The sequence below is a fragment of the Patagioenas fasciata genome, chromosome 2 (assembly GCF_037038585.1).
Source record: "Patagioenas fasciata isolate bPatFas1 chromosome 2, bPatFas1.hap1, whole genome shotgun sequence".
In the NCBI taxonomy this organism is placed as follows: domain Eukaryota; kingdom Metazoa; phylum Chordata; class Aves; order Columbiformes; family Columbidae; genus Patagioenas; species Patagioenas fasciata.
This window is the reverse complement of record NC_092521.1, coordinates 50730101-50865574: the sequence shown is the minus strand read 5'-3', so window position 1 is coordinate 50865574 and position 135474 is coordinate 50730101. Positions and strand designations below refer to the sequence as shown.

Genomic DNA, 135474 nt, shown 5'->3' with positions numbered 1-135474 from the left:
GAAAAATTATATGTACACTGAAGTAAGTGGATAAAGATGCTCATGAGGTTCCAAAGCTTTTCCTACAGGAATATAAATGATTGTAAAAGATGAAAATCAGGAAAAATTGTGTAATGGGTGACTACTGACAGCAGCAGCTATACACAAGTGTTAGTAGTTTTAGTGCTTCCTATGTTATTTGTGAAAGGTTGGAAGGTGCTGGCAGTGCAGCTCTGTGGGCCTAACGCTGGCCTCTCATCTCCTCCCTGCACACCATCCCTGCAGCTAGCCCAGAAGCTTGCCCTTGGCTGAAACACACCTACCAGCAAGGCTGCCACCCTTTGCTGGCGTGCTCTTCATCCTCACTGGTAAAAATATAGTACTTACATAGCCTCTATTTTTTTTTTTTTAATCTGTTTTCAACTTCCAGCTATTTCTGTTGTGTCTTTCCTCACCCAGAAGAAGAGGCTTTTGCTATGTGACAGCATTTCCTTCTGAATGAATTTCGTACCGTCAGCAAGTCAACTCTGCCTCCTTTTAGAAAGCTGGACACTGAGAGGTGGTGCCTTTGATCTGTATTTTCCTGCACATCCTCCACTTTTTGGGGCATTTTTGGAAGCGTGAACACCTGACCAAGAGCCAGTAACCCATTAGTGCTCTCTCCACTTCCCTGCCCCTACTTGGTGGGACCTCGTTAGTTCCTTAGCAACCTACCAGAAGCAGTAGGGAAAAGGCAGAGCTTTTTCCTGTAACAAGAATGCACAATTCTCCAAGTGCATTGTGGTTTTATTTTTTCAACCTTTTTTTCTTCAAACACTGAGTTTTGATTGCTGCTGGAAGTAGATTGCCAAAAGTTCAAGTTGATCATGTTTTCCTTGGAAATAAGCTATCTAGCAAATTTTCTCTTTGTGACAGGTTCTTAGATCAACGTGCTGCTTATCTGATAAAATATTTATCAGAAACAACTTGTGGCACATTGCCCCAGTCCCATGAGCAAAAGTTGGCAGGATATAATGGTCCTCTGCAATTATGATGTACTGGTGTGAGTACTGTGAAGCATCTCCCCAGTCAGAGCTGGACCACTGTGACAAAACTTGTGGCTTCTCCTAGACGGAGATAGTTTATTCACAGATTGCTAAGTCTTTTAAATGTTCTCCCTCTGGACTCTGATTCTTGAATATGAATACGTGCAGACTAATGTCCACAGGCAAAGAAAAAAAGAGGAAAATAAAAAATACACAATGTAGCAACAGTGATGCTTGGTAAAACTGCAGGATACAATAAAGCCTTCTGGAACAATTTTTCCTTTTGAAAATTCTAAACATTTCACAGAAAAAAAAATCAGTTCTGATGGCATTGATCATATTGAAACAAATCATTAAGTCTTCTGTATTTCATGTGGAAGACGAAGTTAAAATAAATTATTTTAGTATTTTGCTCTAAGTAGCTGCAGGATGTATTCAACTATTGAATCCCCTTTGGCAAAGTGAAGTTTCCTGGAATTATCCCAACAAAACCCTCCAGAACATCCATTCTGTAATTTAAAAATAAGATAGCAATTCAAGTTTTCACTTTGGTGTCAGAACGGTGCAAAATTTTGTAATGCTAAAATAATCTACAGAATGTAAATTATAATGTCCAACCACTACCAATGAGAAAGAACAACAGTTCAAGTCTGTCAGAACTGTTGCACACAGAATATCCTTTAAATAAACCTACAACTAAGGCATATCTGCTGATATGGGTACAGGCACATCTCTTTTACATATGTATGGCTTCAAACCTGTGAAGGCAAAGCCACCCTGATGTGCAGGACTCTTAGTCTCCCTCTTTTCTCTCCTCCTCACATTCCAGAAAAATACAGCTGGAGCAAGCATGAGAGTGCCTGGGTTAAGTAACTCCAGGAGTACAAACTCCCTGGTAGGTCTTTCCTGATGAGCAAGGTGGGTCTCCCATGCAGATTTGAAAGGTATCCCCTGTGCTCAGACCATCCAGGTTCACCAGCATTTCCTCAGAGTCTGGCTCCAAGCACTCATCCTGAACACATTGCCCTCCCTCCACAAACGCTGCTCCCCCACTAACAAAGAAGGATCAGGATTTGTTTCAATGTAATCTGTAATGGATTACAGCTGCCTGGGACTCAGGGGAGCAGGCCTCCACAGCCTCTTGCTCCCCCTCTTGTAAGGGTCATTCATGTTGCTGCAGCACGTTGAGATCTGGGGATCTGTTGCTCTCACTGTCACACACACACATGAAGGCAATGTCACAACCTCTGGGATGGTTGTTACCTACGTAGATACCATAGGACAGAGGCAAAAGAGCCCATGTGATGTCCTTGTGGGAGGTCAGATGTAGAGGTAAGCAACCACACCTGAGTTTCCAGACTTCAATGCCAGTACCTGAGCTAGTGGGCCCACCTTTCCCATCTTTAGTGTTTTCCCAATGCTCATCTTCAACCTGCACCTATATGGTCTGGAATAACAGGAGTCACTCTTGGAAGACCCTGTCTCTTGGTTGCTTCCTGTTCTCACAGTGATGTTCATATCTTTACTTCTTAGCATCACCCGAGACATTCCTAACTGACGCGTCCTCTCGGGCAGCATCAAACACTGCCATGCCTGCAGATTTCATGTTAATCCTCTGCCTCAGTGTCCCCTCACCTCCTTTCTCCCCCAGCTTCCAATTTCAGTTCTTCTTCAGGTACTTCCCATAAAGCAAAGAAGCAAGAAGGTTGTCCTGCTGAAGATAACATTCATCACATAACCCTCTACTGACCACCTCAGCTGTTGACTCTTAACAAGAATTTGCAATTCATAGCTTGCTTCTGGAGAAGCTCTTCCGCTTGTTCAGAAGCTGTAGTGCTGTGGAGGTGGCTGTCACCTGGGGGTTACAGGAACTTGCAGCCTGAGCAGGACCAACCTAATGCAATGGTCCACTTGAAACACTTCCCTGCACAGCATCAATACCTAAACTGGGCAGAGTGGAGAAGGGCTGTTTCACCATAAGGGAGCTCAGGACCGTGTTGTGGAGTGGCTTTGATGGGTTATAAGAGATGTCAGTGAGATCACTGCAAACTCTGCCAAAAAAAAAATGAAGCATGTGTTCCAGAAATTGGTGATTTATTTATTTTCTTCAAGCATTACTGAGGGCAGAGATACCATCATGGTTATAGGCATTTCCATGGTCTGATGACCCTGTGTCCTGTGTTTGTATCTGAGAGCACCTGTAGAGCTCCTTGTGTTCATCCTTTTTCACCATCTATGCCAGCATCTTTCAGACAGGGAAGCCCAGAGCACTTATTAGTGCAGGACAGACTTTTCAGCTGAACTGAGTATCCCAAAGATGTTTTTAGACAAAGAACCTAACTTAGGGGTGGGGAAATGAGAGCTCAGGGTTAAGGTAATGAGCAGAATTAGGCAGAGCAGACTTCTGGGCTCTCAAGTCCTAAACTGGTGCCTCAGGTTGTGACAACATGGTTTTTCCTTGCTTACATTGCCTACTCCTGCAATCAGAGCACTAGAGACTGGAACTGCAGCTATGAGGTATGGTTTTCATTTTCATAAGGAAGATGGAAGAAGTGAGAAGAGAGACATCCCGATTGGAAACAGGGAACACCGGGAGTCCTGATGGAGCAGGTTTGGTAGTGGGTGTCCATCTGAACTCCTGCAGGAAGTTCAGGTGGACACTGGCCACAAACTGAATCCCTGTGCAGGCTTTAACGTTGAGTGAGACCAGAGCGGAGCAAAATGGAGAAGGATGGAAGAAGAGGTGATGAGTGGTGTTCTAACAGGTCATGTGGGACCTGCTCACCTGTGTGTACTGGGACTGACTACCTGACACTGGGCAGCTGGAGAACTGGTGGGAGACTCTGGGGACCTGGCAGGATCCTGTGGAGACCTGTTAGCACAGCCGCGAGGAGAAAGGTCTTGCAAAAGAGAAGCAGCTGTGGGAGTCAGGGAGAAAAGTCTCTGCATGTGGATGAGGAGGAGGGAAAGAAAAATGGTTCTGGCTGAGTAGTAGGCCAGGAAAATGATTTCAAATCAGGAGGATAAAGCCTCTGTGTGAAATTACATGTCTCTGAAGACATGCAAGAGGGAAACCTTGAGGTGATGTGTAGAGACATATAGGCAAGAGCACTGCTTTCTTAACAAAACCTAGAGACTGAAAGCCCTCAAAGACTACCTTACTCTTCTTCTTCCTCTGGAACACACTTTGTTTTGTTATCAAAAGTCATCTGTCACTAAGGCCAGGCGACCTGGGTAGCTACTGGGTTCAGGAGAACAGTGGTGAGTGTGGTTTACTGCTGAGGTATAAGCCACTTTTGAAGAGCAAAAGTACAGAAGTTAAGCAAGGATCTAGAGAGCAAGCGTTAGTTAGGCTAAACAGTATAAATGTTCCTTCTGGAGGTGAGTTAGGCATCAGCTGCATAGCTCAGTGGTGGGTCAGAGGAAACTGGTTGTAAACTTCTGACTCAGTGTTTAAGCAGTGCTGTGTTAAATAGGTTGTGAATTGACTCTGAGAGTCTGAATTTCAGCATGAGTACCTGTACATTTTACCAAAACAGTGAGTTCCATACCTCTCCTCCACGGAAAATCAGTTCAAGTATTCTTTCCATACGTAACTTCAGATGCCCATCTTTTGCGCTGTCATCGAAGCATTAATATATGTACCCTTTTTCTGGAGCAGGAGCTCTGTGGCTTGTTTTGGCAGATGCAGTACAAAATATGTGATGTGACTGCTGGTTACAGTATCAACTGTAGGGCCAGATCCTGTAAGAGGTTTCTGGAACAGAAAATGCAGAAAACCTACTCCTTGCAGAAACTCTGGAAGGGAATGAGAAAACAGGAACGAAGAACTGGGGTAAGATCCCTCTCTGAAAAATAGGATGCAAAGCAAGACCGAAAGATGACTTATGGCCTAAAAATTAACAAGAAGAAAATTTCACAACCGAAGTGAGATTCGAGAACTCTTCTTTGAAACTGTGTTTTCTTGCCACTGTGATTCCGATACACTGCTTCACCCTGTAGGTTTTCTGTTTTCTAATCCTTTCTTCTTGTGGTTCCTTGTTCTGTGTAGGTTCTTGTTCTGCAAATATTTAGGGGTGTGAGTTCAGTCACATTTCCAGAGTGTTTCTTCAGAAAAATGCATTTTTCAGGCAGAGCCAGTGTCATGGTTCCTGTAAACAAATGATGGTTGAGGCTAATAATGGTTTTACAGAAACAAACCCACTTTGATTCCAGTTAAAAGAGAAGGTGTGGCTCAGTTTCTATTTTTCAAAGTCCATGCAGCACTCTTTTGAGCCATAAACGTTGATTCTCTGCGGATCACCTGTGAACAAGTGCAAAAGCACACATGTGGTTCTGATCCCAGGGTTCATCTATGGGCTGTGTGAACATCAGCTGATGCAGTATATATGTTCTTCCAAGGAGAACCGGACCGTAATATGTGACTATAAATAGCTGTGATTAGGTTCTTTCTTCACTGGTGCAATTTCAATTAGCCATATGCTGCATTTTATACAGGTTTAAACTGAGAAAGGACCTCAGGGGACATTTGGACCATGCATATCAACCCAGTCCTGGGCTAGGCATGTTTGGAAGGGATTGTCACCTTGGATTCAAAGTGGTTTGGACTCCTCCTGGAGCCAAAAAAGGTTCATGTCAGTCAGCTGTGGGATCTCTGCTCTGCTGTCTCCTGTGCTGCTGGCCCTAAGTCACTGCACCTGGGATGTGAAATCATATGTGTTAAATAAGTCAAATTATGGGCTATATGGAGGCCTTACCAAGCAAGCAAGTTTTTCTAGAGAAATGTATTTCTGATGAGCTCCTCAGCTTCCAGAACAACAGATCTTTTGCCAAATTCATGTGATCTGCTTTAGAGCTGACCCAGGAGTTTTCTGAGTACGATGCCTCTTTTGCAAGTAGAATAGCTGCAGGGGAGCCTTAATTAAGTGGCTTTTTATTTATTTATTTATTCAGAGCAGACATTCGTTCACATTGTATTCACTGAGCTTTGGTCAAATCCCAAGTCATTGTCTGCCTGCACACGAGTATTTATCTAAAAGTATGGGTTTATACTGATTAACTCACACTGGAGCAAGCGCCCATGTAGGCACTGATATTAGCTTAATACCTTATTCAGAAGTACTCTGAAGTTGGCTAAGGTCTTGTACGGATCCTCTTCTTGGAAAGTAAAGTGTTTGCACAGTGGCAGGACTCAGCTTTACTGGGCTGTACAATGGTTGAGTTAAACTGATACAGCACTAAGGTGCATGGAACCGATGTGTCTGGGGAAACGAGCTGCTGGAGATCTGGAGGAGGTCTCCACCTCAACTGTGTTCTTGGTAATGGAGACTGACTTTGTTCTTTCAGAGATTCCAGCAAGATAGTGCTGTTTTAGATGAAGGTGAGCAAAAGCTTCCAGTCCCTTCCCCTGGTGTCATGTGTCTTTGCCCTGTTTTGGAGCAAACTCATTTGCTTTGCAAAGTGGTTACAGATGCCTGGAAGTGGAAAGGGGTACAAATCCACCCCTTCTGACCCAACTCCATTGCTAATGAAGCACACACACATATGTTTTCTGCCGCCGGGGTTGCCTTCCCACTTGGCTACCTCCCGACTAGTTTAATCCTCCTCACCCACAAGAGAGACTGGAGCAGCAGAAGTGCTCGCTCTATCAGCCACGTTTCTTCCTTCAGCTTATCAACAAATGAACTCCCAGTTGGCTTTGTTTGACTTCTGGGGTTTATTGGATTTGTTGCTTCCCTTCTTCATTTTCATATTAAAGGCTAATGCTGGGCTGTGATCCTGCTACTGTAGCCTCCAGCTCCTGAGCTGATGTTACTGGCTCTAATTGCTCATCTGCCTGATGTAATCACCAGGAGGTATATTGTATGTGTGGCTACAGGCACTTCATATTTTCTTCCCAGTCAGATTAAAAAAAAAAAAAAAAAAAAGTCAATTGGCTCTAGGTCTGTCAATAGTGACTAATCAGGTGCTGTACAATTAATTATGAAGGGGTGTCATTTTAAAACAATTCTGAGGTGGGAAAGAACAGGCCTGGGCCCTTTACCTGCTGGCACTGTTTGTGTTGCTAAGCCAATCCAGGCTGCGTCCTCTATTTCATTTACCTTTTAAACTATTGCCCCCGCATAAGTAAACACTTTCTATAAAGTGTGTGCATGCATGTGTGTAAGTGGGTGGAGGGTGATCTGGAAAGCTCTCCACCCTAGAAAAGAAATTAATGATGGAGGGGAAGAAAAAAAAAAACCAGCATAATTTGGCAGTAATATCTGAAGAACAGCAGAAGATAATAGCAGGTGGATGAAACAGGAATAGCATGAAACAGTGTGGGACTGAGTCTCAGGGACCAGAATTGCTGTTAGATATAGGGATGGACGCGAGAGATGTCCCTTCAGTGCAAACGTGTGACTACCCTGACCGAGGAGCTCAGTCTGCCCATGCTGGACTCCCAAGCAGCCACCAGACTGCACGTGTCAAGGAGGCAAATCCCCATCCCACCTAGGCTGGCTCTTCCAGGCTGTGCTACTAGCGGTGGCCAACATCTCCCACCTGCTCTCCAGGAAATGTGGCTGCCAAGGGTGGGATGGTGCTCCTCCTCTCCATCCAGCCAGCAAACATGAATTGTTCCTGGCCAAGACAAACTCATTCTTCAACGAGGATGGCAGGGGAGCTGCTACCACCCAGTGCCATGCTGAAGGCACTGACTGGTTAAATTAGTGTGACAAGGGAAATAAAGGCCTTCACAATAATGACAAAACCTTTTTTCCTTTAGGGTAGTAGAAACAAAGTGAGGATGGTAAATGACTAGTGTCAGGCTAGTTCAAGAACTGTCACATGTTGAGACCAAGATCATACCTCTGATGGCCATGGTTGGCACTCAAGGCAGCAGGACAAGGGCTGGGAAAGCAGAATAGATGATGCCAAGGGAAAGCCTCTGCTGGGACCACCTCATTGAAGATGCTGACTGCAAAGAGATCTTCTGGAGCGGGATAAGGGGCAAGTGTCACGGAGTCTAGTAGGAAAAAAATAGAAATACACTGTCAAATTGTTCAGCTTTCTAATACAAAAGCTCCAAAGCACCCTTTGGTCAAAATTTCTGCTTGCAGTGCTTGCAGTTCCATTTCACAGGAAAAAAAGGACAAAAACCAACAAAACGTAAATTCCTGTGTGAGTGCATGGGTTTGTGTAATTACTAACATTGATTTTCACTGTAATAAACGTAGAATTAGAGGGATTATTTTGGATAAATGATTTACTTACTAGAAAACATATTTCAGGAGCAAAATGCCAAGGCACAACAAGTTCTGTTTTGAACTTTTCAAAATCAAGCATGCTGACTTTTTTCCCGAAATTAATCTTCGTCACTTTATTGGCAAACATATTTTGAACAAACAAAATCATTAAACATAGAGCAAAACATATGATTGAAATATCCATATATTTTATTCAGTTAGAAGACTTCTAAAATGTTATTCAAAGTTATCTGCACAACTTTACATGGATCTCAGGATTGTTGATGGCAGTGTCCTCCTTTCCCCAAACTTCAAAAAAACACATTATATTGGCTTTGCTAACAGTGAAACATTTAGTCCACTTAACCTCTGTTTTTGTTAGCATTTTGATGGCAGCAGCTACTGGATCCCTGCCGCAGCATTTCCTTGCTGTAATGAAATGTGGTGGCTGGAGCTCTGTCTCAGAGAACTTTGAATTATGACGTGAGGGGATTTAGTTCGTCAGGGCTGTACAAGTTAGCGGTTGCCAGCCTGGTTTAGGTCAGCAATCTGTTCAATCTAGTGTCCTGGTTTTGAAGCCTCCGCAAGTCTTGCACTGAGTGCACGGGAAATATATTGCCCAGGGAAAGGGTTTTACCTGAATTGTCCCGGACCCAGGCAATCTCTGCAGGAAAGCACTCATGGCACCACACAATAGGTAACGCAGGGTTATAGAGCAGAACAAAATTAACAGATGTAGAAGTGGAGGTTACAACATAAACATATGCTCAGATACTGGTGTAATGAACGTAGTATAAATATTTAGATGTATTCCTACATCTAATTCTTAGCCTCATCATTCTTTTGTCAAATGGTTTACAAAAGGCAAAACTGTATTTCAGTTACAGGCACAGCTTCATAATTCTTCAAGTTAATTAAGGCATCCAAATGTACTTCAAGTCTGTCAGCCTCCACTTTGCAAGTGGTACAAACCTGTAGATAATTAAAGGCTTTTCATATCAGTGACAGTAATGGCAGTTTAGGCTGGGGATGGTTGTCCAGAGCCCATCTGTAGCTGAGTGTCCAGCCTAGGAGGAGAGCGACAGCTATAGGTGTTGTTCATGCATCTCCTATAAACAGATCATTGCTTGTGTCATGTGTACAGACATCACACATGGGAAGACTTAATCATGGTTTGGAATCTCTTTATATTAAATGCAGGCAGGCACGCTGTTCTCAGAGTGTTGCTATCCAAGCACAGGTATTACTGATGTGCTGCATGTCCCTGATGTCCAGCCCATGACCGCTTCCCCGGCTTGGAGCTGCCCAGTGCAGCTGGGATAAGGACAGTGAATTTCCCCAGGCTCGGTGCTGGCACAGCACAGAAACACACTGTCCCTGGGTGGCTCCTGGTTCTGGCGCAGGTGCGGAGCAGTGCCCCATGGGTGGGCCGGCATTGTGCCCACAGGTGGTGAGGGGCATGGGGACACCTCCAGCGGCCATGGTGTAGGACTGAGGGGCTGATGGGCCCCACTTTCCCAATATAGCTGCTGTGTTGCATGGCTGACGTCAGCGCAGGGCAGCATTTATTGTTCTGCTTCTTTTTCTAGCTGGTGCTTTTATGCAAAAACTGCATAACTGACTGTGCAGGCAAAGGAGGAGGGGGGGTGGCTCGTTGCTTCTGGGGTGTCCCTTGGAAAGGGGACAGGGTGAGCAGGAGTCTGGGTGCCCCTCTGTCACCCACAGCAGAGAGAGGACACAGGGAATCTCTCTGGAGGCTGGCGTTTGGGCTGCCTGTAATGGTCCCAGAGCATTGCCGGCAAATGGGATCAGCTCAGTGCCAGGTGGGGAATCCCCCTTTGCCAGGGGAATCCCTATTGGGCCACTTCATAGTGTTTTTAAGGACAGCAAGGAGCCTTATCACATCTCTGCATCTGCCCCAGATGCTTCACATTCCAGTGATGCTCTGCAAATGTGCTGAACCCTACAGCATCTCCCCAAAGAGGGCTCTCTGCTCACCACCCCAGTGGCTGGGAGCCGTCTGCCCTGGCTGGCCAGCCAGGCTCCATCTGGGCAGGAGCCCCAGCCAAAGGGAAAGGAACTGCCCCACTCCCAAGTATGTCCCCACCCAGGTGACAGCAGGTGACACAGCCCTGCCCCTCACCCGTGTCAGCGGGACCTCATGCAGCAGGGGGTGTCGTGTGTGCAGGGAGGCTGGACCACGTGCAGCCAAAGTTCAGACAAACAGAGGGGAGAGGAGGAATGGTTTCCAACCCGTGTGGCACCGAGGCCGCTTTGGCCACCTTTGGGTTTCACCTTGAACTGTAGCCAGAATGTGGGCTGCTGCTGGCACCGGTGTCTCTGTAGCACAGGGCTTGCAGTGGGGAATGCCTCTTGGGGAGCGCTCTGCTCCCAGAAGAATAAATAATTAATAAACCCCTCTCACAGCATCTTCCAAAGGGCTGAAGTCTGTCAGTCCGGAGCTAGACCCCACTGCTCCGCCATCTCATTGCCATGTAGAATATAAGTGTACCATGTCCTCCATCTCTCTCCCTCTATATCTTCTGTGTCTGTACAGTTTCGGGGCTTCTTTCTCTTTAAGAGGAAACTCGGCGGAAGCCTAGCTATTCAATATTGTTTCATATTATTTGGTTGTGAAACAATTTAATTTGTTTATGGCTCTAAAGGTCAGATTTGACTGTTGCCCAAATTTCTAAAGAATAAAGAATGAATCAGGCTGAAGGGGACTTTGTGGCATGATAAACTGGAGAAAGAGAAGGGGGCTAATGAGAATATTTAACTGGAACAGCAAGGCAAACTTACCTTCAGCTCAGGTTTAAAAGCCTAGTCAATCATTACACATTTTTTATTATTTACCTGGTACTAAATCCCCCCAGGAGAAGAAGGAGAAAAACTCAGAGGCCACATTCTTTCAAATTTTTAGTAGCTTGCTCAGCATTTTTTTTTTTTTCTGTATCTCAGGACAGTTATAGTGATAATGGACTGTGTTGGTGCCTGGATAGACGAGAAATAAAGTGGAAGCACATTGTAATTGTAGCTCCAAGCAGGGGATGTTTGTAACAGTGAAGAGAGCAGGGCCAGCTGGGGACTTTGAGAAGGAAGGTAATTCTCACACAGTCATCAGAAGACAAAGGTTGCATTTACACCTAGCCAGAAGGTTTAATCATCTACTATTTCCAAACATTGCAGGCTCACAATCTGTTGTGTCTGAGATCATAAAACATATCACAAACTGGAGACAAGAGACCTGGGGCTTGATTGACCAGAGCTTATCTTTTCTTTTTCTTCCTTCTTATTTTTTCAGGCCATTTTCTGCCTAAAAAAAAAAAAAAAAAAAAAAAAAAGGCTTTGGAAAGGATTTGCTTTGATCAGAAAATTCTTGCCCAACATAGCAGGAAACATGATGCAAAACAATTCTGAAAACCAGGGATTAATGGGCAATTTTCATTCCTCTTTGCCTCACCGTCTCAAGAGCACTTGGGAGACAATCACCTGGTTGCTAAAATCTCCCTCCTAGGCTTGCAAGGAAAAGAATTGTGAAAAGGGGACCAAAAAGAGAGGAATATTCAAAGAGGAGCAGGTTGAAACCTCTCGTGTTAGTTCTCCAGGTCCTGCCACAAAAATAACTAACATTCAACCACACAACACACTGAGTGTAGGTGGCTTTCATCTTCTTTTTTTTTGGAAGGAGGGATGGATAATGGAAACATTGAAAGGGAATCTGGCTGTGATGGGAAGCTTTGCAGTTGGGGTCTGTAATTGGCTTCCTCTGTGCCTATAGCATTGTCAAGGAGGTTTATCAAGCAAACTCAGGGACTCTCATGGCACAGAGATGTTCAGGGAATGCTGTTTCTGCTTCCTTCTCCCCATTGCCTGTACAGGGTCTTCAGCCTTCACTGTCTGCCCACAGGCAGGTTGCAGGGAGGAGCGAGGACTTAACATAGGTGATGTTTTCCACTGATATTCCTGAGTGGCTATAGGAAAAAGGGTGGAAGGGCCATGCCCTGGCTCTGGCTCCAGCCTTGCTGGGAAGGGCTGTGCCTGCCTCAGGGAGGGACCCTGGAAGAAATGATGTTGCTTTGCACCTCGTTTGGGTGTTCCAGTGATGATTCATCAAAGCACTTAGCACTGAGAGGAGGAACTGGCCCTATTGAGATGAAGGTTTGCCCTTGCCGACTTCAAAGGGGGCTGAATTTAACCCTTTCAGTGGGGTTTGAGCCACTGGTTGGAGTTAAGCATGTACTGTTGCTGGGTTGGGAGCATCCTCTTTCTCTCTGGAAATGCAGTTTATTTGCAGTATATCATACTGCAATATTCAAGAATATTCAATATTCAGGAAGCGTTTGGACAATGCCCTCAAGACACATGGTGTCAGTTTTGGGGTTGTCCTGTGCAGTGGTAGGAGTTGACCTTGGTGATCCTTCTGGTTCACTTCCAACTCAGAACATTCTATGACTCTAAGATTCTAGGATCAACATCTACCTGATGATGCCTCCGCGTGTTTTATGACTGGCAGCCTTGCAACCTCCTCCCCTCCCTCAAAAAGATTGAACTGGAGCAATAAGTTCAGAATAAGCTCATTAATCAAGGCAGGCTGGAGGACGGTCTGCCCCTTGCACTGCCAGGTGCCCTCAGGTGTCCCTCACCTGGCTGGGCTGCCCACCACCTGATAACAAGAGTGGCATCTTTGATGTTGTTTAGGGCAGCAGTCATACACCATTGCATAATCAAGGTCACTGGAAAATTACACTAAACTTTGCCCACGTCTATTGGAAAAAAGGTCAAAGCACTTGCAAAAACGAAAAAAAATCTACCCAAACTTCTGCTCGTGCCACCAACACGCCACTTGGTGTGAATGGCATGTACGATGCTGAGCTGACCCCATACTGTATCCTGGAAGCACTGGTGAAACAATAATATTATCTACATAAAGGCAATTAGAAATTTTCTCTGGTAGCCACATGAAGTCAGCTCTGCGGTTTTCCTTCTCTCTTCTTAACCCACAGCTCTGACTAGATGATGATGGTATGCAAATACAAGAAGTAATAGTCTCATGCTTTGCATTGCTGAGTGCTGTCTTTTTGAGGATTTTAAGTCTCAGGGCAGTGAATTTGGTTTCACATGCCCTTAGGATCTACTAAGTCTTTCCAAGGCTACTTTACAAATATCGGAACAGCCAAGTCGACAATTTGTGAATGAAACTAAAGAGAAGAAGAAATTTCAGGGTTTATTTTATTTATGTCTTCTCTGGGGACATTCAAAACCCACCTGGATACCCTCCTGTGTAACCTCATCTAGGTGTTCCTGCTCCAGCGGGGGGTTTGGACTGGATGATCTTTCGAGGTCCCTTCCAATCCCTAATATTGTGATTTTGTGAAAAATAAATTTATTGGAGAAATTTATGTTATCCCCTCAACATTTTTCTAAGTTAATATATCTGCCATTGAAAAACAGAGGGGGTTTGCTTTTTTTTCTGTCCTCTTGGTTTATCGCCTTTCCTTCCTTCTATTTTTTTTTTTTTATTTATTTTTTCTTCTGTTTGTGAGAAAAAGGAAGTCATGGAGATGGTATAAAGAGGAAGAACTTGTAGCATGAAAGAAGCCAGGGCTAGGATGTACAGCAAGGAAAGAAAAAAAAAAAAAGTGAAATATTTCCTTTTTCTTCTAAGAAAAACCTAAAAAACCCCCGTTCCTAACCCCTGGACACCTTGCTGGGCAGGCATAGGGTGGCTAGGACAGTGTGGATCCGTCCCTATTTGCCCAGCTGGACTAGCACGGGCCATGTTTCCCAGCTGCGCCTGAGCATTACTGCCCCTGTCCATTCAGTGGGGATGTCCTGGCATCAGGACAGGGCTCCCTGCAGCACCCACATCTTTGTATTGCTTCATTAGAGAGGATGCCCCATACACTGCTGGTTTCACATCACTAAAAACTACATGCCAAAGAGGTCTAGGCAGTGTTGTGCAAGACATCATGATACCACTTTGAAAATCTTATGTCTTGAAATCTGAATTTACATTTCTGAGTAGCCTCTCTTGCAGCAAGGTTGTTTCTGGGTAATTTGAGTGTGTGTCCTTCCATTTTCTGTCTGTCAAAGCTCTTCTTAAAGCCTCTCCCAGCTTCCTGAGGACGGACGGATAACTGTTGGTATTCATGGTCATGAGAACATTGTGGCAGAACTTTTTAGCTTCTCTTTCCGTAGACCCAGGTAAATTAATAGTTTGAAATATCACCTGCCATGCTGTTGCTTCATAAATTCTAGAGTTCAGGTGTGCTAGAAACAAAGCCATCTTTCCCCTGGTGGTGGAAGGGCTCTCTCTTTTCATTCCTCGCATCATACAAGGAATAATGGTTTGCACCTGTCTTCTTAACTTTAAAAGCTTTAAAGTTTAATGAACCCTCTTTCCCATTTCTGTTTGTGAGAAAGCTGTAGGTAAGCATCCACATTATGTTCCTAGCCAATATGTCACATCATCTAAAAGGCGGATAGTGCCCCTTAATCACATCCATAAGCCAGATGAATTGATTATGGTACAGGAGTTGAAGTGAGGGCACAACCCATCCTCTTGAGTTTGCATTGTGCTGTGGTTTTGCCTTTTAAATTTGCATGATGGGTATAAATCCTTATGTTCAGGACACTGAAATTGATAGGGTTGTACTCTTCATATAATCTCTGATGGGCACTTTGTTGTATCTTAAGACGGTTTAAATTTCTATCATCTAATTGTGTGCTACAGTAAAACAAAAACTGCTCCATCCTGAAAAGCTCCTAAAATGCCTGTGGGCACCTGACAGGCGTGCAGCCAGGTATGCCACTGGGTGTCAGCTACAAGTGCCTCTGTCATCAAAATAAAGTCACTTTCCAGTTTATTAAGACGTAAAACTTCTGTTTTGACTGACAAGGCACATAAGTCAATCTCTCTGAGCACTGCTGGTTCCTCACTCAAGAACTGGATGGATGTTAAACTTTTGGGATGGAAAGCAGATAGGAGCGAGGACATGGAGACCTTGTTCTCCCTTTATTATCAGTGCTGCAGGCCCAAGGAAACAACTTGCTTAGCATTGGTTTCCTCCAAAGGTTGTTACGTGTGGGTTAGCTCTTGAAGGCTTGGCAGAGGTGAGGGACCTGTTTCAGGTCTGCATCACACTCAGACGGGACCCTGGGTCACTGCAGCCACCCCACTAGCGAGTAATAGTGATGACAAGCAAAGCTGCTGGGTAAAAAAAGGCCACTTTAAAATTGGATGTTCTGATCCTCAGCATCTATGGGCCAGGCTGGGCAGTGAGTGCAGCCCCAGCACCCAAATTATTTGGGCAATCACCTTGCCCTCATGGGAAGGAGTGGTTTTGGTGGTGGGTAGCTGGGAGCTATGCAGAGGCAACCTCTGTGTGCCCATTCCATCCAGAGAGTGCCTTTTTGGTGGGAATCCGCAGGAATCTGGCTAAACCTGCTCCTGGCCTGTTGGGACAGTGGGGCATCCGTGGGGCTGTGGGCAGGGCAGGGGTGTGGAAAACCAATAAATTCAGGAACGCTGTTTGCTTGGCTACTTTGTGCAGAGTTGTAACAGTACGGGCTGGGATATACCCGTCCTGTACATACCTTGAGCATTTACTGTCACCCTCAGAACATTTCCTGTATCAGCAGAACTGCTCTTCAGCTATAATTTTTGTTGAAATATCTTGCTTTAAACCTAGAGAGCACCAATGGAGGCCTTAAATCTGTAAATCAGCTGCACTTCGGAAAACAAATCATCATGGTGGAGTTTTGCCAAGCTAATTTTCTGTGCTCGTTCATTATTTGGTTTTCACTTTCTGAGCTGATCTAAACAGACCGTGCTTTAACTGTACCAGTTGCATCCAAGATATGAGCCTGATTTACACTTTGAAAATGTGAACTGCTCCATGGCTGTATTTCCAGGATGAAGTGCTACAAAGAGGAGTTGTTCGACAGCAATCATGGAGCCTGTAGACAAGAGCTTGCAGGTTGCCCCTGCTTACTTACTTGAGCTGATGAAATGTTATTACTGAAAAGAAAGCCATGATCTTTCCATGTGCTGCAGAAAGAGTGGTATCTTCCAGGGATGAAACAACAAGACAGCTCCAACTGTGATTTCCCGGTGGGAAATTAGAAGGTTAGAAGATACAGTGGAATAAGCATCTACGACGTTAAAGCGACACCTGGATAAAGGGATAACAGAGGGGAGACAATGGACATGTGGCGTTAACATCTACAGTATGGGAAGTGGCAAGGGTGGAGAGGCAGCATCCATGGCCTGGGAGAGGAATGGGAAGAAACCAGTGGAAAATTTGGTACTTATTTAAGTGGCCACATAAAACACAGCTCAACAAAACTGAGCCTTCACCCAGGACATCTGTGGTGTGAGACAGTGTAGTTTCACCAGCACTGAAACAGCATCAGGCAGAACAGCAACAGTTATTAGATTTTGTTCTTGGGCTCAGGAGTTTCTTCGGTGCTGAGGTTTCCTATGGCAAAGTGAGACAGATCTGGTAAAAAAATTACTTGACTCAAACACTTTTCCTGCACCTTTAATAAATGTTATTAATTCTGTATTTATTGGAAATCAATCTGTTAGAGAAGCTTTCTCTCCCTTTTTTCCCCCTCTGTGACTAAGTAATATCAGAATTATTAAATTGCCATAGCAGGCCAGAGCTTCACCTAAGGTGACTTTGTTCCAGTCACAAGCAAGACAATATGAAAGTGGAATTGCTGTCACGCAGTGCAGTTTCCACCCTATTTTTGCAATTCCCTTAAGTCCGAGTAATTAGACAAGCTTTGAGATGAACCTATAGCCTGTTCTTTGCTCATGTGAAAGCCATTCAGGCTTGCCGAAGGTTATTAAAATAACAGTATGTTTGCATGTTAAAAAATACCTATCATTTCTAAGAACACACAGTTGTTTACATCTCTCATATGGTTTTAAAACAAAACAAGACAAAACAAAACAAACAAACAGAAAAACACAAAAAAATCCCCCAAATCAAAGATCTTTTATTCAAAGGGAAAATGGGCTTCCTTCTTATTATTACTGCAGAATCCTTGTCTTGGTGTACAAACGATATCACCATACAGGGAATAGTCTTGTCTACAGAAATCTGAAATCCAGGACTGATATATGTGCACGGCTGACAAAAGAAGCTGGGCATGTAAAATTCTCCGATTTCACATTTGTCCTGGCACAGGATTAAGGAGATTTAAAGTAGATGAACAGGTTCACATAAGAACAATTGTTATAACTTCCATCAGAATGGTATCATTGGCATCCTCTTTAAAATGGTTTATGTTGCCAGAAGCAGAATGAAGAAGCTTTTGTGTAAAATCACATTGAGTCACCTGTGCTAAGACTGCACAGACCTTCACAAAGTGTTTGGAAGAACAGCTGCTGGGACTCCGTTTATTTCAACTTCTGAGAAATTTCAGGTAAATTTTTCCAACAGTATATACCAAGAATGGATTCCCTTGACAAGCTCTTATGTAGATAGTAGTTAGTAATGGCAATCACCTCATTTGGGAATCTGAGTAATAATCATGTTGGCCCAGATCTTGATGTTGCTACCGGTACCACAATTCACTTTGATGTAGTCAGAACATGCATCCAATCATCCTTTTTTTATGGAGATGATCACAATCTCTCATTTTGGGTATGTCCTTCCTTCAGGTGGAGCCCTTGAGAGATTGTTATCTGCATTTTGATTCCTCCTTTCACCTGGCAGCTGTAAGCATGTTGAGCTGCCTCTTCCTAGCATCTTCCCTGCTTTTACTGTTTCCAAGAAGTCATCCTGGTGAGATATCCAGGAACCAAATGTGATGCTAGGGGTGTTGCAAGTTCCCCAATAAGACAACAGGCTGCATTTTACAAGAATATGGTTGTGCAAGGATGGGCTGGACATATGGTTGAACCTGCAGAACTAGTTTCAGAGCCGTAAATGCTCTGAGCACCATAAACGTTCAGTGGTGGTTTTTTTTTTGAAAGTTGAAATATATTTGGGAAGTACTTGTTCAAACTACAGACTCAGTCAAACATTAACAAGTAGAAACTGAGGAAAAAAAAAAAAAAGATACTTTGAAGGGCTCAAGCATGTGTGGGTTCTTGCTGTATTTGCCTAACTATAATCACTGGGGCCACACTTACGACAGGCTAAAACGTTGCTGTGAATAGAAAGTATACCACAAGGGTTCTCAAATATGAAAGTGGGGCTGGAACAAAGAGCAGGCACCAGACAGACTTCCCCTGTTAACGATTACTGGGCTGTCGCCCTGGTGCCAGCAGTCTCCGCAGTCCCGCCGGGAGCAGGCGGCCGTATCTCGCCCAACGCCACCGGGCTGCTTTGAAACCCTGCCCACAGCCTTGCCGCCGTACTCCTCGCTACCGCCTCGTCGCGGGGGAACCAACTTTATCTCTCCACTTTTAAGAGTGTTTGCTTTAAAGATGATTTACCACACTTGACAATTACCGAATTTCCTAAATTCAGCCTGAGGTATTGTTGTTGTTATGTATTTTGTGCTGTGCAAAGCAGTACCTTGGCCGCAGGGCTGTAAATCTCCCAGCTTGCAGGAGGTCGCTCTCGACTCACATTGAAGGATCTCAAATGCCGCTTCCCTCTGCAGTTCCGCGACTCTGGGTGTCAGTGGAGACACAAAAACCTTCTGGCTGAAGGGAGGAAGAAAACAAAACTGCCTCTCAGTCTTGCAGGAATATGAGCCCACCGTTGAGCTAGGACTCATCTCACCGTCTTTGTCTGAAGGACGTGAGCTGCAGAGCTGGTGTAGCACAGGCAAAAGCATGGCTGAAAATGTTCCAGAAAAAAAGCTTTCAAGCTTTTCCTTATTTATCTTTTAAAATTCATATTTTAATTCTGTTAATCACTGAGGTAGCATCTCTGAAACAATACATACCCATCAGTAATTCATATGATCCATTCGGTACTAATGTAATTTTCTTTATTTATGTTGTTGCTGACTCAAACACTACAGGAATGCTCTTCCTTCACTTAAATGTGAGGCAATACAAAGAGTTATTGTTCCATTTATATTTTGTTGGGAAAACTATCAAAACCTTTATATTAGAACATTTGACAACAACGTTTCCCAGGACTGCTGCTTAATATGTTTTTATTGTTTGTTTTCCATATGTTGGTTCTTTTAATCTATTCTTATTAAAGTTTTCTATGTTTCAGTGATACTGTAATTGTGTTTCTTTTGAAGGAGGCAAGTGTGTGTACTGAAAGATTAGATTATCCTGTTTAAAAAAAAAAAAAATAAAAGAGAAAAGGGAGAAATGTCTTCAAAATGAAGTACATCAAAAGTAAAAGTAGGTGACAAATGTTAATATTTGCAAAGTGCTTCTGCTTTGATCCTGCATTTCAATTTTTTTAAGAGTTTGACAAATGTGTCCTGTGGTTTGGCTTCAAACCTCTTTGCCTAGAGCTTTACTTGACCCACAATCCATTTGATCTTCTGCTTGTTTTTCCTTCTGTCCAGGAGGCCTCTGGACTTGATAAAAGACTAGTCCTTATCTTCCACTTGCTGCTGTTCAGAGGCATCATTTTTTATTTTCAACTGGATTAGGTTATTGTCTGTGTTTGCTTAGGCAATTTCTAAAGAGATATTCATTTTGCTGTTATTGTTTGTGATGGTTCCCTTCCCATTTCCATGCCAGCAACAGCAATATCAGATGAGGATCTGGATCAATTGATTGATTCTGGCACTGAGTTGAATGACACCCTACCACTTCATTTCTATGATAAAATTTCCATGTGTGTTGCATTCAGTACCTGAACTGACTGTTATTTAATATACTAGATACTAGGTCCAGGAAGGACTCCCACAGGTATAAGGATCCTACTGATTGTCTTTGTTTTTTCCAAAGCTCTTGAGCACCACTCCAGGTTCCTTCACCTTCAACCAATAGTTACAACTGGGGACTGACTGCTGGCCACAGCTGCCTAAAATGCACATGCTTCTATAGCCCCCAAACATCCACCTTAGTCTGCCACCTCTGACCCCAACCCCAGTGTTGTCCGCCATGTGTCAGACCTTCTGCCTTCACTACACTGCTTGCCCAATCTTAATATTGCCCAGCTCAATAAGAACCTCTCACTGCCCGATAGCCTGGGCAACCTGTAGGATGCTTCTGTGAATAGCTGCGTCAGCCAGAAAAGCTGACATTTGACTTATGGCCTACTTTATAGCACCAGCTCCCCTGTTTCCCCATAAGAGCTCCTCCACCTGAAAAACCAGAAACCACAGCTAAGGGAATTATGGGGGTCTGAGCTGCCATTTCAGCCAAACAGGCTGGGAGGTGCAGCATGCTGCAGCCATCCCACTATGAACCACTCCTGCAGCTGCAAGCTCTGGGGCACCTCTCCATGTCCCATCCTCAGCAGCCTCCTGCTGTCTTTGAGGAAACAGAGAATAAACCATAAACTGAAGTTGATGATGACCACTTATGTGTGGCTCACTTACAAGGACAGACTTTCTAGCAGGGCCTGTTGCAATAGGACGAGGGGTAATGGTTTTAAAACTAAAGGAGAGATTCAGGTCAGACATGAGGAAGAAATTTTTTACAATCAAGTTGGTGAAACACTGGCCCAGGTTGCCCAGAGAGGTGGTAGATGACCCATCCCTGGAGACATTCCAGGCCAGGCTGGACAGGGCTCTGAGCAACCTGATCTGGCTGAAGATGTCCCTGCTCATTGTACGGAGGTTGGACTAGATGAGCTTTGAAGGTCCTTTCCAACTTAAGCTGTTCTATGACTCTATAATTCTATAATTCTATGATACTATGATAATTCTATGATTCTATGATACTATGTGTGCCCCAAAATAATTGTGTCCCTACAACACTGTTGTTCCAGGACTTTGGGTGATGACAGTGAGGTTAGTGGTATTTATGACGCTACACAGGTTTCAGGACGGTGCATCTGCCAGGGCTCCTGTGTGCTGGGCATCACTTTTTCTGGTGACATACTTAGAATATCATTTGCATTGCAGATGTGGGGCTTCTCTGCCTTACACTCAGCTTCTGTCCCCAGGAAAAGGTATTGATGCAAGTGAGATTAATTCCAATGTCATTGCAAGAGTTACGTGTGTTTTGAATAACCATGTATGTGAGGAAAGAAAGTGATCTCACTTTTAGGAACAGCAGTTACGGTGCCTTTCTTAACTGGGGTCATTAGGCAGGATGTTTTAACAGTAAAAAGACCTTTACAGCTATATTTCTTGTCTTTAATGGGAGTATGACGCCTGCCAGCTCTCTATCTCTTTCTCAAGTAGATTACGTGTCATCGTGTGAGTGAAGAAGAGAAGGTATGCAGCAAAGCAGAGCAGGGTTCAGATTTTCATGGGTACAATTACCTGTAAAACAAAACAAAACACAAAACCAAAATAAAAAATAGAAGTAATAATAAAAAATACACAAACAAAAAACCACAAACAAGAACAAAACCAAAGCAAAACTAAAACCACCACAAAACACAAACCCCACGCATTAAAAATTCCAAGAATGAGGAAAACCATGATGATGGCACTCAGAGATTCAGGGAAAGCCTAGCTAGGTAAACACTTCATTGCTGTAGCTGCCTCCTCTGTGTTTGTCTATCCCTTTCCATTCAGTCATTTTTAATGCAGAGCTATTTCCTTTTCTCTTACAAGTATTTGAATCTTTCTTCTGGCAGCTTTGTATCTTCTAATACTTTACCCGTAATAAGGCACTCTGCCTTTCGCAGGGTGGCAGAGTGCTTTTCTTCTGGTGAGAACTATTTTGTTTTCTTTAAAAAAACATGGCATCAGGATTTTGCACCTTTCTTATTTCAAGTAATATCTGCAGCCTGATCAGCTATCACTTTCCAAAACTGTTTTCACAGGCATTTCCTGAGGACAGACTATCAGATAAAATGCTGACTTAGGCCTTTTCTTTATCCCTTGCGTAGGGTATTATTTTATTGCTCTTGTTTGTTTTTGCAGTTTCTTTTTCTGGGTTTTACAGAAAGCACTTTTGCCAGTGAATCAGGAGATTCAGTGCCAGTGGTGTGTCAAAGGAGCTGTGCATGTCTCTGCTGGATAAATTCCTGAGCTTGCTTTATGATGTATAGCCAAACTAAGTTAAACGATTAATCATAATTAAGGAATGAATTAGATTTTAAAAAACCCCAGTCTTTGAAAGGATTCCTCTTGTTGGGGGATACCTCTGATGGACAAAGGCTGCTGTAATGTCTCTTCTTCCACCTCTCAGTCTGCAGAAGTCCAAGTGGAGAATAGAAATAACTGATGTTTGGTGCTGTGCTGCGGTCGTCTCCACTGGCTTGCCAGCCTCAGGATGCCAGAAATATTGTCAGTCTATCTCTGGGCAAGGTCTGGTCAATCGTTAACTATTGAGGTGCTTCTGAGGCTGGAAATCTGCAGCTTTTCCACAACTGTTATCAGCAACTGAATGCAAGAAGATATAGTTGCTTCTTAAGTACAGTACTTTGCGAGGGGGGGAAACAAACCACGACAACCAAACCCCTGCAAAATGCATGATACAGACTAATATATAGTAATAATAACAACACCTTTAATAAAAATACAATTTCTGCCCTCCCCGTAGCCTTCTCTTATGTCCTTTCCCTGCACTGTTATCTGGATATACAAATTTCCTTGCATGTTCTGGAGTGACTCAGAGAAGGCCAGGCATAATGTTCGTACCCAGACACCGGTATGCTCATCAGTAACTCTGTGATTTGCATGAAGAGGGAACATGTCATTGATAAAAGGAAGGGTGCACATGGGGTGGATCTGGGGGTCCCTAAAAGCAGCCCCTCCAAGGAGCTCACAATTTTCTTGGGTGAATGCCCTGCGATATTGTTCTGAACTTCAAGCACTCGGGAATTTTCTCTTGCAGGAGATGGGAAATTTTGAACCACATCTAAGCATCTGGGACTCAAAGGAGGGGATTCATCCCACTTAACTGAGAGTTAGCTGTTTCGTTTAATCTAACTGCCCAGCATAATCGGTGGTCAGAGAGATTTAATGTCAGGGTGTGATTTAATCTCGTTTAGTCTAGACACTCATGCAGGATGAAACAGGTCACCTTGTAAGGATGCCTATTTGTCCATTAAAAAGAAAGCAACCTTCCTAGATGTGTAACTTTTGCGTGGTCAAGAACCCAGTCTGCAAACATTTCACATTTTTCACTCACTGCACGGCTTTAATAGATCATTTGTTCCTTAAACTCTTCTCACTTACTGGATGTTACAGGAAGGGGAGTGCAGAAGGCCTCTGGACGTACAGCAGGTACAACTGTGCATGTGTGTACTCCTTCAGAGGGAGCAGAAATGGAGAGTGAGGAATACAGAGAGAAGAAGAGGATATCTCTGAAGAGCACTCCACAGAGCTTTTGCTCTGTGTGGTTGCATGGCTGCTTCTGCTCAGCACTGGTGTTTTGTCATCTCCTCTAGCTTTTTGACCTGCTGTGATCAGATTGGCACCCTAAGAGTTCAAATTCTGTGTTATCTGCCCGATGCCTATCACAGTCGGGTCTCATCCTGTTGTGGTTTCCTAGGTCTAGTTATAATGTTGCTTGTAAGTCATGTAAGTGCACCCCAATGTAAGCTGACCCCCTCTATGGACAAACACTCACTGTTTGGAGTCTGAGATGCATTTCTGTGCCTCTGTGTGATTATTTTGCCCCTCCGTGTCTCCTGTTTCAGCCCAAGCATGACGCTGCCTGGCAGGAGGTTTTCCAGCACCTTGCCTCAGACAGAGCCTGGCCCAGAAGGGGCAATTCCAGCCATGGCGATTGCAGAAAACCCCTGAGGCTGCGCTCGTGTGTGCTGGTTCTTCTCAACATTATGCAATATGAGGAAAGTCTGTATTTGGCTTTTGCATTCGTGGAAGTGTGAGTGGCTTTTTTGCCTTGGCGTGAGCAGCTCTGAGAAGCCTCCAGGGAGGATGGAATAGCAGGAAGAAAAGTACACACAGCAGTCTGCAGAATGGAAACTTTTATAAGTTGAGGTGGTTCAGCGTTGTTATAACACCTGTCAAGGGTAGGAAATAATACCTTGACCCTTCCCTAGTGCTTCTCAGACAGGTGCTGATACAGTGATGGATGTTACTTACACAGGGATAAAGCAGTGGCAGGAGGAGAAGCTCAGTCTTGCCAGAGAAATAAGTAAGGTAAAAGGTGCAGATTTAGCAGCTCTGGAAATGATGGGCAAGAGCAGTGAAGGATAAGCGTGACAGAAAGCATGTAATGAGAGTCAAATGAATACAGTTTAAAAATAAGTAAGTGGACTTAATCTATTAAGCCCAAACTTGAACTTACTTTGTACTGAAACCTGAAGTTTGAATGTACAAACATATCTTCCTTGAATTATTTTCCATTTCAAGGAAGGGCTGTCATTGTTGGGTCTGACCAGAATTGGCTTGCAAGGTGTAGCACCATGAAGTGTTCAGGCAAGATTTGTGGCCTGCCTTGAAATGGGAAATACTGGAAATCACATGAGAACTTGTGGTGGATTTTTAGTTCCAGTTTGGAGACACAAGAGATTTGGTCTTGATCCAGCTAGACAAGTAGCTGTGTCTGACTTTTAAGTGAGTGGCTCCTTTTTTTTTGTGAGACCATACATGGACCAAGTGTTTCAGTAGGTATTATACAAGTAGAGAGGTGCCCTGCAAAATCCTTCCTTCACATGATCATATTAGGCATCTAGGCATTTGTGAAACATCCAAAATAAGGTGAATGCCACCATGTTGTGAAATCTGTTATCACCGCAAGCTGCCTGGCTTCACTCTTTTGCCCAAAAAGACATCACTAAGGTGAATTATGCAAGTAAAACTACTAATTTAAGTTTAATATCAATCTCTCAACAGTAGTTTGTTGTTGCCTTCTAACAATTAATTGGTAATGAGCAGGGCTATCTGAGCCTTCTGCATTATTTGAGGTACCTGCATATTAGCGTTAGTCATCGACTGACCAAGGCAAATCTTAAAAGGGATGGAAAAAGAGACAATCTTCTGCCATTAAGTTTACCTTTCTGCTTGATACCAAAGAGAGCAGACTCTTTTTCTGTTGTTCTCCCACACAGATGACTGACATAGGTAGTGCCCACCATTGGCATGGCCACCTTTTATGCTCTTGCCCTTCCCGAAATGTGACAAAGTGGTGGTACACAGGCCGGAAAACCTGCTTTTTTGCCCATAGAGTGGGGCCATGGGATGCTGGGCTCCTCTGCACCCTGGCCTTCCTCCTTGCTCCCTCATCTTCCGTTTGCTGCCTCCTGTTGCATTTGGAGCTGAGTAGCCCAAATCACCTTTTTCCCCCCAGTCTAACTTACATCACTTTCCTCTTAGAGTTGACTTTTCCTTCTTAGAAACAGGCAACTCAGTTCTGCCAAAGAGCAAGTGGGGAGGGCTGTGGGGGTCCTGGGTAATCTGGGGCTTTTATTCAAGACTTCTATAATTCCCTGGGAGTTTAGTATTCTGCCTTGCTGGGCTCTCCCATGGTCTTAAATGACAAAACAGTATTTCAAGAAAAAACTGAGACTTTTTTTTTTTTCCCCCAGAATAAAAGTTCTTCCATGAAATGTATCTGAAAAATTTCAGGCCTTCTCTTTTTCAACCCTTCACACCCTATAGACCCAGTGTTTTTCTACTGAAAGCACCTGAGGAGATTCTCTTTCTGCTTTGCTTCTCCTTTGCCTTCTCCCACATCCCTCATTTTCCCTTTTGTATTATTACCTTAAACAATGCGTTTTTGGAAAGCATACTCTTTCCAGAAGTGCTTTGTTAAAAAGCAAAACAAAAACACAAACCCAACAGTAAATAACAAACTTCCCCCAAATGCCCACAGAAACAAATAAGACGACTTTGAAATTGGAAAGCACTGGCACACAGTGCCACTGAGCCCAGATGTTACAGCCTGGGTAAACCGCAGTTGCCCTCCAGTTGCTCTGCTGACTTATTTTTTACCTTCCATTTGATGCTCTTCCATCGAACCTCAAGGTTTTCAGGCTCAAGTACCGACATCCACAGAGACCAGCTAATTGGCAATAAGAGACAGGAGTGTGTATAAAAATCATGTTCCCTCTGCCTCCTCTCTCCGTGCCTTGTTATCCAAAATGAGCTAAATTGGGCCAGGGCTCTCAAGGAACGTGGTTCTAACGAGAAAGGCATATTAGAGACTACATACTCATAAGTATACAGACGAAGGGAAGCTGGGAAAGACCCCACTGTGCTGGAGAAAGTGCTGTGTACTAGAATGAGGGTTTTTTCCCAAAGACTGAGCTTTTTTGCTGGAGTTGCTGTTCCTCCTCCCTCAGCCCTCATGAGCTTTCTGAGAAGAAAAGTAGGTGCCCCATCTGCATAGTGTCACATGCCCTTAGCTAACCCTTGAAGCTTTTTGCAGGCAGAGGGCACCTGAGCTCTCCCACTCCCAACAAGACCTAGAAATCCCTCTTTACCTGCAGCTTGACTCCCACTTACTTATTTTATGGTGAGCACCATGGGAAGCCACCCTCTTTGCAACACCCACTGTTCATGAAGGACAGACAGGTGGAGATCAAGAGAAAAAACATGTGTAATCCTTTCTCACTAATTTTAAGAACCATACATGACTCTAAATGTTTCAGCTTCACCAAGTATTTAGTTTATAGTTTTACCTTTGGAAGGAGTTTAGGCCTAGTGGATTTATTGTATCATCGTTTCTGGAGGAATTTCGATATTTTAAACTGTCCTCTGGGCCCAGGGCTATATAAAATGCTCAGACACTTTCATTGTATTCTGGTGATTATGAATATGTATTAATTCTTTTAATGTCCTGCCATATCTGTGGTGTTGATATCACAACTCCAGTTTCTCCTGACAGATACTCCTGGGTAAAGTAGCTCATGCGAGGATCATGCAGCACATACAATTTGTGTGCAGGCAGTTGTATATGACCTTCTTTGCATTGTCCTACCAATGACCCCTTCTGTAATCAGGCAGAAATCATGTTCCTGAAGAGTGGGAGGTATTACCGCTTCCATGCTGGCCTGTTCCTGGGCCCCCGCTGCACAGACATTGCCAACAGTAACAAATTGCTCTGAGTTATGTGCAGTGGTTTAGTGATGCGGACCAGTTATTTATTAGAGAGGGAGCTGAGATACCAGCAAAGGGTGAAAGAGGGAATAAAAGAAAAATCCCAAATCAAATGAAATGAAATGAAGCTGTCTCCTCTGGCAGGCTTCTCACAAAACTGATCTCCCATTTCTCACTTCTGGATCACACCTTATTTATCTAATGGGGGACCACATGCAGAGTTTTGGAAGTAAACCTCTTGCAAATAAAGAAATGTCCCTGGGGCTGTGGGTAAAGATGACAGGGTTGGACTAAACTGCATTTCCAGAGGTGACAAATCAGTGTTTTCTTGTTACTTTAGTCACAGTTTCCTAGGCGTGAACCTGGCTGTGATATTGATTGCCTTGCTTAGAGGCACCCTTCAGTTTGAAGAAGTGTGATAAAAACAACGGACCTCCTCCCACGCACTTGAAACGAGAAGGCAGCTCCAGAAGAGTGAGGGACCTGTCTAGTAAAAGTCAGGTCAATGGAGGCCACTGGAGAAACGTTCATTGCCACGAGCAGGAAGCCAGGCCCCGTGTTTGTTTTGACTTGAAAAAGAAACTTCTAATTTTAACACCATGTGTTTATAATGTGGGGGTTTAAAAAAGGGGAGAAGAGCTGTTTATGGTGACCCTTTAATGCTTTTGTTGATGTGCAAACCCATGCCATTAGATTACTGGTCTGCAAAGATAACTAAGTTTCACCCTCATTGATTCAATTCAGTTTGCCCAGGATAGGTTGCTTGCTTGCTTGCTTGCTTTCTTCCCTTCCATTGCTTAGAAGTCACCAAAATTAATGCTCAGTACATTTGCCTAATGCAGAGGCCTGAAGGGCTGGAGATCTTCTGGAGACAAAACTGCCAGTTGCTGAGGAACAAAGGACTTTACAGGCAGCAGGAGTTGCAGCAGCAGATCCAGGCTCGTAAACATCTGGAGCAGAAGAGTGGGTGGGAAGAGGTATTGAAACAAACCCCAGGACAACAACAGGCTGTGTTGAATAAGTGCTTCACTCTTTCCTGGGCCCCTGCCTGGGCACTGGGGCAGCTTAATCTGCTTGTGTGATGCACCAGAGAAGTCAAACATGATTTTCAGTTGAATCAGCAACTGTGGCACCTGTCCCTGGGAATGGAGACCTAAGGAACTGGTGCTGAGCTATTTGCTTAAGTTATCCTTCTAAAATCCCACAGCACCTTGTGGAAGTGGCTTCCCCCAGGCTTTTTGCATGCAGAGAGGGCACCAAAGTAGACAGCCATTATTTCTAATGGATGTTTCTGCTGGGAAAAAAAAAAAACAAAAACAAAAACAAAAAAACCAACCAACCAAACAAACAAAAAAACACAACAAAAAAACAGGCTGACCGTAATAGTGGCTAAAACCTGCTATTTGGATTTACCTAACCGTGGTGGGAATCATGTCTCCAGGATCAAAGTTTGCAATAAAAAAGGAGATTGACTTGATTCAGGTTGAATCAGCTCTTCTCCAACAAAAACTCTGTGCCAAGACCCTGAGCATCTGTGAAGCTTTCAGATAACACCTTTGGAGAGTCTGAGGGCTATATCCACAGGGACTTGCTCCTGAGGAAATGCAAAGCTATACATTGTACATTGGTTGGCCACCTGTATGCAAGGCAGGGGCTGAGCATGCTTTCCACAGGGACAGCCACTAGCAAACCACGTACTGATGAAATTGTTAATTATCTTAAAAAAAAGTTCTGTTTTGTTTTGTTTTAAATTGCCTTTTTAATTATAAAACTTTGAAATACTGGATTTTTTTTTTCTTTTCCCCTTTCTCTTTCCTTTCTTCCCATTATCTCTTTTTCTGCGTAGTGTAATAAATGAACTCTTTCAATTTGCTTCTTTCTGCCTTTTCCTGTTGCTTCAACATTTTCTCTGCTTTGGAGGCACACTGACCAGTTAAGGCAAAAATAGGTGGATCCTAGGTAAGTTCCACTCACCAGAAAAATCTGGGGAAGAGGGAAGAAAAGTTTCCCAAGTACTCACAAGTACAGCTCCCAAAATCAGTTGAAAAGAAGATCTGGTGAGACCTAAAAACTGGAAGTAACATTGGAAGTCCAGCTCACCCCTGAAATAGCACTTCTGATAATTTGGCCACTGTGAGCAGCAATGAATAGGATACTTCTCACCATGTTGTTGAGTACACAGTGAAAATTTATGGGAAGCTACAGCATTTTCAATCCAACATAATGGACTTCAATGCTTTTTTTTATAGGCATCAGCAACAATGTGTCTAGATCCACCCAAAACCCCAAAGCCAAATCAGCTTTGGGATGGAATAGAGGAATTTCATTTTTCCTCACTTTCACTGCTGGGACAGACAGCCTTCCTCTCTTATGAGGTAATTTAATTTTCACATTATGCTTTATGGGATATCCTTTATTTACCTAATGTTTTCCTGTCGAGTCTTTTCAGACTATGAATCTTGTATATTTTATATACACAAAGGTGACTTTTCCTTCCTTTAATGACCATGGCTTATCAGTGCAGGCAACCGATATTGGACTCATAAATATGTCACTCTTAGGTTTGTGGCAGCCCCTTCTGCTTTGTAAGACAGGTCCTTGTTGCTCGCTCCTCCCTTTTGCTTGTTGCATCTCCGTGGTCCGCTCGTCCCTTTGGCACTGCTGAACTTGCCATTGGCTGGTATAAATAAATCACTGATTTAAGCTATAGGTGAAAATCATTGTGAAAGGAGCACGCAGAGGAATGAATACAAGGTCGGTGGAGCCAGCGCCTTCCGACTCCAATTAAATATTTCCTGTAAGCCGGTGCCAATTGTGCATCTTGTAAGAACATTTAAAAGCAGGAGCTTGAACTCTAAGGGACCCTCTCGCCTTGAAACCTGTTTCCTGTTTAACAAGATTTAACAAGTACAACCAAACATGCGCCATCAGCAACAAAAGTCATTGTAAACGGTTCCAATGTGCAAAGGTGCTGGGTTTCCTCTCGGCCCCCAACGCCTACCAACCGTGCCAGGCCATCACAGGGTGGCTGTGGCAGAGAGACATGCTGGCCTGATGCCACAGGACTCATGTGGGCTCAGCTGTTCTACGGGAAGGAAAAAGAGAAAAGGCAACCTTTTCCACAGGGGTCAAATCTTGTTGGGTGAAAAATTCAAGGCTTGGTCTCATTCTCCCAGGAGTTTTCTACATAGGATGTGGTAACATCCACTCTGTGCTTCCTGCCTCTTCAGCTTGAAGCACAGCCTCGGTGCTTCTGAGATGCCTTGAAGGCATCACTGTGGTCAAAGACATCAGTGTGGTGCCTGGGACAGGCAGTATCCCAGGCCAAGGTCTCTGCCCAGGCAGAAAAGAGGCACAAATAAGAAATCAGCCACTGCCAGCCTTTGGATGTACAATCAGATATGAGGAGACTGGTTGTGAGAACCCCAAAATTTAGGGAGTCCAGAGGATGTCTATTTCTGGCTGTAAGTGCAATGGGGACACTGAACACATGTTCACTGTGGCCAGACACTGAGAACACAGTGTTGCTTCTTATAGAGCTGTACAATGGTAGGAGACATCCATATATGTGTATGTATATATATATATATATATATATATATATATATATATATATATATACACACACACTCATATGTAAAATATGTACCCATAAAAAGGTATATGCATATATATTTATATATATATCTAACTGGCAAAAATTTCTGTGCACTATGTATATAACTCATACTAGAAACCCTTGTACCACACTCCTTGTACCTTTCTCCCTAATTCAAAAGGCCTGGGACTTGGGATGAGTCTTCCAAGTCCTCCTGAGATAAAAATAACTGGACCAACAATCCCATTTGTTTACAGCAAACTGTAGTGGCATTCATACACCAAAACTACACATCTGCCCAAAAGCATAGCTCATGTCCTACCACTCTTCTACAATCAGCTGCTCCTTCTGCCTGTGCCATCCCTACAGCAGCCAACAACCAGGGCAAAGCCTGTGAGCAAAGGGAGGACATGGGTGGAAAAGAGCAAAATGAATTATGTAAAGTGAAACTTAATGTTATAGAGACAGCGCTGTCCTTAATACTGGTCATATGTTGCTAAAGACATTTCAGCCACAGTTGCTAAAACATTGTCAAGGAGGAAGAGAAGCTTGGGAATTTGATACAGTCTCTTCAGCTACATGCTAAATGGGTTGTCCTTTATTTGAAATCCATCTTTACAGGATACAATCTACGTTTGGGGAGGATAGCACTTTTCTGAGAGAAGTCTCCTCTGTCTTGTCCTTGACTCCCTGAGCCATACTCAGCCAGGCACCAAATCCTTCCTCTCTGCCCACTGTGATTCATGGCATCAAAACAAAAAAAAGGTCTCTGCAATGTCCTTGTCACCCAAAGCAGACATATGCTGGTGTCCCTGCCCTGTGCTGAGGAGCAGACACCCCATCAGGGTCACTGGGCTGGTGTTTCTGTCTCTGCAAGCTGCCCATGACTCTTCCTCATCATGGCTTGGGGCAATTTGTCTCTTCCCATGCACTATGTCACAAGCTCAGCCTCTTTGCTGCTGTCTGGGACCAAGCAGCCTTCTTGAACGTGGCCACATGCACCAGGAGTGAGCAAGAGCAATGCTCAAACGAGAGAGTTCAAACAGCTGGCCTGGTCTTTGCAGGAGCAGGTGCCCAAGAACCTATTCATACATCTCACATGCTGCCAGTCGTGGTAAGATGGCAGCCAGCTGCTGGGCTGCAGCAGGTTATTTACATTGCCTCATGTCTGTCACCAGCCCAGGGCACACCCTGTGTGTACGGGTGGAGAGAGATCAGAGAAGCCGCTTCCTCGTGAAGGATGCGGGTGGAACCTACAGCCATGTTTGCTTGACAGGTTTTACCAACAGAGGTTTTGCCAACCATGTCTGCCTCAAACTGCAGCTTAGGCCACCACTGTGCAGCTGTGAGGAAAGCATCTGAGGATGTTCCTGGACCTGCCTGCTGGGGACCACCAGACTGTATCACCCTTCCCTGGCCTTGCAGGGGAGAAGCCCATCAGGCCATGTCTGCTCCACCAACCCTCTATCCTGGAAAGTGGAGAGCCAAGCAAGGCTGGCTGGTGGTGCAGCTGGTACAACCCACGGTTCAGTCTGTGGTAGAGATGGGCCTTACCTGACATGGGAAGTCCTCCCAGTTTCTTTCATCTAGATGTACGAAAAGAAAGTGGGAGTCTACTTTGATGCCTCTGTGCTGAAGTGTCTTGCTTCATCATCCTAAACTGACTCCAAAATCATATGTAAAACCAGGACACTGTATGATCCTCTCCTGACTTCAGCAAAGCCACTCATTCCTGCTGTCTCATCATGGCACAGGGGCAGAAGTGTGATGTTCTGGGATCTTGGGGTCTTGTGCAGCAAGGGAGAGTTTTGGGACACTTCTCCAGGGAAGAAAGGTGAGACAGCGAAACTCCTGCTTGTGAAACCAAGAGTACAGACATGCAGCTGGGAGGAGACCTGTGCAAAGTGCCTGTGCACAAAGCGGTGTCACAGGGGAAGACTAAACTTCATCTCCTTGTATAAAAAGAGTTTAGTTTATGGTAAACTTGCATCAACGAGCCATAAGAGAAATGCTTCAGACACCATCAAAGCACAACAATACCCATAACTCAGACTGAGGTGAATCCCTTCGCGTTAAATGCTGGACATAACCTCTGAATGAAGCAGCTCCCAGCATGAGAAACCTGAAGCCTCAGTACATAATATACACAAGAAGGAAGGAAAGCTGTAACATATTTCCCATGTACAGATGGGAAACTGAGGCATACCACAACATTCTGAGAGTGATTTGGATTTATACAGGGTCTCTGGAGCACAGCTGGGCATTAAAACCAGAAACTGTGTCTTATGTGTCTGCTCAGGAGGAGGAGGGGATGAAGTGACTGGCAAACATTTCCAGACAGACGGTGGAGTGGATTAGTACAGAAGAGGATGCAGATCTTGGCTGTTCAGCTGCCAGCAGAAAGGAGGGGGAGTATGGTTAGGCAGCTGGTGAAGAAACAGGTGCAGAGAAGGTTTCCCGATAGCTGTGCTGTCATCTTGCTTTGAACCCTCAGCTCCTCAGTAAATCTTCCCTCTTGGAACTTTCTCTTCAAAGTTTAATTTCCTCACGTTCCTAAAATAGTTCTTGATAACCAACTTGTCCTGCTCACAAAGCCCTTTTGGTTACTTTCCTAGAAATCTATTTTCATGTTTTCTTGCTGGGCTTCAGCTGCTTACATTCCCATTTGGAAAAAAAAATATTGATGAAAAAAATCCAGCCAAGGCTTAACACAACAAGAAGGTGAAATATTTTGGTTTAGTAGCACAGCAGGGCCTTGTCTGTCAAATCAATTTCCAAGCAACACTGTAAATTTATGGTGGTAGAACTTGTGCATAACAAGAGGGGCAGAAGGAAGAAAATATGAAAATATATTCTTTTGCATGTGAAGGATCTGCAGGAAATACATAGTTTTTATTTTCAGTGGCTTCTTGCAGGGCATTTTGTCTACATATATAAAGATGGAATAAATTAGACGCAGTCAGACTGCAGTTTTTAAGGCATGAGGAGCCCTTGTGCAAGGCAAATGCTGTTCTGATGCCCAGCTGTCTCACTGGAGAGACACCAGGGCTGCGCTGGCAGAGGGTTCCTGGGCAATCTCAGGTGGTGGGAAGCACATTGGCAGAGTATACAGGGACTAACACGGCTAAATCACCTTGTAACCAAGTCCACAAACAGTTCATCCCCACCCCATAGGAGACCAGTGGGGAATTGCTGCTACCCCCAAATAACGATCTTCTGCCAGAACTCCTCCCTCAGTTTTCTGATGTCACTGTTGTGTTGTCCCACAGTTCTCATCTGGAGAAGACTTTGACATTTACCAAGTTTGGCTTGGGGAAAATTTGCCATCTTGCTTTGTAGGGCAAGAGTTTTAAGAGACTCAACGTGGGAGCTCAGGACTATTACAGGAATCAGGGTGCTGGGGGGAATAAAAGGTTTGTGGGTGCAGGGCCCTTGCTTGTTTGTGGTCTCTTTAGGTGAACTTACTACCATTTCTTGAGGCAATTGCAGATGTCTCTGTATTAAAAACCACAGTAAGAATGAGAGGTGATCTTACTGGGATAGCACCAAAAAAAGAATGAAGAGTTTACCCTGGAGTGATTTGAATGCATTATGAGTGGGTCACCTGATGGGAGCATCCAGGGAAAGAGACTCTGCTCTTAATTTGAGTGCAAAGCTTAGGCAGCAGCTTTGTAACTTCTATGGACTGATAAATTCTCAGTTTCTCTCCTGAATGATTTTAAGCTGACTTTGGATGTCTAGCAACAGGTGAAATGACTAGTGCCAATTCTGAGGCTGTTATTAAAGATACTTACTTTCACAAGATGTGCCAGAACTGTTTCTTAGGGTGAGAAAGACAGAATGAAAATGTGCTAAGTGTCCTGCTCACAACAACCTTGCTTTTAATTCCTCAGAAGCACAAAGCGAAACTGGAACCCTGATGTGATCAAGAGTTGCCTGGAGCCCTCATGACATCATAACCAGCCTGTCTCCTGTCCCTGGTAGCTTTTTCTCCTGGGAAGCTCTTGGCACCCCAAATGAGCTCTTCTGGTGCTGCAACCTGCCCACAGTTACCATTTCTTTCAGGGGACCTCTTTCCTCATCATGTGAAGCCTCTCATCTACTTGGGGACAGAGGAAGGCCCCTTTCCCTCAGAGATGTAGTTTCTGGGGAGAAGTTACTGCTTCCCAAGAGGATCAACCTTTTAAATGCTGGTTCCCTAGTCATTCCAGATGGCTGCACCGTTTTTCTCAGGTGACAGGCAAAGGACACATGTGCACACATGTGGCAGGTCTGGAGCACCTGGGAGTCTCTGGAAACCTCTGGGCAGACTGTGCCTGGCTCTGCAGGTTTGGCAGTTTGATGAGGAAGAGGGTGCAACGTCCAGCCCTCTGCTCCCACTGGAAGAAGATACAAGGCTCTTCTGATTGGAGACATGGAAAGCAGTTGACAAGCTTTAGCAATATTTCATAACAGATAGGTCATCACAGTGTAGCTACCCCATTACCAAACAGCATATTTCTGTTTGATTTTCATGTATTTCTTCCCACCCAAGTCTGACACAAACAAAAAACACTGCCCCCAGCATAGCCCAAAGGTGACCTCTGGGCAATACAGTCTCAGAAGTACCCAAACAGCACACACCCTAAACATAGACACATATTTTTCTAGAGTCAAGAAGTCTTTTGTGTGGGTTTGCAGTGACTTACAGGCATTTGGGAGGGAATCAACCAGGAACCAGGAACCAAGACAGTAATTCCTCCATCAGATCTTAACAAAACAGCCCCATACCATGCTTTACCCTCTGCGTTCGTATAACCACTCTGCGAGCAAAAGCCTAGTTTCCTTGGGATCAGAGAGATGCACCATCCCATAGGTCATCCTAGAAAATCGTGGCCTGACTACAAACTCATTTGGTCAATGATAGTTTCTCACTGTTTCTCATCGAGTGTCATGGCACCCCAAAATGCACCTAGAAGTGGTATTTAAACATTCTTACAGTTTAAACATTTCAATATTGAATATTTAAACATCAGTGTTGGCATAATTTCCCAGCTTACTGAAGATGGGTTTACTAGTGCTGCAAGGGGCTCCTCACTGGTGCCTGAATACCATTAAGAATGTTTATTCCCATGTGTCTTAACCCTAATACTTGCAGCAAATTGCTTTTAAAATTGTGAATCAGGGAAGTCTGCAGAAATGAGTCACTTTTTTTTGTTGTATATTTCACATATTAAGCATGCAGAATGAAGAAGATTTAGAGTCATCAAAGCACAATTTCCAAACAGGCTTGCATCATTAAAAAGCCATTTAGCTGTGTGGTTCAAGGTTAAGTTTGTTCCCAGAAGACTGAGTAATTTAGTAAAATAATAATGCTCCCATTAAACAAAGCCTGTAATAGAATTGAGCCTTAGCGGCTGCAAAGGAAGGAAACTGTAACTTCTGTCAAAGCACAAGGATGAGATTAGCGTTAATAAAGCATTCCTCACAAAGTAGAATGATAGTATATGGGGGAAGGCACATCCAAATAGCTCTCATTTCCACAACGTTTCCTCTCAGATATGGCCTTTTTAATTAGCCATCGGAAAGAAAACTGAAAGTGTACTTTCTCCTTCTCATTTTCTCCCTGGCTATTAATCTCTGTGCTGAAAACGGTGCCACCAGTCCATCTTATTGTTATTAGCTAGTGGAGACGTAAAAGAACTACATTCATATTCCTTATCGCAGCCCAGAGGTATTTCCTTTGTGTTACGAGGAGTATTTTGATTAGTTTTGGCTGCGTCTGCAGGGAAGACACAGTTTATATTTTCCACAGCTAAAATAATTTATAGAAATAAGGGTTTGTTCCAGCCCCAGCCATTCCTTTTTTAACTCCTCTTGGTTTCATGACTAAGTTTGAGGCAAAACATTGATAGTGGATTGTTTCTGGAGCCAGTTGCTGATTTTCAATGAACAATTTATTTGAGGAATGCAGTTTCTCTCCCCTGTGACCACACTGTCCATCAGCAGATGTGGATAATCGCTCTCTTGCAGATCCAGAGGTATAGTCTGTTGGGACGGATCTCAGAGGGCTTCCTAGTCCTCTTTTTCCCCTGAGGTGTTTGACCTACTCTTAAAAGCAGAGGTGATGGGGATTTTCTACTCTTCTCTGGTGGACCTTTAATATTGCCCATACCTTTTCTAAACAGTGATATGCAATCACTTCTGTCTGCCAACAGAGAAAAAAATATTCATGTTCTCTTTGCAACTGTCTAATTTATTTATTTGAAGCCCATTACCTGAAGACCCACTTACTTTTTCCTTCATCATACCAGGCAGCCCTCAAATGTTCCATTTCATTCCAGATGATGCAGCAGGTGGGATCTGAGCCCACGTAGCAGTTTCATGGTGGCTGCCAATGCCAGATGCTCTCACTCCTCCCTGTGCTTCATGCTCCTCCAGAGCCAGGGTGGTATGGGGGGACCCTTCTGCCTGCCCCAGTTCCTACACACAGTCCAGGTACATGCATGGGCAGGTGAGCAATTGTAGCACTTTTTCTTTCCAGTATGAAAGGTTCCCTGGGAAACCTGGTCACAGCAATTCAGGATGGCACAGCTCTGATTCCCTGTGGCTTTTAACCACATGGAGGGGAAAGGAGAGAATAATGTTCTCCTTCCCTTCTGTGTAAAGAGGATGTGGTGGCTGGGCTGACAGCCCCAGGTAAGAGCCATGACAGCACCCAAAACCCAAGAAGTTTTGCACCAAACATTGCTGCTCACTTGTTCCTAAATTCTTTCACAGAGAGAGAAAAATAACAAATATGGTGCTTCACAGGTGTGCAGGTTTTGCTTGAGGGAACTGATGGGAAATATAACCCACTTTTGGGTATAACAAGAGTAACACACACTTTCCTTCTTGAGGCTGCCAGTTTTGCACAACTAAATTAGCTGAGGAAAACAGATTAAAAAAAAAAATCAAATGCTGGCAAGGTTCCCACTGGCTCAAGGAAAAGCACGGAGGCATTCTTCTTTGATTTATCTTTTGTTTTACTCACAAGCCTAAAGTGAGTAAAAGTTTTAGGAATGCTAACTGGGGATCAGCACAAGTCCCTAAGTAATTTTACGATGACCTGTATTGTTTTGCACGGAGAAAAAGGGGAAAAAACCCTCACAATAATGACAAATGGGTCCCTGATTCACGGATTCCTGTCACCTCAGATACTTCCTGCTTTGGCATCCTATGAATATGGCTCCAGGGGAGGATCAGGGTACACTTTACTGTAAATTTATTTTCTGGAGCTGTTATTGATCCCTCCAAGTGCTTTTACTCTCTGCAGTTGCTACTACCCTAAACCATACAGGTCAGGGTTTTGCCTACTGGGTCATGTAGGCTTACATATAGCAGCCCCCAGGAGAGCTTTTCTCTCCTGGCTGAGCCATTGCAACATCTCACAAGCAGTGGCAGCTGGGTCAGAGCGTCAGAGATGCAATGTGTCACACCTTGGGTCTGTGGAGTCAACTATTGGCACCCAGCACTGACACCAGCACCCAGAGAATTCAGACACTGGGTGCCAGAGCCACCCACTGCTTCTCTTTGTCACCCTGTATCCCCAGTCTCCATAGGGTGTGCAAGAGAAATGCTCCTGACGTGGAGGTACTTAGATAAAGTGAGGTGGCCCCATATTTATGGCAGATCTGGAGCAAATTCCTTCCACTTTTATAGCATATGCCTCAGAAGACTCTTTGTCTTCTGCAGGAATCTCTCTGTGCTCTACAGTCCAGGGAGCAATAAAAAAGCTATCATCTAAAAAATGTGGCAACAGTGCACAGTCAGCAGTGCTTGAAATCAAAACAAAGTCTTCAGTGAAAAAAAATGAATTTCCCACTCTGGAAAAATTCCGAATCCCCAGTTTCCCAAAATGCCACCACAAAACATTATTATCTTGGCTCTTCCTATCTCTAGCATGTGTCATTGAAACAGCCTGAATGAAGTTGCTATTTGTAGCATGTAGCACATGCAAAACTTGTATCAATGAAGTCACTTAATTGCTCTTCTTTGGGATATTACGCAATTGGCTCTTCTGTAATAGTTCTCCTTGTCAAAGCCGACATCTCATGACTCACTGTCATGAGGGAATTTTCTCCTTCCTGACAGCCCCGATGGTGATTGACTTACTACCCAACCTCTGCTGGCTCCTTCAGATGGGAGGACACCTTCAGGAATGCACCAGAAATTATTGTATTCAAATGAAGGCAGCAAGGTAGGCCCTTTTCTCCTTTAAGAACCTCTGCAGGATGCAGGTGACAATAAGTAAACTTCCTTATGCTGTTCGTTAATATTGAGTTGTTTCTCAAATAACTGTCCGGGAAGTGTTGCTACGGCTTGATTTGGAGACTCTAGAGCCAATGCAGAGTATCTGACAGATGCTAAAGTAGTGCCAGATTGTGCTGTCACCCAGAGAGGTGACTGAATGTTGACTGTTGCATCATCTAGAAATTTAACCCTTACTGGAGGCTGCCTCTGCCTTGAGCCATTCTGCCATGAAACCTGATTGAGAAGCCCCACTTACAAGCATATAGTTCCCTTCATCCCTTTCAATTAGTGTGAAGCAGGTGCTGTAAGCTCCATGAATATTAAAAGTATGTTCCTGAATGAGGGCTGGGGCAAGATCCCCTAAAGTAATGAAAATTAATTGTTAAACTGACTCCTTTATGAGATTCTCCTTCTAACAACATATGCAGGAACCCACTTCAATTCATGCTGAAGGCATTCAGATTTGAAGCTATTTAACATGCTGGGGATGTGAGAAAAAAAGCAGGAGAGGGACAGCCTCATGCAGGCTTTTTTTGGGAGGTTTCTGTAAGTGCCCGATGCTGACAGCTGTTGGAAAGGGACATGAGGTGAGGAAGGTCTTTGATGGCACAGCCCAGCATTTCTCTTCTTACTGCAGATTTTTCAGGTCTCTACCATTTTGTGTCTTCTACTGTCTTTCTCTTTTTACCTTCTTTCTAGATCCAGGGAAGGCTCTCCCCTCCCGTGTAGTTGCTGAGAGGCTGCATGATGCCTCCCACACTTCATCTGAAGCACCACATTTTGGGTTATAAGCCATCTAGTGAAGGGTGTTTGCCTCAGGTGGGCAGTCAAGCTGAAACACAGCTTCTGGAGGAGATCTGCTGCCTTGGTTTATACTGGATTGTATAATAGCTCATGACATATGTTCCATCACGGCTGCTTCTCCATGGCTGGGCAGCTTCAGCAAGCCAAAGGGAATGGTAGTTTTTCCTGTGACTCTACCAGAATAGCCTTCATCTCTCACTCTGTCAAGCTTTGCTGGCTTTGCCAGCAACCAGACCTTATTTTGCTGCATGCCTATTAAAAACAAAAAACAAAACAAAAAACCAAAAACACACACACACAAACCACCCCCCCAAAAAACCAAAACCAACCAAACAAATAAAAAAAAGTCCAGGATTTTTTTTTTTTTATGGGGCTGACCCAATCCGTCAGTCCATGAACCATGTTTACAAGACATGCATGATGCACACCCACCTCAGCAGCAGCGGAATAGAGCCCAGCAAAGCTCTGCAGGGCGCAGATGAAACATTCCTTGGCTCGCGGCGAGACAGAGGAGTGATAACAACAGCACCCAGGGAACATTCCCCTTCCCACCTACCACCACCACCTTCTCTCTCTCAAAAACACAAACAAACCAACCCAACTGGCATTTTCATAGCTAGGAGTAAGTGATTGCTAGGTTAATGAGTGCTGCTATTTATATCTAAATAATCACAGTTCTAAACAACTGCTTGGAGGCATCAGCATGGAAGGTAAGATTCAGAGCTATGACTTGAAGGGATTCAGGCAATGCCTGTTGTCAGAAAGAGGAAAACACATCACATACAAACAACAAAAATACCATATTTTGGACAAACTGAAGGAAGCTAGAAGAAGAGAGATCCATGAGCAGTGTATGCAGACTTGGCTTAGCATACTACACTGGCCTTAGCTCTATTTATTGCCACTACTTTTGCTAAACAGCTTTGTTTAACTGTCTTATGCACTGCAGCCCTGTTTGGGATTTTGTCAGCACGCTGTACTGCCAGGATCCATTGGGTACCCAGCATCGTTCCTCCCAGGCTGGAGCATCTGAGGAGTCCTTGCAAGCCAACTCTCCCCTCGCTGCCTTTGGCTGAGTTTCTGCAAAGTGAATCTCTTGGCTCTGTGCGAAGCTTGTGAGGCCACTTAAATCTCTCTGACCCCTTAATGAAGTTTTTAAAAGGGCTTCATAAATCATCATCACTGAAAATTGCTTAAAGCTCTGCAGGGTTTCTCTAGTGGCATTAACCACTAAAACAAGTAGACAGGCTTGCGTATATTTATTGCATTCTTCTTCATTATTCCATGGGCTTTTCTTCTTTCTACTCTCTTACATAAGCTATAGCCAAGAAAGGGAGGCAGGACTGGGAGCTTTGAGTCAGTACCGCCTGTCTGGCAGTTGTAAGCATTCGCTATGACCATGTCAGATCAGTTGTCTTCTTGGGAATATTCTCTGTGCAGGCAGCAACGGTGTGTTCATCATTTAGATTTCCATAGTTAAACCATCCTATTGTCTCTCATTTGGGAAAGAATCTGATTTTTGCCTATGCTCCAAAAGCATGCTTCAGGTCACAATCTGACAGCTCCAAACAGGATTAGTTGCCTGTCTACCTATTTTTTTTTTTCTTGGCATTTTGGCTGACTGGTAAGGGCTTTTTATGTGTAGCATGAATCTTCTCTGAAATGACTGCAATCTTGATGCATATATAAGAGTAACTAGGAAAATACATTATTAAAAAAGATGTTTACATACCATGTAATATAGTCTTCAGAGTGAGTGTATAGATTCTGTATATTCTTTACGGGCTGTTTAATGCTTCACCTCTGGGAAGCAAGGACAAAAAAAAGGCACAAATGAGGTTCACAGGCAAACAGAAAATATTCCAGTGCAAGTAAAGTCACTGAGATCAGTGAGAACCTACCCACTCTGTGTGATGGGAAGGAATTTAGAAATGGCAGATAAACATGAAGCAGCTGCACATGTAAGTTTATATCTCACCATAGTATGAAGAAAAGGTTCCAAGGCCAATTCTGCAGATAACAAAGGACTAAGCCTCCACAGAGCTCTTGAAGGGTTGTGGGTCCTCATGATCCAACCTGGTTCAGCCAAGCTTGGGCAAACCCTTTCCGTCACAAAACCACACTTCTGTGAGCCAGATGATTTTCAGGGGTGACTTTTAATAGGTATTTTGATTTTGCCATCGAAATAAAGTAGTGTAGCATGGAAGTTCTCTTTTAGAGCTATTGTGACGTTATTTTATCTTAAATTTATTTGCATTACAAGAAGTCCTACTAGCCTCCGTGGAGGAACTGGAACAGTGTGTTAGGAGAAGAGAACCAATGTACTTATGCAGGCAGTCTTCTTACTGAAAAGTTTGACACTGAAGTCTTAAATCTGCCAGAAATACTGGTCATCAGTAGCAAAATCTTCTAGGTCTCTAATCTACGTCAAGACTAGAAGTAAGAGTAGTGGCTGATGAACACGGTGGAGGCTGAAAGCTCAGATGGTGATGGGTAGGATGAGTTATCTGAGGCACTAAAGGAGAGTTTTCAACTCATCTGAATTGGTATTTCTTCCATTGAGTTCAGTAGGTTCTGGATGTTGTCATGCTGTGACGCTATCACACGTGAACAAGTCAGATGCTTTTAATATAAGGAATTGTAAGATGGATTATATGATGTAATGTGTTGTCTGCTCTGGAATACTTTGGTTAATAGTGTGCTAGGGACACGCTTTTACGCTAATGGGGAGAAGATTAGATATTATCTGACTTCCTGTATGCTAAAAGGCTATGCAAGTTTGCCCAAGTGCTTACACAGTTGTATCCAAAAATTCAAATTAGGTTGTAGCTTTTGAGTCCTCAAGAGACAAAAGTCACAGGCAGAGGACAGAAGAAATCAAAGGCCCACCATCCCCTGAAGTCCATGAAATGGCAGGAAGTTGAACAGATAAGAAAGGAGATTTCAGCAAGTGACTCATGGCCTGTGCTTTAAGAAAAGATGCAAGACTCCCAAATCCTGACCAAAATGACCCTTCAGAAGTTCTTACTCAGTCCTGAATCACATATACAGCTTGATCCTTAGTATGTAAGCAAAACACTTAAGGCTGTGATCAGAGATCCCCAACGGAACACAGCTGAGGCGTGTAGGTGGCTGTTGCCCTATGGCCAAGGCGTTGACCCTGACTATGTGCCTGCTCCTAACCCTGTCCTTTTAAGCCTTCCACTGACTGAGTTAGCCATCTAAATTCATCTTTAAGGATACAGACCTCGTGAATCAGCTGAGGCTTTGCCTACACTGTGTTTCTCTGCCATATAACTCAGATAACTGGAAATCTCTAAAGTAAATGAGCCAGGTTAGGGTAGGAAAGCAATACTGGTCCAGGACTCCTGTAGCTGATTTGCAGCAGGGATGCTACATGGCCATGAAAACAGTCAGGAAAGGCAAAGTTTAAGGTCATACAATGAACTATCACATCATAGTCCCATGATACTCTCCCTTTGGCAGCTAAGCTGTTGTGACCAGCTCCTATCCCAGATGCTTGTTCCCACCTCTGTCCTGCAGTTTGTCACCTCCTCAACTGTGCCAAAACAGCTGTGTGTAGAACAGTGCTTAAATCAGAGCACTGAAGTGATGGAAGTTAAAAATAAACCATTCGCAGGAGGAGGAGAAGGGGAGCTATTTTTAATTGTGATCCTTTCAATGGTCTTTCTTCCAGTGTGGTCCCGCAGGGAATTTCATTAACACAACTAGGAGAAGGCAGTGGAATGCTGCGCTGGCACCGAGGTGAATCCTCCAAGCAGAGGAGTCCCCCCTGGCAGAGGGAGAGGATTTCTTAAGCCAGGATTGCCAGTGTGCTGTAGAATTACACCTCGCAACATGCAGAATAGTGCCTTCCCTTCCTGGATAAAACTCAGACCCAGGTCTCCCAGGCCTTCTGTTTGCTATTCTGTCTCCTAGATCCTCATAACCTTCACTTTAAAAAGTATCGTATGCAAGCCAGTATTATTATTAATAAAAACAAATAAAGAGACACTGAGGTTTTTCCCTGTTTTATAAACAAATACTCCTTATAATCATCCTGAATATTAACCTCCTCCACAATTTGTTATAGCATGGCTAGATGTTACCCGTTAAAATCTATTCAGATACAAAGTGTGCAGTAAAGCTCAGGATAAAAAACATCTGAAGAGATGCAAAAGAACAGTTTTATTTAATGAGGTTCACTACATGATCGACAAGGAAAATATTTGTACATCCTTAAATAGCATTCAAAGTTCAAGGAAAAACATCTGAAGAGTTCAAAAGGCTGCAGTGCAGCTACAACTTGGCAATTTGGAGAATAATTCAGCAACTTGCTTTTGTTTTGATCGTGGTCGTTTCTGTGCAGACCCCTGGTTATGTCTTACAGTTCAGACACCTGAAAGATTTACTTCTGTTTGAATGTGAAACGCGTCCACTTGCATCCAAATACTTCTGCTGGATTACTCCAGAGAAGCACTGAGGTAGTGAAGCACATAAAATACAGAGAGTTTTTAAACTGCTGTCGTGCTTTGAAATAAGTAACTCATTACATTATTAAATGTTTTCTGTGATATTGATTGAATTTCAAAGCACTTTTCAGCAAAATGGGGCAGAAGTTTAATTTCCAGTGCACACAAAAATGAAGTAGTATCCTGAATACCAAATCAAGGCATCCTCCTTCGATATTCCTGAATGTGCTGGATTTCACCAGTTCCTGAACACTTCGGTGTGCAGGCAAGTTTTAAATTTAAATTATTAGACTCTCAGTATGTTTAGTATGTCCTCCAATTCTCTTCTAATAAATAGAGCCAAGGGCATAGTGAGTCAGTTTCATAATTAGATGATATAATTGTCTCATGAACTCTGTACAAATTACCTCTTCTCTATTGTTTTTGCTGTGTATTGTTTTTCTTGAATAATATGGCACCTATCCAGTTTATATTGCAGTCAATAAATTATCTTGGTTTATAGCTTGATGGCCCGCAAATGAATAACTGACATCAACAAAAATAATTAAGTCATTACCCTTTTTAATACTGTCAGTACTCCCCAAACACATTTCTTTAAAAGCATCCTTTTACTTCTATTTTTTTACCAAGAAGTAACACAGATGAATCATTTTGCTCAGCTTTTAACAAATTTGTGACTCTAAGGCTGATACGAGAGTGTAATGATGTAAAGGAAATTGCATTTTATTACATTTTAATTAAATAGGTCAACTCGTGCAGGCCTTTCTCCATCAAAATTCCCACTGGAGTCTGGTCCTTCAGCATTAGACTTTATTTACTTCTTGAGCTTTACACAGCAGGTTTCTCCTTTCCAAATAGAGGACTGACAAATAAATGGAATCCTTTAAACAGCATCTTTTTGACATTCAGACTGACAGATACTGCGAAGCGTCCTGACACTGAATACCACAAAGGATACACATTGTTATTCCTTTTAGTGAAGTATAGTTCTCAGTGTGCTGGATTGCGTTTTTACACAAAGAGTTGGGTGAGTTGAATGCAGCCCATGAGCCAGCCCCAGCCTCTGAAATCCCATGGGGTGATTTGCCATAGCTCTGTGCCTGCTTTGGGGATTTTGACCCAGGGCAGCAATTCTTCCTTGGGAGGAGGAAGAGCACATTTGGGTGTCTTCCTGGGTCCTGCTGCCATCATGGGGTGCAGGGGCGGGGGTGCACACCCCATCTTCCAGGCAGCAAGAAGGTGGGTATGTCCTTCTCCCTTTGTATTGCACCAGGGCAATGACACCCCTTGTTACCACAGCTCTGGCCCACTGTGCCGACTTGCTGCCTCCAAACTTGTATTTTTTTCTGTTTGCTTAAAAACAGTCAGAGAGTGCTGAATGAGATTGTTCCCATCAGCGCCCCCTTCACATCCACTTAGCATTTCTCTCAAATTCTATCCTAACCATAACAAGATGGCAAACTTACTCTGCTTTTGCTGTAGTAATGCTGTCTGTATCCAAAATGCCCAGCTGATATGAAGATTTAATGTTAAATATTCACATTTAACAGTCAGCCAAGACCTTCCTGCCCATTTCATCCAAGTGCATAGCCCTTTTAAATTCAGGAGGCCTCCTTTCCCAGTTCAGGTTTAATTTTTTGCTTTCCGATTCTCTCCTTGGATTCATCCTAGTCAGCTCTATGCTCCACAAGTTCAAATACTGAGCTACGTTTAGCATATTTCTGTACAGAATATTTTTAACCTCCTAGTAGCTACGGTCAACAACCATTAGTTTCTCCTCTCTACCATTATTAGAGGAAACACTTGTGGAAGATATGTCACCTTCTGGACCTCAGAGGCACACATATTTCCAAGCAGGCACCAGCAAAATATGTTTTTTTTCCATTTCTTGCAAGCAGAAATGAAGTTAATTTGTTTGGAAAACTCCTGTTAGAGGAAATGTCATTCAACAATTCTGTTGAAGCAATCAAAAGCAAAACCAAATGAATTTGAAAACTTAGCACAGTTCATAGACACAGTTTGTGAGATGACTAGTAACTGTTCTTCTAGGTAATAAGGGCTAGAATAATAGTATAGCTTCAATTCTGTTTTAGGTTGAATTACACTCTCCTCCAGTTCCACGGGGGAAGTATCTTGGGTCGCGTTTGTGTTAGCCCCTACCTTTCCACATAGAAAAATGTTTAAAACTTTAAACCCGAAGCACAGATGGCAGTTTAAGCCAGTTCGAGGGTTGTTGCTTTTGCTGTACCCTGGTGACCAGGCAGAAAACAAGAGGTTTTGCTGTGGTTTCTAGTGGCTGGGCAGGGAGGAGGATCTTGTTTGCCGGTCCCAGCATGACAGACCTTTCCTACCACCCCAGATATGACCCATTATCGAACTGAAAGAGAGAGGAAAAGGCAAAATGCTTTGTCTACCCACTCATAACGAACCCAGTTGATAATTTGTGCCGAGGTTGATATTTTTATTTAAAGTGTTAAATAATTAGAAAACAGGCTCAAAACCTATATTTTGGATAAAAGCAAATGTTTTCACTGATATGAGCTTTTTTGGAGGGAAGGAGTTTTGCTTAGCTGAAACACTTTGATACATGTATTTTTCCCCAAGGCTGTGATCATTACAAACAGGTTGGTGGCCTGCAGAGGTGGGGACTTCATAGAATGTTGCATTAGGGGTATTTGGGGGAATAGCCAGAGAAAAGCCCTAAAGCCAGTTGAACACTGCTGAGTTTTCCTCTCCCAGCACTCCCAGGCCTCCAATAATCTGCTGCTGTTGGATTTAGCTGTGACATCACGAGATTCTACTCTTGTTACCTTTCTGTAAGGGCAATGGAAGCTTATAGGGCCATGCTGGCCGTGGAGCTGGAAGGTATTCACTCTGCCATCCTTAGTGTCCATGCAAGTGCATGGCATCTGCATTGAAAAGAGATACTGATAAACTTGATAGAACCTGACATAAAGCACAGGGACCATTTGCCTTAACCTTGTTAGCTTCATTATAGGAACTACGGTAGTTGCAGGGTTAGTGCTGACAGCGTTTATTTGGGACCAACAGTTTCCAAGCTCTGAGAGCAGAAAGCTCTGCATTAAGTGTCCAAATATTAATCTGGGTTTGGGGACAGGATCTGCTTAAGGACAGCTTGGTTAAGCTGCAGCTGTGACTTGAAGGGCCGAGCAATTCTTGTTACTAAGCTCAGAGCCGAGCCTTTAGAAAGGTTTATTGCTTCAAGGGGTATTTCCATGGAGGTCCGTGGAACTGGCTCTTCATGCTTTGGTCATTGTGAATGAGGACGAATTTCAGCTGAATGAGTAGCCTTAGATCATTTTAAGATCTGGATACATGAGGAGAGGCACAGAAACAAGGCTTCTTTGTAAGAACAGATTCATATTCAGTCAAATCAGTGAATGATTCACTATCAGAAAAATCAGCTTACACCAATATCACAACAATGAAAATGTGCTGCTGCAAGGCTGAAGCAAAGCAAACGATACATGTGAATTTATAGTCAAACTTTTTTTTTTTTTTTTGCATTATTTCACAGGTGAATATTACAGTTGTGTGTGGCAAAACCTACATTTGATTCTCATCAGTAAATGCTAAATGCAAGATTCAGATACCAGCTTGTTTACTGATGGATGTTAGCAACAAATCCCTGCAGTTTTCCTATAAATCTGTTACATAGTATTATGTTCAGAGTGTATTGAAAATGCCTAAGTCTTTTTTTTGTTTGTTTTCCCTCTTCTTGGAAACAGCCTGCCATCACATTGATTTACTCGGAGGACTGGTTACTTCAGAAAAAGTCTGATAACTCTATCCTTATTATAAATACTGAAAACAAACAAACAAGCAAAAACAACAAACAAAACACACCCTAAAAAGCCCAGTAACACTGGTATTACTCCCATCTACTTTGCTACAACTGTGTTACATCTTTAAATACTAAAGTTATTGCACCCATCAAGTACAATAAATTAAGATATTATGTATGTAAAGTGTATTTATGTAAAAAAAAAAGTAAGAAATTATTACAGCATGAAAAATCCGTATGTGTATCAGACTACACTACTTCTTACTCATATTCATCTAACTGGAATTAAAATAAAGTCGTTTGACTCCTTAAAATTCAGTCACCTGTGGCCTTTTAAAATTAATCAATAAAAGCAATGAAACAATACATTATAGCCACCTAGTTATACGCATCTTCTGGGCCTTATAATTTTTTTAATTGTTTGAAAATACTGATGTCCTTTAATATTGAATTAAAAATTCAACATGAGCAACAATAAAGGCTGTACAAATCTGCCTTTTCCTAAAGTAATCAAAAAGCGTGAATTATTTGAACAGCTTCTTTGGTCCTGGAGGCTGAGGCGAAATGTATAAACATTGCCAGTGATTACACGGACGAAATGGAAATTGTGGTATTCAAACGGAGAACGTTTATATTTATACATTTAGCATAGAGGGCTGTGTCCGCAAAGCCATTAGCTGGGCAGGGGGGGAGGGGGAGAAGGAAAGGAAAGGAAAGGAAAGGAAAGGAAAGGAAAGGAAAGGAAAGGAAAGGAAAGGAAAGGAAAGGAAAGGAAAGGAAAGGAAAGGAAAGGAAAGGAAAGGAAAGGAAAGGAAAGGAAAGGAAAGGAAAGGAAAGGGGACAGGAGAAAAGAGAAAAGATAAGAGAAGAAAAGAAAAACAAAGGAAAACAAAAAGGAAAAAAAAAAAAAGAAAAAAGAAAGGAGAAAGTAGGAAAAAAAAAAAAAAGGAAGGCGTCGCCTCCTCGGAGGTGAATTAGCATCATCTCTTATCTGTGGCCGGTGGGGGTGGGACGCGCCCGGCCGGGACCTGCCTCCGCGGTGCCTCCGAGACTTCGGGAGATCAAATGAAGGGGAAAAGCGGCGTCTGCAGTGGGAAGGGGGCAAGGGAAAAGGAAGCTACACGCATTTTGCCTGTCGGTGGGGCCCCACACGTCTCATCCCACCTCGGTCTCCATCCTACCTCCTGTGGTATGTCTGCGCATACCTTCCGAGGCAGGAGCCATCCACCTACTTTTTATAGCAGCGAGGTTATTAATAGGCTATCTAATTACTCGGAGCTGTTAACTCTGATGTCTCTAATTCTGTGATGTGGTTGTTCTGATTTGTTTTTTCCAATCCAGTAGAACTTGCATTTACAGAACAGGTCAGACTCGCTCTGAAAGATGCTATTTTAACGTTTTAAAATCAACTTTCACTCCAAGCAGGAAACAAGTCCCTTCATTTTTTCATTTCTCACGAAAGCAGCAGGTGAAAACAATAGTTCTGATGAATGGAAACATTTTGCGTAGCTAAGATTGCAAATATTTTTTGGTTTTTAATTTGGCACTTGGTCTCAGACTTTTCGGTAAGGCTGGTAAATGGCAATAAGACTGTTCCAAAAGGGAAGGCGAGGGGCTGCCACGATGCCAATAGACACGGGGCAGCTCCGCCGGAGCTCGACATGGACACGCATGAAACGAAGCTACTCCTGCAAAATGCCTGCAGGAGGACGAGCTCATTTTATCCCGTGGAAAGCATTTCGCTGGAAGGTTTTGACCAGTTCTGATCGTTTATTTTTGTTTTCTGGGCAGAGAAATAAGAAGGCAACGGTGCGCTGGGAGGTCTTGTCCATCAGGTTTCGATGAAGAAAACGGTATTTTCTTAGCGGTGTGAGGTAGTGGCGACAACCGGCCCAGGGAACACTTGGTGATGGAGGATTTCACCTGTGTGTTGTTTGGGGTTTTTTTAACTGAAAAAAATAATGAAGTTTGTTCAACCTCTGCTGTAGGATGGGGGCGGAGGCAGGGTAGCTAATGCAGATCGGGTTTGGTAGTTCCTAACACCGATGATAAGGGACGAGGGGAGGATGAGGAGAAGCTCCGCTGTGAAGCAGTGGGGAGGAGAAGCGCGGCTCCGCCGGGTCCCGCGTCTCTCCGTTTCAAGTCTCCCACAACGAGCTCTTCCAGCAAGAACCCTGAGAAACTTTCCCTTGGGTTTTCCGCGTCCGATCCGGCAGAAAGGGACCCCTGAAAGCCTTCCCCGGCACCCAGGCAGGAGCAGGCAGGGACCTTGGCGGGGTCCCGCACGTCCCCAGGCGCCTGTGGCTTCCACCCGCCCCTCGGCCCTGTCCCCCGGGGCGAGGTGGCAGCGCCCAGGGACAGGGGGAGCTTTCCTTCTGCCTTTACCCTGCGATTAAAAGTAATATATAATATAATTCGTCGCCGCAAAGAATATGTGAAACGCGGCCCCACCGTTTCGTAGCAAGGATATTGAGGTACCCGTAGATAAAAACATAAAAATTAGTCAATTTTAGCTACCGGCCCTTAAAAACCCTCAAAAACGCGAAGAAGCAATAAAACCAAACCTCAGCTCGTAATTTGCAAAGCCTCTGAGTATGTGTTGGAAAGAGACTAAGTGCATATGCGCCTGTTGAACAGAAGTAGCTAAATTGTAAGCGTGTTTTTTAGGGTGCTGCGTGGGTTCCGGCCGCCTGCCGGTCACGCCCTTTCCCTGTCCGCCCCGCCGGGGCTCACCGTGTGGGTACCGCGGAGCGCCGGCTCCGGGAGTCAGGTTACGCGGCAACAGGAGCCTCTCCTCCGCGTGTTTTGTTGATTTTATATTTTTTTTTTTTTTTTTTGAGGTTGAAATCATTAACCAGGTGAACCTCGGAGACTGGAGGCAGGGAAAATAAAAGGGAGCTGCGGATCATTATTAAAAAACAAAAGCAAACAAACAAAAAAACACGAAACAAAACGAAAAGAACACCGATCAACCAAACAAACACACTCTTAGCTACCTATTGCATAAAAGTGTTACGACTCTCTGCTGCCTACTGCTTGTTTGAGCGTCAGGTGTTGAAGGACACCGTGGAAATCACCCAAAAGCACGGTGGCAGCAGGTCGCCAGTAATGGGGAGGCCGCTTACTGCAGGAGGGAATAACCCCTTGCCCTGCTCCCCCGTCGTCGGCCACGGCTTCAGCCCTCGGGGGGCAGCCGAGCCGCTGGGTGGGAGTGGGGAAGGTTCCCCGGAGCCGGGGCAGGGTGTCCTGCCCGGGAGGGGGCAGCCGGGGGGGCTGGACCCTCCGACTAGCAAGAAAGGCTGGAGCTCAAGCCCGGCCTCTGAGCACCCAGTAGCTCTTAGCTACGAGTTTTGAGGCAAGAAAAAATCACCCCTCCTCAGTCTTCTGAATTGAGGGCTCCCCTCCACGGGACACATCTGATCTCCCTCAAAGGGCACCTCCACCATGCCCCACTCCTTGCTCTGCTGTATACAGAAACATGCTGCTTTTGGGGGTCTAGTTTCACGAGCCGCTGCCCCATCTCTCGTGACTGTCTCGCCCGGCCCGAGAGGGAGGTGATGGGCGGTGGCAAAGGCCCCTCTCCCTAGACTGCTGCTGAAATTCCCCTTTCTCCGGCTGATGTGGATTTCCTTGCCGGCTTGGGCCGCCGTGCCTGCGGCGGGGACTTGAGCCCCGAGCGGCGGGTAATCCCGGAGCCGGCCGGCAGCTCCCCGCTGGGCTGGGTGCTCCTGAGCGCTGCCCATGCCCCCGGCGATAAATGCGCTTCAATGTCACAGCCGCTGGGGAATGGTAACACTCCGTATCGTGGGGTGGCCTTGATAAAAGTATATTTTAAGTAGCGCGGATAAGCGAACGGGAGAAGAGTGGGGGGGAAGCTGCCGGCACGTCGCCTCTAATAACCGCTGCGCTTATCAGCTTGGCCTAAGCTCCCCAGCAGTTTCTAAAGTACATTAAGTTACATAAACACGGCTCGGAAAAGAATACACTCCATCCTGCGATAGTCACCAAAGTGACCCCTCGTACCGCCTCGCACCGGAGACCGCTTCGCCTCCATTGCCCCGGGGGCACTGGGCCCGTCCCGGCGGGCGATGCCCGTGGCTCCCGGGGCTGCCTGGGCCGAGGGGGCGGTGGGGATACGGCCGGACCGGAGCATTCCCTTCCTCTCTAATGCACCCCTTGCAAGGGGTCATATTTACAAAGACCCGGGAGTGGGGAAAGAAGCAACAACACTGTGCCTGCATACGGCTTTCCTCCTGCCTTTTTTTTTTGAAGGCTGAAGTGCCCATGAGGGAATTTGCCTTAGTTGGATACAAACCTTTTTTATTTCTTTTTTTTTTTTTCTTTTCTTTCTCTCTCTCTCTCTCCAGTCTGTCTCCTTCCCGCCCTGGCCACAACGAACAGGAGCGATGATTACCTCGCTGGCACCACCAGCAATGCCTTTCCACACCGAGCATCTCCCCGCCCGGCTTTCCTCTAGAAAAATGTCTCTGCGCTCTCCTCACAGATGCTCTCCCGGTTCCCTACCCCAGCCCCGGGACAGGAGATACCCGAGAGGCTCCCGGAGCCCCTGGGTGAAAGTTACGTCAGAAGAGTGGGATTTGGGAAAGGAGTGACGTCATGAAGAGTTAGGAACCGAGGGCTATGTGATTTGAGCAGCTCGGGCGCAAACCTGAAACGAAAAGGAGTGTAGAGGAAAGGGGTGATTTGGAATGGTTTCCCACGCCGATCCCAGTTAAAGTCAGGTTTTCTTATCGGATCTATGTGAGGAAATAAAATGAAACTTGTAGCCCGGCTATAACGTAAACAGGCTAATCAGAGGAGAAAAAAAACCGTGGCGCCTGAAGTGTAAAACACAGGTCACTTTGGAGCCAGGGAAAAGGGCGCCTGCCAGGCCAGCGCGGCCAGTCTTCTTCCCAGCCATTCTCACCTCTCGGGCAGGCACCCCCCTGCCCGGGCAGAGGCTCTGTCGCCCATACTGGGGACAAGTGGGCACCGACATCCCCCTCGCAGGGAGCAAATCCCGTCGGCTGAAAAATACCCACGGCATGTCTCGCATTATAACCACCCTTATACGTGTTTGAAATGGCCTCTAGTTTAACTTGAGAAGGGGCATCCGAAAGACGTAAACGAAATGCGGGGTTTAAAGCCGATAACTTGGCTATTTTCAGCACAGAAATTTGCAGCGGCAGCGCCCAAGCTGAGAAGAAGTGGCGTGGGCATCGACACCCGTGGCTTCCCCTGCTTTTGTCGCTCCTTCGTTGGAAAAAAAAAAAGGGGGGGGGGAAACGTTTTCCGTTGCAAGTTCGTGTCGGAAGGCATGTCGAGCGTTTATAAACAACGAATCACTGCCCTCACTTGCAAAAGCTTACTTTCTATTTAATATTACAGCCACTAAAATACATCTAAAAGTAAAAAGAAGAAAAGATAAAGCACTTCAACCTGGCAGGATGACTAAAAGAACAATATTGTTTAGAGAGAACTGGCAAGAAAGGAGTATCATTTTTAATATTATAATTTAATAGAGAAACGGTTTCTCCTGAAAGTGATTATTTTGCGATCAAACCCCTGCCGCGCTATAAGCACTAAAATTAACGAGCACAATAAAACGTGGACGTCGCAACCTGTTCGCCCATGCCGGCAGAGCGTATGGCTACAGCCAGAGTTTTACCGTACCCCCAGCACTGCAATTTCTTCACCTCCCGTTCACGGAAAGACCGAAAGAAAAGCCGTGCCTACCCCAGGAGCGACAGCACCGCGCATCAGCAGGTTTGGGCTCGGTTTCTGTCGGGAGGGCTCCTGTCTGCCGGCTGCCGAGAGCCGGGCTCTGCTCTAGTCCAACCCTTTGCCGCAGATGACTCTTTCTGTACAAACTGATGATGACAGATATCCAGCTGATAACCTCTGGTGAACGAAGTTATTTTAATTTCCAGTCACTTTCCTGCTAAGTACCATATCAGTTTGTACACAGCTGAGATAAGAGGGCTGGGAGGGGTGGGGGCGAAGACAAGAATAAGAAAGAAACAGGGGGAAAATGCCTAACGCCTGCTGCTGGGGTGGACACATCCCACAACTTGCTTTATCTTCACCTGAGGGTTGAAACAGCTCAAGGAGGAGCCACATTTTTTCCCCTCGGATAGCTCTGATTTTAACGAGCAAAAATAAGGAGACTGGGGGCGGGAAGATATTCACCTGGTTGTTCAGGGCGAGAAACCAGCACACATCCTCCCGGTATACTGCCAGAGGCAGTCCACTGCGAGGCCGGAGGCGCGCGGAAAAAGCCTTACAAAAGGTGAATATTCACTCTAGACAAGATATTATCCGGGGTTTAGGGCAGGAGGAGTGGGGGGAGAAGTTTGTGCAATATTTCTCAATTTGAAAAAAAAAGATAAAATATTAAAATACTCTGGCATCTAAAAAAGCGAATCCCGCTCTACTCTTCCCCGCTCCCCGAGCACGGGGTCCGGCTCCCCACCCCACTGCGGGCACCCCGAGGGCCCCCTCTCGGCCGCCCCCCCTCCAGCTGCGCCCGCTCCCGCCCCCGGCGCGGCCGCGTTGCGGGCCGGCTGGCCGCCGGGACTGGCACCCCTGTGGAGTTCTGTGTTTGTTTAGGGCTCGCCGAGCCCAATCAGGGCCGGCTGCCTGCAGTTTTCCGGCAGGGCTGCGAGAGGCGCCTCCTCTCTCCTTTTTATACATGAGCCGCCGGCAGCAGCTGCCGGACTCGCCGCCGCCGCTCGCCCCCGCCGCACTGGATTTACCGCCCGCCGCGGCCCCGCACCCCGGCCCCATGCGGGGCACCGGCAGCAGGTTTGGCCCCTCGCTTCTCGTTTCCATACCCCACTCTCCCGCCGCGATTTCCCTTTTTCTTCCCTGCTTTTCTGCTCCTGCTTCTCTGCCCTCGGTCACTCCGGGAGGAAAGCGGCGCGGCCGCTGCTGCGCCTGGCTGGGGGAGCCCGAGAGAGACTTTGTGGGCAAACATCCTATGCCGGTGCCTGAAGCCCTTATCTGCCGGAGCGTTATCTCCCAGTTATCTCGCAGGAGGGAAAGACGTATTTGGTGCCTATCTATCTGCGAGGGGGCTGTGTGCGTGTGTGTGTCCTGTATTCATGTGCCTATGGTTATCTGGAGAGCCCCGAGGTGCGCTGAAGGGAGGAGAGCCTCGCCGTCTACTTCTCTTGCTGTCACTTCTCTGCGCCGCCTTTCGCCTTCTGCTCCTTCTCCCAGAAGCTGAGCACCGAGAGCTCTGTGTCTGTCTGTCTGTCTGTCTCTCCTGCCTGTTTCTTGCCGGTCGCCCTGGGATGCGACCAGTATCGGCGGCGTCCCGGCGCCGCGACTGGCTGCGGGACGGGTGCCATTCCCCAAAAGTGTGCTCGGGCTCGGGGCAGGCCTCCAGCCAGGGCTGCCGGCTGGACGGCCCCTGCCTTGGCCCCGATCTCGGCTGCGGTCCCGGCGCCGCTGTGCACACGTCGGGGCCCGGCCCGTGCCCATCTCACGGCTCCCGGTTGTCTTTCCCTCTTCCTCCTCCTTTCCATGACCTTGGGCTGGAAACAAGCAACCAAGCGAGGCGATGCGCGGAAAAGCTAACATCGCTCTCTGGAGAAGTAAACTTAAAGGGATCGCCTTACTAATTGTTTTCTTAGTGGAACCGAGTCAAATGACTCATTCATTGAAATAATCATCATAATAACAGCAGCAGCAGCCAAGGAAGGGGCTTTGACACAGACCGGGAAAAATACCCCTATTCCTTTCTCGTTCCCCTCTCTCCTCACGCCCACCCGCCCACCTTCCCGCCGCTGTGCTTCATGTTCAAATCCGTAGCCCAAGATGCGGAGGGAGCAGGGACCGGATCCCACAGCCCTGTCCCCGCGGGACCGCGGTCCGCGGGACTCCACTCTGAGCGGCCGGCGGCTCCCGGCCCCTGTTGACCTGGGCTGCTTGATCCCGTTCCGCCGGGGTGAGGGACAACAGCGCCGAGGCGACATGACTGATTAAGCGCTCAGAGGGTCCAGATAAGCCCTGATGAATCTCATTACGGGAGGGAGACGGGCTGTCCTGTTTGCTAACTTTGTTATTATTATTTGTCTCCCCCCGCTCCCTTGCTCTTTTGTGTCCTCCTTCCCCGCCCTGCCCTGCGGACCCCCCTCCAATCCTCCTCCTCCTCCCCTCCTCCCCTTTCTCCATCCACACCCAAGCGGCTAGAAGGGGACCTGGATGGCCGTGGCTGAAGGCGGCTGGTGCGTGGTGAAGAGGTGCGCTGCGGACTCTGGTGGTTCTTCCTGCTCCTTCGCGACCAGAGAGCCGGGTCCGTCTCCTCCGTCGCCCTCCTCCTCCTCTTCCTCCGGCGGCTCCCAGGGTGAGCGCCGCTCCTCCAAGACTCCTCTGCCGGAGCCCGACGGCAGACACCGGCCGGCCCCACCGCTGCCCCCCGCCGCCGAGGGCCGGTCGCTGCTCGCCCCCTACGTGCACTTCGGGGCCCCCCACCCCTCTGGCCTATCCGGCTGGGAGGACATCCTGCTCTTCGCGGATTTAGACCAAACCAACAAGCTGATCTGGTCCAGCCGCGGCTCCAAGCTGAGTGCCCTCGGCGGCGAGCAGCCCGAGGAGATGTACCAGACCCTGGCCATCTCGGCCGCCCAGGGCCCCACGCCTTACGACGGATCTCCGGGCAGCTTCATGCACTCCACGCCTAGCTCGCCCGTCTACGTGCCCACGACCCGCGTGGGCTCCATGCTGCCCACGCTGCCGTACCTGCAGGGCAGCGGGGCAGCCCAGACCAGCCACCCGGGCGGCGGCCACGCCGTCTGGTCCCAACCGGCCGCGGAGAGCCCCTCGTACAGCACCGGCGGTGGCTCCCACCCCTCGGGCCGCTTCCCCTACTCCCCCAGCCCACCGGTGGCCAACGGGGCCTCCCGGGAGCCCGGCACCTACAGCAACAGCCTGGGTGCCAGGGACCAGTACAGCCCGCTGGCCCGGCCTCTCAACGGCTCATACCCGGCGCCTTACACGTCCTACGTGGGGCCGCAGCTCACCCCTGCCTGGCCCACGGCGCCCTTCGAGAACTCCATGCTGCACTGCCTCCAGGGCCGGGCCGCCCCCATCCCCGTCCGGGCACCCAGCGCAGGTAGGACCCGCGGGCGCGGGGGGGTGAAGGGGCGGGCAGGGCCGGGCCGAGCAGGGTGGGCGGCCGCCGCATACTGGGGCTGCCCGGTGGCGGGGCCCCGGGGGGCGCGGGGAGCCCGTGGCGGGGTTGCCCCGGCGCCGGAGTCGCTGACTGGGCGGCGCGGCGCGGCGGTGCCGGTGGCTGGACGGCGGTCCCGGGACCGTGTCTTTTCTGGAGTGGAGGTGGCCCTCGTCGTTTGCGTTGGCTTGAAGGGGACACAAAAAAACCCACAAACTCAAAACCTACGTCTATCGGGCTTCTAAACCTGACCTTTCCAAAACGAATCAGCCGGTATAAAGCTCTCTTTTGAGTTTCCGTACATTTCTGCTTTCCTTAAACGAAGTAGTCTGGCCACGAACTGGTAACAATATTCACTGCGAATTAACCTTTCTTGTAGTGTAGAGGAAAATTGTAGGTCTCTCTTAACCCGGTTTGGATTATTACAACGACAAACCACTTCGCTGCTTCGTTAAAAAGGAAAAGCAGCAAAGCAAAATCTCTGATATGAACGAGAAACCGCGTTGGTAAACCGCTGTTAAAATATGGCATCTCCTGACGGGATTTTACTTTCGCTTCCGAGGTGTCTTTTTTTTTTTTTTTTTTTCTTTTTTTAGTTTAGGAAATTCTCGGTGTCATTAAATCAATCATAGAAGTGGAGGCTGAGTTGCGATGATTTAGTCAGTTGTAGAAATATTAACGATTAATACAGTCTCTTCAGCTTTAGAATATAGGTATGTCTATATAAATATAGATGTACTGAGAGGTGTGTGGGTATGTGTGTATATATATGTATATTTTTATATATTTGTGGATATTTATATATATTTATGTACGTATGTGTATGTATACACACACGCACATACACATTTGAGCAGCATTTGCTTTAATCAGAAACTACCCACCTGGTAGGTGTATTTTATATACACTGTGATTTTCTCTTCCAGTGCAGCATTTCAGAAAATTACCTGGTGGCTTTTCACAGTGTACAGGGTGCTCCTTCTGTCTCTCGATGATACCCGTAGATATAGGCATTTTAGGTCTCCCACTTGGCGTTTACTAACATGACAACTTTCAGACAGACCAAAGCTGAGAAGCTGCGTCTCAGGGAGACACGAAAGTTGAGGTTTTAAACGCAGTTTCCAAAAGTTACACTGTAAAACTGGAGGAGAAAAAAAAAAATCCTGCTTTTTTTTTTTTTTTTCTTTAATTTCGGAAGAGAAGTGAGGCTGGAAAATCTCACGGAAGGGAGAGGAGAGGGGTGGGGGAGAAGAGACTGAGGAGGGCATGAGCAGGGCGCTGGAGGAGGCTGAGGCAGGACTGCCAAGCCAGCCGACCAGGGGCACGACACCTTCACTGCGCCCGGGGGTCTCGCCTGCCCTTGTGTCTCTGGAGCCGCTCCCGATCTCTCCCCGCGGGGCCGCTGCGCCCCAGCCGGACCAGAAACATGCAGGCAGGACAGGCTGGGGCAGCCGCGGTGCTGGGTCACCTTCCTGGCGTTTCCCTGGATATCGCCTCTGGCCCCCGATGCCGGAAGCCGGAGGGGTAGGTGTTAGGCTTTGGGTACGGGGAAGGATGTGTGCCAGGGGAACCTCATCGCGTCGTAACGTGGGGTGAAGCGTCCCGGACCTCCTGGACCACGCGAGTTTTCTGCTCCCGCAGGACAAAAAAACGGCGGCAAAGCCGAAGCCACGCGTGCTTCCGGCTCAAGTGGTCGCGTTAGGGGTCAGGAAAATTGAAACTGCAGCATAATTTCGCGGCTAAATATCAGGCAGTTTGATACGGCTTTCTTAACGTTGCTCGTAGAGTTACTGAAACAATAGTTAAAATGAAAGCTTTCTTTTCCTTTCCTTGGAGAGAAATATATTTTTCACATTCTAAGGGGGGGAAAAATTAAAATGCCCGAGAAATATTGTCACGGCAGAATTTATTTCTGCAGCCACAAAGGCAACGTTATAAAGTAAATAGATGAGTCGAATAACTTTAACTTCCAGCGTCCTTGAAGCCTTAAGCATTTTCCTGATTACAACCTTCAATGGCACTTTTACTGCAAAGATTAATAAATCTTCGCGATGTGCTAAGAGCTACAAGCTGACAACGTTAAGTTGAACTGTGCTCTCCGGATTCTGCCGTGTGCCCGTTCGTGTTTAGCTTCTAATAATTTGCAAACGAAGGGAGGAGAGAAATGTATTTCGGTGGGTGCGGGCTAAAAGGCCGTTTCTTTCTCAGCGCAATGCCCCACGGTGTCAGCTCAGCCCTCTCTCTAAAGCTGCCTGACGTTTACAAGCTCCCTTTTTGCTTTGCAGCGCAAACCTGATAAGCGAAACATAAAAGAATAACCTAATGATGAATTAAAGCAGGTAGCAGAGAGAATGGATGGAGCAAAAAATAAAATCAATGACGAAGCTATGAGTCTGAAACAGACTTTCCCAGGCTCAACTTGAAAGTTTCTGCAGAAATTCAAGCACGTCATTTTATTACTTCTGCACAACGTGGCACAGTATATGTAAAAATCCATTTTTTTTTCCCCCGAAATATGGAGAGGTGAGTCAGAATAAGAATAAAAGGATTCGTAGGGTTTGAGGTGTTTGCTTTTATAGGTGGGTTCTCTTTACTTTTTTTTTTTTGTCATGCATTTAGACCCTTTTTTCCCTCCCGGTGTTCAGTATCAAAGGGAGCTGGAGACAGAATACCGCATGTTTTTCCATTTCCTCTGTTTCCTACCAACTAGCTCGAATTTGACCAAATAGTCGAGGCGAAGTGGTCGCTCCCCTTCTCTGACTTGGCACCGCAGACTCACAAACTCCGTCTCTACATTTGAAGTTTCGCTAGTTACCAGGCGTTTAAAATGAGAGTCGGGGCTAAAAACTCCTTGCCCAGCCTCGGCCTAGGGGAATCTTTGGGGAAGCCACCCCTCCTTGTACTCAGGGTAGGCTTTGGAAGTGGGCTATTCTGGCAGACACCTACCTCCCCTGCACCCCTACAAAGCCAAACACACTCCTTTTCCGCCCGCTGGGCACCACGGCGGGAGTTTCACTCCTCCCGCGGACCCCGCGCCGCTTCAGCCCGATTTCCGAAGAGTCAAACCCCGACGTAAGTGCAGGGCTGCTGGGGGTTGCCGCCCCGTTTGACCGGTGCCCCCCACCTTGTCCCGGGGAGCTCCAACTCCGCTCCGGTTTCGCCGGGGCTGACAGAGAGTCTGCTGTCACTAAAGAACTTGTTAAAAAGGGAGAATTAAAAAAAAAAAAAAAAGAAAGAAAAAAATCACCACACGGCCGCGATCACTGCCGGGGAATTGCACTTCCGAGGGCTGAACGGCCTCGGTCGCTTGCCCGCCCGGGGCCCGGCTCCCGGCGCGGCGGGCCCGGGGCAGCGCTCCGTCGGCTCCATGTCCCCGGCGGCCGTGCCCCACCGCCTTTCCCCTCTGCTCCTGCTCCCCCAGAGCTGCTGGAAGACCTGTCCGAAAGCCGGGAGTGCGTCAACTGTGGCTCCATCCAGACCCCGCTGTGGAGGAGGGACGGCACCGGCAACTACCTGTGCAACGCCTGCGGGCTCTACACCAAAATGAACGGCCTCAGCCGGCCCCTCATCAAGCCCCAGAAGAGAGTGGTGAGTGGGGACGAAGGGGAGGAAGGCGGACGAGAGGAGCTGTGCTCCATGGGACCCCGCAGTCAGCACTTGTGAGGGGGAAAGCGGCGGCAAGGATGGGGGAGCGCGTACAAGGTGTGTTAGCCCAGTGATCCCCCCCCGGCTGCAGAACTGAAGCAGGGCTGCTGAGCAGATTGGCAGGGCAAAGCTGTGACGGTGTGGGCATCAGGGCTGACAGCCCTCCAGACCCTGTTCCAGGCCCTGCGCTGGCGAAATGGGCCTCTGCCCCCTGGGAGCCACATACCAGGCATGGGCCAGCCTGGCTCTTTGAGCTGATAGACCTTGTTGGTGAGGGAGCTTAGGTGACTCGGAAGAAGTTTGTGCGGCTGATGCTGAATGTATCCAACAAAAAAAAAAAAAAAAAAAAAACAAGGTTGGAAAGTGTTTGTTCAGAGGGCTAGGAATTTCTCCAGACCTGCTTTGTTTGCTGAGAGCTCGATCCTTGGGAATGTAAGCAAGTTTTGTATATAATTCAAAGAAAACCAATTGTTTAAACAATGATAATAGCCTTTGTTTTGTTTTACTCCTAAGAAATGAGCGGCAATTTTTCTAAAAATATACTCCTAAAAGTAGGGGGGGAAATAAATAGTACAAACCAGAACCCCTGTTTATAACTCAGGCTGGCACTGAATAGGCAAGGAGAAAATTTAACAAGTGGGAACTGCACATTATGTTTAGCAAACCTGGGTGGAGGTCAGCGGAGAGAAAGAATATGCTCTTTGGTAATGGCTGTTACCGAGCTAGCCACAATAAATCACGCTGGTATAATCCAAGCTGATGTTTGGACCCTTGTGTATGGAGACAGTGTATCAAACCCATCAGCCTTTCAAGACCCTTTCAATCATGCCGGCTGTTTCTCTCCATGTCTGTTTCCCTAGTGTTAAAACACATCCCGTTCTTTATTTCACAATTTAATGCCCTTACGGGGATGGAGAGAACAAAACCCAAATGTGCGATGATCAGAGCAGACAGTGAGCACTGGCAAACCAGCCTGACCTCTGTTTAAAAACCTTTCTTTAAGCCAGAGAGTGAATTTAAGCCAGAGGTTAATTACCATTGGGTGCCCATCATTTTTCCTAGCTGGCCGTCCGCTAAGTTTCACGACACAAGGTGTTATCTCATCACTGGAGACACATGCAGCAGACTGGCCAGACCTGCTGCTCATCTGAAGTGCCAGAGTTTGACTGGCCATGGCACCCTGGCCCACTGCAGGCTTCAAGTAGCTGATACCTGGATCTGGCATTTCTGTGTCTTTTTTTTTTTTTTTTTTTTTTTCAAGAGGGGGTAGGGGTGAGGAGACTAAAACAGAGTCAAACTGCAGCCTGATTACAGCCTGACACCTTGGTGAAATAACTCTGAAATAGTCGCGTATAACAATCTCTACCGAGTACCCTGGCCATAACTATAAATCAACTGTGACTGTGTGTTCATACAGTTGGGAGTATGTAGGTGAGAAGGGAAAATGTTTTGAAAATGCTAAACATGTTTAGATTGACCTGAAGTTCCTGATAAAATTCCTGTGGCAGAAAAAGTCGTTTTAGCTTCAAAACATACAACCCTCTCCCTGTTTTTTTAGGTACAAGGGTGAGCAAAAGCTATTGAAATAAAATATAGGAAGATTTATACTAGATTGCACAAAAAAGAAATACAGATATAACAGAGTGATTTCACTTGCAAAGAAATAAAATTAAGCCTATGTGTTACCCAGGGTGGGCTTTGGGTAAAAAAGACCAGCTCTTTTTTTACCCAATCCATGAAAAACTCAAACTGAGGAGAGCAATTTAGACACTATGCATATATGTATTAAATAATGAGGTCAAAAAATCTGTTTTCCTGAGACCTGGATTTTTAAGATCAAAAAGTATATGTGTGTACTTCAGCACACATTACATTTGGCTGTTGTTTCTTTTTTCTTTGTCCGTGCAATTAATAATGAATTACTGATTCAAAGTTACAAAATCTGTATTTCATCTGGAATTCTTTCTGAGCTGCAGTGTAAAATGACGGCTTACTGTTTAAGAAACTTGAACAGATAAAATTCAAGAAACTTGGTTATCACTCTGGAATATTCTTCATTCTCAAAACATTTCTATCCGTTTCCCAAGTGGCAGGCGGTATCAAAGGTGACTGAGCTACGTCTAACAACCCAGCAGTAAATGATTCAAGAGGAAGGGCATTGTACCCTTAAGTTAGTAATTTCAGTTATGGGTGCTTTATAGTCAGAATAAGATTAATGCAATCCTCTAAAACTGACTTCTCCATGTAAACTTGTTCAGCTGCCAGACACAGAGCTAGGTACAGATTTTTTTATATTTTTCCTGACAATGCGATACTTTGAAAAAGACTGGATTTATGATGTAGCTGGAATTCTTTGCTTGTGATGAACGTAAATGAGATCACTTGTTACAGGGACTTTTATAACCCATTCACATTCATTTCACATGTTTATGAGGACTGCCTTCTCTTATGATATACAGCCTGCAGCCATAAAGCTCCAGGTTATACGGTTATTTCTGATACAGGGTTGCTTCATCTTGGCTCCAAACTCCACGGAAGAGTGTCATAAATGGCTTGTTTGCAGTGGGGAACTCGTTGTCACCCACCAGGTTTTCTGCTGGCCAAGGGGAAACTCTGCTCTGCAAAACACACTCCAGAGGCACTGTTTATTTATTTTTTTTGCATGAGAATAAAATGGGTGATGAAAAAAAAGATGTTTTTCACAAAGATGCCGCTCTTGTACGTGTTACCCTCCAGCACAAAGGAAAGTTTGTTTTCTACACCTGTGGCGCCACCAAGGGCAGGTGACTAATGTGGCTGATTTTTCCTGTGAGTCAGGAGTATTGGTGGCAACCTCAGAGCTGTCTCTTTTGCGTGGGGAGAGGGTGTTGAACCGTCTGGAGAGGCGGCACAGAAGGGGGATGGAGCTGTAGTGGAGAAGTTTCCTAACTGTCCCGCTGGAGGAGGAACCGGTGCCTGGTGGTCTGAATAGAGGTCCCCGGGTTAGCAGCTCTCAAAATGTGAATTTTGCCTCCACTGTGATTGCTCAGAGTTGCAGACTCGCAGTACCTCTTCACATCAGCTTGCCAGTCTCTGAAATGAGGATAATCTTGATTTAATTCTGGGGCGTCATTGATAGACGCTATAAAAAAACCCAACCAAATAAAAAAAACTCCTACCATCCCTGCTGCGCATTAAAGTGCTTTTTATAAACCGTAAAGCCATAAATCATTTTTCCCTGCCCGCCCGTTCACGCCTGTGTTTGCCTGCGCTTGCCTCTAGCCCTCGTCGCGGCGGCTGGGCCTGTCCTGTGCCAACTGCCACACCACGACCACCACCCTGTGGCGCAGGAACGCGGAGGGTGAGCCCGTCTGCAACGCCTGCGGCCTCTACATGAAGCTCCATGGGGTAAGCAGCTGCCTCGCTACGGGACATCGATGCTCCTTTGTGTTTCTGTGGGTGCTAATGTTCTTGGCTTATGGTCTTGGCTCACGGTTTGGACTGTGAAGCTTTAAAAAAAAAAAAAAAAAAGGTGAAATGACCAAAAAATGGTTATACTGTTTTAGCAAGTTATGGTTTTGAGAAGTTATGTGTGTGCTGTTGTAGCTTTCCTGACAGATCTGTCTAAAGAAACCACCTCTGGATGACTGGCAGAGGTTTTTTTGCTGCTGGGATTTAGATTAGCTCTTCAGTGGGGAAACAAACCCACAAACCCTAAACCTTTAATAAAACAGTTCTTCATGGACAGCCACAGCTATGCCAGCAAAACTTTAAATGTAATTCAAGCCATAGCTATGCCATCAAAATTTTAAATGTCATTCCAGACTTTGCTAGGCAATAGTGGAGGAAGAAAACAACTCTGTCCTGAATGTGATGGAGTATGTTTTGAGTGAGACTTTGAGCCTGTTATGCCTCCGTGGATTAAGTTACAGTCAAGCACAAGTGTTTGAAGAGTGAGGGCATTAGGACTGATTGGGACTTGGTCTAGTTCTCAAGGAAAAAGTAAATTATATCACAGGTTTAAGCATTATAATGATAACAAGCATATGACTGAACTGTCTTTCCCCAAACTCATTTTATTATTATGTTTAAATGTACTTTAAGCCAATGTTTTCTGTATAATTATTATAGTTGTAATGACACAGAACACAAAGCTGATTTTTGAGCACATTTTCCCTATAAGTATAAATTTTGATACTATAAAACTGTATCACGGGCAGAACTGCTTAGAAGACCAAATACTAAGCTGACTACAGCTTAAAGCTTCTCTCCTAAGATACTTACCATTCATTATCTGATTTGTGTAGCTGGTCCACAGGAAGAGGAGTATTTTTTCCCCTCATAGGCACTCTTGCTTTCCAGAATCAGACACGGCAGATAGTTTATAACTGATGGGAATAAGGAATCATGGATAAGATATATTTCGTCCAATTTAATGTCATACAACCTATGATGAAATGAGATTTTTTCCTTAAAAGTGTGATGTTTATCTGTGGACTGACTGGGATGTTGAAAAAACTGTTTAGTTCACATCAGGAAAAATCTCTGCTTTCTTTATTCTGCTAAAACTCTTCTTGAAACCACCCACTGCTTTGCCCGAACAAAATGCAAAGGTTTTTTGGATTTAGTACTGTGATACAGGAAAAATGGGCTGGCTAAACAGGCATTTTCAACATCACCATTTCATTTTGCAGTATATTTTTAGTCTTGATATTAGAGTACATATACAACTCTGTGATCAACACGGAAATTTATTTTTTTCAGGTTCCCCGACCTCTCGCTATGAAAAAAGAAGGAATTCAGACCAGGAAGCGAAAACCTAAGAACATAAATAAGTCAAAGGCATGCTCTGGTAAATATAAAAAGATAAGACAGTTGAGCTGCAAGAGTCGTTGTGTTTTCTTATTTTTTTTTTCCTGGCTAGAAAATATTTGTTTTTAATAGCAGTTCCCTATCTTTCAGGTAACAGTACTACTGCCGTTCCTATGACTCCAACATCCACGTCTTCTACTAACTCAGACGACTGTAGCAAAAACGCATCTCCCAGCACACAGCCTGCAGCCTCTGGGGTAAGCCATGAGCCGGTGTCCGTATCTGTGAGCGGGCTGATCACTGTGCAACGTTATCACAGCTTTTATCTTATCTAGCAGAACAATAATCTAAACAAACTTTCCAGTTTTGTTAGCTGATACTGGAACAAGATTTTCAGAGGATATTACATACAGCTGTAAACAGAACGGCAAGCTGAAGTACTTTACAAACCTCTTAATTAAGATCTATATAATTTTTATGATTAAGTTAACCACAGCTTAACCCCAGACATCCTGTTTTGAAATGTTCAGGTTCTTCGATTTCAAAGGTTTTCTTTTGGAGGAAAGATAATAGAACATGCCTGATTGATCCTGTCAAGAAAAAACTGTCCACATAGCCCATTTTTTCAGAAATGATCTGAATTTATAATTCAAGGCAATGCTGCTCTCACGTTTTCCAAAAGCTGGTTAAGATATATATATATATAGGCATTTGTATGCATTATCCCAAATGACTGGTAAACCCCAGCAACCTATTATTCTGCAGTATGGAGTGAAATGTAAAGGCTTTTGTTTTAAACCAAGGCACTTAAACCGTGATCCAGACCCAGCTGAAACCAGGCTGGGGTGCCCCGCTGATTGTAGTGTGTAGGGGCCCAAGCCCTCTCCTTGCAGGGGGCTCTTCAGGGGCCAAATGCTCAGCATCTGGCAGCACCAAGCTCCAGAGAAGCTCCAGAGGATTGCTGGTCATCCTCTGCTTCAGTTTTGATCCTTATTTTACATCAGGTACTCAAACCATCTCAAACTTCCTTTCTTCAAGCAGTTAGCATATGCGATAACAAATGCTACTGCTAAAGCTGCAAAGCTTAATGTAGATTAATTTCTAACCCCTTGGCTACACATATCCGTATCCGCACTTACTCCTCAGGCCTACTCTATCCTTTAATCTGCCACGTCATTTCTTTGAAAAGCTTTCCTAATGTGGCTTTCTCTACTCCTTTATTAATAAAAATAAGACATTGTTTATAATAACTATTTTTCAATATGTCTCAGCGTTCCCACATCCAAATTCCATTCAAAAGTTTTATTCCTGATGTACAAAGTTTCATTGTACAAGGGGAGGAAAATTTTTTAGCAAATGTGATTTTTTGTGGACTGACAGGGCCACCCAGTTTCAGAGGCACTGGTGTTTGGGTGCTGCTGGACCAGGATGTTACTAAAAGGGCTTGTCTTTGACAAGAGAAAGCTCTGTCTCTCCAATAAAATAAACAGATTAGATCAAAAAAAGAGAAACATTAGCCAAAAAGCGACCTGTTACAGGGTTTCAGGCTCCCCCCAGTGAACTATTATGCACTGTTTTAGGCTCTCCCGTAGTATTTGCAAAGCAAAACATGCAGCCAAATTTTCCTTAAATTTTCCTTACATTGCCTTAAGTAAGACTACTGATCCTGGAGAGTGTCATGAGATTTGTACGATGGGCAGAATCAAAAGCACAGTCCCAGCTGAAGCCAAGGCAGTTATGTAGGCTGTAGGCAGAATGGCCATATAGACGAGATCCCGTTTCGCCTGTGTTCTTACCTTCTTGGCTGGCTAAAATCTGCCTTTGTTTCTGTAGCCCTCCTGCCTAGGAGGGTGTATCAAACCTGTTACTAATAATCTTTATGTTATAATTTTAATAGCACTATTTATAATATAATTTAGGCAGGTGGAGTTGTGTGGGTGCCATAGCAGAGCAGGGTGGGGGCACAGTTCATGAGCCAAAATGCTAGCTGGGAGCTGTTAGCAACCAGGAGCAACTCTCAGGTACCTTGAGGCTGCTCTTAATTACACAATAGCATCCCCCGGTGCCAGAACTTCAGTTATCCATTATTTTTGCATAGTAGATCAGGTTGGGAGAGAATACCTGCACAAGGGCTGGGGAAATCTGTGCCCTTGTATGCAGCAGGCAGTACGGTAATATCTATGCAAGCTTTTCCCATGGTTCAATCAGATGTACCCTGCACGTGCAAAGCTCTTGCGCATTGCCTCTCATGAAAAATTTCGGTGAAAGGAAGAGATGGAGAGAGGCTGTGAAACGCGGTGAAGCGACGAGGCTGCAGCTGCGACCAGACATATGGGCATGCTCCTGAGCCTGTTCACCCTACATGAAGGGCCAGTGATCTCCCACCCCTGAACCCCAGCCCCAAATGTACATAAATGAAGATGGGATTTGCCGGGGAGTTGTTGACAGGGTGCACCATGAGTATGGCCACGGCCTTTGCTTGGGCTCCTGCTTTTGCCCAAGCTTCAGCAATTCAATGGGATGAAGATGGGGGAGGCTGGAGGCTGAAAGTAAGAAGCGATGGCTGTTAAGATTTGCTCCTGTCGCCCCAGACATAATCTGGGTACACAATCACCAGTTTATGAAGGAAGTGAAATCATCGCTTATGGCCCCAAATCCCGTGGGAGAGGCTGAATGCTCATAAGGGTCATTTAAGTTGTTGGGAGTGAAAGGGATGTCAGCATTTTAGAGCAAGGCAGTCTGTAATCTGACCACATGCTGAAGCAAAGATACTGTCCTAGACTTCTATTTTCCTTGATTATTTTTGTCATTTGATTAGACTCATCGATAGCCTGAAGTTCTGTATTTATTCGTAGAACAGACAATGGCTTTGCACAACGAGAATAAACTTCTCTAGGCCATGCTAGGAGGGAGAAAACCCTCAGATGGATGAATCCAGGCTCTGTAATCTTTGATCACTTTAACAAGAACCACGCTGATTCCTGCCAGCAGCGCTGGTGACATTGCCGAAACATGGGCACCTGCTGGAAGAGAGAACCTGGCTCATCCCCTGCGCGTTACACAACCAGCATGGCAACTTGTTTTTGTTTTGCTCTGTTTTTACTTCTCCAGCCCTTATTCTGTGAGGAGGGGAAAAATGCCAAATTGACATTAGGCAGAGAAATCTGATGACGTTTTAGAAACTGTTGTCTGAAATTCACAGCAATGTTGTTGCTAAATGAAACAGAGCAAATGAATTCCTCTACTGGTACAAAAGCAATTTATTATGGCTTTTATGGGAGGCTGCCAAAAGAGTTCGCAGTTATGTAGAAATCTGATGGAAATGAAACTCAGCAGAATTCATTTTGTCAGTAATATTCACTTTTTACCCTACCTTTCTTTATCTCTTTTAAAATAAAATAAGGAGGGAAGGGCAGAAAAAGAGAAGGGCAACAATTATTCTTGGAAATGTCTTTGAGACTATCCATTTAATGAAGGGAATCTTATATGATGCCAATTTTCAGACAAATTAGCAAGAACCTTAAATGTTGATTTTATGTTCTAGCTAAAGTTTAAACATTTAAAATATAAGATTAATGAATTGCTGTGGGTGCAAAGTTGATTTCAAACATCCCAAAGTGTAGAAGTGTTTGGATCAGAGATATTTCGTTGTCCCGTTGTAAAGGGGCTATTTGCCAAATTCACATCTGGATCTGGGATTTAGGCCTATTTCTGTTTTCCTAAGCAGTATAAGTACTGGGTGTCCTGTGTTACTAACATGGAAAAGGTCCAGCTGTGTGATATATGAAGTTGCTTTGCATCCCCATAAAAAGAAGATTTGAAGGTTTCAGACAGCCTGCATCTGCATCCACACCTGCTCTCCCTTTGATGCGGTTGAAACTGTATAGGGAGAAGCTACGCAGAATAATTTGCTAAATGAAGGGCACGGTTTGTGTTAGCGCACACCCATACATTTCCATGCATGGGCTCCAAATGGTGTGATTACCAGAAGGACTTTATTCCCTTATTAGGATAAAAGGCAGTATGAAAACTGCTGTAAAATCTGCTTTTTATGGCAGGACATGCAGGCTCCTTGAGCCAGGGCTGATGTCAGTAAAGACTCAGCAGCACCAGGGGAAGCTCTTCTTCCAGAAGACTCTACTGCACCCTTTACCTCCGATTTGGAGGTTTCTCAAAAAGACTGTAATCACACACCATAAAATAACCTAGGACAGCTGTCTTGCAGGCAAAGCTAGTGCTTGCTTCCCTTGGAGGTTTACCTTGAGAAGTGATCAGGACTGGCTCTTCGGTGTTGTAGGCTGGAAAGTGAGAGGGCTGGCTGAAATGGCCTTGGCAGGTGGTGAGCTTGTAGGAAAATGCAGATCTAACTGTCCCCAAAATGCCTGACAACCTGGACTGAATTCACTGAATAGCTTCTCCTGGATTTTCTCTCTTTTGTTTTCTTTTCTCTCTTTTGTTCCTGAGATGGTTAGAGGTGGTGTTTTTTGCTCCTTTTTAGGCAGCAGATTGATAGGACATACATGCAAGTTATAGGGGAATCAGCCTCCCTCTCCCGGAGTCTGGATGAACCCAAAGACTCAACCTCTTGAAAAAAAATCTCCTATCCACCTGGATATCAGAAAGTTGAATGGCTGAGGGTCCTTCAGACTACCTGATGATAAGATTTCAGCTGGTATAGAATAATTTCATAGCCATTGGGACAGAGTTTCTAAGAGAAAGGCTCACCAGCATGGTTGGTAGGACTTTCACCTAGAAAATGGGAACATGGTGCCTCAGTCCTGGTATGAGTAAATATTTATCTAAACCAGGTAGAATAAGATCAACAGGAGGCATGAGGAACGTGGCAGCCTAAAATACCAAATAGTCTGGTAGTCAGGGCATTATGCTGGGAGATCTGATACTGCAGTTTAAATCTTCTCTTCGTCTCCTACCTCACTCCTGGACAAAATAGGATGTTGCTTTCTTCTCCTCATTCAGTTTCAAACATTCAGTCATTCATTTGCTTTGCTCCTTGTACACATATCTGAAAGAAAGCATTTCATTTTGTATCAAACAGGATTAAGCAATGCAACTTTTCTATTTCTGTGGGGAAAACCAAGGAAAAACAGTATTTTTGGTTCTACCCAAAACTTCTGTATGCGTATGGACACATACATTTTCCTTGGTTTTGTTTTATTGCCAAAGCAATAAAGCCAATTACTCATACAGCCCTTGATGGCAGTGGGGGTCATCAATTTTGCCAAGCCATGCTGGAAGTTGCCTCTGTTAGGAAATAAATGAAGTACTAACCACAGATTTATGTTACTATAATACAAAGAAGAGATTAGAAGATATGTAAACTTACACATCTGCAATATAAACAAAAGGATCAATTTGACTAGTAAGAAAAGGCAACTTTGCATAGTAAGAGAGTCACTAAAGAACAAAAAAGAACCCCTGTGGTTTTGCAGTGTCGAGACTTCTATTTCAGAAACCAGGGAGTGACAGTATTGGGAGAAAGCACTCTTGGTGAGGCTGGCAGTTCTTGCTGGGAGGCTGAGGTTGGAAAATTGAGGAGTCCACTGCAATTTGCCACAACACATTATATGTGAAAGAAGTTTTTGCAAGTGTGTTTCAGCTGACTACAGTTGTCATTTAAGTGTAGCGAAACTAAACTATGCTAACTGAAGAGAAAGAGCATATTGGCTGAGACTCGGTTTACTACAGGCTTAGTGTAATGTCCAAAATTTATGGAGTATTTTGAACCTGTGAAGTAGACGGAACAAATGTCTATCTGATAGAGCAAAAGTCTAGATCAAGGCCTCTTGCCACCCCCTCCGACTGTTCACACAACTCCTTGCTCGGAGCTTTTGCCTCTTGGTGGCAGAAGCCAAGGGGGTATCCCTCCCCTCTCTCCACTTTCTGTGGTGGTCAGGCAGTGCAGGAGGCAGTGGACGGAAGAAAGCAGGAATCATCCTTCAGCCAGAGATGCTGGTGCTGTTCCTCAAGTGCTGGCCAGTGCAGGCTGAGCAGCCTGGTTTTGATCTGGGCCAGATTTAGTGGAGCTGAATTTGGCTCTGGGTTGCTGTTGGCATAGTAAGGGTCAGGTTGGGTAGGATGTAGGTGTCTTAAGTCCCTCTGTGACTCTGACTGAGGTCTCCCTGTCCTCTACAGAGAGGCCACCTCTGATCCAGAAAATCTGCCTGAGGGCTGCCCCATTGCCATGTCCTGCTGGACTGGGTAAAAAGAATACTTAAACCACCTTTGCAGATACAAAACCAAACTTCCTCTGTTTGCTTGGAAGGCAAGCTCTTCCCAGTGGGCTTCATTCACTTTTTCCTCAGGAAGCTGAACTTCAGCTGGCTATCTATCCTATTATCAGATTTCAGCAATGAAATTAAATCCATTACCTTTTTCTTGATAAAACCAGTCATTGTGAGTTAGAAGAGCTCGTTGACTTCAGCAGCATTGTTCAGCTTATTTATTCCAGCTGACAAATGTCCTCTAATAACTAACTGTAAGTTCTGCTGTCTTTCAACCCTTAAAACAAGAGAAATAATAGCAGAGGTAGGCAGGCTTGGGAGCAGAGCCGTCATTCAGAGCTGTGTCCTTTTCACAAGCTACAGTTTGTTTTCCATGTCTCACTTTGGGAGCTGCCCAAGCTGCCTGGATTTGTCATGACATTACCGGGGTGGGGTTTCCAGGCCTGGCGGTCCTGCCCAGGTCCCGCCTGCCCCAGCTCAATGGAACCAGGGTCCAGCCTTGGCCAGGCAGGGATGGGCGGTCTTCAAACAGGACGTGTCTCCGTGTCCTCCCTTCTGGGGTGCCCAAGGGAGGGGCAGCTGATAATTCCACATGGAAACTACAGGTCCCTGCGCCCCACCTTTGTAGGGCTGAATCAGGAAAAGGGTGAAATATACTTTCCAAGCCCAGGAAAAACAGGTAGTGATAAGATATTTGCTTACCGGAACAACAGTGGCAAATATGGACAAACGGGAACCTTACAAAGCAGCTCCTAGTATTTTTAGATCAGGTTGAGCAAACCCTGCTCAACTCTAAACTTAAACCCTTCTTACACTGCAAGGGGACTCAAGCTGTTAAAATGATGTATTTTGTGCTAACAGGAGCCTATTTGATGTATTAGAGATTAAAAAAAAATCCTTTTTAGAAGAACTAGGCTGATGCAAGGCCAAAACTGGACAGAAAGGTCGGTGTGAAACCTGCCTCATTAAATTGTTTGTGCATAGTCACAGGGAAAGAAAATATCATAGAATCATAGTATGTCCTGAGTTGGAAGTGACCTACAAGGATTGAGTTCCACTCCTGTCCCTGCATATGACAACTCCACAGTTCACACCATGTATCTGACGGTGTTGTCCAGTCTTGAACACTGTCAGGCTTGGGGCCATGACTGCCTCCCTGGGGAGCCTGTTCCAGTGCTCCAGCAACCTCTGGGTGAAGAACCTTTTACTAATGTCCAACCTGAACCTCCCCTGGCACATCTTCCTGCCATTCCCTCAGGTTCTGTCACTGGTCACTAAAGACAAGAGTTCAGTGCCTACCCTTCCTCCCCTTGTGAGGAAGTTGTAGACCATGATGAGGTCTCCTCTTAGTCTCCTCTTCTCCAGGTTGAACAAACCAAGTGACTTCAACTGCTTTTCATACAGCTTCCCCTCCAAACCCCTCACCAACTTTGTAGCTGTCTTCTGGACACCATCCAGTAGCTTTATATCCTTTCTATCCTGTGTTGCCAAGAACTGCACCCAGTTCTCCAGGTGAGGCCGCACCAGTGCAGAGCAGAGCGGGACAGTCACCTCCCTCCTCTGGCTGGCAATGTTGTCCTTGATGCACCTCAGGACATCGATGGCCCTCTTGGCTGCCAGGGCACAGTGTTGGCTCATGTTCAACTTGCTGTCAACCAGAACCCCCAGATCCCTCTCTGCAGAGCTGCTTTCCAGCATCTCGTCGCCTGGTCTGTATGTACAGCCAGGGTTGCCATGTCCCAGGTGCAAAATCTGACACTTGCCCTTGTTGAACTTCATGTGGCTGGTGATTGTCCAGTTCTCCAATTTGTCCAGATCCCTCTGCAGGGCCTCTCTGCCCTGAGAGTGTTGACAGCTCCTCCCAATTTTGTGTAATTTGCAAACTTACTAAGTAATCTCTCAAGTCCTGAGACACTGAAGGGTGCTGGCCCTAAGATGGATCCCTGTAGAACTCTGTTAGTAATTGGTCACCAGACGGACCTAACCCCATTTACTAGAACCCTTTGAGCCTGACCCATCAGCCAGTTGCTCACCCACTGCATTGTGTTTTTACCCAGCTGGACATCTTGTCCAGGAGAATACTGTGAGAGACATTATCAAAGTCTCTACTGAAATCCAAAAAGATCACATCGGCAGGCTTCCCTTGGTCAGCTAGGTGGGTAATCTTGTCATAGAATGAAATTAAGTTTGTTAAGCAAGACTTTCCCCATGGCTGGGACCAATGACTGCATTGTCATTCAGATGTTTCTCAACAGCTCCCAGACCAATCTCCATGATTTTGTCAGGCACAGAAGTGAGGCTGTCGGGCCTGTAGTTGCCAAGGTCATCCCTGTTGCCCTTCTTGTAGTCTGGGACAACGTTTGCAAGGTTCCAGTCATCTGGGACATCTCCAGGTTCCCAGGAGTATTGAATAATCATGAAGAGAGGTCTTGCTAAGATGTCAGCCAGCTTTTTAAGCACCCTTGAATAAATCCCATCAGGCACCATTGACTTGTAGGGATCTAGCTGTAGTAGCAAATCCTGTACAAGTTCTGGATTGATTTGGAATTTATCGTTCTCACTGCCATGGTTTTCCAACCCAGGGTTATGGGGGCTCCCAAGTCCACCATCAGTGTTGAAGACTGAGGTGAAGAAAGCATTAAACATCTCGGCTTTGTTTATGTCCCTGTTAATAAGGTGACCGTGTTCATCAAGTAATGGGCCAATGTTATTTCTAGGTTGCCTTCTGCCATTAATATACTTTAAAAAGCCTTTTTTATTGTCCTTCACAGTACTGGCCAGCTCAATTCTAATTGAGCTTTGGCAGCATGAATTTCCTCCCTACAGTGGTGAGCAGCATCTCTGTAGTCCTCCCATGTTGCCTGACTTTGCTTCCACTGATCATGTAATTTCTTTTTTTGCTGTATTTCAAGAAAAATATGCTGGCTCAACCAAGCTGACTTTTTGCCTCACCTGTTAGATTTTCGGCATTTTGGAATTGCCTGGTCCTGTGCTTTTAGTAGGTGGTACTTAAAAAACGACCAATGCTGATGGACTCCAACACCTTCAAAAGCTTCTTTCCAGGAAATCTTACTGAGTAGTTCTCTGAGCAGCTTGAAGTCTGCTCTCCTCGCATCTAGTGTTAAGGTCTTGCTGGCAATTTTCCTCCTGTTAGCAAAGATTTGAACCTTACTGTTTCGTGGTTGCTATGGCCAAGGGAACCACCGGTTGCCACTTCTTCCACGAGACTCTCTCTGTTAGTGAGAATCAAATATGGAGACTTGTTGTCACTGGTGTATTTGACAGAGGGTTAAAACATATTTCTTAGGATTAGAGCTATTTTGGTTGTTTTTGAGGCAAGCAGTCTTTTTCTTCCATCTCCACATTTTGGGTAGTGACTGGTGGAGTGAGATCCTGGTTGATGACTGAGTGGAAGAATAGCGATAATTAAATCTTGTAATAAAAGATAAAGAAAATATTGGAATATTTCAGTTTATTTCAGACAAAAGTGACTGCTGGCAATGAGTATCTCTTCCAGAAGGTGCAGTTTTCCCTGGGTTAGGCACAGCAACAAGAACTTCGCACAGCACCATTTGGAAATTGCCTTTGAATACGCGAAGCCCTGCTTTGCCTACGTCATGACTGCTGGCTTGGCACAGCTCCAGGAGAGCCAAGAGCTTTGCTCTTGTAAAATTATTAAATATGTATACTTTTCACTTAAACAGCAGGCAGGAAGCTTCCGCAGTCATAGTTTAGGATAGTCTTTTTTTTTCTTTTTAAGGAATCTTGTCCAAAGACTATCCACTAATGAGTAAATTAAGGTTTTAAAGTTGACATATCAAAGAGTTAATTTTGCATGAAGTCAGCTCTTAAACATTTCCTTTATCAGGTGAAAATGTTGCCCCTTCTCTGTCTGGCACTGCAAATTTTTCCTCTTTTGCAGATCTGCTCAGCCTCATGGAAAAAATGATTGTTTCTTTGTCTTTGTAACTCTCCACTTCTCTAGTAAAATTAATGGACTGATTCCAGTGTGGTTCAGAGTTTCATCATTGTGCCTATCAGGGCTGCATGTTTTCTTGTACATGTAGGTGGTGGAACAAAAAATGTTCCTGGTTCAAAGGCACAGTGTGTCTCCACTTGAGACGAAAGCAGCATCTCCTTTAGTGGCTAGCCTAACTGGGAAAAGTTGTTGCTAGTGTTTTGAAGGGTGGGGAATGATTTTCAGCATTTCAAAGTCTGAGGGACCCAAAGAAGGCCTATTTCTAGGAGGTGCTGTGCATCCTCTGATGAGATTTGGCATGTAATTGGCTTCTCCCACTAGGGAAGCAAAATTATAGATGTCACAACTCCCAGGTCACATTTTTGTTGTCAGCACCTGTGCCCCTTTGTTAGGGGACAGCAGGACACACACATGATATGTCCTTCACACGGTCCAATTTCCAGATTTTTCTGCGTGTCCCACGATTTCTTTTCCACTTTGCTGTGAAGACAACCACATGCTCATCTCCAAACCTGGCTATCACCCTTGTCACTGGGGCTGAATGAGTGGGTTGACCACAAGATGTTTTTTCATTTTCAGGATTTCGAGGCACTAGGGCAAGCTGAAGGCAAACCCTGGCTTTCTGCAGAAATCCTGGCATAGCAACTGTGCTGCGAGCCCTTGGTGCTCCCACCCACACCCTGGTGCATGAAAAGCTCACCCAGTCAATGAAATCTCTCTTTCCTCTTCTCCCCCATCCAGGCGAGCTCATCGGCGATGTCTGGCCCAGGAGAGAGCACCAGTCCCGAAGGCAGCAACCTTAAGTATTCAGGTCAAGATGGGCTGTACACTGGAGTCAGCCTGACCTCCACAGCCGAAGTGACAGCATCTGTCAGACAGGATCCCTGGTGTGCCCTGGCTCTGGCGTGACCTGGTGCGAGAGAAGCTGGATCCCAACGCTGTGTGGCAGCCCCCAGATGTCTGCGCACGGTTTCTTCTGCGGAGCGGTTGTGGTGGCAGTGAGAGTGCTGGCAAAGACCATTCCTCTGAAATTGTTCCCGTGCCTTGGCGGCAGAGGTGTTTTTCAGCCTCTGAAAGAGGCTCTGCCGAAACATCCAGTTCCTCAGCTATGCAAGAAAAATAAAAGTAAAGTGAATGCTGATCGGGGATAGCTAAGGCAGCCTTACACTCTCAAATAAAAAAGAGAAAAAAAGAAAGAAAAGAAAAAAAAAGAAAAAGAAAAAAAAGAAAAATAAGAGATAAACCTAGACCTATCAATAGATTCCAGAAATACATCCTCGACTTACCCAGCACTGCTGCCTTTCTGATTGTAGAGTTATTTTCACTCTTCTCATCACCTTCTCCCCTGAGAATTTGGTGGAAGCTGTCAATGTCGGGGAGGGAGTACCAAAGGCTTTAATTACTGGAGACAGTGAGGTCCTTTTTAACAAGTGTCAGAAGTACGTACTGCTTGAGTCAGCACAGAGGTCTCACACCGAACATTTGATGTCTTCATGCCATCGGTCTTCTCCTGTGCCCTCCATCTTCAGCGTGCCTTGGTCTGCTCTGCAGAGCCTAGCTATGCCTCTGGAAGAAATCACAACGTTTGGTACAAGTCTCATGAGGTCCAGCTGGTTAAGGAGATTTTGGGTTGTTTTTTTTTTTTTTTTTTTTTTTGTTTAAAATATTTACTCACTTTGCAAGACTGCGATATGAATTTTAAAAGTACACTGTGACTGAGGTTTATGAAAGTTCGTATTTTCTGGCTGAACTATGTAGAGTCAGTCAAAATTTGTAAACAGGGTAGCAATCAGATATTTTTCTTCCATATATACAATAATTTTTTTAAAGAAGTGCAATTTGCGTTGCAGCAATCAGTGTTAAATCATTTGCATAAGATTTAACAACGGTTTTTATACGAATGAATGAATGTAAACATTTTAACTTAATGGTACGTAAATAATTTAAAAGAAAAACTTAACTAGGCATCCTTAGGCTTTTTAGTGCAACAAAAACCCATCCACTTTCTGTATTTCCAGTTTTTAAAGCAAGAGTTTCAAAGAACAAGCCTTCTCTCAGGAAAATTGCCCTAGCCATTTGCTCGGAAGTGTTGTACAAAAGTGCAAATGCATCCCCAGTTGTTGGTTTTTTTTGCCATTGAATAAGTATGTGCTGGAAAGAAACAAATCTCAATGAAACTTTACTACCTAACTGATACATATGTAAATACTCCGTAAGATATTTAGGCATCTTGAAAATGTAGGATGCAATCTGTATAGTGTGAGTGACTCATAGTTAGGTTGGTTTCCATTGGTTTTTAAGTGGGATGTCATTTGGAAAGTTGTTTCATCAGAGCTTTACAAATAAAAGGGTATTATTTTGGGATCTTTTTTTCCTGTACACTGTACTTCCTCCTTTGTCTCCAACGCAATTGTTAAGCTACATTAAAAGCTATGGAAATATATCTGCTAAAAGCGGCATGTCTGATGGCTGCACAGAAGGTCTCCAGCTGAAGTGCATGCTCTGTCTAGCCAAATCTGCATTGTGTGTGGCTTTTCTGCAGCTCCCCTCACTACATGTTCTGATGATATGTAAAACCAGGACATCACTCCTACCAACACATGCCCCTCACAGGCATGTGGCAGGTTTTTCTAATGGAAGTCTGAGGAACTTATCCCAAGCCTTGTGAGGACTGTCATGGTTTTGCTTGGCCTTCACATCATAGCTAAAGGGTCTCACCCAGGTCCCATGTATGTGTAAATATCTGCTTGTCACCTACTGCAGATGTAAATGGATAAAGCCAACTAGGTGGCAGAGCCATCATGTGCCTGCTGGCATCCTCCGGTGGCCAAAGCTGAAGGGCAGCAAAAACTGAAGGTGCTGCTGTTGAAAGATGGTGAATTTTAGTTACTCAGAGGAGTAGAAAACCTTTTGTTGGGTCTGAGGACTGGTCCTTTGCATCGCTTGTCTGACTGGAGCAAAAGAACGCTGCATGTGACTTCCAGCACTGTTGGACTGGGAAGCTGGGATGCCCAACCTCCGTGCCCAGGGCTGCTCTCAGCCCATGGAGTGGCTGCAACGTGTCTTTCCTCCTCTCTGAGCCAGACTTTCATTTGGGGTGAATTGGGATAGCTCCTTGGCCTCCAGTGAAGCTATGCTGATTTGCACCAGCTGAGAATCTGCCCCTTGCTTTTCCAACACAGAGAGTTGAGTCCATCTCCTTACCCTGGGGTGTTGTGAGGACCACTTGATAAATGCTGCAGCACAGCCCTTGGAGGGAACAGGCTTCTAGAAAAAGGGATCAGGCCAAGCCTCATCTGGTGTTTGGGCTGCTCTGACCAGCCAGGAGTCGGGACACCTCACTCTTCCCAGCGAGGCTGTCATGGCAGCCTTGGTGTTGGGGCACCTCATGTCCTTGCTCCCTGGGGGTTGGTGTGGCTCAGAACCCCAGCCCTGCTAGTCTTGAGGCCACATGGGCTTGGATCTCCTGATTTACAAAAGTAAAGCCCCATCCAAGGGCAAAGCAAGCCAGACAGGGAAACTGACTTTAAAAAGCAAGGGTGTGGAGAAAAGGGTGAATATCTCCTTTTGAAGTATTTGTTGGCTAAAATGCCCTTCCCTGTGATATTCCAGTGTTGACACTTAAGTGGATAAAAGAGCTGTTGCTAACTGGTGTTGAAGCTCATCCTTAGCTGGGGCTGGCATCCTGGTTTTAATTTTTTTTGCTTGCCAGGGTGAATTTTGGCATGCCACTGCTGAAACGCCTAGAGCAAAACTCACTGCCCCATATGTCAGAGCTGTGTTTCTTGGAGTTATCATAAAACAGGAGGTTTAGACCAGCCTGTCCCAGTTTTGGGCTGCTGACCCAGCAGAAAAAATCAGCTGGTTGCTGATGCTCTTGCCGACAGCCTGTGGAAGGCCACGTTGCTTCGAAACCCTGCTGCACAATATAAGAGGGCTCCTGGGTGGCCCTGCTCCCTTCTCAGCACCGCCTCAAACCAGGGTCTGGTTTAGGGTGGTTCCTCCAAATAACAAGTCTTGCAGAGCACAAAAAGGTGCCCTGTGTGAAGAGACTCCACTTGGATCTGAGGCTAAAAATGCTCTTTTAGGTGATACAGAAAAAAAAAAAAAAAACAGAAGAAGAAAAAAAAATCTTTCCTAGAGAAGGTGTTTCCCATTATTTCTTATCAGCAAAAACATCAAGAGTGAAATACTTTGCCTCCTTGGACCAGAAGCAGGGCTAAATCAGGTTTTCATCCCCCTGCAAGAGACAGGGAATGTGTGCAGTACCACGTTGCGTCACACTATAGATGCTGAGGAGCTCAAAGCCAGGTTCTGTGTTCTGATTTTACACAGACAAATACTGTAAAAACAGTACTTCCCTACTCACCAGAACTGCTCTCCAAGTGTGCTGATTGCTGGAGCTGCTATTGCTCAACAAAATAAAGACTTTTCCTTTAAAAAAAAAAAAAAGATTGCCTTTTAGTCCTGCTGAACTGGCGCAGCTCTGGTTGTGTGAGCTGGACTTTGCTCTGCCTCATACATCATTGGCAGCACTGATATTGATGGACGACCTGGCTAAATGCTTTCCTCACTTTAACCTTGTTTCTCTTCAGTGACAACCCCTGGGATGGGCTGAGAAATAACAGAGAAATAGTCTGATCATGGGTTTCAGTTACTAGTGAAGCTGAACAAGCCAGACTGACTCCAGGGCAGCTGCCTAGTACTAGGATGAAACTTCAGAGTTGATCTTTTTTTGGGAAAAAAAAGCACACGGTTACTTGCCAACTTGGCACCTTTGCTCTGGAAACAACAAAATTAAACAGCCAATGACTTGAGGGATCTGCTTCAAGCTCCCTCATGAAGTAATGCCAGACATTTGCTTCGGTGGCCCCTCAAGAGCGTGTGTTACCCTGGGATCCAGTCTTCCCTAGGTGCCAGGTTTTGTCTTAATATTCCCATCACCCTCACTCGTAATAATATCTTTTTCTGTTCAAAGTGCTTGAAATAAGGTGAGATCCTTACTGTGGTCTGGAGTGTTATTTTTCAGCGTGGCATGGAGGGTGTATACTGGTGTGGTGTGTGTGTGCTCTGAAGATACGTGAACTTGCAACAGCTGCTGGGTTTGGGTTGGTGACCTGGGTAAAGCAGAGAGGACCAGCCTGGACAGCCTGCCCAAAGGGAGAGAGAGGCATCTGGGTGTTTCCAGAATGACAGGTGGGCTTCGTTACATGGGGATGATCAGAGGGCAAGGACCTGGGTGTGAAACGAGGAGGCAAAGTAGCTGGTTTTTTTTGTTTTCTTGCTGCAAAGCCAGACAGAGCCACATGCCAGTCCTGTAACATTTGCTGTCTAGAACTTGGATCATTCATTGTCTGTTCCTGCATAAAAATATTATCACTTCTGCTTCTTTCCAAGAAAATAAGGGATTTAGGAGTATCACCTTGTTTCTGTTACCACGAGCCTTAGCTGAGCACTGGCTGCAGAAACCCCAAACGGACTTCAGCTCGTCCTGTGTGCTCACAGCTCCAGATCTTCCTTAAGCAGTTGTCCTGAACTTCATTCCTCACAAAGCCTCCAGTTCCTAAATCTGTATACATTGGACATTCCAGGGTTGTGTCAAACACACTGAATTCAGTATTAAAATGCAGGGCAAGGGTTATTGCAGTGGGCCAACAAGAAGGAAACTGAGGGCTTGAAGGAGCGGTTTCAAATGCCTTCTGCTCCTCATGTTGCAAAAGGCTTGAGGTCTTTGTTACATGTTTGTAAAGTGTTTTGGAATCACTTCTTAATCCTTTCTTAAAGATATCTGATGAAAGTTAGTGTAACATATAGGAGAGGGGAGTAGATTTTAGGTGCCTGCGTGGACACATAGTCAAACAAAAGCTGTCAGAGCAATTTAGTAACCAAAAGTGTTAATGTGCTGCTTGAACAAATAAACAGGAAAATACGAGTAGGAGTAGGGAGGTAATTTTGCTTTGGGCTGCTGCATCCAGATCTGTCATCCACATTTGAAAAGGATGTTGAAAAATTGGTGAGGATAGGGAAAAGAGTCACAGAATTATTCAAGGTCTAGGGAAAATGTCTGTCCTTGACAAGTTTAAAGACCAGAGGGTGCTTAGAGTATCCAGAGGAAGACTAAAAGGTGACTGGTGTACTAAGTCCCTTCACGGAGAGAAAAAGGTAGGTGACAACAGGCCTTTGACTTTGCAGAGAAAGACATTACGAGATCTAGTGACCAGAAGGTGAAAATGGTTTAATTCAAAAGGTAAATTAGCTTCAGGTGAAACAATGAACGTAAACAACAATGGAAGTGACAGCAAGGGATGAAGATGAGTGCTCAATCTCTTCATGCCTTTGCAACTGAAGCTGGCTGCAAGAACAGCTTTAGTTGACCAAAAGTGACAGGGTTCAGGACTTGAGTGGGTTACATCTGCTGCATCGTGACTTATAGAACAGATTAGTTTCCATTTGGTCTGAAACCATATTAATTATTGGGATAAGACCCAATGCTGAGATCTTGAATTTTTGTTGTTATTAAAACCCCCATGGCACTCTTCCTGAGAGCTGTGGTAAACACTGTGGTGTTTTGACCCAGTTTCAGCGTAAGCAATTATTTTTTGCCTACCTAAAATGTCCTACTTCCTCTTCAAAACCATCCTGCATCTTTATTGTTTCCTGTTAAATACATCCTGAGTCACACAGAAGAAAAGGCCGTGCTTCAAAATTGAACAAAAAAGCCCTGAAAATCTGTGCCCTCTTACAACATAGCACACAGTCAGGGCCTGGTGAGTAGCTTCTTGGACAAGCAAGAAGAAAAGCTTCTCTGAAGGCTGTGATCTGCAGGCTTTGGGTCTGTGACCTTTTGATGCTGTGAAGATCACAGCCTGAAGAATAAACAGAGGCGTGTGGAGTATCTTGCAAACATGTTGATTTTACAATAGGGAGTGCAATGATAGGGTTCTGTGGTGCACCAAACACTAACTGTGATCCAAATCCTACTTGTTTTGCTCATGGGAATAAATAATGTTTTTAAAAAATAATGCTGCTCTTTGTGCCTTGCTTACAAAGGACTCAGCCTTGTGGCATGAGGGGGAGAGCATGTGCCTTGTTTGTTTGGCTGGTCAGTTCTCTGATCTCCTTGCAGCACAGAGGACCCCAAACTAGCTGGACAGACCCTGGTGAGCATTCACACTCTGAAGGTATTAGCAGAAGCTTGGCAGACGTGTGTCCCTCTCCTTCTGCACCAAGGACAGGAGTGGCCTTGCTGTGATGAAAGGTCTGCTGGAGGGGAGATTTTCTGTGCCTCACCTTCAGCAATGAAGCTGTAGAAGCACCATGAGGAGTTGCTTGCAGGCAGCCTCTGCTCTCTGTGACTCAAGGTGCCCGAGGATCAAGAAGTTGAAATGGGCCTTCATCAAGCTTGCAAGGACCTCTTGCAGGCTCGGGTCCCCCATCTTCTGTATGTGTGTGTTTGCACGTGCCTTCATTTTCTCAAAATTAGATCATTTATACTTCTGTCCTTCTTCTAGTGCAAGCCACACTCATCTGTAGTTGTTCTATTCTGCCTGAATAGATGTTTCTTAAAAAAAGAAGCACTGGGATGATGGTCCATCTTCAGATCAGTGACAGAGGTGAGGGGCAGCGCCTGTGAGGTCAGTCATACGTGATTCTGAGAAAACTTAACCTTGCCTCTCGGTCCACACAGAGAGGCACTGAGATCTTCTGTATCCCATAGAATCATAGAATAGTTTGGGTGAGAAGGGTTATCTAGTCCACCCGCCCTGCAATGAGCAGGGACATCTTCAACTAGATCAGGTTGATCAGAGCCCCGTCCAGCCTGGCCTCAAATGTTTCCAGGGATGGGGCATCCACCACCTCTCTGGGCAACCTGGGCCAGTGTTTCACACAACCCTCAGCACAAAAAGTGTCTTCCACATGCCCAGCCTGAATCTCTCCTCCTTTAATTTAAAACCATTACTCCCTGTCCTATTGTAACAGGCCCTGCTAAAAAGGCTGCCCCAATTTTTCTTACAGGCCCCTTTTATCTCTCTCAGCCCTAGGCCTGCTCTTGCTCCCCTTGCAGTCAGGAGTGAAACTCCTTACAGATCAGTGGCAGAGGTGGGCTCTGACTTATAAGGACCTTTTAAAACAATGAGCCCAGCCCTAAATTATGGCCAGCTAAAACAGGCAAGCACATGGGAAGCAGCAAACTGTCTGTTTCAATGTAAAAGCTGTGTTCACTACAAAGGCAAGGAGCGTGTGTTTGACACCTTTGTAATTAATGAGAGTACCTAAGGCAACCACCTAGATCAAGCCCCAGCCATTGGGAGGAGCCTCATGAAATGCAGAGGAATTCAGGACATGCTTTGGCTAGCTTTCCCAGATGGTTTAAGTGGGGCAGTCTGTGGTTCAGGGTCTTGCCAGGTGTCACAACTATCAGGTAATCTTGGCCATCAGAAGTCCAGATTACCACCTGTACGTGGGGGAGGGCATGTCTACCCCTCGCTGTTGGGCATCAAGCATCACATGCATCACAAGCATCACATGCCCACCTCCACCACCTATGTGGTGGTGGAGGAGCACAATGACCACCTGGAATGGAGGGAGCTTGTACTTTGGGCCCAGAAGTTCTGTCTCAAGCAAAAATGGCCTGTGTAATGAGAATGAATACCCACTCTGTTTAAAAAAAATGTGTGCTGCCTGCTCAGCATGAGTGAGAGGGGAGCAAGGTAGTAATGGCCAGATGGAGCTCTGCTAATAAAAGACATTGCAACAGAAGGCAGTGGGCACACACCTTTTTAGGGAGAAGACTTGAGATTGAGGACAGCTGCAGCACAGGAGAAGAGCATCATGAACCAGAAGCTGTTGTGTGATCAGAAAATTTAGTCTTTACAGCAAAGGTTTTGAAGAGATTCCATTTGTTATTCTCATTTCATGAGTTTAAAGCAGCTGGTTTTTGAAAAAATGTCATTTTCATCACAACCAGGCTCATTTGACAGGAATACAAACATCTTGAAAAACCTCTTTGGTTGAGAAAATGCTTAGAATTTTTTGTTTTATTTTGTAATACACATTTTCCAATGGCAAACTTCTTAGTGGAGCTCAGGGAAATTTATAATTTGTTGTACTTCTTGTTGCGGTAATTTTGCAGTAATTTTGGTGTAGTCTGCATTTGTTCAGCTTGCAGAGGAGACTTTTTAGAGATACCCACAGACACTGTGGCCGCTTGTTGTCCTGAAGACAGATGCCCCCATGAAGAAGTCCTCCAGAAGGGCAGAACCTGGCCCAAAAAGTCTGTATGAGTTTAGAGATGTGTAGAGGAAAAAGAGGCCGGATTAAAAGGACCTTCTTGGTAAAATCACTGTGAACAAAGAGAGGGCTTCACTATGGAAGCAGAGAAGGTGAAAGCATTGAGTAGAGACTGTAGTGACTATCCAAGCTCTCTTAATCACCTGAGCTTGTCAGTGGTTCTGTCTTCAGCCTCATCAGCAGGCTTGAACAGAGTGGGTGAGGAGAAGGCTTCCCTGGCCCTATGGAGAAGGAGGGTTCATTTTCCAACCACAGATATGATTATATTAATTCCTCTGTGTGTAATATTGTGCTTCTATGAATTAACTATGTAACCAGGGAACAGGACAGCAACCTTCTATTAATAAATACAGAGCAGGTAATTAAAAGAATGAATGTGAGAGTTCCGTTGTTTCAAAAGTTGAGCAGTAGACCTGAGGCATGCAAGATGTTTTTGATTAGCATTATTATTATTTAAAGTCCGTAATTGTGAAAACCTCCTTGAATTTGCTGATAGCATATTAGCTAATCAACAGAGCTATTATTTTCTTTGAAGTATGCCCTACTCTGTGGTACTAAAGTGCACAAGCTGTTCTACTGGTAAGGGTAATTAAAGGGCATGTCATAAACATCACTGACGTCATGGAATATTGTTCTTTAACCGTCTTTCCAGTTAACTCTTCCACGTGGAAAAACAGATATTTTGCAGCTGACCCTCACCTGGTGTCAAGCATTCTCCATCTCCCAGCATCACTGCAGTTTTGTGAACCCACTGCAGCAGAGGATGTAGTCTTGCATTTATGGCTTCCCACGACCATGACACGTATGCATTTGAAAGTCTTTCATACACCAGCCTTTGCAAAAGTCTCGCTGCTGTGTGGAAGCTTTTTCACAGAGCAGTCTAGTGTACAAATTTCAAAGGAAAGCCTATACCTATGCAACCTACATTATCCAGAGGTATATCCCTGCTGGGGGTGGTGAACTATTCAGAAAATAACAGCTTTCCACCATGCTTCCTTCACTCTTACACCTTCCCTGAAGGTGGAAATATAGCCCCTGGCTGGACAACATAGATACCTTTCAGGTTTTCAGTGAGGATCTACTGTATGTATAAGGGAAAGGCCCGGTAGGTTGGAAGAGCTGCAACTAAACTATGCATTTCAAGCACATCATCTCTATGTAGCTTTACATATGGGCTGCAAAATCTGGAGGATGCTCAGTACCGAATTTTGAAAATTAAGGGTGCTTTGCATCCAGCAGAGCTGCAGACTGGTAAGTGCCATAGTGGCACATGGATGCATGAGCAAGAAGGGAACATCAGCCTGAGTGGTTCCTTCTTGCTTGCTTTCCCTCCTTCCTTCTTCCTCTCCCTCTCTTTTTTTGTCCCTCTCTCTCTGTTTCATCCTGTGCATTTCATTTTGTTTCTTTCCAGCTACAGGTCTGTCTCACGTATATTTCTGGACAATTGAGGGACTGGAAAAATCTTTAAATCCACAGTACTGAATAAAAGCACTTCCTGATTTTTTTTTTCCACCCCATTTATTAGGTTCCTCAATACAAGGAAGTTGTAGCCTCTCTTTTCTGAAGTTCAGGTAATGGTATCATTCCAGATAACAGCAATAAGTAGGTCATAGAAACAGAATGGATAATCATATTTTGCTCACACAAATTAAAAAAGAAAACAGATATATATCAATAGGAAATAAAATGCAAAGCACTTAAATTCAGAATATGGCAAAATATTTTTAACTATATATTTTAAAGGTATGCATTCCTGTTTGTCTCAAAAATGCATGTTTCCAACACAGATGACTGCCTTCATTTGTAATTTAAAGCATTCTGTTCTGATTATGAATTAGGCCCACTTAAACCAGTATTTATTCTCTGTTCAACTGAAAATTATCAAACACAATGGGATAAACCTGGTTTTACAGCCAGAATACTCATGTGCTTTCTCATTACTATCCAAGGTGGGAAATGCTTGGTCCTCCCTCCACTGCTGAGATATACAGAGGGGCTTATTATCCCCATTTTATAGATCAGCAGGGATAAGAAAGCCTCTAAAGTTTTTCTGAAATCTCACAGGAGTCATTAACAAAGAAGACATTTCCTGAATATCTTCCGGGTCCCAGGTGATGTCCCAGCTGGTGGACTTTGGTAGTATCTCACCAGTGCCAGGACATGGGCAATGCTGCTGCTCATGCTTAGGGAACAGCAGCTGGGCCAAGGACTGGTCCTGGTTTGGATTGCTGACCCCCTGCTTTGGAGGGTAAGAGAGCTTAGCTGGCGGGACATAGGCTGTGCTTTACAGTACTTCCTCTCTGACTGTTCCCTGGCCCATTTTATTTCCCAACGTAGATACATCCACTTGGTGTGTATTTGTGGTGTATGTTTCTCTGCTTGCACAGAAGTGACATATTTCGAGACTGGTTGGTGAAGAAAGAAGAGGAAACACAATACAAAACGTGGATGAGTCTTATGTGACCCTGAGCCAAGGCCCGCCTTAAGATGGGGGATATTTTTTCATGAAGGCACGTGATTCTCTGCTTATGCAGCGTCAGTACCAAGCAGAGATAGGCCCCAACACGTGATTCTTTAGTGACTAGTTTGAATGGAAATGTGTGATTTCTGAACAGATTTATTGTGCAAGCAAAAATGTATTTGCTAAAGATTACAGCAGCGTGTTTGTTCTGGATACTGAGCCTTTGGAATAAAGTCTGCCCTGTGTGACTTTTCATAACACAGTGAAATAAGGTTTGTGGTGTCAAATACCTGTTTTAACTTTGTTACCCCTGTCCCATGGTCCGCAGCGCAGGGATTAGGCAACGGAAGCAGAGCAGAGCTGAGGATACAGAGTCTTCTCCGTGGCTCAGACTCCAGCTCCTGCGTCCCTTGTGGATGTGGACAATAGACCTACTTCCCACTCATGTGGCCTCGGGGTCTGTGCCAGGTGTAGACAAACAACCTACATGCCCATTGCTCCCTGACCTTGCCAAAATGCTACTCTACACCATGTGTAGGGGGACACTGAAGAGGTTCTTGGCCCACAAGGAGTCCCTGGGTTCCTAGAGTCCTTCTCTAAGCTGTCCTCAAGCTCCTTTCTACCACCCCCCTCTCAGGGCAGCAGACACCCAGGACCATCTGCTGATGAGAACCAGAACTCAGCCTTGGACCTTTAATTAGTCATTACCACTTCAGATAGCCAATATTATTACCTTTTATGTCCCAGGTATCACATGTTGTATAATTGCATAGCTGGAATTTTTTGTAGGAGTTAGGACTAGGATTCTGCTACTGTGACCGTTATCACCAAAATGCAGCAGCTGAGGAGCTGGGTCCCCTCCCCTTCAGAGCTGTTTTGCAAGGTGAGTTCATGTGTGTTTCTACTGTGGATAACTCCTAGGTCACAGTCTAGTGGGCAACCAGCTGTGTTGGTCTGAGAGCCCCTGCATTCTGGGAGCATGAACCATGTGAGAGGGCGGACAGAGATGTCTCAGGCTTTTAAATGAAGGATAACGAATGCAGAATACCATTTGGGGAATTTTCACGAGTCAAAATCCACCCTGTTTCTCTTCTTTGTTTTTCATTTCTAAAGCACTCAAGTAACTGATCTGCAATCTGAGAACCTCAGTTTGGTTTGGAACTGTTGTTCATATGCACTTTTAGACAAAAATTAAAACCCATGATCCTATAGGCATGCTGAGGGCCAGCTGATAAAAATAATTATTTTGCGGGTGTGTTGAATCCAGTTAGAGGTCCCATCACTCAATTTCTCTGGCAAAAACACTCCTGAGACTTTCTTTAGCTGATACTCCGTTGCACTGTTTGGAAAGAGAAATTCAGCCAACTGCAAAGTTATCTTGAAGTTGTCCTTGTACAAAGGAAAATGGGGCTTGATTTGGTCTGGCAGTCTGCTAGCTTTTGCTGCCATGGCATTTTTTTGCCAGTCTTCATGACGCCAGCGAATGGAGGAATGCTGCAGCACATGGATTTCAGGGGGTTTGTTTAGAGTAAGGGTGTCTGGAGGAGTAGTTTCCTGAAAGGAACAACCTAAGGGGCTGACCTTGCACTGGTGCTGCTGACAGTTCCTGCTTGAAATAAGGTTGCCCTGGTGTGATGTGACATCACTCACCTCCAGCAAGGGAGTTCCAAACTATCAGGAGACTCATAAGAGCTATATAAGGAGTAACATGTCCACAGGGATCCCTCTGTACTGAACATGGGATCTGAGTACACACAAGCTCTGAAGGAACTCAGATCCAGGCTGAAGGATGCAGTAGGTTTATAAAAGAAGTCTCTCAGCTCTGCACATCTTCAGATATCAGATTTCAAATCCAGTTCCAGATCCCAGGTCAAGTTAGAGGGAAACAAATGGGAAATATCCTGAAATAGGAATCAAAATGATCTCCAAAGTACTTGTTCTGCAAGACTAGTAGGAGCAGAATCTCTGTAGCTGTTACCTAAAAACATGAAAATCAAAACACATTATTGAAAACTGATTTAAGGGGCTGGGCAGATTCAGGTGCAAGACAGGAGACTGAATGTTTTGCCTCATGCTTTATGCCTTGGAAACCTACCTGCGTCTCTGCCTGTTAATGAACATCTGCTTTTGATTGTCACAAACCCATATATTTCAGTAAAATAAACATACCTGATCTCCTCTTGGGAAACAGCCCATTGTTTCTGCTGTGCCAGGTTCAAGCATTGCTTTTAAATCAGAGATGGACATTCTGTTTCTCACTTGCTTACTGGTTACATTTAAGTGCTAAATGACCCCAGCAGGAATTACGCTTCTGTGTTTGGACCAGCTGCACAACATTGGCTGAAATGTTACCTTTTCTTTGGTGTCTGATGTGTCCTGTGTTGAAGGCCTATGTCCTGAGTACATTGACTGTTGTGTTAGAGAATAAATACATCTTTCCTATCGCTAGCTAATTCTGTGTTTGTCTAGCTGGATGCTGGGCTAAATGCAGATGATGACATTAGGGCTAAAAAGCATGGCCTTACTAAGTCCTGCTCATCTCACCTAGTAACACTAAGCGCTGTCTTTACTGGAGCCATTTAAGTTGCTGCCACTGTGGCTGTCCATCTATCTGTGAGACTTCATGCTTGACAAGGGCTCCAGAAACCTGCACAATAACCAAATAAGAAAAAAACAAAATAAATGTATGTGCACAGTCACCATGAAAGCTGGGCAGGAGCTCCTGGTTTCCCAGAGCAGACAGACCTTCATATGTCATGACATGGTGTTTGCTGTTTGATGACCTATTCATCTTGCCATACAGTAGGAAAATCACTGTTTCTACACATTGGAAAATCAACATCTGTTGATTTCATGTTGACTATTGGTCGATATGATCATGACCATTTTTAGCATGATTATAGTCTTGCCTTGTAACACTGCTGAGAGCAGCTGAGATTCCTTACCTTCACCTTCTCAGTCTGGTTTTAGCTAGTCTCCATAACTAGTTGTGAAATAATGGGAGTAGGAGTGGCTTCTGCTCAAGAAAGTAAAAGGTTCAAGATTTAATCCGTATTTCTGTTTCTATTTATTATATCCTACCTAGGTGGTAAAAAAAAAAGAAAAAAAAAAGAAAAAGGCATTTAGCCATCTAATTTTCTGTAGGGAAAACATCCACGTGAATGTACTGGTTTGGACCAAGGATCCCTCTAGCCCAATACTCTGTCTCTAAAACTGGTTACAAAAAACTGGTTACATGCTTGGGGAGCATAGGAATAGGGCAATTATGTATAATATTTTCCTTTAATTCCCTTGCACACTCTGACCAGTTTCAGCTCAGAATGTTTTGGACTTTCCTAGCCACTGCAGTTTGTCTGCGTAGTAGCTTGCAGTGTCTCTTGTCCAGGGCTTGTCCTGTTGCCCCTGAGCCCATGTAAACTGTGTGCATCCACAGGGTCATTTGACAAGGAATTGCATAGATCTAGCATCTGCTGCAAGAAGCACCACCCCTTTTGGCTTGCCATGAACCCGGTTCCTATCAACTTCACTTGACGGTCCCTAAGTTTTCTTCCGGAATACTGTGACAACTGATCACTGTCAAGCCATTTCTAAAAAAACTCTGTCTCTAGTATCTCAAAACCTGGATTGCCCAACAGCATGCTGCGCATGTCCTGTTGACGCTGCTTATTGGTATTTGAGAGGAGTAGGGCTGCCTTTGTGCAGTGACATGTCATCCTCCAGAGGGGCGAATAAAAAGGCCATGTTCAGCTCAGGAGCATTCGTCAATAGAAAACAGAGAGAAGTGATTTTGTCCAGAAGGAAACTTGTGTTGCAGAACTGGCCTGTTTGTGCACAGCAGGTTTCTAAGGGACATCCGAAAACATCAGGCCAAGAGCATAGGCACAACAAGACTGTCCTACACACTGAACAAGCCCAAAGGCACGGGACTCACTGCTGAGGACAGCAGCTGGCTAAGGGCATCCCATAGCTGGTGTGGGAGAAGTTCAAACTCTGCCTGGACAAAGTGCCAGCTGAAAAAAGAGGATCTCTCCAGGATCCCCAGCTATCTCCTGATAGCTCTGGTTAGGAAGAACTGTGTGTTGGGAGGTGCTCTCCACCGTTTTTGTTCTAGGTCTCCTTCTTGGATTACTGCTCACCACTCTGTCTTTGTGGGCAATTTCTGCTTTGCTAAAATTAGTGCCATGGCTGCCTCTGGCCAAACAGCTCTGATTTCCCAGGTGTCGGAGAGTTCTTTGCACACATCCTGAATATAGGCCAAATTGAGGCCAAATCTGTGCTCAGACAAGCAGTCTTCCATTCCCGCTCCCCTGATTTCCACTCAAAGATGGTCCAGGATCTTTGCTAAAGTGTAGAGATGCCTCAGGCTCTGAAAATCTGTGTGACCTGTAGGACTGGCCAAATGAAAATATTGTAAGCTTGTAGAAATGGAATAACCACTTGACGGCAGGTATGGATCAACCAGGGACTTGCTGGAGAGGTGGCTGCTGGCTGAACCTTCCTCCCCAAGGGTAATGCCACTGGCACATGGTTGATGCCAAGGAAGACTGAAAGGGCTGTGGGGATTTTGTGCATACACTGCAAAGAAAGGTTGAGTTGTTTTGAGGTTGTGATGACACATATGGGCTGGGGCAGGGTCAAAACATCTCAAACACAAGAAAGTGAGTGGCAAGAAAGTAAAAAATGAACAGAAAGTACTTTTATTCAGGCTTCATTTGGGATCAGGATGAAAATGTGCATAATTCCTTTTTTTATTCCCCTTCTTGAACATCCACCATTTTGCATCACAATTCATGCAGCTGCAAAAATACAGGGACTGTGGAGTGGACAGTGGGGGGACATTCTTCTGTTACTTGCTATCACAGCAGCTGAGAATAATTCATGGAATGATTCAACGAACTAATACCACCTCATGGTTCTCATTCGAGCAGCACAAGGTAAAGGCTGGAAGAGCAGCTCTTTCCTTCCCCTACCCCCAAAGGCAAATGAACCATTAACACTGCAGTAAAGCAGCAGAGCAAAGGTGTGTTTGCTGCGCAAGGTCAGTCTCATAAAACTGAACTTTGCCCAAGACTGAACAAAATTGTAAGAAAGACACAGTTGACAATTAAAGACATGCTTTTTTTAAGGACAGATTATTTATGACCTTCTTCTGACATTTTATAATTTTTTTATTCTGTTACACAACACCCATTCCTTTCATGCCTTGGCAGGAGAGATGTCAGGGCATTAGGACAGATACAATAACCACATTTTTTATGCTCACTTGTTCTTAAGTTACCTTCTCCCCTTTAAAGTGTTTTATAGTCAATTACTCTATTTGCATAATTACTGCCACATCACCAGTCAATCAATTTTATGTGTTTCTCTCCCAAACCAATCTAAAATATGACACATATATAAAAACATCATCCACGGTCATATGGACTTCACATTTATTATTGCTTCAGGTCAAAGAGATATGATAAAATCACCCTCTGTTATTTCTCCCTCCCTGCCAGCTTCTTTCATTCACAATTCCAAATAATTTATATCACACAGTAGTATTGTTTATCAGCAATTTTGTTTTCTTTGACTGGGAGACAAAAGAAGTAATAGAGCGAGTCAAAACAAAGCAAGTAACTACCAGAAGCAACTCTCAGAATTGCTTATTTTTACAAGTGCGTGGAATCACAAGCAACTTTACAGATTGACAGACTTGTCATACAGACACCTGCAGGAAAGACAAAAATACTCCTGCTTTTTGGGTAAATTCCAGTCTTGGAAATATGTGGTTTCAATAGAAACTAGACTCCAATGGCAGGAGAAACTTGGTGGCTCTACGACACATCTTGATGAAATATTAAAAAAACCCTAAACTCAAATTAGATTACATGACCAGGACAAGCATCATCAGAAGCCAAGATGAATAAATTATTTTTCCAGATTTAATGTATTAGTAAAGAAACGTGACACAAGTAATCACTGTTATGAGTTATGCTGTCTGCATCTTGCCACCAGTTCACATGACGGGGAGAAAAATCAGAGATACTAAGAGACGCTTCTTTATTTTTTGGTGTCTGGAGTTAGCGTCCAGTTATGAATTATCATAGAATTAACAATCTGATGATCTTTAAATTTTTTTTGCTGATCCTTGCTAATCTTCCATCCAAGGCACACCACAACAGACTTGACGTTTTATCCCTTCTTATATCACTTCTGAACATTTGAAAGAGAAAAGAGAAACTAGCTTGTTTCCTGCATAAAGTAAATACAGCAGTAAGTATGCTTGTAAAAGTTCTCACCTCCGAAAGATCCCAAATGGAGCCAAAAGAGATGTAATATCTCATTTCTGCTGATGGACTAATTTATCTTGTTCTCCTTTGTATCCAAAGTGTCAGTGTTATGTTTTTTGTGTTTAGATTCAAACTCTTATGGATAAGATCATAGCAGTTTGAAGTGAATGGCAAAATTCCCACTGATTTTCATCAAACAGGAATTTACAGCTGCTTTAATAAAAGGTTTCTTGGTTCTTGCTGCCCTGTCTGGGTGGTGCAGCCCTCTGCTTCCTTGTGCTCTTCTTTAGTTTGTTGTTGATTTGAGCTCTGTTATTTGCATGCTGCTAGGAAATAATCCAGTGTGTTTTAGATAAAAAAACTCAAGAAGGAACTAGAAGATGAGTTGATTGATATTTGTGGCTTGAAATTAGGTTCTTTGTTGCTGATGAAATTGTTCAAGGCAAAGAGAGATTTCTTTCAGTTTTTGTGGCAACTGTTGACAGTTTCTTTCAGAGAAGCCAGGCCTCACTGTTTTACAAATAATGTGTCCAGTCTTATCCTGACATGGACAATATTATCAACAAGCTTCTGTCTCCAACTCAATAAAAAGGCTTACTAAAAGAGTCTTCATTAAAAAAAACATATAGTGACAAAAGCAGTATACAAGCTAAGACAAGGTAAGTCATTTGACCAACTCATTTGGATGGAGATCTGGGCTAGATGAGGAGTGCTGCGGTAGTATGAGCTTGTTTTCCCTCCTGTAAGAGATGGTGTGGTGGGAATGTCAATTCTCAAACTTCTACCAGGAGGTGCTGCTCCAAAGCCTGAGATGACAGGAAAATGCCTATTAATGACAACCAGGTAAAGCTTCACTGTAGTTACTTCTTTCTTTCTGCTTGGAGAGAATCTGGATGAATAACTGTTCAGCCACCCAGCTTGTGCTGTGTTCTGGATGGATATAGCCTGCTTATTCATGTGAATACGAAACTTCAAAAGAAAGCAGTGAAAAAATGTGGCCTGTGGTGGCATTAGCACCTTGCTGACCCTTCAGGTGACCCTCCTGCTATCCCACACAGGCAGGGTAGTTGCTCAGTTCCCTTACCAGGCTGAGAAGAGACTGAAATGACAATCCTGTGATTGAAAGAGGATGAGATGCTGGGCTGTGAGGTGTTACTAGGGCAGTACTGACTGAGCACTGGCAGAGGTTGCTCAGAGAGGTTATAGCATGTCCCACCTTTGGGATGTCAAAAGCTGTCTGGACATGCTCCTGGGCAGCCTGCTCTAGGGGTCGCCCTGCTTGAGCATGAGCGTTGGACCAGGTGATCTCCAGACGTTCCTTCCAACCTTAACCACTCAGTGATTGTGCAGGTACTTAATCCAAGACACCACTATCCTCCCAGCTGAGCTGTATGTGTTTTTCGTCTTCTCCAAGAAATGTTTCCTACTACCTACCCATTTTGGAAATGTTATTGGTGGTATTGCAGCCCTCCCTGGATTGTGACAGTGTGCTCACTTGGCTGTCCCTGAAAGGTTGGGGTATCATATATCTATCTATGCACACATGACAATGCTCAAACATAACATGCGTGTAATGCAAAGACTAATATGTCACACAGCTCATTTCCAGGCATAATGGAAGTGACTCTACTCTGTTGAACCAGATTCTCCTAGGCTCCAGGGTGCTTTCTTGGACTATTCTTTCTGGAGGGCTAAGCAAGAAATTGCATTAACAGGCTGTAACTCGGTACTTCCCAGGGTTCTGGGCAGGGTCTCCTCAGGAGAGAATCCTTGATTCAGGAATTCACTTCCCCCTGCATGTGAAGAGAGCCCGAGTTTGTTGACTTTCCCAACACATTGCACGGGCTATCTATTTACTCAGGCTTTTTCTGAGCGGGTGGGTTTGGTGTGGAGGATCTCTGACATTTCCTTGTGCTTTCATTTCTTTGAGACATACCCATTGAAATGCTTACCAGTTTCTAGGCTTAACTACTTGTCCCTTATGTCTCCTAAAGAAATGTGAAAGAAATGTGGTAGATGTACAATGCCAAAAAAGAGAAGAAAAAAAGTTGAGTTATTACTCTCCTTCCCACACAAGCCTCTGTACTGGTTCTTTAGTAATTAAGGGAGGAAACCAGACTTCTTCCTTCCCAGTGATGCCAGACATTGCCGGCCTGGTTCCTTGGCAGCGCCGGTGCAGGAAGTGTCCCTCATCCTCAGATGCTTACATCCTTAGGGTCTGAGGAGAAGCTGGCAGATAAGTGCAGCAGGGCCAGCCTTACCAACAGAAACAACCTATCTGTCTCCTGTGGAGCACTTTGGAGATCAAAAAGGATGTGTTGTGATTAGCTGTGCTCTCTGCTGGGTGCAGCAGGCTAACACGGACTGAGGCAGGACCGATCCTCTTGCCCAGGGAGAGGAGGGAAGAAGGATGAAGGGAGCAGGGAGAGGGAGATTTTGGACTGAATTGATAGCAGAATAAAATATTTTTCAAGTTGTAAATCTATTAGATAAACTAATCTCGGGCATTATGAGATTCCAGATGAAATGCTAGAATATGCCAAGATTCTCATTTTTATTTCCAAATGTTGAGTTAATTTGGATCCAAACTGAGCCAAATTTTGCCTTAGTGTAAGCAGGTGCAACTCCACTGGCCTGAACAGAGTTACACCCACTTACAACAGGGATGGATTTGTCCTGAAGTGATTTAAATAGGGCAGAACAGAGCACAGATGTTCCCAGTGTTTCATCTTTGAACCATGAGCCATACGAATAACAAAAAAAAAAAAAAGCATTCTCGGTTTCTCTCACACCAAAGTGTGGCCTGGAGGAAGGCTCTGTTTAAGCAAAGACTTTACTAATTTTCTTGTTCATCTGCTGTCACTTTTACCTACTTTCATTTCTTCCTCCTCATTGATTTTAATACTTTAGTTAATCTGGAATATTTTGGGGGGATAGACATGCCACAAGAGTGAATGAGAGTTTTATTGATGAATTCACCTGATCTAGGAGTTATCTCATTTCTTTCAGATTTCAGTGTAATTAGAAACTGGAATAATACTTAGGCTGTAATTTTCACTGCAACTTTTGTGGGCACTGGGTTTTTCCTATTTTATATTTTATTTAAAATACAAAACAAACTGTAATACTTGGAATATATATGCTTCCCACCAAAAACCAGTGACTGTTTATTCCCTGCTTGTTCAACAGTTAGACTGAACATAGAAGCAAGGTTATGTTCAGAACATAATAAAAGATAAATTAACCTCCCAGCACTACTTGTTTTTAAGATAGATAATAGGTATATAACCATAGATAGAATGAAAGCCAGTGTGGATACAACTATTGTCTTGTTGGTTTTGTTTTTTCTTTTGGGGGGGTGGGGTGAGAATCTTTTGACTAGTTAATTTTGAAGCACTGGGGGGAGTTTAGGCCCCATCTGGAGATTGGTATCACCTGGCTTTTATTCTTCAACCAGGATATTCCCAGCTCAGAACCTTTCCCTCTTCCTCCGCACCCCCCGGTGTGTGCAGGACGGCCATGTGCTCTCCACTTCCTTCCTTCATTGCCCCCTGTCACGGAATGAGTGAGGGAGCCCCACAGCCCAGCAAGGAAGGAAGCCCACCACCCTCTGCCTTCATGGGAAATGCTCTCTGGGCCTTAAATCACTTCTTTGGTGCACAGGGGTGAGCGGGAAAAAAAAAAAAAAGTGCATGCATTAGGTTGCTTATTCACGCCTGGTAACCACCGCGCTTTTCTGACTGGAGGGCCAGGTATTGTTTGCATGAGTCACCATTTTTCCCATTTCAGTGGTTCTGTGAGCAGCCCCAGAGTGCTCAGCACTGTGGCCAGGGTGTCAGTGCGTCCCTGCGCACTGTGGGTGCACCCCAGGACAAACATACGTGCAGTCCGATGCTGGGGCAATTACACTGGCCAGGTCTTCGGCCAGTCGCTGGCTTGGTATTTCATCTAACACTGATTAAGCTGTAACTGGGCCCAAGCAAAAGCTCTGAGTTTATCCATGGGAAACAGAAAGATGCACTTGTTCCGTGGGGATGGAAGGGTGCGCAAGCTCTGCAGTCTCCTGAGGCTCAGCTGTCCTGGGCACCCCAAGCCAGTGAGGCTGGCTGCCCCGCTCCTTCCCCCAGCTGTCTAATGGCCTGACTGGGTGAACCTTGGACGTTTTCAGAGCTTTCAAAGGACATTTGCTATTAATGAGTGAATCCTTAACATCTAGGAAAATACAGACCTTTATAAAGAAGAGTAGGAGACCATCATCTGGGTCTTCCCAGATGGCAAAACACCTTTCACACTGTAACTCCAGTAATTTGCTCTCCTTGAATTTCAAGCAATATCGGCAGGCTTGCTTCTGTGTCCGTGAACAGACAACAGGCTCTTTAGCAACAATAGCAGCTTTGGCTGCAGAAAGTACTTTAGGTTCAGGCCTGGAGGATGTTAAGCCTCATCTTACACTTCCCCTTCAGCTATCCCTTTTGTTACTCATGTTAATATTCTTGGCTAGAGCAGCTTGTGCTGAAGGAAGAGGAACAAAACATTCAGCCTTTTAAACCATCAGCTTTACAGAGTTTTTTTTGTTTGTTTGTTTGTTTTTTATGGGTTTGGGTTTGTGGTTTGTTTTTTGTTTGTTTCTATTTTTTTCACTGCAAAAATTTTACCTAGTCTGCATTCAGCATGGGACCTTGCTGGATTTGTATCCCAAGCATGAATGACTCAATGTACTCTTGGACTTCATTAATACAAATCTGTGATATGCCACATCAAATCAGTGGTCAAAATGAAGAAAGGTGGGGAAAAAAAAACATGGTTGTACAATTTCTAGCTTTTCTTCCTGTAAGTTCAGTGCCTTTGAAATAGCAAAAACTTAAAGGGGTCAGGCAGATATTCAGAATATGATATTGATCAGCTACCAGACTCCCTGGGACAAGTTTCCTTCAGAGTAATTCAGATTTTTTTTCAAGCTCTACCTGGAGTCCTCAGACTGTGTTTTTGTTTAAAGGAAAATGTAAGTGATGATAAGTCCTTCCCATCTGGGATGCTAAAATAGATTTGAGAGGGGATGATGTAGACTTCCTTGTAGAAGCCTCACTTTCTTCTGTGACATTTTTTCAAATAATTCACAGTCTTGAACATTAAAACATCTTGACGATGCCATGACTTACCTTAAGATGAGACAGCCAGTTCATGGGAAAGCAGTTGCTCCCATTTGCTGTCATGCAGAATGCTGCGGCAGTTACACTGGGCATTCGCCTGGGTATTTTCATCTTTCGTGATTTTTTTCAGAGGTAGTGGAGACTCAGATCTGTGCAGGATACTAGTGTGGAGGACTACCTGATATCTGCAACCCTGCTGTACAGCATCCTTGTTCAAGAAACAATTAGGCTTACTGCTCCATTTATCCTTCAGCCTAATAAAGCTCAGTAGTTCCCAAATCTCATTTATTTAGAATAATTTAAATTATTCTAATAAATAATATAGAATCAAAGAATCATTTCAGCTGGAAGAGACCCATAACTAATCATCATCCTGTAATTGCCATTTCTATTAGTTCTTCTAGGACCCTCAGTAGAATAAGCTATTGGTCTGTCAAATCTTAATTCCTACCTACAGCTCCATGCTCCAGCAGCCCAGCTTTGGGCAGGAGGCTGGATCAGACAGGTTCCAGGCCTTCCTGGATGAGCCTGTGAATCTAAAAATTACTCTCTTACAATGTGCATAAGCATTAGGCACTATGCAGGCCTTTCCCGACACCTAGGTGGGATTAGCTTTTCTTAGAGTAAGGGCTTTACACAGCTATCAATATTTTTTAAGTCTGTTATATTAGCCATGCACTTCAAAATGCAATCCCATCACCTGACTTGGCTCATGTGAAGAAATAGATCCATTAACATCTTCTAAAGGGTTCATGCATTTACACAGACCACCATCTCTGTAACTTTCAGGCTAAATTCTATCAGCACTGAAGTTAACAGGCATTTGTTCTTGCTTCTGTTTCTCTTGTCAGTAATACTTTATTCCTTGGGAGACATGCACACTTTGAAGGTCTCTACTGTTCTTATTCAGTAGGTAATACCTACTCACTGAGAAGGTGCTCCTAGCATAGGCAAGCAGGGTAAGGAGGCACAGATTATCTCCAGAATACCTAAAAGTCAGTTTTACCACCCGCTCCAGCACACACAGGTTACTTTCTCTTTCATTCGGAGCATACTTTACTGGCAGAGTGATGCTGTCTGCCTACTGTGAGCACGTGTGAAGCCTGTGGCTGGATTTATTTCCCCTTAAATTCAGGCAAAGAGAGCAACTTTTACTTTGCAAGTGCTCTCCAGGTGATGAGCAGAGACAGAGTAGGAAGTGGCTGGAGTGAGAAATGCCTCCCAGGCAAAGGGACATGTGTCTCTGGGACATGTGCAAACTGAGCAATGGGTTCCCATTTCCTTCAAGAAGAAGGCAAATTCTGCTTTTAAAAAGAACAAGGTCTATTATATATGTCCACACATATCTGATTTATTGGTTAATACATGTGTATGTAAATCAGTAGTACACATATACCAGTTCTGATACTCAAATATGGCTGCTACAGGTGAAAGCAGAATTAAATTTCATGGTGTTATAGATCTAATCTATCCTGTTCATCTTGTTTCTTCAAAATACCCAATCACGTCTGACCTAATACAGTTGGAAGATATTTATTACCATCATTAGTGGCTTGGGTTGAAATCGGCTCTGAAATTGTGTGCACATTAACTTGCAGAGAACTGAGTTGGACAGAAACTCTGGGAACTGATTTTCTAAATGGCTGCTGGGCCCTCGTACTGGATACAGAGCCACCGACACACAGGGCTGGTGTGGGTCCTGGGGCAAGGAAGACACAAGAGAAAGGATCAGTCCTCTTTCCCAAGCCCTCACTTGTGGCTCTGCCCTGGGCTGAACTGTCTCCCGCCTTCTGCTGGACACAAGGAGACTGAAGATGTCGGGGAGGAATGAATCTTCGGTACTTAAGATCAGCTTATGATTCCGCAAGTGAGAAAGTACTTATCAAGGAGAGCTTAAATTGGTATTTTCATTTTTAGTACAAGTTTATAAAAGTAAACTATGGGGAACAGAAGAACATTAAAAGATCCCATTTTCTCCTGTGTTCCAAGACAGCTAATTAGGCTGAATGATCTGGGAGATCTTGAAAACAGCATAATTCCACCCCTTCAGTCAGCTGTCAGATAATGTATTTGTTCTTTATCAATTGCTAAAATTTCCAAGTGTAGTCTTATTGCTGGCTGTGCTTCCTTCCTTCCTTTGTAATTTATCTCCTAGGCTGCAGCATTTGGTCTTTCCAGCAAAACTCCAGCAAGTACTTGCCACAGGGAAGTTTCCCACCGCGATGCTGCAGACAACAAGTTGTGAGGGGGACTACAGGCAGTGCTCAGATACACCCAGGTATAGACAGCTGTACAGGTGGCTAAATGAATTTCTTTAATAATTGCCATGACAGGGAAAGCTACTCACTTAGCTGTGAGTAATTACCAAGAGTTGCTTTGAGTGTTGCTTACGGGGAGAAAAACTAGTTACATATCTGGGTGTTTTCCTGCAAGAACTGTTTTCTAGAACATTTTCCTGCTTATCTATACTAATCCTGCCTGCAGCACCTCAAGATTCAGTCCATGCCCATTGTATGTCCATTTCTATTTATTTCACATCTCAAATATCCATCAGTTGAAAGATAAAATGTCCATTCAGCCTCTCACAAAGGTGTTGTGAGGACAAATATACTAAAGATTAGGAGGTGATGTGGATACCACTATTACTGGACCCTATAAATCCCTCAATAATATTTTTATATCTTCCTGTATTTTTAAGACATTACTTTTCTTTTTCAAAAGCAGTTTAGTGGGAAGGAGGTAGAGTTTTTTAAGGTCTCACATTTCTGTTTCACCTTATTATTCGCAGTTTGGCAGTGTCACTAAAAGATGTTGTAGAAAGTTAATTATTTTTAGTGAAGCAATGTAACATGGCAATAAAATTTTCAAGCAGGAGACTTGTTTGAAAGGTCAATGACCCCATATAAATTTCTGAGTGTCAATAAATATCTTTCAACATAGGTGGAACAATATTTGTATGGTTATGGGCAGAGTTGTAGAGTTTAGCTTGCTCAAGACCATTAAAGATATAATGCTTATAGCTGAATAATAAATGTCATCAATGCAATCTGTAAAACTATGCCCACCTGGACTTGATTTTTTTCAGAAACAGTGTTGTCAGTTTTGGAAATCGAAGGTCATCATGAAAGCAGAAAGGTTTTCACATAAAGAAAAAACTGGCAATTTTCTTAGTAAGGTTTGATTTTCTCTTGATTGCGCTGAAACATAATTCCTGAATAGTTGAACTTTACACTTTCCTGAACACAAACAACACTGTAACAACCACCTTCTTTAGATTTTGGACTCCTGGAAGTAAGTGACTACATGATTACTTACTAAACTAGGAGCACAGAGGACATTTCTAACTTCAATTTGCTCATGTACCAACATAATCTCTCAGACAGGATTTACTCTTCTGTAAGGTGCATCTATACCTGCTACTTATTGTGCCACTAATGGAAATGTGAGGGGAAAGACATTAAACACATTTGAACAAGGATTTCCCTTCTTTGTACCATGTTTGGATGTACGTGTGCTAGGTGACCAACATGTCAAGTCTTTATGAATGAAGGACAGCAATATGCTGAATTATCTCACTGCTATTCCGCATGCAATTTCAAAGCCAAACAATGCGTGTCTTTTATATATGATTCATCTCCTAGGAATTAATGCCTTCATAGCACCTATTCTAAAACAGGAAATAAATACATGTTGCTAAGCTACTTTCGTGCTTCGAAAAATCCCACTGCTGTTTCCATTGTCCAGTGTGTGTTCTGAGGGCTGTGCTCCATCACATAGCCATAATGAACACCTGCTCTTTTCACCTTTGCCTCACTTTATGGTGTAGGTAAAGAGTCACATAGATACCCTGCATGTTTCGCCTCTTACACCTGTGCCAAATGTGCCTTGACCTCACATTGTGCCACCTGGCTGGGAAGCGCCAGGAAGATGTAGATGTAAATTCTTCAGGCACAGATGGAAATCTTCCAGGCAGTGAGGCACCAAGCCAGCACTGGTGACCTTATACTCCTTCCTGGAGCACTCGCTCAAGAACATGTTGATGTCTGGGCTGGGACACTTGATGCTCCAGCCAGCGCCAGTGCTTTTGCCCAGCAGCTGAAGTAATCTTGTGTCTCAAGGATCTACTCCCCCATCTTTCCTTCTTCAAATGGGCTGCACATAAACTTTATACAGTATTCAGTTTCTACAGAATTACTTCCCACCTCTATCTTAAGGGTAGGTGTGTTAAGGTTAACTAGGTTAGGAGTCATAAATAGGAATGGCCAATGTGATTGTACAAGCTTCCCCCCAGAGCCTGGTCAATATTGTAACTCTGACCTGTAATGCACTCTCCCAGCAATTCCAGTACTGGGTGTCTCTTAAACAAATATGGCTAATCACTTCAATAGGTTGCTGACTTTTATGAATTGAATTGCATAGCAAATAGCTGCGACAGTGTGTACAACATTGCCAGACAAGAAAACAACATCATTACCTAGGGAAGAATGTGCCCTATCTCAAGAGAAGAGCAAAAAAAGTTGTACGCTACTTCTTTTAGAAGCAGGGCGTTACTTGGTGGGGGGTTTTGGGTTTTTTGTTGGGGGCTTTTTGGTATGTATCTGGGAAGCTGGTGCTGTGGTGATGGATCAGACGTGGGGAGAGCCGAATTCTGGCTCTCCATTTTCCAAGATAGGCACTTGATGCTGCATAATGTATGACAAAGCTGCTAAGCAAAGGCAGATAAAAGGCAAATCCTGCAGCAGAGAGATGAAACCCTGCACAGAATGAATCAAATGAACACTGGGAAAGTGGCTTTCTCTCAGTACCTACAATGGTTTCAGATGCTTCCCCCATTGCAGCTCATCCCAGCAGCTCCCTTTGCATCTTCTCTTGCCTGGCAGGCACAGGGATGCCCAGGAAAAGGCCAACGGCTCCTGCCTGCAACACCGTGCCCACACCATCCTGCCCTTCCTGGCCCCTCCATGCCACAGAGGTGCTTTAACAGCTCAGTTAATCCCCTCATTAAAGGAAACTTCTTAGTCAATTCTGTCACTGGTCAATCTTGTTTCCATTCTCCACCTCTTGCCCCAAATAATTTAAATGACTTCAAGCTTGTCACACCTGAAATATATTTGGATGCATCTTTCTTGCAATATGTAGACTGGATTTACATTGTAGTAATTTAGCTTTCTGAAGGTTTTGACATAATTAGCCAGTCAGGACAGCTAAGCTGCAGATTGCTTTATACTGTGTATTCAAAGAGTATCCGGAGCAGTTGGAATACTCTGGAAATCATTTCCCTGCAATTTTCAACAATCTAATACAAATTCTTGGTAGAATGATACATTAGTCACATATTACACAACATGTCTTTCTCTAATAACTTACAGCTCATTTTAGCTGTACTAAAAATAGTGGTTATAGCCCTCATTAATTATGAGGATGTTGGATAGTAAATTGCTACAGAAAGCTTTCATGCCAGGAACTGCAGCTCCCTTGTTTGTATTTGATGTCTGTATTATGAGACAAATAACGTTTCCTCTTCCAAAACCACAGGCCCTGGCCCAGAAGATCTGGCAAAACTTTCCCAAAAGAAATAGAGGATAGACCATGGGGACACACAGGCTTTGGGGGAGTCTCTGATACCTGGAGTTCATTAACTTCTTCTTGATCCAGCTGCCCTGAGTGCTGGGGCATAAAGTCACTGCAGAGAAAGACTGGGTGATCTGGGAGATCACCCTGTGATTTTGGAAAAGGGTTGCCTCCACAGCAGATTTTCTTTTTTAATAATTTAAAAGATGGAGGTGAGGATACAAAAGTTGTTGCAGACTCAAAATGAGACTTAGAACCATCTGGTTTCTTTCTATGTCCTGCACCTGGAAACAGAGAGTCTGCTGCCCAAAGGCTTCTTACGCACACACATGCCACCCCATCATCTTCAGTTTTTCCCTGGAGCAGCAGTGATGCAGCCTTGTAGCACAGCACCAGTGACTGCAGAAGAGTCTTCAGTAAGCTCCAGGTTTTGCGTAACCGTCTTCAACGAGGTCATGCAACCAGATGTCTGGGGCTGCTTGCACCATTTGCAAGCAAGATCTTGATTAACACTGGAGAGACTGTGACTCTGCAGGGAATCTCATTGATTTCAGGAGGCTATTTTCAGTGTCGGGGACCAAAGGTCATTAAAATTGGAGCACTGCACTGAGATCAGACCAGCAACGTACCTTCAGAAGAAATTTTCTTGGAAATCTATGTGCATCCAGTGGGAACACAAGCAAGTGAGAGAGAGATGATAGCAGTCCGCAGAAAAATGACCGGTGTGAACTAAAAGAAAAGTGTATAGGGAATGACCATCACATTTCTAGAATGAAAGTTAGATTTCCACAGCAGCCAAAACTGACCTAAGACAGGGCTTGGCCATCCTGTCTTCTCCCATTAGGCTGGAAAACAAACCAAATGAATACTATCCTGATGGTCTAGCTCCATGAAGCAGCTTAGCATGGATCTGGATGAACATCATCTGAGTTTGTGTGCAGCCAAGGCTGGGACCAGGCAGAAGGGCAGGATGCTGCACCCCTGGTGCCTTTCTCCTTGACTCTGGTGGGACCTGCCTGTGCAGCCAGAAGTGCAAATCCCTTGTCAAACAAACCTGGTGTAAAGTCCAGCATCAAACAAACAAAAGGAGGTCCTTTTCTCTCTCGTGCAGAAATGCAGACTGAAATGATGACACTTGTTCCTCCCAGCATGTAATGAAAGTGTGAAGTCTACACAGCTCTGGGGAGGTGTTAAAGAAACTAAGGGAACTCACGTCCGCCAGCTGACTTTTAAAAGTTGGTACGTTGTGCTGGAAAAGAGGAGTTTCATACAAGATCCACTCTCCTCTCTGTACCACCTCCAAGTCACTATGGTGACAGGCTGGGGGGTTTACTGGTGGGACAGCTCAGGCACTGCAGTGCCCAATGGCACCTCTCCTTTGTCACTCTCACAGCTCAGGCCAGTAAATCATGCACAGAAATTCACTGTATCAGAAGACCGACTCCATTTTCTGCAGTTTTTTTCCTCAGCTTCATCCTGTCTGATGACATAGGAGTCTTAGGGTTTGTGTAAGGTTTCAACTGTCATACAGGAGAAACAAAACAAAACCAACCCAGCAACTAAAAGCCATGACAGTACAATTTCCTTGCTAAAATACACTGGTATTAGATGGTGTAATAAGGCACTCCATTATTTTTTGTGATTGAGGGCCAGGTCCACAGAACTCTTTGTCACTGCATTCTTCTTTGTCTCCTCAACTAGATTCAAGTCTTTTTTTTCACTCAGATTTGATAGACTCCTCTGAACATTTGGGGTTTTGTTTTGTTACCTAAGCATAGTGGTGATGATTGTTACAAAAAGCAGAATTTATTTCCTTTAAGGCCAGTAAAATCCAACCTCTTCCCAGGAAACCTATCTTTTTGTCTTCAAAACCCAGAGGCTCAAACTATGTTACTGGGATATATTAAAATAGGCTAAGCATTTGCAAAACAGGACTTCAGACATTTGCTTCATTAAAAGTAGTCAGAAGGCACTGTTCTATCTCAGCATGCAGTACAAAAAAAAGATAATATGTCTCCAAAGCCTGCATCACATAAACTGGTTAGCTAATGGGAGCCTGCCAATGTCTGCTAGCGAATTAGAGTAACGAGGCCCATTCATGGGACAGCCAAAGTAGGCTCATTAGTTTTGAACGTTCCCATCCCTATACTCTTTTAAATGCCAGGAATTGGCTAAATGGTGGGTGTTGCAAAGTTTTCTGGCAGCAAGCGTGAAGCTGAGCCCCTCCTGCTCTTTGCCTGGGCACGAGGAACATTCCCAGACTCACTCCAGCGACAGCAACTGCGAGTAGAGCAGCACTGAGGAGAATGCCTCAAAAACACCCGCTCAAGGGCCACTTCAGCTCCTTGGTCTCCTGCTGCTCCTGCACTCCTGCTACAGCAGTGACTGGAGAGCGGTGTGAAACCTCTGCCACATGCAGGCAAGGGATCTGCTGGAAGCTATCAGGTCTGGAGGTCATCTTGCAGATAGGCAAGGAACAGTAGCCCAGAAGGATGGCTGGGTCCTGTCCTTCTGCACACCCTGCAGCATCATGGTCCATTAGATGAATGCTACCAGAACTAAAAGCAGGGACTATGTGATTAAGCAGCTTTCAGGCTTTGTGAAGAACACGGCTCAGAGCAAACTGTTTCCGAGGGCTAGCAGACAGATGTTTGCTTTCTTTTTTCCACAGCCTGGTACCAGAGGTATCTGGCTAGAACATGAGAAGCTATTTTTCTTGTTCTTCCAAGCTTAACCAGATTAGTCTTCTCATCCAGCTTGCTGAAAGCGTGTAATTTGTTCAGCAGTTCTTGGGCTCAGCCTTTTATTCATCCCTAAACTTTTAAACCATACCTTACTGGATCTGTATCCCCGGTTTGGGCTGGTAACAAGCACACGAGGAAGAGGCCTAAACATTGCAAATGATGTTGCCAGAACTTCTCCATGATTAGAACTATTTTCATGCTTTCTAGTGCTGGACCTGTCACAGGACCAGCTGCCCTCTTTCCTGTTTCAGCCTTGGACACAAGTTGCCTACAATATCTAAACTTGGGAATCACATAAACTGTAAACTGGGAGAGGAATATAATGATTCTCTCTTCCACCAAGGAAAGATGTTTGTAGGGCTCCTTGTTGAAAATGTCCCTTCTGGTGTGGCCCTGTCCACTTTCTTTCTGGTGTAGGAACAAGCCCTTTTTCTCCCCAGATAAGCCAAGCAAGAAGGATGCCAAAGAGGCAAGCCACCACAAGAATGCAAAGCAGTCCCCAAAGAGCTGTGGCCTGGAAATTAGGCAGAAGATATCTTGTAGCATTGTTTGTTTTGTATGGCTGACGGATTTCCCTTTGCCATAGGGCTTGTGAAGGTTTTTCATTTAGCACAACCAGCAAGGACCAACTTGGGTGATGGCCATACCGGTTAGCAGTCCCTGAAATAAAAAGCTCCATACAACCTATTTATGTTGACTGCTTTAGCTGACAGAAATAATGAACTTCAATTTATTTATACTCTTGTCATGACTACCGCCTCTTCCCAGGCAGCAAATTATAAAAGAGTCATTCAGCAATTCATTGGTATTTAGGATGGCAAAGTAAGTCAGTTCCAAGTTGATGATGCTAAACGGACGGAAATTAGACAAAACTGTATTATGGGCAAAGACAGTGCCAAGTCATGTTATTTTGTTTAAGCAACAGCTCCAAAATGAACATAGAGGGATCTCAAGCTTTTAAGCCCAACATTGAAAGATGGAAAACATGTATTTAGCTGCCTAGTCCTAGAAACCCATAACTGCAAATCTGTAGGCACCCAACTTCAACAGGTTCCTGTGGGGCTAGTGGTACCATATTACAGACCTTAATTCAGATACCCAGGGTTCCCTGGTGGAGGGCAGGTGGTGAATTAGGATTTAGATCCACCTTGTGCAAGTGCTTTCTGCTCACAGGCAGTTTCCAGCTCAGCATGGAGATGTTTTTGGACTGTCCTTTGGAGGTACCTAGCCCTCTTCCCTCACGATATATTCAGTGTTTCATTCTGGTTTCTACTACTACTACCCATTACACATACTGTACTTGTAGGTGCCTAGTTTTTTGCTGGATGTATCGTAAGGTCTATTAATTGCATTGAATGAACACAATTCCACAAATACATAGTCTTAAATAACTTTTTTTGGCTAGTTTTGTATCTTTCCTTTATTGACATTTTGCAAATGATCCTGGGGCAGGCAAAATGACAAATTGTAGATTATTCACACCACAATTCACACGCTATTCCAATGGGCCCTGGGTGGGGGACGGCAAAAATCTGCTAGAGCAGGACGCTGGGAAACTGTCCTTTATTCACTGTTAACTTCAGCGAGGGTGAGGCAGTCCAAGAGGCTGGAGAAAAGTCTTGTGACATATGTATAACATTCCCTGCAGCTCGCTGGAAAAAATCTGCACTTATTAGAAGGAGTGAGGGATTCCTGACTGATGGAAGAACATGACTCTGCTCTCTGCTGAACTCTTAGCATTGTAACTGGTCTGCATCTGAGAGTCAAAAATAACTCTGTTTCAGAAGTGGTCTGAGACACGCATTTCTTACTGCCACCTTATGCTACGTCAGGAATTGGTGACTGCTTTTCTCCCTTGCTTCATTCTTTCCCATCCCGATTCCCCTGAGAAGTTAAGGTGCATATAATGCCTGTTTCCATTTATTCCAGCTATCAGACTACTGTCAGTTAAAGCCATTTAAAGCTATTAATGCTTCTGCTTCTACCATAATAAACAGCTTACTTCATAAGCTCATTCATGAAAACTATATTAATTTTAGATGCTAATAGTCACAGATACAATGCACGTGATTTTTAAAGACGGAGAGATATGTCTAATTCTAGATTTACTGGTGGTGCTTACGTCTGAGCTGTGCCTGGGCTACAGCCACTGGATGCTGGTGATGTTCCCCTGATGCCATGCCAATTTGTCCCCAAGGGAAATTTGTCCCTCTTTATAGGTGCGAGCATCTGCTTAATATGCTATTCATAACATCTTCATTCCACGGAATCTCATTTAGAGTTATAATTGCATTCAGAAATGCAATTAATGAAATGCATATATTTCTGAAAATGCTTTAAATGCTTTGGGAATGATGAAAATACGAATAAAGAGATCCATGAATACATAAATAAAATCAAGTCTGCATAAACAAGATCACATACAAATTCACTGTTTTCAGTGGCATTATTTCTGACTTTGATATTGATACTGGAATGAGCAAGAACAGAATTGGGTCCTCAGTATTTTCTGAAGTTTGGAAGGACATCGTGCAGAAAACTTAATGCTTTTCAGACTTTGTAGTTGCGTACACTCATCTGAATTCTTTTTTTTATAATGGCCAAGCCATTAAGAGGAGACCTTTTCTACCCCTCTAGTATGTAGCAGCATTAATAAATCAAGTGATTTCTCGAGGGCTAAAGTAAGTTGGCCTGAAAAAATCTTTGTATAATATGCAGGTTATGTAGCTGGGATCTTCTTTAGCCTAATAATATGCTTCTTTATACTGCATATGTAACATTTATTTAAAGAAAACAGAAAATCACTATTCTTTTAGAAGATAAATTTTTGGTTGAAAAGATGTAGCAATAGCCATGCATGTAATATAGTTTAACAATCTTAAATATTCCAGACAGGAAAAGTTTTTTGTCAAAGTCTCTGACAGTTTAAACTTTAAAGCTTCAGCAAAACTTTTAAACTTTTAAACTTTGAACCTGTTTGAACTTCATTTGATTTATGAATTATTAAATGTACCACTGAAATTCACCGTCTTTATTTTCATCTAGTAAAGATTTTTTGTTTAAAAGCTACAGATGAAGAGTGGGAACTAAGGAAATGCAGCCCGAGGAGATTATAGCCCTGTTTTATCAGAACAGCATTCCTCTCAGCTGTATAAAACAAAACTCCAGTAAAATATTTAGAAGTGGGAGAGATAAAGGACTAAAACTGGTATATACAAAGGGCGGGGAAAATGAATGCTAAACTGGAAAGCTGGATTAGGCAAAATTCTGAAAATTAGATACCTCTAAGTTAATTCTTTAACTCTTTCTTCACATCTTGGTCTGTTTTCCTATGTCTGGATTAAGAGAAGGGCAGTACCAGGTTAACAGTGTCTTTAACATGAAGTTGAGGGCAGTGGGAAGGAGGAAGGCATTACTTTAGCAAGTTGCTATGGAGGAAACTAATCCCTGGAAAGGGAAATGCCCTGAATGGCTCCCAAAGTCCTGCGCCAGAGTGCTGGCTGTAATTTATGTCCTGGTTGACAGGGAACCTACTTAAATCACAGCACTGAAATCACATAGGTATAAAATGGAGAAGGTAAGTGGTTGGTGTCCCTGCCATAGCAGTGTTCATATACTACTAATCATAGACCTCAGGTCTTGTCCCAGCGTGGTCTGGGCACCGCACGAGGATCTTTCCAAAAGCCTTTTGGAAAGTCTGCCCTGGAAGAGGCACCCCGGGAGTGTGGAGGCAGTCGGCACACAGGCGGCGGGTATTTATAGCCTGTGTCTGAATGAGTCTGTACAGATGCAGTTCATCTGAGAGTGTAAGATACTGTCTGCATATTGATGATCCCTTGCTAGCAGGATAAAAGGAGAAATAAATAGAAGACAAACCTGTCCGTTTGCTATTTAATGAACTGCAAAAGTCTGTTTTGCTGGGTTGCTTTGGGGTGTCCTTAGCAGAGCTAGCTAAGTCCCCAGGGAAGACACCCATCTCCCTGCCAGGAGCAGAGCTGAGCTGAATAACTTTGGGGAGAGGGCAGGATGGCAGCATGGGCTCCCCTGCTCTCTCCTACTGGGGTACTGTCACTGTGAAAGCAGCATTCAGCAGTCACTGGGAAACATGGACTGTTCCAGCCCTCCTGTACGTCTTCCAGCAACTGTTGTCACAGGGCAATCACATTAATAAGGCCAAAGATAAAAGGGATAAAGCACATTGAGGAAACAGAATGAAACTGGAGCTGCATGAATGCTGAAATACCAAAACTTGGCAAACATATAATGTCAACAACATAAGTTACAACTGAGCTTCTGAATTTGCAGTGAAAGGAATAGAATATGAAGGTAAAAACGGGAAGAAGGAGGGCAGAAACAAGGTGCACCTCAATCTGTGCATGAAGCTATTAAAATAATCCATGCAGCATCCAGCATCAGGTTACACACAGAAAACAAGGTCTTGAATGGGGGAGAAACTGGATATGTGGGTGCTTTTCTCTAATAAGGAGTTTTTTGTCTGTCTGTTTCCTTATACCTTGTTCAGGATCATGTTGTCTTATATGAGAAAAGGTGTTGCAGTCTTACCAGCTTCTAAGTGGAGAAGCAAATCAAGGCTATTCACCAGTGAGGTGAACAGCACTGAGACACCACACGTGGGTAGATGCCCTACAGTGTGCCAAAGGATGGGAGAATTGGGAGCCTTGGGAACTGATTTATATCAGAGCACTTCAATTTATCTGATGTGGAGTGGGTTTTACTGAGGGACTGACTTCAAAATAGGGCTACTTGACTTTTTTTTTTTTAGTCTGGCATGTATTTGCTTAGAAATCTGAAAAAAATGGAAGACTTATGGATAAGAGGAACTGCAGAGAGGTGCAAAGCCCAGCTACGGGACACTAAATCCCAGACAGAGGTCTGGACATCAGTGACCACGTCAGTCCCGCAAGAACATTCATGACTGTCCTAGTTACAATCACAGAATTGGGTGCTTGGCACAGATTTGCTTACGTTTCCTGAGCAGAAAAAATAACAGCGCCACTCTTTTGTGGTGCAAGGTGACTTTGCTCTTTTGTCCCAAGCCATGCTCTGAAGGCTTTTCCTTGGTAAACGCGTGTTGGGACAACGGCTCGGGTAAATTAGGGAAAGCAGCGGACAGTCTGCTGACTAGAGCCACCAAGGTCACATCCCCTGCACGGTTGAAACTCTGCACCCTGTGACTCTGCGATGTTTCAGAACTGAGAGAGCCTATGTGGTACCAGCCTTCAGCAACATGGTTTTAAACATGTAACACATGCTTGAATTCTGAAGGCTGCTTCCTGATTTGGAAGAATATTAAATCATCCAACCTTATCTTGAAAACTAGGTGAATCGGGCAATACTTGTTTCCATCCGCAGCTATTTTCACAGCCGCTTGCATGTGGCCATGCGAGAGGGCTGACTGGGAACACCATTGCAAGAGTCTCCGCTGCCATTTGTTCCATGGCATTTCGTTTGTGCTGTCTCTAGAGATGCACTGAGACAATAGCAACTCAAGCCAGAGGGTGGGTTTAAAATCTGTGTTTTCTATAGAAGCCAAAAGAGAGAAAAAAATTGAATAATCCCTGGCTTCAAAGCTCAGGAGACTGGCAACCCTCTCAGCTCTCAGTGTGGAAAAGCAGCTATCTCCCACCCACACAGCTAATGATGCATCCTGCGAGCAGGCTCAGATAAAAGGCATTTTCTTGATGAAATCATCACAGGTTTGTGTACAAACACATCCCCTCCGATCCCCAAATGCTCTGGGGTCAATTTTCGTACCAGCGGTGCCATGCGGAAGGTGGGCCTATGAACAGCGATGGAGGCTTCCAAACTGAGTTTCTTGGAGCAGCAATGCTACCTTAGCTGTGTAAGAGTTCAGCAGTTCTGCAGCCAAGGAATTACACACGTAGTTTTACCCATAGTGCTATTTTAAAAATAAACTAATTATCACTTTGACTTCCCCACAGCCTTTCTGTTTTGTGCACAGTCTGAAATTTCCATTGGTGCCCTGACCCAGCCAGAGGCTTTGAATCAGCTCCGTAGGAAATAGGTCAGTCCAGAGCAACCTGGTCTGTTGCTAAAAGCAAGCCTGTGCTTCAGGAAACAACCCCATTGAAAAAAAAAAAAAATAGAGACAGAGAGAAAAAAAGGCTTTACTCTAGGCTTTTCTTTGAAATCTGTGGCAAAATTCAGGGAAACTGTGTACATTGCGGGCATTTTCAAAGACATATTTAACAGTGGAATTTGTGACTCATGGAAATGCGTTTTAATAGTTGTTCCCCAGCACAAAGACAGAGAAAAACACACCGTTGGGGCAGGTAGAGAGTGGCTGCTGTTGGACTTGGCCACTTCATCTTCTAACACACTTGAACAGCAGCAGAAACAGGGGTAGCAGGGATTAGACAGCACTGTAACATCTTGGAGCTACCAAGGCCAAAAGACTCTGACAACGTGAAAATTTGACTCATAAATGACTTTTTTTTTAAGCTCTCAGACTTTTCACCTTGTTTCCTTTGCCTTTTATAAAAGTGTATGTTCTTCTAGAGACCCCCACTAGTCCTCCTTGCCACTGGGAAACCAGCAGCCCACGGGGCTGTGCTTCTGGCAGAGGTGGTCTGCTGCACCCATAGGGTGTACGGAGGGGTGAAGGGATGGGAAAGCAAAGGGGCCAGTGACACCAAATGCTCGCAGTCCCCAGGGTGCACTGACCGTGCCCCCCACCCAAATGTGGCCTTCAAAAGGGTGCTGAGGGGAGGGGGACGGGGACACACTGGGAAGGGCTGCGGGAGCCAGGCAAGGGGCAGTCTCTCCTCCCACAAATTTTGGCCGGACAGTCTCCCTTCCCTCTCATCCCGCGAAGCATTTGAAATATTTCCACCCTGAAGTGGACCAGTTTCTCCCGCCACTTGTAGTGCTTGGCAAACAGCGGCGGCAGCGGCGGCTCGGCACATCCCGGCCCGGCCCGGTCGGGAGCGGGGAAGGTGGGTGCCGACCCCCCCCAGCCGCCCCGCTCGGTCCCGGCGCCCCCCTCCCACCCCCCTTCAGTGTGGCGTGGGCGTGCGCCTCCCCCAAGTGTGTGTTTTGGATGAGGCAGCGCATCAGCTGCCTGGTATCAGCGCTGCGGCTCCGGCGGGGCGGGATGGAGGCTGAGCAGAGCCAGGCTCGGGAGGGTCAAGTACAGGTTGCTGCGCAGGAAAGAGCCGGGGGAGGGGAGCCTGGGTCACTCCTCTCTCCCCTGTCTCTCCCTTTCTCTTTTTCCTTTCTGCCCTCCTCCTTTTTTCTTTTTTCCACCCCCCACCCATTTTTTTCCTCCCCCCTCCCTGCCCTGAGAAGGGGATGTTGGGACTATTCCATCAGTGTGGTATGTCTGTGTAAACATCATTAGCTCCTATGAGCTGACACGCTGGAGATTTTCATTTCTTCTTACAAATCGCTCCCTTCCACAATAAAAATACCATGCATATTAGGCTGGATATGTTCGGAGGGAAGATGGAGATGTTTATTCTCACTGCCTTTGATCTCTAGCAAAACAAAAAACGGTCTCAGCAGAAGAATACCACCGGAGACAAGAGGAAGGTGAGGGTCTCCCTGAGGGTGGCTGGGCATGCCTGTGGGCTATGGTGCGAGTGCAGGTCCAGTGGCCTCGCCATGGACACGATGTGATGAGCCGGAGGGGTGAGGCGGCAGCATTGCCCCAGGGCACTGTTCTGCACTCCTGCCAGGCCAGCCGGGATGCCCTGACCTTCAGCAGTGCTCTCCAGAGAAACCCAGTTGGTCCAAGTGAGGCAAGGCTGTTTGTTTGTGAAAAATGTCATCTCCGGAGTACACGTGGGAAAAATCGCTCTAGTTTTATATTTTATTTTCTAAATTCTCCAGTCTCTGGGGTGTCTGGCTGCCAGTGAGGTTACTCCACGCAAGGAGCTGTACACACGCTCAGCTTGGCTGGGCTCCGCAGAGCAGAGCAGAGGCCTGCAGAGCCCAGCAGAGCTGAGCCAAGCGCGCTATCTCCCTTGATCCGCTCCTTATCTCCGGGAGCAGTCATGGCAAGCAGGGAGCTTCGGCAGAGAAATTTCCCTCATCCACTTCCCCCTTCTGTCTTCTGGCAGCAAGACAGCAATTCAGCAATCAGCAGATGTCCACACCCTTCTTCCAAAGCCTTCTTCATTTTGGTTGCCTTCATGCCTTGGTAGGTAGAGCTTGCTTCCTTCTCCTTAGTCATTTTGGGGGGGAGTAGGAAGCTTTATGGGGTATTCTCCTGCAGTGACAATAAAACCAGTAATGTCCCAGCAACTGATTTTAGCATTACAGGTTTGAAGGTATTAATTTTTTTTTTTTTTTTTTTTACAAAAAACATCAAAATGTGAAAGCATGATGGGCAAAATAGTCTGAGAGAGACAGGCCTTTCAAAACAAGACACTCAGCTGCGCTGTGCTCTCATGCTTTCTCCAGCTCGTGCTTTGCCTAGCTCACCAGGAGAAGGCAGCAATCTCTGCACGGTTTGCAGGAGCCCTTGCAAACCTTTGTGGAGAGACTTCAGCCAATTTTCATAAAGCCCTGCATCCCAGCCGCCACACAGATTCCAGGCTTCCCAGCCTTTCTGTTTTTGTTTTTGGTAACATTTGCTTTTGTCTCTTTTTAGTAGTGTCTGTCTACCAAGACGTGTGAACAGCTGTAGCCTGGACACTTTTGTTCACAGCCGTCCCCCTTGCGTGAGCAGGCAGCCCTGCTGCAGGTCCGCTGTGCTGAGAGGTGCCGCTTCAGCTGCTAACACAAAGCTGGCAAACACCAAACGTCAGCCTCTGCCCCTCCACAAGGCTGATCCCCTTCCAAGAGCATGCAGGGTGGGTGCTGTAGTGCAAACTCTTTAGTCAGACTGCATTGGGTAATCTTTCCCTTTTTGTCCTTTGGTGTTTTCTTTTTGTACCTCAAACCTCCTTTCCATAAATCTCCAGGAGGAGGGTATGGGCAAAATCCCCTTCTCTCCTCAACCAGTTCCCCCAGTTCATCGGCTCAGTAGCCCAGTAGGGTTGTGTCAGAGCAGTCAGGTCTTTACTCCCACGCATTCTTACGGTAATTAATCACTGAGGGCTCAATCAAGGAGTTTTGTTCATCTAGGACTCTTGTTTTTTCCTAGGCGAACTGAAGTCATCTGTATTAAGAGCAAGTTGGGAGGGTTTTTCACAGATCTCCACACATAAAGGATTGTGTGAAGTGGCAAATCCATGGCTGCGAGATAGCAGGCTAGTACTGTGGGGGAGTTTTGCTTCTTACTCCACCTATGTATCTGGAATTGTTCGACAGCCTTCAAGCCCTCTATTCGAGACAGGCAGCTGGTTAACTAAGGACAGCATTTGGCTCAATAGGTGTCAAAAGTCAGGTCAAAACGAGTTATCATTTTTCCACTGTCTGAGAACCTAGCTCTCATTCTTTGATTGCGTTTATACGCAATGTGATTGCAGTTGAGGCACTGATAAGCCTGGAGCCCAAATCATGACCAAACAGTGGAGGAGTTAAGAATCCACATTTCTCAGCTGGAGGTGAAAAACTGGAGCCTTTCAATCCTGATAGGGGAAAAAAAAAAAAAAAAAAAAAGTCAATTAGGCAGAAAAAAAAAAATTAATCCAAAGGTCTTTGTTGAATCAATATTATTCATTTTATTCAAATAACTAAAAATGGACATCTCAAAATATAATTCTCTAACTGCAGAGGAGGGAATGCCCATTTCTAAGCTTGGTGGATCTGTCCTCATGTGGACAAACTTGTGATTCTTGTAGTGTGAGATTTTCCTAAAAGATAAAAGTACGAATTCCAGCACCACTAATACATTAATTATGTAGATAATGCTGAAATTTCTAGCCTGTATGATTTAAAAACATCTGGTTTAGAAGACCAGATGGTTTCCTTCCCTGCTACGTTATGCGGAGCGACTTTACTAACCTGAGTATTGCGCATCCAACTGTTGGTGTTGGATTGTTCAGCCCATGGAGTGATCCCACAGGCTGAATGATAAGATGTCATCTTTTCAGTGCTGGGCATCCATGAATAACATTGTACAGAAACAATGTGCCCTTATTTTTATCACCGGAGCTGCCTGAGTACCTAAAAATTATCTTGAGTAAATAAAAAGGGGGGTTACCTGTGTTCATCTTTTTTTTTTTTTTGTGGCTTCTGCATTTATTCAATGTTAATAGCTTAACAAACAGTTAATTAGTAGAAATCTATACTGAAACGGTACATTTTTAAAGATAGTATTGTTGCAAATACAATTTTTAAAGCATGTATGCTGACAATCACATAAAAATAAGGCAATACTATTTAGTTTTTTCTAACCTGGCCTCAGTGAAACGAGCTGTAAATTTCTACCCAGAACTAATGAGATCTAATCTTGAATCTGCAGTCAAATCACATATAAGCAACCGTTTGTTGACATTTGTACGGAACAAAGTTTCTTAAAATCATACTGAAAATAATTTTGAATAAAGACTCTCATAACTTGTTTGTTGACAGCTCACAAACAGAATAAGCCAGGCCCTCTAGATAAATTATTTGCAATGAATTCTTTGCTCGGATCTAGTTCTCCTCCTCCTCCTCAAGCAGTATTTTTAAAGTGAACAGTTACAGATTACTTAGATTTTCAGCTCCAGAGATTTGGAAGAAAAAGAGTGACTGCTTTTTTCCCCCACTTCATTTTGTCCATTAATGTGAATTCCAATATAACATGAACATGCCTGCTCTAAATTGTCATTGAACAGGGCTCATCAGGAAGACCATCTACCACTTCTGCCCCTAAGTTACGGAACATTCAAAAACTCGAATGAAACATTTTAAATGTGTTTCTTTAAAAAAAAAAAATATTAATATATGTCAAATATTAAATATGGTAGATTTTTCTATGGATATATGAAAAACTACAAACTCTCATTTAGAGAGTTGCCTTCCGGTGATACATTCCTTCACATCAATGTCAACTGCAGAGTTGGTTTGGAAACCTTTGGTAATTGCAAAATCACCAGCTATCTTTGCTACATGTACATTTTATTTTAGTGTTTCCTGATTATAATTATGTAAACTCTTTAGTTTCAGGATGTTTCCTCCTGGCACTAAGTTGTTCAATGTAACTACTGCTTTTGAACTGCTCTTCACATTGTTGTGAGTGTTTCACAGTCACCCAACAAAAAGCCCAATTTTACCTGTGTAAACAGCTCAGTGGCTTCGCTGAGCTTTGGTAAGATGAACTGCTGAGCATCCTCATCATTGCCAGCCATGCCTACACCATTGCTACACATGCTGACTGTAATCCCACCTCCCCCTTCTTCCTTTTTGTTGCTTCAAGTGGGGGCTGCCCATACACAGCCCCAGTCCTACAGGCACATGTGCTGCAGGCTGGAAAGCCAACGCATAACGCTTGCTTGGCATGGCAAGATCAGTGAGAGCATTTATTATGGGCAGATAACCTCTGCCTTTCCCATGGCCCTGGATGCTCTAACATGCTCCCTGATGATGCCCAAACCTCTGTGTCCCCTTGCATCTACACCACCTAGCACCCAGATGTGGGGTGCCTCTGGGCTGGGGTCCCCAGCGCTGGCATCCTGTGGGTGCCCAGAGGAAGCCCAGGGTAGCACTGAGCTCTCCTTGCATGATGCTGCGACAGCACCACAGACCTATAGGTGCCATTCAAACTATGTATAGAATTTAAACCCAGATGAAAACACGTAGCAAGGCATTGCTAGGCTATGTAATGTATAACATCATTAGCTGCCACCAGGACCTGTGCTAATGGCCTTTTATATTGCTGAAATAGCATCATTGCATTGCATTTACTCAGCAGGTATCAAACGCAAACCTTAGGAATATGGTGTGGCATATCTCATTTGTAAGTTAAAAAACTGCTAATAATAGGGACAGAAAAATTGCATTTTTCTACATCTGCCTACCAACACTTCAGAGCAGCACCTGTAATCAAGTATGCTCTGCTTTAAGCTCAGCATCCATAATACCAGCGTGTGTTTTGCAGATCCAGTTGAGATTTTCTTCTTGATTGCCTGCAGATGCACAGCCAGCCTGAGTGCTCAGCTGCAAGTGGGAAAGCTCTCTGTTGCAACCAGATCTCTTGAAATGACAGCCACATATCCCACACTCAGGAGCTCTCTGCAGACAGCACATCGTACTAATGTTTGTCGGGTTTTTTTTCCTCAAACACAGATCTGCTTACTTTCTCCTACCTTCAAAAGATGCTGAGAAGCATTCTCAAGCATTAAATTCAGTACAACTTTTTGGTGAATTGCTAAATTCACCACTTTGGGACAATTTCTAATACAGTTTTCTTCCTACCATTTATGTTTCACCTCACCCTTAACTGACCCTCCACTCTGGTGCCAAACACATCAGGCTCAGAATGGAAATATAAGGTGGTGGTGTCATTGTTGGTGCACGCAAAACTCCTTGCACTCTGGAGGTGGGCAATGGGTTACACGTCACTAGCATCAGCTGGCAGCACAATCATTATTTGGGTTTGGTGACAGCGTTGTCTGAAGTCAGTCCTTTGGGCACAGATCTGGGTCTTCTACTTTGAAACCTCCGGCAAAACCCAATCAGCGGTCCAACGGCTGTTTTACACCCTAGATTTCCCCATTACATGGTGATAGTTGGTACTTTTTGGGGCAGGCAGCTCTCAAGCACGCAGAAAAAGAGCTGCTGGCTGATTCCCTCAGCTTGTGGTCAATGCAGGTGCCTGTGGCAACATCAGGCAGCACTGCACCCGGTGCCACTCCGGTCTGAAAGACAGGTTTGTTTGGGGAGGTGTGACTTCTGACCTAGCTGCCCTGCCATAGATGGTAAGTTACTGAAACTGCTCCTGTCCTTCCCTCCGAGGTGTCATCTGGGCTGCCGGCTGCAAACACCAGCATGTGGACCACTGCTTGGTGGTCACCCTTCCTCGAACTTTTTTTTTCCCTGTAAAATTATTTTAAAATTATTTCCCTCCCATCTAAAACTTTTTTTTTTTTTTTCCACCTTAGCATTTTGACTAGATAAAGTGTTTGCTCTCCATTACGGAAAGCAGGTAAATGTCATATTCAAGCTGCATACAGAGGTGGCATCTCCTCCCATTGAACTTCCCTGACATGACAGGTAGTCAGGATAGCAGAACAAACCTACAGCCCCAGAAGGCAGGAAAATGCTCCAGAACTGACTTAAACTCAGTTTTCACTAATTTTCAGTGACTTGTAGTGCGTTCAATAACTGATTGTGTGGTGTGGACTCACTGTTCCCTGGGTTTTCATTTAGAGAAACTCAAGAACTACATTTTCAGGGAAGGACCAACACGACAGGGTGAGTGTTGATACAAAATGTACTCAAAGACGGTGCATCACAGCCACTATTTCCCCCTCTTGCAACAGCTTCTCTCTGTGCTCTCAAAGATGGCAACTTAATGCTTGTTAAAATATTGTTTCCTGAGTGGTTCCAAACGTTGCTTCCCAGGGGAAGAAATACCAAAATGAATGGAAAATGCTTCTTTAAAAAAACAAACAACACTTTCAGTCAAACAAACACAAAAATATGCCACATTCAATTACACAGACAATGAAAAAGGGAATGAAACAGAAGCATATGCTTAATTTTAAGCAAAAAATTAGCCCTGTAGAAGGGTTGTAAGCTATAAAACAGCAAGGTATCTCACACTGTAGCAGTGAAGCCTGGGTCTAAGTGGATTCTTCACAAGGGGTATGAAATACCTCTGCTCTGCTCACAGCGGAACCCAGGCGATAGTTCTCCATCATTAAGTTCTTCTCAATTCTTCCAAACAATTTTATTGTGAGTACAACACAACCTTGAGAGCAGTCCTGGAAGACATCCGAATGTCCAGTTCTCAAAACAAGATTTCAACATGCGTCATGTCCCTCCTTGGATTATTTTGGCCAAGGGTGACAGGATCAACCAGAATTCCAGGTTAGAGTTTGTTAGTCCATGACAGCTAGATTATCTCTATCTGCAAGTGGGGCAGTTGTGAACATACGCATTAGGTTTATTTAAACATTTCCTAGGATACTTATCTTGATGCAATTTTTGCGCCTCTGAGCAAGAATAGAAGAAGTTAGACCTGAGTTGTAGGTGTAATCAGCTAGCTAAGCAGCTGACGATTTATAAATGATAAATTCTGCCTCAAATGCAAGTTTTCAGATGTGTGAGAGAACATCCGTTCAAGTCAGGATCCTCAGAAATACACCTGCAGATAGAGCTGGGCTATGTCACAATTTGTCTTGGTTTTGTGCTGGGGGAATTTAAAAAAAAAAAAAGTGCTTTATAATAAAATCACCCTAAATTAGCGAAACTAATTCTCAAGAGCATGAGTGATTCATCACTGGAATGATTTGCTCTGGGAAACTGTAAATGCTCCAAAGCTTGAAGTCATCAGATCAAGGCTGGGCATCTTTCAGGAAGGCTGTGTGTCAGATGAGAGAACTTATTGAGCTCAGCTTGTCATCATTTGTACATCAGAAGGGGAAATGCCTAGCAGGGAACCTGAAAAAGCAATGAAAATCTGTGAAATCAGGTTAGTGGGTTCCTTATTTCATCTCAGTGTAACGGAACGATTCTGGGCTCTGAAATGAATTGAGTGTTTCCTAAAGAGTGGCTGAGTCAGTACAGCTATCAACTCCCTCTCTCAGCACTGTATTGGCTCTGCAGTGCTGACAGCAGTAAAAAATGTGTTCATTGATTGTCAATGAAGTATGACTTGAATATACAGTCTTCAGATAGAAGAGGAAAAAAGACAATTTTGCATCATCATTGGTCTGGTTATCACCACATGTAGCTACATTGAGCTGATCCAATTATCTCTTCTGCTGTTGTGTTGGGTTTTTTTGTTTTTTATTTAGGAAAAATTACTCCCATCTTAGAAGAATTAAATATCATCCTGGAAAAGAAAATGTTGACTCAGATAAGGAAAACGACTGCTGGAAACATCACAGAAAGTGAATTCTGCCTTTTATTTAACTGTTTCCTCTGCATTCCCATGGGAAATGTGCAAAAGATGAGAAGCAAAAATGTGTACAAAATACAGAAACTGAAAGAAGTTAAAATAAAAAAGAGAAGTGACGTGTGTCATTGAAAAATACCCTGAAATGCTGGAAGAAACAAATATTTTACTTCCCAGGCACTATTCTGCAAAAACAATACAAAAACATTTCAGCCTGTTCTAGTGACGACTGACCCCCATGCAGAAAGCCAAAGCAAGGTCTGTGGCTCAGATAAGACACAACAAATCCGATTTTGAAGGCAGCCTTTTGCAAAGGATGAATTCCACTGTTTAAAGAGATGCAGGAAGCCCTATCTAAGATGAGACAGACATTACAGTGCTGCCTTAGCAGCAATGCTACAACTGAAGATGATTTTCCTATTTTTGGGTGCTTATCACAGGGCCCGTTGTACTAGCTGAATATATGTATTGTATGATTCAAACCAAACCACCGAAGCAAAGCTTTGCTTGCAGGTTTTTACTCGCCCTTACAGTTATAAAGTGGAAAGGTTTTATGTATGTGGAAAGTATGGAAGAAGGACATTTGCCTTTGGTGTCTTTTTCTGTAAGAGCAGGGCAGTCCACATTCAATGACAAAATAAAAAGCCACAGAGTTAGACAATAGGAGACACATGGATTTTGTTTTAGCTGTTGTAACTCCAAAACTGTATTTCAGAATTTTCTGAATTCTCCCAGACTTAGTGCTTCATGCTGGCAAATGCGCTTGGCACACGGTAAGCGATGTGATTTAGAGTCACACCTCTGTTAGCAGGTCTCCAAGCACATCAGTTATCAAAGGTGGACTCCTTGCTTCATTTCCCATGTGCAGATATTTGAACCAGAATAGGTTTCACGTTCCCACTGCAGTATGGTAGGTCATTCAACAGTTTTGTACTTGTTTTGTAATGATGGAAATGGCTGGGCAAAGTGCAAAATGACAAATGATTGGATCCCCGTAGAACACATCCAGGTTACATCAGCAGGTTGAAGCCAGGGCTCTGCCCCACTGAAAGAAATGGCCCAGGCTTTTGTGGGCAAAAGCAGAGGAGCTGCATGGGCTGTCTGAGTTCTGGCAAAGCAACTCACCATATGCACCAGAAGCATTTGGAGCAATACACAACTGTCACATTGGGCCAAATTTCCAGGGGCGTGTGGCACTTATGTCCACTCCAGGGGAGATCTATTGTATCTCTTGATTCTTAGAAGTTCTCAGTTTAGACCTTTGTCACTGCTTTATAGCACACTGTGAAAACCCACAGGACTACCCCCTGCATCTTAAATTGTGTGTTTTCTTCATGGTCTTTGCAAGTTCTACCATCACCTCTGTCCAGAAAAGCATTACCCATTAGGTGGGTGTCTGAAGACAGGGGCAGGGTTTGTTTCGTCTTCTATTTATTGCCTCAGGTGATTCTGCATGCTCAAAGGGGCATTTGTGGATGAACTGAACTTTCACAGACCATGTTCATTCATGGGGTTTTTGAGACGTTGTGTGCCTGCCTGCCTGCAACTATATTTTAAAGCAAGATGGGAACTGATTAACTCCCTCTGGTTCTCATCTCCACCCTTGGAAATGTGGGTGCAGTTCCGAACACACTCAATGGATGTTGCATGAGATCCTCACAATGGAGCCACTTTTCAGAGGGTTGTACAGAGCAAGGCCAGGGTGTAGCCTGCTGTTAGCACTCTCCTAAATTAATTTTTCTCTTTTCATTTTTTTTAGTATTTCTCCTCCCACACCTTTGCCCTCTTTGCTTTCTGAACTCTCACAGATATTTAAACATTGGCTTTGGTACTAAAACTAGGCCCTGATCTTATGTGAAAAACAAGGGAAACCTTCTGAAGGAATAACCTAAATGTAACACCAGATAAATTTAAAGCGCTCTCTGCTGTCATTCAGCAAAGCCATGTGCAGACAGAGAACTTTCACAGCTATTAAAAAAAATGTGCTATTCAGTGCAAATTTGCCATTTGGCTCCTAGTGCTGGATTCCACTACAGTGTGCTTCTTGAGATTACACTCATCTACCAGCCTCCCCCTCGCCTCCCAAGGCACTTAGGAAGACTCTTCTGGGAACAGAAAGTGAATTATTTTATCCCAATCACCAGGCAGCGGACTATACATGGTAATTAAATAAAGAGACACTCTCCTTCTGCCATTGGAGGCAAAGGTTTTCTTGCTAGTTGTAAATAATGAGTGCTTTTCACGAAGATGAAAAGATGTTGACTGAATAAACTGGTATAGTGTTATCACACTGATGGCCAGGCAGAGATAATCAAGTATTAAAATAACAAACAAGGGAAAAAAATATTCAAAGCTGAGGCTTCTTATGCCATCTTTAATGATGCAGTTGTTCTGGATGATCACAAGCCTCTTTGAGCACAGAAGAGAGGGTGAATGTCTATCTCTGATTTAAACAGTTATGAAGCTGGTAAAGTCCACCAGGAATGAATGCGGTTTTCTGGGTGACCTCACCTCTGATGGACTAGGGAGTAGCTTCATTAATATCAGTGGCCCCAGCAAATAGTGTCTTCCGTATAAATGTTTGCAGGATGAGGCCCTAATAGCTGGCAAGGTAGGGAGCTTTTCTGTGTAGTTCCCATTGTGTGTCTGGGAAATATTAACATTCAGGCACAGGAAAGTGCTCTTGCTTGTACCAAGCACCGCTGACTTCAGCTGTGGGAGACCTGCAAAATGCAAACCTCCCCAAGGGCACCCACTCAGCTTGGCAGCTGTTCTCTCCTGTCTGCAGTCCCAGATGACTCACGCTCTCCTCACGCCCTCTCTGCTGCTGGCCCCGATATTCCCGCCAGGCTCCAGCCCCTTTGCTGAGCTAGAAATTCCCAACAACACACCACCGTTCATGCAGATTTGACCCCAAGTCTGAAATTCCCAGATGGCTCAAGATCTTCTTTTTTGCTGACCTACAAGTTTAGCTCCCTGATGACTCGAATGTACCTAGTCATTTTTTTTAGTATGCATTTGAAAAGCTTTGATAATTTTCATTCACCTGCAGCTCCTGTCTCAATGTCAAGACTGCCAACTCTAAATGACAAAAAGTATAATGAGGCGTATGCTCCCAGTTCTGTCCCATTCTGTAGTCATGACGCTTACTTGAAGAACACAATGAGCTTTTCATTTAGTCTTCTGGTTTTGGAGTCTTAGAATGAAGCGAAGTTATGCTTCCAGGATCTTAAAAAACAAACAAACCCCAAACCAAAGAAATCAGAGATTCTGAAAAATTCTCAGGACTCCTGGAGCTTAGCATTAGGTTAACCATTCGGTTAACAGGAAATTTGAAATTCCTCCTTGGTTCAGCTGCTTCCCCTTCAAGCTTAAAACTACATTATGATTCAGGCTCCCATCTTGAATCTGAAATGTGATGACTACCATTTGCTTTGCTGGGGCCCTTCCAAAGTTTTCTGGATCTAATATTTCTTATGCATAGCTTGTAATGGAGTTATTCCCCATTGAGTCCTAAACTCTTGCTTGAGTTCCCAGTTGGCTCTGCTTCTTTCTCCCGAGACTGAATTCTCTTATCTCACATATGGAGGTCTCTACTGGCTCCTGCTCATTGGTTTATTTTCGTCAAGAACTGACACTCCCCCGTGGTTTTGTACTCTGCTTCTCAGTCTGCCAAGTAGTATATAGCATGTTATTCATAAGTCCATAAATGTGTTTTGATAGACCAGTTCATTCAATATCTTTGGTCGTGCTGATGTCACAGACCTGGTAGTTTGTCAGGCAAACACTCTTCCATTTGCCAAGGCTTTAATGTTTAATGATTAAAAATGTATTAGGAGAGCTAAATAACCTCATATCATCCTGAAACTCCTCCCTATCTGAAGGATACAGAGTTTCACACCAGCTATAGTTTTGGTCCCTGACAAAATAAACTGCCAGAACATGTCTGTCGTGTCAGCTTGATGCATTTCTAAGCTCATTCTCAACATCGGATTCAAATGCTCTTAGCATTCTGAATCTTGAAGTTTTTGCTAAGAAACCACCAACTTCCAAAGTCTGCAAAACAGAGAGGGCAAGTCTGCTTGATACGTTAGAGCTGGACTTACCCCTTTCTGAAACAGCCCAGCTCCACCAGGATTTACAGCCTAGTTCTCCAGCCCATGGCCTGACCTCAACTGCTACGAAGTCTAGCAAAATGCAGTGACATGAAAGGAACCCAGGCAACAGACAGCAACAAAAATGAAGAGCAAGAAGGTATCACAAGCTCTGGCTCCTGCTGAAGTCTACCCTCACCACTTCTACAGCTGGCACCTTTCACCCTTAGCTAGCTGTCAGCATTGCTCTTTCGGTGATACCTCTGCCTACATGACTATGTTGGGGTAGAGCAGAAACTAAGAGCAGAGACTAGACTGCTGATAGACCAAACTTGGCTCTAGTCTGGTGCCCTATGATTCACTCCCACACTATTGTTGCCTATTAATAATATGATTTTTCCAAGACACAGAAAATGAATTACTCATAGATAAGACACTGAAAATAAAATCTTGTCAACACTGTATATTTAGAAAGTGACTGTGGGACAAATCCAGGTCAGTCTTTCATTCAGAATAGAGTCAACACCTGAAAGGATTTGTTTGCTGCAGGGGACACTACCCAGAAGTACTCACCACCTTTTCCTCTTGCCATACACTGGCTGTCTGGACCCATGGCTGCAACTTCATCTGTAATTCCACAATGTGGGCACAAAGCAGACAGGTGAGATACAAACATTTGTGATATTTTCATTGTGCCCATGAACAGTGAGTTTCCTTGCAGTAAGAAGGGAGCTTCAGAAGTTAACTGAAGCCTTCCTGGTCTTTTGTTCATGTCTTTTCCTTCCTCCAACTCTCTCATGCTTCTTCTCTCCTCCTCCAAGATGACAGAAAGGAAAGCAGGATTTCTGCATCTTCAGCACCAGACGTCCACTGGACTGATGATTTCCCCCAAAGCACATATAAGGGCTGCCTTTCAAATGGAGCATCTAAGGGACTGTTTTAGTGATGTCTCATGAGGCAATTTTACTTCTGAGTTTTCAAGACTGAAAATAATGGGTTAAAAATGAAGGAATGTGAGGGGAAAAAAAAAAAAAAAAGTATGCATATGCCCAGGAATCAGCTCCTGAGACTTAACTCTTGCAGAGATCAGAAATTACCAGTTTCTACCTTATACCAGTTTCACTGCATCATCTCTGGTTCTCCAGTCTATGAAAGTTCCTTCTTTCTATAATCAAAAATTCAGTGGCATGATGCTTTTAGTCCCACAGAGTCTTTTGGACATCAGATTATGGACCTCCAGTGTGCTTTCAGCTGCTAACAACTTGCATAAGCAATTTTCTGCTAGGTAACCAACACTTCCAAGCAGGCTTTGCTCAACAGAACCTGAAACAGTTTAAGATTCTCTTTCGCGTCTTGCACCATCTTTCAGTACTGGAGGTTGCTGAAGCATGAAGTCAGTCAGTCAGTCTGTATGTGGTGCCTTCACCATTTGCCTCTAAAGACCACACAGTGAATGGGTGTGTCCTGACATGGAATCCATCTCACCAGCTTTTCCAGAGCGATGCACTAATGCTTTGATCCTGGATATTAAAATTCGCTTTTTCAAGGATCTGGTGGCCTGGCCAGGTACTTCTGTGAGAGGAAGAAAAGCTACCTGCAGAGTTGTTGACAAAGATGGCTTTTCGGAGGACTCTAGAATTTGTATCAGAATCCTTGCCAGGCATCATGACCCTATTTATTTTCTTCTCAAGGTGGAAAATGATCCAAATTCACCTGACTTCTACTAGCTTTTGGCCAAGCTGCATCCAGGATTAAACTGAATTTTGGAAAATTTTCAGATCTTCATAAAGTCTATGCATTAAGATAAAAGGTCTGTGAGCAGCTGTCGTGCCCATACTGGTAGATATTCTGGGTGTGATAGTGCACTGAGAGTGTGGTGGAGTTGTGAAAATATCAACTGCCCTTCTAGATTATAGCTGGGGACATATTTCAAGTCAAGACAGTAAAGCATTAATAATATTGAACAAGGCATTTTTAGGACTTAAATGAAACATCCTTTCTACATGTTTTGCCTCTGCTGGGCCAGAAAAATGAAATCAAAATAAGGAAGGCAAAGAAAGGCAAGGATGGCAATCAGGGAATAGAAGACACTTTTTCTGAGGGAAGACTTAAAGAACTTACTTAGTCCAGCAGGAGAAAGTCTGGGAGGGGAGACAGGTATATATAAATACATGAGGTAAGCACCATGAAAGAAAAAATCCTTTTAGAATAAAGGGTAATGCCAATTTCAATGGCATTCCCTTCAGTAGGACCAGATCTTGATGGGCCAATGTGATAGGCTCATCTTGAGTCATTGTTAAGCCCAGATGTGCCAACCACTTGAGTCTCAGCCGAAGCTCCAGGTATGAAGTGAGTCCTGCTTTTCCTCACTTCCCAGCCTGCCCACCCCTATCAGCATATGGTAGACTGTGCACACACAAAGTCTATCAGCAGCAACCAACAGCTCTTTGTTCCTGACTTCTGGTCCTTCAGCATCTCATTTCTTTCCTTCAACAAGAGTGATGGTGACTGATCATGACCTCACTAAACCTGAGTCAATAAATGTTTTCCACATTGACCAGTGCAGCCTGCTGTCTTGCTCTAGATATGGCACTGAAGACAACACATCACTCTGCGGGTTCAGTTTAGGTATAAATCCTGCTGACACATCCCATGATGTTAAAAAAAAATGTTAAAAGGCATTTTTCAAGCATCCCTTCAGGTAGGTGCTGGTCTACTCATCAAACACCATTACATCAATACCATGGCATAGTTTCCCTTTTTACATGATGAGATATTGATGGTGTTTTGATTTTATGGATTGTCATCATGACAGCACCTAAAAATGACAGCTTGGTTTATCTCCCAAACAATTTACAAACACTGATTTCAAGATCATATAAGAATGATGTGCTGTATTTACCAGAAAATGTGAAGAATCCTCCTAAGATCAACATGCTATGAGTAAGAGGTTTCTCAGGAAACAACCACAGAGTGTAACAGGAGGAGTGTTTTTGACAGAAGTGCAAGCCCTGGCAGTTGTGTCCATAGAAAGTAATGGAGCAAGGCTGGGAATCTGCTTATTTACAAGTGAAGTGTCTTTCCAGTAACAGTGGGAACACTGTAACTTAAAAATAAAAAAATACACACAGAGACAGGTTATTGGAATGTATTTTTAATTTAACTTGAGCTGGACTGGGAATTCATTCACACTGTCTCTTTGATGTGGCAATAGGCAAGTGAAAGAATGTTCAACATTTATCTCTGGGAGAGGCAACCTTGAATTCCTCCTGGAAAAAAAAAAATAAATGTGTTTTTGCAATGGGAAATCCTTTTCCTCCAAACTGCTATTAAATTTTATTTACCTGGATTTTCTGCCTATCTTATGCACCCAAAGTTCTAACATACACAAAGAATAGAGGGACTTTCACCTACCCATGGGCAGTTATACACATGTGCTCTATCAGCTACAGATATTGAGCCTGGGTGCTTTGGAAGGAAAGGAGGTACAAACCTAGTGCTTGTTAATTGACAATTGACAGCCAGGAAAATAAAAAAAAAAAAAAAAAAGTAATACTACATATAATCTGTGACAGAATTAGTATTGGAGTCATTACTTGGGAAGTTAAGTCCTAGAGCTGCAAAGGTACTGAGACACTCACCTGCCTCTTCAGTACCTATGGCCAATATCTTGGTGCCTTGACAGACTCTCTGTTGCATCCCAGCTGCTGCCAAACCCTGCAGATGTCCAGATCTCTTAGATGCCTTGATGTCCCTTGTCTTGCTCCATTTCAAGTGACACAAAGGCACTTTCATGCAAAAACCATCCTACAAAAACCTCTAGGAAACTGCTGGTGATGTCTGTGTTCTCAGCCAGTGCAACCATTCACACTAGCCATTCTCCCCCCTCCAGTTCTTGTTCACAGGGTGGAAACCAGTGATGTCCTATGCAAGCAGCTGGTCTGGCTTAGTCTGCAGGAGGATTTCTGCTTCAGGAATTCAGGGTGGGGGAGGTGGCCACCTCTGATCAAGTAAACCACATCACATACTCAGGTCCTGCTTCTTGCTTCATTTCACTCTTTGTTTAAGTCCACATTCAAGTCTGTTCTGAAAACTCTTTACTGCATGTGTGTGTGTCCCCTTTTACTACACAGGGACACTGGGAACTGATTCATGACTCAAGGGTAAACAGGAATACACTCTAGTACCCATGAATCTCCACCAATTCAATTTGTTTTCATGTCATTCAATGTACACACCTTACTTTTCACTTCTGATGTGACAATTTAAATCAGTGGCAATCAACTTTTCCATATCCAGTGGCAGAGAACAGCTGATATCCTCCATGGTTACCTCCCCAGGACTTCATCCTATGTGCCGTAGATCCAACACATTGTGAAAATATTGACCTTACTTTGTGCACATGGTAGGGCACAGGCATCTCCTTCTTGCCTACAGCCCAAGTTGCCGCCTGGATCTGAAGAACAGCCAAGGAAAGAAAGGTGGCAAGAACAAGCTGCTGCTGTTTTCCCAGAATCTCCTGGGCCCTGAGTGAGAACCAGGTGTGTATGAACAGTTCATGTTCACATAGGAAGCCTTTATTACCATGTCCAGGTATGACTGATACTCAGCTGGAGGGATGTCTGATAAGCTGATGATGTGGTCCCTTCACAGCCATGACCGAAATGTCCTGCCTTGCAGTAGCCTCCTGAACGCCTCGGGCAGCATGTGCAAGAACCATTTCTAACACTGCCTTTGCCCTCAGTGCTATTTCAGATTATCCAGAGAACCTGACTTAGGCAGACCTTGGACTTCTGCACAAGAGGCATAAAATAGGGTAATTCCAAGTCTCACAACACAGAACCGATTTTAACCTGTGTCTTCTGGTAGAGCCAGGCTCACACTTTGTTCAATGTCTTGCTTTACTATGAAACCCCCTCCCTCCATTCCAGGCTGTTCCATTAGTTTCTTTGTCTGAAAAGGGTTCATATGGAGTGAGGGGATTTCAAGTTTCTGTTCAGTGGACTCTCAATAACCTCCAGCTGCTCTCTGGTGTTTTGGTGAGAGGTGGGTGGTTATAGGTTACTAATTGATCCTTCTGAACCAGACTCCAATGCCTTACTTCCACAGGGGAGCACTCAGCCTGTGACATTGCCCAGGAGAGAGAGCAACAGGGAAGAGCTGTTAAAAACCTGCCGTTTCAACAAAGGTAGAACAGAGGAAAAGAGTGAAAAACTGCTTTAGTGTTCCCCCTTCAAGTTCTCGCTGCCACCAATACGTTATTAACCCCGGCGATTAAATTAATAATTAAAAGAGTGCACTAAAGCTGTAAAGATGGGGTAGTTATTGAAGTACCATTTCCTCATTGCACATCCCCTCCTTCCCCCCCGGGCCAGCCCTGCTCCGCCGGGCGCTGGGCTTCCCGGTGAAACCCTGCGGTGCGCACACGCAGGAAGGGAGGTCAGGCTTGTTTTGGCAGTTCCAGCCGCATTTATCCCCGATAAGCAGCTGAATTTTATCAGTTGGTTTAGCCTTTGCTCTGCCAGAGGCAAACTATTATTTCTCTCCTCTTTAAAAATAATACTCTAAGTCGTCATTGGAAGGGGTCCGGAGGAGAAGGAAGCCGCGGCAGGAGCCGGGGCTGAGCCCTGCGACGAGCGCCCTCGTGTGCCGGCCGCCCCAGCCGCACCGCTGCCCCCTGCGCCTCTCCGCCTCGGCTCTTTTCGGTGCCCCCCTCCCCAGAGAGGCGAGTGCCAGGCAGGAGCCACTTGACAGGCCTTCTGACGGGGGGAGGTTGGGGTCAGAGCCCTCTTCTCTGTGAGCGGCGGATCAGCAACTCGCCCGCCCCTGGGCCCGTTGGTTTCTGCCTGAGCGAAGAACACGAAATTAAGTAGTGGATGAAGGCAAAACAAAGCATTAATAAAGCCAGCCCTCTCTGCAGGGCTAAGGAATAAACCGAAGGGTATCTCTCTCTGCTTAGAAACTCCTCTCCTGGTGCTGTGAAAAGTAAGGATGGGTTTAATAGATTAATTTAACTAATTAACCCCAATCTTTTAAATGCCAATGGCTTTGTTTGCAGAATAAGACTGTGATGTGAATGTGCAGAATAAGGATGTGATTATTTTCCTAGGTTGTTTGAATTTGTTCACCTTGAACAAGGTTTCTTCTGTCTGAGCATAAACCTGCCAGCACATCTGCATCCAGCAGGAAAAGGTATGAATTCTAGTTCTTATTAGCAGCTTTTGTACTAAAATCATGGAAAGGCAAACACCAACCTCAGATACGAAATATAAATGACAAACAATACCCAGATTGGAAAGTTTCTAGAGATTACATGAAACCCTGGAACAGGGCCCCTGATTCTGTCAAAGAAGTGTTATCTTGAGATTGTCAATGCACGCTTCAGGGTAAGAGTGACTTTGTCCCCAGAGACCTAAGGGAACATAACAAGTGACATCAGTCATATTTTGGAGACTGCAGAGCCTAGTGTCACTAAATGTCAGCTAAATCTCTGTACATGGCTCTCTTCAAAGAGTCATTCCTGAAGTGCTGAAAGGTGATGGGGACTAACTAAGCCAATTAAAGAAACATTTACTAAGTAGGGGAAGGACACAATGATCTACAGACCAGGTATACACCAATCTCTTTTGTTTTCCTTTAGTTTCCATCAAGGCCGAAGTGGGTGGGAAAAAATGCCTTTCTACCAGAGGTAGGACATTCGCTGACAAAAGGCAGGAGGCTTACACCAAAGCAATGGCCATTTCTTTTTCCCCTAGAGCTGATGTTCTGGCTGTTCCACCTCAGCATTCCTTGCGAAGCCAGAGACAACACGCGAGTCTGCCCAAACACAAAAATAAAATGCCAGACAGGCTGCTTTGGGAAAGGCAAAGTTACATGTGGAAGAGGAATTGCAACTGGAATTTACGGGAATGCTAGCAGTCATACCATCAGGTCAAATCCTGATCCTGCTTGCTTTATTGTAAATAAAGAGCGGTCACAGGGACACGCCAGCTGTGGCAGCTCCTTATTAGGCCCTTTATTTGTAGGTCTGAGCTCTTCAGAAATAATTAAGTGGGGAGACATTTTATGGTATTGAAAACAAACATTTGTATTTTCTTGGTGAAACCAGTGTTTTTCCTTTCACAGAAGCTGACTCATGTAAAAAGTATCCACAAAGCAATCATACAAATATACTTAGGCATACAAATAGACTGGGCTTTGTCAATCAGTCCCCTGTCAGTTACAGATAGGACAAAATTCTGCTCTGGTGTAAATCGGTGTCATAGTTTTGCCTACCATGGAGGGACAGATGCAGAGACATTCTTGCAGGTCTAGCCAAAGCAGTTAAAGAGACAAGCTCTTAGCTGCGTCCCCTGCACTGGAAGTTACCGTTTCCCTGCAGAGCCTGATTGTGCAAATGGAAACCATGTCCGAGCAAAGCCACCAGCTTGGCTCAACTCACCTTCTGCAGCAGCTCCGAATGACTTAGCTGACTTTGTGCTGAAGGTGATTAGCTCACCAGGTCAGTTCATTTGGCTCAGCTGAGGACACAGTAATCTCCCACCCGAAGGCACTCACAATGAGGAGATAGGCAGTGACATCTAAAATTAAGAAAGTCCCTTTCTGAAAAGGATCATGAGTCTGAGCTTTAAAGAAAGAATTTGCACACGACATCCTTATCTGGGATCTAAGTTCAAGGCTGTTTGTATCTTGGGTGTTGGTTCATTTCATTATAGAGATAAGTCCAAGCTGTGAAGTTTGAATCTAGACCAAATTTCTCCATAGTTTGAAAGTGTTTGGCTCCATTGTTTTGGAAAGGGCCTATCACTGCTACTAGGTCTTTCAACATGAACAGCAGATATAGATATAATAAAAACAGAAATTAACATTAGGAAGTCAACGTAACTGCACCAAGCTGAACCCCCCAACACTTTCCAGAGTCTCTAATTTATAAAGAAAGAAGAAATAGTAAAGCATAAAAAATAATTGAAACACATCCAACATTTCAATCAGTACAGTGCACTTACTATGTAGTTGCTATAAATACATTCTGCTAACGCAGGAAGTTTGGGCGAGAACAAGAGCAAAGGCAATTAGCTATACTGGTTGCAATTATGAGATATTTTACAAAATATTGTTTGATATTTGGAAGCATATAATTATAAGCAGAAGATCTCTATCATGACTGTTTGTTTAGTATAACGAATGTGGCAGCAAAAACATGTTCTGTATATATATATCTCTGTGGCAATACCACTCCACTCCACATTGTTGAGGTAAAAACTATAGATTATACAGCTTCACATGACCCAAGATAGGAAAATGATAAGAGACAACAGAAGGGCTGAGATAAAAAGCAGAAAATATTGAGATGGAAGCCAATGGCAGCCTTGTTTAGTCAGCACACACTGTGAAAATAAAAGATAAGTCTGACACTTGGAGTCATCATTTCAAAGGGCCCTTCATACTTGGATGTAAGGAAAGTGAGCCCTTTGGGTCAGGAATGTGAATATTCTTTGGGGACATTCACAGAATTTGGCTTCTGGTGACAAACACCTGAGAAGTTTGGCCTCAAACCCACAAATGTTAAGCAAGGGCAAAAAAAAAAAAAAAGAACATGTTCCTGAGCCTACTGAATTCCATGAAAGACTTCATCAACATCATCTACCTTTTGTTCAGGTTTAGAGTCATTATTACAATTACTGATGAGAATGTAATACCACAAAACAAGGTTTTACAGGTGAAAAAGTGCAGCTAATCTTTTCGCTGCAGCTCAGCCTTGTTTCTTCTTCTAGGGATAACTTTGTTGTTCAATCATCTTGTTTCTCTTGGTTGACAAAACAATCAGGTAT

At 44.4% G+C, this 135474-nt stretch overlaps 1 protein-coding gene and 1 long non-coding RNA gene across 3 annotated transcripts; one reads left to right on the top strand and one right to left on the bottom strand.

Moving 5' to 3' along the window:
- Positions 1 to 17228: 17228 nt before the first annotated feature.
- On the bottom strand, positions 17229 to 54712 carry LOC136099120 (uncharacterized). Its single transcript, XR_010651035.2, has 3 exons — positions 53991 to 54712; positions 22435 to 22675; positions 17229 to 21604 (listed from the first exon to the last, which is right to left on the bottom strand). It is a non-coding gene; the product is annotated as an uncharacterized lncRNA (long non-coding RNA).
- Positions 54379 to 78450, top strand: GATA6 (GATA binding protein 6). Of its 2 annotated transcripts, none has more exons than XM_065830973.2 (7): positions 54379 to 54543; positions 56444 to 57372; positions 60851 to 61017; positions 64336 to 64461; positions 65818 to 65905; positions 66016 to 66122; positions 76828 to 78450. In XM_065830973.2, exons 2-7 carry the CDS (start codon positions 56463 to 56465, stop codon positions 76993 to 76995), a joined length of 1566 nt encoding a protein of 521 aa, XP_065687045.1. In that variant the 5' UTR covers positions 54379 to 54543; positions 56444 to 56462; the 3' UTR covers positions 76996 to 78450. The 2 variants fall into 2 exon arrangements, with proteins under 2 accessions (XP_065687045.1, XP_065687044.1); XM_065830972.2 differs by lacking the exon at positions 54379 to 54543 and adding an exon at positions 54934 to 55058.
- Positions 78451 to 135474: the final 57024 nt, after the last annotated feature.

Bases quoted from the DNA above. Each gene is read 5' to 3' on its own strand.
- GATA6 (XM_065830973.2), top strand. From the start codon at position 56,463: ATGGCCGTGGCTGAAGGCGGCTGGTGCGTGGTGAAGAGGTGCGCTGCG. The intron at 64,462-65,817 runs GTAAGCAGCTGC...TATTTTTTTCAG, and splicing joins TCTACATGAAGCTCCATGGG to GTTCCCCGACCTCTCGCTAT. The intron at 66,123-76,827 runs GTAAGCCATGAG...TCCCCCATCCAG, and splicing joins CACAGCCTGCAGCCTCTGGG to GCGAGCTCATCGGCGATGTC.